At 40.0% G+C, this 125238-nt stretch overlaps 5 protein-coding genes across 23 annotated transcripts; 4 read left to right on the forward strand and 1 right to left on the reverse strand.

Moving 5' to 3' along the window:
• Positions 1 to 30697: 30697 nt before the first annotated feature.
• RMI1 (RecQ mediated genome instability 1) lies at positions 30698 to 36603 on the reverse strand. The gene is made up of 2 exons (XM_030471009.1): positions 36142 to 36603; positions 30698 to 34025 (listed from the first exon to the last, which is right to left on the reverse strand). Exon 2 carries the CDS (start codon positions 34000 to 34002, stop codon positions 32131 to 32133), a length of 1872 nt encoding a protein of 623 aa, XP_030326869.1. The 5' UTR covers positions 34003 to 34025; positions 36142 to 36603; the 3' UTR covers positions 30698 to 32130.
• HNRNPK (heterogeneous nuclear ribonucleoprotein K) lies at positions 36403 to 56224 on the forward strand. Of its 14 annotated transcripts, none has more exons than XM_030471011.1 (17): positions 36433 to 36520; positions 39085 to 39164; positions 39269 to 39348; positions 40207 to 40316; positions 41670 to 41726; positions 43227 to 43270; positions 44176 to 44248; positions 44791 to 44904; positions 45960 to 46088; positions 46563 to 46870; positions 47225 to 47279; positions 48029 to 48067; positions 51192 to 51242; positions 53961 to 53982; positions 54060 to 54142; positions 54702 to 54871; positions 55663 to 56201. In XM_030471011.1, exons 3-17 carry the CDS (start codon positions 39300 to 39302, stop codon positions 55694 to 55696), a joined length of 1338 nt encoding a protein of 445 aa, XP_030326871.1. In that variant the 5' UTR covers positions 36433 to 36520; positions 39085 to 39164; positions 39269 to 39299; the 3' UTR covers positions 55697 to 56201. The 14 variants fall into 14 exon arrangements, with proteins under 14 accessions (XP_030326883.1, XP_030326871.1, XP_030326877.1 ...); XM_030471017.1 differs by having other exon boundaries at positions 40219 to 40316; XM_030471012.1 differs by lacking the exon at positions 36433 to 36520 and adding an exon at positions 36643 to 36728.
• A 2195-nt stretch (positions 56225 to 58419) lies between these two features.
• Positions 58420 to 64503, forward strand: CZH9orf64 (chromosome Z C9orf64 homolog). Its single transcript, XM_030471025.1, has 5 exons — positions 58420 to 58486; positions 58668 to 59016; positions 60480 to 60739; positions 62467 to 62662; positions 63960 to 64503. The coding sequence occupies exons 2-5, from the start codon at positions 58680 to 58682 to the stop codon at positions 64190 to 64192; spliced, it is 1026 nt and encodes a 341-aa protein (XP_030326885.1). The 5' UTR covers positions 58420 to 58486; positions 58668 to 58679; the 3' UTR covers positions 64193 to 64503.
• Positions 64504 to 64688: 185 nt separating this feature from the next.
• KIF27 (kinesin family member 27) lies at positions 64689 to 90611 on the forward strand. 5 transcript variants are annotated; one of them, XM_030471003.1, is made up of 19 exons: positions 64689 to 64881; positions 66136 to 66526; positions 67740 to 67940; positions 69299 to 70257; positions 74266 to 74409; positions 76802 to 77008; positions 77557 to 77732; positions 78113 to 78246; positions 78794 to 78949; positions 79237 to 79374; positions 79997 to 80205; positions 81090 to 81287; positions 81632 to 81745; positions 82789 to 82965; positions 83586 to 83801; positions 84801 to 85007; positions 85709 to 85907; positions 86667 to 86831; positions 88697 to 90611. In XM_030471003.1, the coding sequence occupies exons 2-19, from the start codon at positions 66217 to 66219 to the stop codon at positions 89155 to 89157; spliced, it is 4371 nt and encodes a 1456-aa protein (XP_030326863.1). In that variant the 5' UTR covers positions 64689 to 64881; positions 66136 to 66216; the 3' UTR covers positions 89158 to 90611. The 5 variants fall into 5 exon arrangements, with proteins under 5 accessions (XP_030326863.1, XP_030326866.1, XP_030326867.1 ...); XM_030471006.1 differs by having other exon boundaries at positions 74269 to 74409; XM_030471004.1 differs by having other exon boundaries at positions 64705 to 64881; positions 66140 to 66526.
• A 1540-nt stretch (positions 90612 to 92151) lies between these two features.
• Positions 92152 to 120387, forward strand: GKAP1 (G kinase anchoring protein 1). 2 transcript variants are annotated; one of them, XM_030471032.1, is made up of 12 exons: positions 92152 to 92630; positions 97899 to 98162; positions 99843 to 99986; positions 104544 to 104621; positions 106206 to 106329; positions 107360 to 107382; positions 108094 to 108246; positions 108623 to 108724; positions 110706 to 110769; positions 117109 to 117179; positions 118085 to 118162; positions 120081 to 120387. In XM_030471032.1, exons 2-12 carry the CDS (start codon positions 97950 to 97952, stop codon positions 120126 to 120128), a joined length of 1098 nt encoding a protein of 365 aa, XP_030326892.1. In that variant the 5' UTR covers positions 92152 to 92630; positions 97899 to 97949; the 3' UTR covers positions 120129 to 120387. The 2 variants fall into 2 exon arrangements, with proteins under 2 accessions (XP_030326892.1, XP_030326893.1); XM_030471033.1 differs by lacking the exon at positions 106206 to 106329 and having other exon boundaries at positions 108144 to 108246.
• Positions 120388 to 125238: the final 4851 nt, after the last annotated feature.

Genomic DNA, 125238 nt, shown 5'->3' on the forward strand with positions numbered 1-125238 from the left:
AGGTGACAGGGCTGTTTGCCTGCCTTTAATATTAATGTTGATTTCCAACAGCCATCAGAAAGTATGTCAATTTCACCCTTTTAGAGGAGATAAAAATGTGAAGCAAAAATAATTTTGCCTAAAATTAAGAGATAAAGATTTAAATGTTGACTTTAAAGGTTATGGATTACATGCCGTTTCTTATAGTATCAGGCTTCCTTATGAAGTTGAAATGAGACTAACAAGGACTGTGAAAGGTTAGTCTATTTCAAGACTTCAGAATAGCAAGGTCAGTCAAGGCAGTCTAACAGTGCACTTGGGAGTAGCCAAACCAAAAACATTTTGTTTTGTCTAGCTGATATTATGCAGAAGAGCTGAATAGAGTTGATTTTCAAATACTGTTTAAAAATACCTTCCATTGAAAATCACAGATATGAAATTGGTAATGTTTTTTTTGACCTCTGTTGGTTGTTCATTGTTTCTGTGTCTTTGGACTTCAGATTTAACATTTTCCATTTTAATGTGTACAGACTTCAAGAAACATACAGATACATCAGGCTAGCCAAACAATGGTATCTGTAGAAAAAAATATTGAATGAAATTAATAGGAATAGAATATTTGTTTAAAACAGACTTTTGAACTTCCAGAAATTCACAGCGAAGACTGCAGGTAAAACAAATGGCATCAGTGAAAATATTAATTTTAACTTTGGCTAGTCTTCATGGAATAAAGGATGATTTATGCACAAAGTTGTGGATTATTTTTCTTTACTGTGTGCAGATGTGTGTTTTTCTCTACACTGAATTCATTTCTTGATGGTTTATACTAAAACCAACGTGACCTTCAGACACCAAGTAGTATATTTATCAAAAGCATTCATCGTTTGATCAATATATATGTAAAGTAACCCAGAATGCTTTTCCAGTGGGAATGGGCAGAGAAGGAAGGAAAAGGAAAGGTTTATTAAAGACTTACGAGGAAGAAAAAGGAAAGACATGTTAAGGAATATGTTATAAACACAGGAGAAAACTCACTCATTTATAGCGCCAGTCCACATAAAGCCTAAACTGTTGGATGTATTAGTCAACGTGGAATAGTCAACCAGAAAACACCAAGCCACAAAATGTTTTCTATAATAAAATTCTGGACCTCAAGACCCACAGATGCATCCTGTCAGGTCCCATGGACTTGTGCGCTTTCAGGTTCCTTAGATGGTCTCAAACCTAATCATTCTCCCACTCCCTGTCTTTGCTTTCTGCAACCCAGGCAGTGTGCTGGAGCTCTTGCTGGTGAAGACTGAGGCAAAAAAGTCATTGACTACTTGAACCTTCTCCCATTTCCTTTTGGAGAAAGACAGCATTTTCGCTTGTCCTCTGTTTACTAACATACCTATAGAAGCTTTTCTTGTTGACCTTGAGGTCCCTCACCAGATTCAATTCAGTTCCTTACCTGATCCCTGGCTGCTTGGACAATTTCTCCGTATTCTTCCCAGGCTACCCATCCTTGCTCCCACCCTCTGTAGGCTTCTTTTTCGTATTTGAGTTTGTCCAAGAGCTACTTGTTCATCCATGCAGTCCTCCTGGCATTTTTGCCTGACTTCCTCTTTGTTGGGGTGCATCACTCCTGAGCTTGGCAGAGGTGATGCTTGCATATTAACCATCTCACTAGAGCTGCTGTAAAAATTACACTAATGTAGTACATCATTGAAGTACATTCCCAAATTTTTCTGTTTGAGGGCAATAAGAAAAATAGTAGTCCTTTTTTTTAAAGCAGTTGCAGAATTCACTTTGACATACTAGTTACTGTTAAAAACTTGTTAACCTTATCTTTACTACTACTTCATTAATACATATATGCATTCCTTGCTTACTAAACACCATGTCGATGTTTGACAAAGAGCTTTTAATCTTCCAGTGTCATCTAATCGGATAGAAGTTCTGTGTTAAGATAACATCACATTCCATAACTTAAAAAAATTTGTACAGCTAATAAGGCTTTAGATGTTCTCTGGTTAATTATATTTGTCATTAATTCAAGGGCAGTTTTCTACTTCCCTTTTAGTGATGAATGCAGGGAACCTCAAGAGATAGGGACTAGGAAAAAAATGTAGTAGCTTCTCTTTGAGTTAGTGAAAAGCCATCAGTGTTGGAGGCTAAGCATCAGCATTCAAATCAGTGTAGGTGCATGTAGAGTCAACTGAGAGTTTACTGAGGTATACAGATTGCTTAAGAAGAGAACAGGACTAAAACAGACTAGACTAGACTAGACTATTTCAGTTAAAAAGGGCTTACAACAATCATCTAGTCCAACTGCGTAACAGGGCTGAATCTGTCAACAGGTAGGGAACAGCAAGCTGCGTACTATTGGTTTTATTTAAAAAAATGGGGAGAAGGGTCTGAGCTAGACTTGTACCAGTAGGTAACCAGAAATCATATATGGCTCGACTGCTGCGAAATACAATTCCCAAAGTTTACTGAATGTTTTTATGTGGGAGATTCAGGCCAGGCAAATAGGAGTTGAATTCTTACTGGTTCTACTGATTACAGCCTGGTCCATGGTGAGTTTAAGGGCTCCTAGGAAAAGATGGCTCTTAGCAATAAAGTTACAGGTTGCCTGACTATTCTTCTAAGGGGAGGGAGGGAGTGTAAGAGAGAGAGCCAACGAAGTAACTGGCACCACATGGTCCCAAGGTTCTCCATCAACAACCAGAGCAATTCAGTCATCACCTAGGGTGACTTCACAATGTTGTGAGAATACGGCAAAGACAGCGTTAATTAGGAAAGTAAATTTTGAAAATGCTGCTGGTGAAGCTGTACAATAACAAAATATACGCAGCAGAAAGAAAACAACAAAAAAAAAAGCATGTTTCTTCTAGTTACAAAAGTGATCTGCCATGCTGCTGATCACTGAGAGATGACTACCACTTTATTGCATACTTACTTTGCAAGTGGCTTTTCAAAGCACGTGTTCCCTGCATTTTACAGAATTCCTCCCCGTGAGAGGTCTTTACTTTTCTAACTATAATTAGCATTGCTAGCATTGTTTTGCTACACTCTTCCATTCTCATTTTCTTTTTGTCCTTACTATACTGTGAGATTTTCCTTTTCTTCTGAGTCTCAATGCTTTTCACCTTTTCATCTGGGGTTGAGAACTTTTTTACGATTTGTTGCTAACCCTGTCTTGCTTTTTTTCGATCTGAGGTGTGTTCTCTGGCTGTATCCTGTTCTAAGAGAAATCTTACACTCTCAACGTTATACACAAATATACTACATATTCCATTCTTTTATTTCAATTCTCCTTCTAATGAGGCTTGAAACATTGTCACTCTCTTTACTACCAAGTCTGCTGTGTAGTAAGCATCGCTTAGTTTTGTTGAAGCAAGATAACGATACTCCACTCATTTAAGAAGGTGCTTAGAACTCTAAATTATATGTGGTTCATATGACTATTAATCTGTCCTCTAGCAGACAGACTAGATTCATAAAACTGGTATAACTACATGGTCTGTATAACAGCACATCTCTCTGTCAGAGTCCAGGGCATTTATAACAAAGTACGAGTTTAGTTGTACAGAAGTTACAGTGCCACAAATAAGGCGTGTTTGACTTTCAGTGATTTCTTTTTCATCTGATACCAACATGAACAGAAAAATTACATTTTATAACTGTGTTAGAGAAAGGTCCAAACCTTAAAGGAGGAAACTGGAAAGTAGAGTGTCATCAAATCAGTTACAAAACTGGAAAGAGAACAGAGGCTTTTCTGTTCCCAGTCTCAACTCTTCTGCACTTACTTAGGCTACAAGACTGTGAAATGAAAATTGTTTCTTGTCTATAGGAGCATTCTTGGCTTGCCTACATTAGTTGGCCAAAAACCAGAGATAAATGGAGCTTATCTACTTCTACTTTGAACAAAAGTTGTCAAATGCTCCTTACAACTTAAAGATGAAGATGTGTTTTTACCACTAAGATAGTAACTTGGCATATTTTGATATGTGACACCTTTAGGAGTAGAAAATCCATACATACAGTTTGGAAAGGCCCTGAGATTTCCAAACCATTGCCATGAGTCCCACTGGTGCCTTTTTGTACGTAAGAAATATTTTAGTCATGGTAAAAAATTTTAGCCAGTGATACAGGAAGAGATCAGATTGCATAGACCAACTGCTCTGGAAGATAACACAGACTCATCATTCTAGTGAGATGGGAAAGTGTTGGTGTTGGGATGGGGTAGATGATGAGATTATCCCTAACACGTAGTTTGCTAAAACAGTGTACAGGAAGCAAAATTTCTTCTTCTACTTCCTTACCTTGAATATCATACACTATGAAATAAGTGTGAAATGCCTCATTAAAGTGTTTGATGTAATTTAAAGCTAGATCAATTTGGAAAAGACTCTTTGTCTTGCATATAATATTGTGATTCATCTGTTTGCAATTCCTTCTTGTTTGTTTCAGTGTTGCCATAGCAGTTTTGGTCTTTCAAGTACCAAATAAATTGTATAAAAGTACATCTTTTCTTGATTATGTAAACAGCATGCTCCTATAGAAGGAAATACTTTACTATTATGTGCACTAACATTTCATCTGTTGTAGCAACACTCCTCCTTTTCAACAGAAGTATGAAATTAAAGTCTTATTTTTAAATTCTTCTTTTTCTTGACTTCAAAAGACTGTCTCCTCACACTAACTTTCAGAACATTTGCTCCTCAGAAAGTGCATAGTAATCAAATTATAAATGTTAACGTATTTCCTTTTTCATAACTGTTTTCTAGGATCCTTGTGCAAGTCAAGCGCTTAACAACAAAAGTCTGTGACACATATGCTGGAATCCCAGTCTAGTATCTCTCTGTAAATGGAATTACTTTCAGGCATCTGAGCAATCTCTAAAACAAAAAAAAAATGCCTTAGAAGATATAAATCTTGTGAATAGTTTGGCATTTTCCTGCATATAAAAGTGATGTCTTGTTAGAACTGAAAATAAATACAAAGTGAAAAGGAGAATGGATATTGCACAAACTGATGTCATTGGTTCTTTTGGAATGTGGGTTTGTGGGTTGCCAAGGTTTGGGGTTTTCAAGATCAAAGGATAACTGAGGTTAGAAGGGACCAAGATCTAACCTCCTGCTGAAAGCAGGGTTGGCTTTGACGTCATATAAAACTGCTCAGTGCTGTGTCCAGGGTAACCTTCAAGGCTAGAGACAGCACAATCTCTTCAGGCCCTTGCTCCACTGCTTGGCTTTCCTCATATGGAAAACATTTCTTCTAATATCCAGCCCAAACCTCCATTGTTTCAACTTATGCTGGTTGAGTTTGCCCCTCAGCTTCCTGCCATAGACCACTGTAAAGAGCCTGGCTCTATTTTCTCAGTGATCTCCCCATAGATACTGGAGAACTGCTGTTAGGTGCCCCTCCACAACCATTCTTCTTTCAGGCTGAACAGTCCTACAGCCTTTTGTCAAAGGCAGCCAGGTTGATCAGGCATGATATATCATAGAATCATAGAATGGTTTGAGCTGGAAGGGACCTTAAAATTATCTAGTTCCAACCCCCTGCCGTGGGGGTTATATATCCTTGCAAAATCCATGCTGACTGTTGACAGCTTCCTCCTTCTTCTTCATCTGCTCAGGAGTGGGCTGTTAGAAGCATCTGTGACTTTTCCATGGACCAAACTGAGGTCAATCACTTTGCAGTTCCCTGGACTGACTTTTGGCCTTTTTTGAATATGGGCATATGTTTTGCAGCATTTACATTTTTTCCTTTGTTTGAAACTTTTCCCTGTCTCTGTGACTTTTCAAAGGTGATAGGGAGCAGCTTTTCAAGGAATTTGGACAACTCCCTCAGCTCCTTGGGTGCAGTTCATTGGGTCCCAGGGACTTCTGTGGGTTGATGTCTTGCAAGCAATTCCTGACTCAACCCTGACCCCCAGCTGGTAGCCCCCCTCCTCCTTGTGTCCAGTCACTAAGCACACAAGTCTGGCAAACCTTGCTAGTGAGACTAAGAAGACCACACGTACTTCAGCCTTACCTTGTGTTCACTGTCACTAAATCATACCCACACAATCTGTCAGCAGCTGTATCACATTTTCTTTGTTCATTCTTTTTTTGTCAATGTCGTGGTAGAAGCTCTTCCTAGTGCCCTTGACATCCCTTACAATTCTCAACTGTAGCTGAGATTTGGCTTTTCTGATAATATTCCAGCTGCACAGGCAACATTTCTTAAATTCTTCCCTTGTATCCTTGCACTCGTTCCCTCTCCTGTATGCTGCGTTTCTGAAATGAGCTGTGCCATGAGCTCCCCATTTATCCAAGCTGATCTGCCAATACATTTACTCAATATCCTGAGTTTAGGGATGGTCTGATCTTGTGTTTCTGAATAAGCCAAAATCTGTTTTCATGAAGTCCCGGATCTGTGCTCTACTACTCTCCTTTGTCACTCCTCTTGGGATCCTGAAAACTGCTATTTCATGGTCACTGTAGCTGAGGCTGCCACCGCTTACCATGTGCCCAACAGTGCCTCCTTGTTAGTGAACAGCAGATCCAGCTGTGCATTGCCCCTGCTTTGCCCACCCAGTACCTGTATGAGGAAGTTACCCCTGATGCTCACCAGAAACATTGTGTCCTGCCAAACTGTCCTTCCAGGAGGTCTCATGGGTCTATCACACAGAGACCTCCTCAAACAGTTTAAACAAGGTTTCACCCACGTTGTCACCCAGACTGGCTGGTCTGTAACTCGGTCCCACTTTACCAGTCAGTCTTTCCTCAACCCTGGCCCACAAGGTGTCCCCCACCTGCCATCTGTCCCATATATCTGACTGCTTTGCTCAAAGACCATCCCCTCCTCCTTTCTATGTGTGTGCCTCCTGAAGGGCTTGTGTCTGTCCAGCACAGCACTCCAGTCATGTGAGCTGTCCCACCTCCTCCTTGCGATCCCAGCAATGCCCCAGCTGTGTGACTGTGCATGGTGCGCTAGTCCTTCCGACTCATCCCTCAGGCTGTGTGTCTATGTGCTTACACACTTGAGATGCCTGCCCCTTCACTCCATTTTACCATCCTGAGGTTTCTCTTGTTCTTTGTCCAATATTTCCTCACTTTAATGTCAATCATCACCTCATTTTGCCATCACTCCTTGTTCAAAACTCTCTTCAACAGCTTGGCCAGTGTGTTGATAAAGATGCACTTTCCCTGTTTTGCTAAGTGGATCCCACCTCTTCCTAGCAGACCTCAATCCACAAAGTGGGTCCTGTGGAGATAAAAGCCAAATTCCTGTCCATGACACCTGCTGTGCAATGATGCGTTGATTGGTGTTGATCTGCAGAATTCATCAGCTCTCCTTCAAGCCCTTCCTCTGAAACCCTTCTCCAGATTTGAAGGATATTACTACATCTTTTGAGACTCATGCTAAATAGGGATGTAAATTTAGTTTAGCTGCCACAACATTTATCAGCATGAAAGTGTGGGTTTCTGCACATAAAACCATGAAGCTATATAGGTGTGTTCATTGTTATACAAATACAGATGTACACATTTTTCCATTTGTCCCAGCAAAAACAGGAGAGTTCTGGAATTGAATTATTTCATTGATACTTCAAAGCAGAGCAGCTGAGACCCAATCTAGACTATCATACCCTTGACCCCCACCTCCTGAGCCATGCCATCACTCTTGACATGCCATGGCCATATCACTGGAGCCCACAGGGCTGAGCAGCAGGAGGAAATAGTCCAAGGGCTAGGTAAGCCATAGGTTCCCACATCCAAGCTCACCAGAAGTGGCAAACCTCCCTAGACAACAAGCTGGTTTAGCAGATGCTGGCCTCTGGACTTACCCACTATTAATCATTGATTCCTCCCAGTGCTCCTACAGGAATCAGGCTCTGACGCTTCACCAGTCAGGGCTTTCTGCCCATCAGGTGCTATCAGGGCTCTGTGTCTACTGTGCAGCTGCAGAACCGCAGACGAAGCAGCAGCTGTCCTGTTGCCAGAAAGCACAAACTTCCAGTATTCCTCCTCATGGGAGTCTCAACATACCTCACAGCCAGCCACAGTCTCTGCCTGTCTCCCCTTGTGGGCAGTTGGCCATTCAGGCTCTGCTTTCTTCAGTCTCTGTGAAGATCTTGTCCACACAATTCCTTCAACTGCTCCAGCCCTAGGACTGTCTGCAGCCCCAGGCACAGGGACCTGCTTCCTCTCTCTGGAGCTCTGTTTGAATCCAGGCCTCTGACATGTTTTAACCTATATAGCTCAAGTAAACTGCAAGCATATCAAAGCAGAGGACAGTCAGTCCCAAAGCCCAAAATATTCCACAAAATTCAGCTGTGCATGAAACGTTTTGAAAGTAAAGGCCATTCTGCATCTGATCTTCCTAGTCATGGTATTACAGACTTTTCCCATGAATGCAGTATCTAATACTATTCACCACCAGGTAAATTGGGCAGAATAGCCTTTTCCTGTAAGGCATCATACTACCAACCACTAATGTGTCTTCTTACAGCAGCCGTTCAGTCTGGTGTTACATCTGGTTTGCCTGTCCTGCACCTACAACCTACATACCTAGCCCCATGCTGAGGATCACACCATTTATTCTAACAGTTTGCATGGACAAATCATATGGTCACATTCTGACCACCATAGTTTTGCATTCCTGTTAGCTAAGCCTCTAATCTTTACAAGTGATCCCAACACCCAGTCCAAAGCCCAACACATGGTACCATGTTGCTCCCCTTTGGTTTGCATCCTCCCACAAAATAAAGGCAGATGTGATTCATCAGAGAATTTCTGCTGGGCACATATTGGTAAAGAAAAGCATAGCGAGACCTTGAAGGATGAATAACTTCAATCAGAATCTGAATTCTTTGTCACAGACCTGACAGAAAGCTCTGCTGCCTGACCACCAGCTGAATTAGATATCTTCTCTTGTGTACGACAGTAACTCACAGGAAATTCCAGACCTTTTTCAGAAAAGTATGTTGACTCAATTATTCGGAGAATTCATTTTCTAAGGGTAGATTCACCAATATATTCCTCTTCTCTGTATGAGAGAGAGACTGGAAAATATGATCCTTTCTGATTCCAAATTTTCAGGGACGCCTAGGAAGATGTAGATCTGAAAAGCTCTCCTACACTTCTACCTTTGAGACCAGTGCAGAATACTAGAAGACAATGGCTGCTATTCAACTGCCAGCCCCCACAAACTTGAGTCTCCAGCCAAGCCCTAATTAGTTTTGAGGTTTGGAAAGCAGATAAAGAATCACAGACACAGATTCTTTGTCTGCAGTCACTTCTGAGTGGAAGCTATGTGGCATGTAGCTTGGTTTCAGGTACAGTACATTGAAGTGCATGGAAAAGAGCTGTTGATTTTCTTTAAGGTGATAGCAACCTAGGGTTGAGGCTGAGGTCCCTAAGAAACAAAATGTCACTGTCGTTGCTTGAGCCCAGCCGGTAACTCGGAACCACGCAGCCGCTCGCTCACTCCCCACCTTCTTCCTCCCCCCGCTCCCGGAGGGATGGGGAGGAGAATCGGAAGAATGTAACTCCCACGGGTTGAGATAAGAGCAGTCCAGTAACTAAGGTGTAATACAAAACCACTACTGCTACCACCAATGATAATAATGATTAGTGAAATAACAAGGGGAGAGGATACAATTGCTCACCACCCGCCGACCGATACCCAGCCCGACCCCAGCAGTGATCTGGGCCTTCCGGGTAACTCCCCCCAGTTTATATACTGGGCATGATGTGCTGTGGTATGGAATACTCCTTTGGCTAGTTTGGGTCAGGTGTCCTGTCTCTGTTTCCTCCCGGCTTCCCCTCCTCGCTGGCAAAGCATGAGACTGAGAAAGTCCTTGGTCGGAATAAACATTACTTAGCAACAACTAAAAACATCAGTGTTATCAGCGTTGTTCCCAGGCTGAAAGTTAAAAAACACAGCACTGCACCAGCTACTAAGAAGGAGAAAAATGACTGCTATAGCTGAACCCAGGACAGTCACCCTTCACAGAGGTTGGTAGTCACATGTCAACAAACAGGTAAATCATTCAATTCCATAACCTTCCCATTTTTTCTGGAACTAATGGAAAAATGTGCACATCTGTATTTATATAAACATGTACACACCTATATAGGTTCATGAATTTATGTACAGAAACCCACACTTTCATGCTGATAAATGTGGTGGCAGCTAAGCTAAATCTACATCCCTATTCAGCATGAGTCTCAAACGATGTAGTAATATCCTTCAAAGCTCCCATAATTCCTGGTTCTAAGTCCTATTTTCTTCTGCCTACCTTTTTGCTTCTCTTGAGCTAGCTTATAATAAACAGGTCAAATATAATGTAGACCTGCAGTCTTCCACCCTGGTGCAAATAATGCTAATATCACTCTATCCTTTACACTCCAAATTGTGTTTCAGCTCCAGCCAACCTATTATCTGCACTCATAAACACCAACCTTTTCAAAACATTTATGGAAAATCCCTTCCCACACTCATAAGCAATACAGTATCCTGCCTGGAGCTGCACGGGCTCTCATGAGAGGACAACGAACATTTCTCACCTGATGTTTGAGACTCAAATTTGGAGGCTGTGTGATACAACAAGCAAGCACCACCAGAATTTTTTCGTAACACGATTGACTCCTCAGCCCACATGCCTTCTCCCAGCGATCTGGAGAACCCCACAGACACATTCTCTGACCACAGCCAACCTTTGGGAATCCTGTAGGGCAATAATGGTGCCTTTTATCACAGATTAGAATTTGTTCCCAACCCAGCTTTCACTGGCTGCAAAGATAAATTTGGAAGCATATAGAAATCCCTGCTGTTGTTCTGGGACACCTTCACCTAAAAAGACTAACTCATCATAAAGTCCCGTTCCAATCAGAAATTTGACCTATAAAAATTCCAGCACAAATTTTCTTTTTGATTGGGTCCAAGAGACTCCAGTCTATATTTTTAAGCCTTAAAAATTCAACCTGGAAGTTATGGATTTTTTTTCCCTTTAGTTGTATGCTGTTGGCCAAGCAAACCCTGTAATTGAAATGTGAATGCTCATTGCCCATATCAAGCTACAAGACAGAATGGAACTATTAACCTACTCACTGCTCAGTTCTCCAGTACCAGGAGCAATAATCTACTGCAGGCATTAAAGTCCACACAAGCAATTTTCACATGTGCTGTACAGAATGATTGCATTTATTTACTTCTTAGACAATTAAGACATCTGCCTTTCTTAATGGACTTTCAACTTCCAAATATTATTATTGCATACCAATAGAAACACTATGACATTCTGAATATGATTTATTGGTGGTGCCATTTTTTTCAGCATAATTAAAAATGAATAAGGAAGTCACAGTTGAATAACCTTAGATGACAACTTCTTTGGGAACATATGCAGTTATATCACAAGTAGGATATAACTGATTAGTAAGTATTTAAATCAGTAAATCTGGTTGCAACATCTTTGTAACACATTTTTGTGAAAATATCCTGGTTGTCCAAGCTGAAGCGTATGAAAGACACTAACTTATCTCTCTGAAGTTTTTGTTCGGAAGGTTTTATAGCATCCTAGATCAGACAATTATTTCAGATGAGAGAGAGTTAAATTGAAAATCTAAATATTTTATAGAGAAATTGATACTTCAGTGCAATTTTACTTGTGAAAATGTTTTAAAACTTTTGGGTTTACGCCTGTGCAGAACAGAAAGCTTGATTGTTATAATGAAATCGAATTCTCATCTTTCATCTAATGTAATAATTTTATTATTTTCCGGACAATTACAAAATTTAAGTAAAAACATCCTTTCAGACAACAAGACTTTTTAAAGCCTCTTTCACTAGAGAATCTCAAGTGTAATTAATAAAGCTTCACAATACTCCAGCCATGAACATCATGCCTACGTACTACAGAAAATACATCAGAGATTAGATAATTTCCTGCAGTCAGACTAGTAGCCTGCCATGGAAACCGTATCTCCTGACTTCCAGTCCTTTCACCTGAACACAATCATTCTGTCAAGTTATGGGAAATAACAACTACCATTAAACCAATCCAAAATATTACTGTCCACAAAAACAGAAGTCACACTGAGGGTCTCAGAGGAGACAAAAGCTAAAAAAAACCCCTGTAGTTAGTATGTGACTTGTTATCTGTCAACAAGGAAAGTTCAAAAGAACATATTTTATTTTTCAAAAAAATGAGCTATTTCAGCATTATTGTCATCAGGCGATGCCTCATTTATTTATTAAATAAGAGACCACTATTACATCTGAAATGTCGACTAATTATTCTAAAAGCATTAATCAATTTGTTAAGAACTCTTCAGTAATAATATAGTCTCTTTGTTGCTGCCATGGTAAGATTTACCTAATATATCCATAATCTGCTTACTGATACAAATACCATCTCCTTTTAGTTAATTTCAGGAAAACATTTTAGACATGCTCCAGGCTGAAAGGAATGATAAATAATTTTAAGACTGAAAGTTGAAGTGGATTAATTAGGAGCAATTTTGTATGTTTTACACAATAAAAACATGAACTCCATGGTTCATGGAGCCAATTTGCAGAGCAACCTCTTCTCTCTAATTGCTGCTAGACTAATGTAGAAGCACACTCCTAGAAAGTAGAGAAATCCATTTACCCAATCATATCATTTAAGTAGTGAACACAAGTAATGGATTTTTCCATTACCTTGCTACATTCCACCTGTGACTCTCATTTTAAGAGTGCAATGCTCTTTTATACAATTTTGTAACCATAATAAAGGTCCACTTCAAAATTTTTCAAAGTAGACTAAGGACATTTAAAAAAAAACATAATTAGAGACATAACCAATCTCACTAATTCCTGGTAATGTAGTATGAAGCCGAATTATTTGCTAAAAGGTCTAAAAAATTTTCATCTTCAGGAGTAGAAAAGAACATTTCCTCATTTCCTTTGGCATAAGAATCTAGTGGCTATTCTCTTCTGACTACTTACTCTGTGGTTGTCCCAGCTACTGCAGAATTTATTTTAAGAATTGTTTGTTGGTTTTTTGGGGGTTTTTTTAACAAGAAATTGACGGAATCCTATTTTAATCAAGACAGGATATTTATTTTTAGTACTGCTCATACGAAAATAGATAATATATTGTTGCTGGAGAAAAAGACATATTATTTGCTCAACTCCATTGTAGCAAGTCGAGTACACAGAATAATTATGTTCCAGGTGTCTCCTCTAAGGACCATTTCTATTAACTGCTGGAGCTGCATTAAAAATAATCATCTTAGTAAAACCAGCCCTAGGAGCAGAAGTTGGTTTTGTGCAATGCTTCTAAGTTTCTTTATTGAATTAAGACCATATTTTAAAAGTTATTGTCATAAATCCCTAGAAAGAAAACACAAAAATATTTTAAGAAAGTATTCTTCATTATTTAAGAATAAAGCAAATTACATCATTGATGTTGTCAGGTTATAGAGAGTTTCCTAATGGACTGAAATACTCTTAAATAGTGATCTTTGGAGGAAATGTATTAATAAGTGCAAGGTGTTGTGACACTGTTACCACAAAATATTTTCTATATTACAACAAGATATTTAAAGGAATAACTCAAGAATAACTGCTGTAATTGTGCATTATACACACAGAGACCCCAAAATCTGAAAAACTGTTACAGCTTTTGCTGCATGGTGCAACAGACCTGTACAAAGAAAACAGAAGAATTGGAACAGACAGTTTATTATTTTTTTAATGACAGCAGTACTACTTGTAACACATTAATACAGATAACAACATTCTCATTGCTGAATGCTATGTTTTAAAACATAATTATAGAAATTTGCCATTTCCTGAAATCACTAACTGCAGTAACTCAAAGCAAATATTAAATATCTGCTACTTGTCTAAATACTGATTTGAATGTATTATAGATACCATAACAGCAAGGCTAGCATGGATACATTTGTGTTATAGTGTATTTCAGTACACTATACCTGGGGTTTTAAAACAGGCCTCGCAATGACCTGGTTGGGACGTCTGGGAAAAAGAAAGGAGTCAGTAAATAAATTTTTTACAAAGGCACATATTGATGAACATATTGCACATACCGATATAGACAGGGCATAATGCTTTTAAAATAATTAACATCCTGAAAAAGAGTCAGTAGTCATAGTCTGCCTGTTGCGTATACTGATAATCCCACTACAAATGTGGGATTCACTGAAGATTTGGGTAAAATGAGCTTAGTAACTCAATCATCTTCAAAAGAATATGATTCATCCAAACCATACACAGCTTGTAACCTATTCCAGGAAAACCAACGAACAAGTGAAAAATGGGCTATGATGTCCTATTTGAACAGCAGGAACTGGATTACCAAATGCTGTTATAGCCAACATCTACAAGTTACCTGGAAGCACACCTGCAAGTTCAGCTCCACCATGTAATAGCAAAGTGGCATCTGGACAAGATGGATATAATTTTCTCCCTGTGAATTTCTTCTAAAAGCCCTTTTCTTTTCCTCTTTTCTGAGACCCTCCCTAGAAGGTGTTTGATATTTAGTAGGGAAAGTTGTGACCTAAAGTATTTACTTTTTTTTTCTTTAAACTCTGTTGTAGCACCATAATTTCACTGTCTTTGTTAGATTTAAAACTGCTTTACATCAATAAAACTGGGTAGGGAAGCAGGCACACATATTACTAGTTATTGCTAACTTACTGCACAGGTAGCAATCCTAAACTTGAAACTACTAAGAACTTCAGTTTATGTCAGAGATACCAGCTGTATGTGAAGTGGTATGATTGCTCAGTGATGGAAGTTGTGCCAGCAGAATTGCCTAGCATAACTAGGACTCCACTGGCAAAACTGTGTTGATGATTCTAAGTGATAGACGCAGAAAGTATACAGCTGTGGATAAGCAAAAATGGCAAATTTGTGGATCACAGTCTGCATTCATTGTTAGGATAAAACCAAGCCTTTCAGGTAAACCCACTTTTCCTAGGTATAACGGCATCCACCCCGAGACAGATTTAGGAATATCTCAAGTTTTGCTACTTTTCAACAGAAAAGCATTCTGTATTTTAGTCCTAAAAAAATTCACAGATGCTTGTAATTTTACAGTCATAGGAAACTACATTTGAAGCAAGGTACCTCTATTATGGAATCATAGAACCATAGAATGGTTTGGGTTGAAAAGGACCTTAAGACCATCTAGTTCCAACCCCCTGCCATGGGCAGGGATGCCTCACGTTAGGCCATGTCACCTAAAGCTCTGTCCAACCTAGCCTTGAACGCTGCCAGGGATCGAGCATTTACAACTTCCTTGGGCAACCTGTTCCAGTGCCTCACCACCCTCACAGTAGCTCCAAACCACATAACCATGTTGAAGGCTTTCCCAGCTCATCTGCTCTAACCTGTTTCTGAAGGCCTGCGGCCATGGAGCCCACCACATCCAGATGTTCATAATGGATTTATTTGAAGTCTCTGCAGGTAGTACCTTTAAGAATATTTCCCCTCTTGCCTAATCTGAAGCTTTATTGCAGTAATTTAAACCTGTTACTTCTTGTCCTACTGCAGGCACAGAAAGCAGATTAATTTATTTTGGTGTGTACTAATCTTACATAAAAATCTTATGTGTATTTTAAGACTATTATGTTTCCGCATTCCTCCCTCAAATCTTATTTCAGCTAAACAACCTAATTTCTTTCAACCTGTCTTCACCACACATGTTTTCTCTACTGATGATAATTCTTGCTGTTTCTCTGGATTTTTTCTTTTTGGCTCACCTCTTTCCCAAGATGTAGTTCTGTACGGACTTACCAGTGCTGACCCAAAATTACTTCATTTGTCATACTTGCTTTGGCTGGGATGCAGTTAATTTTCTTCATAGTCTCTCACATGGTGCTATCTTTTGGATTTGTGACCGAACCAGTGCAGATTACACAGGGATGTTTTCATTATTGCTGAGCAGTTGCTGAACAGCATCAAGGTCTTCTCTGTTTCTCATGCTGCCCCACCAGCATGCAGGCTGGGATGCACAGGAGTTTTGGGAGCGGATAGAGCTGGGACAGCTAACCCCAGCTGACGAGGGGATATCCATGCCACAACGTGTAGTGCTCAGAAATAAAAGTTGTGGGAAAGAGGGAGGAAGAGGGGACATATGGCATTATGACATCTGTCTTCCCAAGCAACTATCTCACATGCTGAGCCCTGCTGCCCTGGATATGGCTGAACACCTGCCAGCCAACTGGAAGCAGTGAATGAACCCCTTATTTTGCTCTGCTTACACAGAGTTTTTGCTTTACATACAAAGATGTTATCTCAGCTGCAGGTTTTCTCTTTTACCCTTCAATTCTCTCCCTCATCCCACTGGTGGGGAGAGAGCCAGTGGCTGTGTGGGGCTCAGCTGCCCACCAGAGTTAGCCTACTACATAAGCATATTACATACATCTGTCATTTTCACAGTCACAAGAGACTGAGGCTTACCTGCTTTGTGCTCCACCACACCCGCTAACTCCCTTCCTGAAGAGCTGCTGACTAACCACTTACTGGCCATACTTAATTTGAGCAGTCTATTGCTGCTTCTTAAGTATAATACTTTGTTCTCATTCAGACTGAATTTAATTGTTGGTTTTTTTTTTTTTTTTTTTGCCAAGGTCGTTTTGAGCCATACTTAAAACATCCAACTGTCATTCTAGATTCCTATCCTAGGCAAACTCAGAAAATTTTAGCAGAAATGGTTAAGTAATTTATGAGAAGAGGGTGACAGAAAAAACATACTATTTGGCAGTGACTCAAAGGATATTTTAGAAATACCAGTACGTATGATCCAATCTCTCTTATCTTTGTGCTTAGAGGCACTATATAGCCAACCCGGCTGCCTGTCCCTTTCTGCCATACCATCAAGCTTCTTTTTTTTCCAGCTCTGGAAGTTTCCAGTGTCCCAACTTTCAGCTTCTGCCCATCTACCACCATCTTACAGTTCATGCTCATATCCTTTCCCATATCTATTCAAGTTTCTCATTTTAGCTGTCCTGCCCTTTGGCCTCTGCATGCAACCACATACCAAATTTCTTTTTTCCCTATCTGACCCTTGCCCCCCTGACATGTATCTCCAGTGTTCACTTCCTGTTCTGCCCAGCTACTCAGAAACTCAGGACTGTCCTCTGCCCCTGGACAACCCTTTACAAAAACACGATTTGCTGCATTCTTCATGGTTTTGCTTCCTCTAGCCTCTGCCTTTTTCTTACTTTCTGTCCTCTGAAAATTCAGTCCTCTCCACTGCATTTGCCCATTTGTCTCTCACAGACTTTGAGGTCTTCACGACAGGAAACACTCCTCTTCTCTTAGTTGGTGTGCTAAAGTGCCAAAGTGCTGCTGGCAGTCAGTGATTGCAATTATTGGGAAAGTCCTCGTCCATCCTTTCAGATTTGAGAGGCAGAACACAACGTGTATTACAGTTAGAACAGAAAGCCTCTAAAGAGAGGAGTGTGTGAAGCTGTTACCATCAGAAACCCTACTTTTAATAGAGTATCTACAAAGTTAGGGGATGTACAAGAATGAGATGGCAGTGCCGTCTCCATTCCAGCTGTTGTGTTGTTACCTGAAATCACACAAAAACTAGAACCCTTCATTTCAGATGAAAGCGAGTGTGGAGAAAAGTTTGAGAATATGCATTCCCAGGTTCAAATATCAGGAATTAAACAAAAAAACCTTAATTTTGAGATGTAAAATTAAAAAAAAAAAATGTTTTGCCAGTCTCATGCTTCTTGAAGTAGAAATCTACTCCCACTATTGTTTACCCATTGTCTTCTTATTCATCACTCAAAAGCCTGGAATAAGGAGGGAACGTGGTGGAAAAGTGCTTCATTCTGATAATCCCCATCCTGTGAAATTAGCAGCCTCAGTTGTCTTCAGGATTGTAAACCAAAAAGCTGGCAAACGCCTAGCTTTTTCTGACCAACTAATTTACTCTATTTGATTTCCTCTATCTGAAACGGCAGACTTTGGAGGCAATGGTAAGCTGCCTGTGATACCCAGACTTCTGAGCTGGAAGACAGCGGTGGGGAGCAGAATGAAGCCCCCACAATCCAAGAGGAAATGGTCAGCCACCTGCTACACCACTTAAGCACGCACATATCAATGGAACTGGATGAGATCCACCCAAGGGTACTGAGGGAGCTGGCAGAAGTGCTCACCAAGCCAGTTTCCATCATTTCTCAGCAGTCCTGGCTAAACAGGGACGTCCAAGTTGACTGGAACTTAGCAAATGTGGTGCCCATTTACAAGAAGGGCCAGAAGGACCATCCAGGGAACCACAATTCTGCCAGTCTGACCTCAATGCTGGGGAAGATCATGGAGTAGATCACCCTGAGTGCCACCACATGGCACGTACAGGACAACCAGGGGATCAGGCCCATTCAGCATGCGTTTATGAATGGCAGGTCCCGCTTGATCAACCTGATCTTCTACAACAAGGTGAGCCACTTACTGGGTGAGGGAAAGGCTGTGGATGTTGCCCACCTTGGCTTCAGTAAAGCCTTTGACACCATTTCCCACAGCATTCTCCTGGAGACACTGGCTGTTCGTGGCATGGATGGATGTACTGTTCGCTGGGTAAAAAACTGCCCAGAGGGCCGGGCCCAAAGAGTGATGCTGCATGGAGATAAATCCAGATGACAGCCGGCCACAAGTGCTGTTCCCCAGGGCTCAGTATTGGAACCAGTTCTGTTTAATGTCTTTCTCGACAATCTGGATGAGGGGATCGAGAGCAGTCTCAGTCAGTTTGCAGATGTCACCAACTTGGGCAGGAGTGTTGATCTGCTGGAGGATAGGAAGGCTCTGCAGAGGGATCTGGACAGGCTGGATCAACGGGCTGTGGCCAATTGCATGAGGTTCACCAACGCAAAGTGCCAGATCCTGCACTTGGGCCACAACAACCCATGTAATGCTACAGGCTGGGAAAGAGTGGCTGGAAAGCTGCTCAGATGAAAAGGACCTGGGAGTGCTGATTGACAGCTCTGAACATGAGCCAGCTTGTGCCCAGGCAGCCAAGAAGGCCAACGGCATCCTGGACTGTATCAGAAATAGCATGGCCAGCAGGGCCAGGGCAGTGATCATCCCCCTGTACTCAGCAATGGTGAGGCTGCACCTCGAATCCCATGTTAAGTTCTGGGCCCCTTGCTGCAAGAGAGACATTGAGGTGCTGGAGCAGGTCCAGAGAAAGGCAGCAAAGCTGGTGAAGGGTCTGGAGCACAAGTCTGATGAGGAACAGCTGAGGGAACTGGGGGTGTTTAGTGTGGAGAAGAGAAGGCTCAGGGAAGACCTTATTGCTCTCTACAACTGCCTGAAAGGAGGTTGTAGTGAGGTGAGGGTCGGTCTCTTCTCACAGTTAACAAGCAATAGGACAAGAGGAAATGGCTTCAAGTTGCACCAGGAGAGATGTAGGTTGGACATCAGGAAGAATATATTCACCAAAGAGCTGTAAATCATTGGAACGGGCTGCCCAGGAATGTGATTGGGCCACCATCCCTGGGGGTATTTAAAAGATGTGTAGATGTGGTGCTTAGGGACATGGTTTAGTGGTGGACTTGGCAGCATCAGGTTAACTGCTGGACTCAACCTTAAAGGTCTTTTCCAACCTAAATGATTCTGTGATTCTAAGGAAAATGTTGGTTTATGTTTTGTATTCTGGTGTACTTAGAATGTTCAAATAAGAGCAGGACCAACAATGTCAGACACTTTAGTTAATACATATGTAATAAAAAAAAAAAAAGAAAGTACAAATCCTATTGAACTTCTAGTTCAAGAAAACAAAACATAAAGAATAAAAGAAAAAAGTATGAGCAGTATACACAACAGGAAAGTGAGAAACTGAAAGACAAGATTAAATTGTTGGTAAGGCTTCTGTGTGATTGAGATACGTGTTTTTAGCAATATAACTAGTTCTGTGTATTTATTTCTCTAACCTAGTAAAGATGTTCGTTAAAATGGCTTTATCTACCCCTCACTGAAGTTAACAGTTCTCAAAAAGATCTTTCAGAAGAATACTATCATTGCTACAAATTCCAAATAATTATTAATTCATATTATGATGATTAATCTAATGCTACTTATAAATGTTCACTTAGTGTTTTAATTTAGTTGGGGTTTATGGTTAGACTGATTAACTTCTGTTGAGGCTTTTGGTGGCTCTTGTGGTTTCTGGAGGTTGTTTTTACAGTTTAGGAAATACTACTGATATGGGAATTATGGCATTAACTGTACTTCCATTAATGACTGTAAGTGTATCAGATTTTTTAAAACAGATTATCCTGAGCAAGGCCTGTGTTGTAACAGGCGACAGCAATGCCAGCAAACTAGGAATACGTCTTATATTGAGAAAATATTTGTTCTTTGAATATAAGTTTTGCAGTCCCTGAATCAGAGATGGTATACAAGAATCGTATTTTTTACCAACATTTTATATTCACCAAACCTTCTGGTATAGGTCTAGTCCAATTATTGCATTTTCTTGATTGCTACCAGGGACTATTAAGAGCAAAAGTACAACCTCTGGTTGAGGGGGTCCATAAGCCTGAGACTGCTGAAAGAATCAGGGAGGTAGCACTATACGCTTGCCATGCTAGCCTCCACACTCAGACATTTTCTCTGATGAAATACTGAATTACGTGGGTTGTTGACGTCAACCTTTACAGGTTTCCTGTATTTTTTCTTTATAGAAAAAATCCATTAAAGAATTTATGTAGTTGCCCCAGTATTCCAACATAAGTTAATAACTGAATTCTTGTGTACTAGTTTATTTTTTTTACAAATGGTTTTTTTACACACTGGAGGTGCAGAAAATCACATTTTTTATCATATCTCATTTTTTTTGAATTGTATTCTGAGAACTCATTAGAACAAATGGGTGGAAAATTCTTATTTAAAGTAGAATAGTTGTTAAGCAACTTTAAAATGTAATTAGAACTGTTTGCTGCATTTCATTATGAGGTTATTTCATAATTACTTAGCAGGTCCTAGATAGTTACTAATGCAGAAGTGACAGTACATGATACTGCTGAATTATAACTGCACAGCTGGAGAAGATACTTAGAGAAATATAAAACAGATAAATGCATCATTTTAAAAACATCAGGGGAAAATTCAGCACTGAGCATCTCCCTCTGCCCCTGCCCTTTGAAGTTGTAAATAATACTACAAAATTCAGCATGGTTGTCTGTCCTCTAATGACTTAAGGAGCTGACCAAATAGAACCAGTTGGTTCTTTACCTATGCAACTTACAGGAATTGGGATATTAGTACCTAAAAGAAAGCTAAGGACAAACTGCTGCAATTGGCCCTGTACTCACCGCATTGAATTTAGTGCAATGAGTCAACAGGATGGGGTAGAATTGGGTTCAAAATACACTGAGATACACTGACACACTACTTTTTTGGTTTATTTTTTTTCTCCCTGAGGGGAAAACCCCCAACAATTAAACCTACAATACCTTTTGCTTCAGTAATATCTGCATGGCAAATTCTGTCATGAAAATGAAGTTTCCATCATCATTCAAGACTGTTTAAATAATATAGTAAAACGTTACTACCTCTCTTACACAGATATTTGTGTGTACTCATTCACACAAGTATGTATTTTAACACCTCCTAACAAAAGAAACTAAAGTTCAATGGAATACTTATGAGAAAATAATGATTCACTGTGCTTTCCTTTCTTTTTTGACTAGGAAAATTCCAGCAGGAAATACAGTGTAGATATTAAAGCATCTCAGATTAAGTAAATTCTTCCAATTATTTTTTGTATCTTCCCTGGTATCTTTAATCAGTATAAATATGTATGCCTTTCAGTTTTAGCTTTTCCTGCAGTTGAATTAAGCTTTCTGCAATGACTTACTCTTTTTCAACCTTCTAGACAGCTTTGGACTTCCTTTTTTTCCCCCCTCCTCCTCTATTTATTATTTTCTGCTGCTCCTAACAAAGCCATTGTTTGATTCATGGAAGAAAACAGAGGATACAGTAAGCTTTTTCTCATTGTGATATTCAGAGCTCAACTTCTTAGCTTCCTTCCCTTCTGTTCTTTACTTGGCCTCTTCCTATATTTCCATCCCATTTTCTTCCTGCTGTTTCTGAAGGATGCCTGTTGCTACCCATCAGCAGAACAGTGGCTGTGGCTTCACATGCTTTAAACCACCACACGCAGCTCTCCATAACCCTCCCCCTGCTTCTTTCCACCCCTGCCCTATTTCCTCCTTTGTACCTCAGAGAACTAATCCAAGCTAAAATACAACCCAGCAACTATGGAAAATTTTTTAACCCAGCAGTATTATGGTAGTGTTTTTGATAGTTTTTAACCCAGCACAAAGATGGTGTGCAAGTATGAAACTGGGCAGAAAAGGTCTAATAGCTTCTTTTAGTGGCCAAGCTAGTTCACATAGATCTAAAGCAAATATGGAACTAACATACTAAATGCAAGTTTTTGCTTTCAACAACATGCTAGATGAGACAGCACTATAAAAAACAAAAACAAAAACCACAAACCCAAAACCAACCAACCAAAACAAAACCAACAAAAAAACCCCAACCCCACAGCAGCCTAAGTTTTGACACACAAAATTCCTAGTACTATGGTAAGTATTAGGGAGTACTTCTTGCACGAGTTCCGCTATGAAAGGGACCAATAAAAATTTTGCTACCGATTGCTCTGTCCACACCACTGCACAACATCAAATACACTATGTGTATTGTGTACACAATGTTATTTACTATGTGTAAAGAACATTGCCTAGAACAGCAACCTTAGTTTAAATATGATTTTCTACAGAAACTAAATTAAAACCAGCAAATGATGATTGGGGTTTTTTTAATGTTGTTTTATTTAATATTTTGCCTTTTTTTCTCTGCTTTGGTAAGGAAACACCTTGCTAAAATACACTTCCTTTAAGAAACCTGATTTTCTCATCAACCACCCCTTCCCCTTCTCCCTAACAATCCATTAGACTCCTAAAATAAAGACAGAAATGCAGAGACACAATTTCCCAATATCAGACTATGTTTACTTCCAAGACAGAATATCTTTTTTAAAGTTTTAAATCCTTGGTATAATACAGTATGAACAAACATAATGTGTTACATCAGAAATGTTACATCAGAAATACACCATTATTTCACTTTTTCAATATTTGCAGATGGACCCAGGGCCTAATTTACTGGTTAATAGAAAGGCTGCTACAAAGATATCATTAGGTCAAACTAATTCCCAGTTCTGTTTTTTGAGTAGCAGAAATGGAAGAATGATCACTAAATCAGGAGTTTTAAACACAATTGGGAAAAGAACAGTCTCCTAACTGGTATTACCTGACAAAAGAAAACCAGACTTTTTTTCTTTTTTTGTCCCATGATTAGTCACCTACCACAGAATCATAGAATAGTTTGGGTTGGAAAGGACCTTAAGACCATCTAGTTCCAACCCCCCTGCCATGGGCAGGGATGCCTCACACTAGACAATGTCACTCAAGGCTCTGTCCAACCTGGCCTGGAACACCGCCAGGGATCGAGCCTTTACTCTCTTCTTGGGCAATCTGTTCCAGTGCCTCACCACCTTCACTGCAAAGAACTTCTTGCTTGTATCTAACCTGAACTTCCCATTTAAGCTTAAACTCATTGCTTCTTGTCCTATCACCACAGTCCCTGACGAAGAGTTCCTCTCTGGCATCCTTGTAGGCCCCCTTCAGATGCTGGAAGGCTGCTATGAGGTCTCCATGCAGCCTTCTCTTCTCCAGGCTGAACAGCCCCCGTCACCAATACCAGAGAGTAGATAGAGTATTTTGCTGGAGATAGAGAATTATTTCACACCCTTCTCTCTCATTTTACATTACGATATAACCTATATTTACAACACCAGTATTAGAAAATAAGGTCATAAACAAAAGCTAATCTACTTATTAAAAACACCATGCAGCATCAACCTCACGTCCTTTCATGAACAGCAACACAGTCTATAGGTCAGACATCTGCTTTTCCCCTATTTTGGCTTTGTCTGCCCTATTAAATGTTATGACATTATAGTATTTAACAGCTGATGCCTGTCAGCTTTGTATCTGACCATTTGTGGGAAAAAAAAATAAATAAAATGTATAACTTGTTTCAGTGTTCTTGCATACCTTAACATATATTTTAAAGTGGCATAACATTTATTTTATATAGGCCCTTGCTGCACATATGCTTGGCAGCATAGTCTCTTGGCAGCTCAAGGCTATTTTTCATCAATATTTGCACATGAATAACCAACCTGTAAGAAAAAGGTTCCAGGCAATACACATGTGTTTTCACAAAAATGTATCTATTGAATTATTATTTGAATGTTTAATATTACATGTAGATCCTTATTTACACGTTCTATTTAATGGCATTTTCTAGTTCAGAGAAACTGTATGACAGCAATTACACCAATAGCTGGCCTTCGCGGGTAAATTACATAAGCATGTGCTTAGGTAGTCAGCAGTGCTGCGGCTGCTAAGTCTGGTTTTCTTTACAACAAATGCCAGATTGCAATAACGTTTGTCCATATTTTATATATAGTATGTATTTGTTAAATCATGATTGTATTGCAATTGTAAGTATTAAAAGAAATTGTCTTAAATGCAGAAAAGTCACTTGTGAATATTTAGTTTGTTATTATATTTATTTCCTAAATACTGTTAGTGGACTAAAGTATTTCCTCCTGGTTATTGCAAATCACACTCTTTTCCATCACAGATAATTTGAACATATGCATATTTTCACTTTAGCATTTTAAGAATATTTTTTAAATCCAAAAGAATGCTTTGTGAATGTTGTGATTCTGCCAGTACTTTAAAAGTGAGATCAGACCATCATCTGCTGCAGTTAATGCTACCATTCCTCATACTTGTCTTGTAATCATCAATATCATTAAAGAAAGCTTTTGACCCTTTACACAGAAATAATAAGCTGTCTTTTTTCTATTTTTTTTTTTTTTTTCTTAGAGCAAAGGCTCTTCTCATCCAAGCACAAAATTAAAACTACCAAGGATGCAAACACAAAGAAGTTAACATGTCAGGGTGGTCTGTACCAGCCAAGTTAAGAGTACATGCTCTCTATGCACTCTTTGCAAGCAGTTAAGTGTTTCTAAAAAAGCTAAATTGCTGGGGAGGAAAACGCTCATTTAGCTAGTAATAGGCATTAAGTACCGTATGACTCCCAGCTTCCACCTTCATCTACAGATAAAGCATCTACAGAGATAAAAATTAGATGCCACTTGGATTGAAATTCCTTCTGCTTTCTGAGTAGCCACAAAATTGAGGCAAATTTCTTTTTATTTGCTTCAACGACCTTGTGAGACCTGCCTCAGGAAACAGGGAAATACCCTTGACCTAAAAGGCCTTTAATCTGTAACTCTTACAAATGTCTCAGTTCATTCAACTCAGTTCACATCTCTCATTCATGATGTATTACCAATACAGATGGTATTCAGGATGTCTGCATTTTGCTCTTTTTCGTATTAATGGAACTTTGGTGAAATCAATTACACTTTTGTCCTTACAATAGTGTAAAAGATTTTTTTGGTATTCATCTGCCACAAAACAATAGGCTGTATATTGCCAATGCTTTTTAAGTAGTATTGTCCAGTCAAACACGTTATGTTGTTCCACCATCACAGTGCCAATACAATATAGGTATTGAATTATTTTAAAGACAGCTTTAACTGTGACTTGCTTTACAATACGAAACCTATGATACAGTCCTTCCTAAATAACTTGCAGCTCACACAGGCGACACATATATCAAGAGAGGCAGGTGATCCACAACAACAGGAAAGTCTCTGTGGGAGCTGCCCCTCATAAGTAAGAAAGACCTAAAGATGGAAATGTTGAGGGCAGTCCTGGCTGCAGCAATCTTGACATTGTGCTACTTCAAATGCTTAGAGAAGTAAGCAAGTTAACTAACACATTTCTGAGTTTTAGGAGATCTGATTGCAGTTTATTTAAGGATCTGCTTGAATCCAACAGGAAACTGCCCATGTAGGCAGAAAGACCCAGGGTAGGGGGTTGCTTTTCAGGAAAACCTCTTTGAAGCACACAAACACCAGACAGTGCAGAAGACCAAGCTGGTGCAGCAGGATGCTGGCACAGATGGGCACACAACTCCTGACTGAACTCAGATGTGAAAAAGAAAGCACATGGAGGGAATTTCAGGAAGAATACAGGGACACTGGTCAAGCACATATGCATGAGACGGCAACAAACAGGGCTTCTGTATGTGTAACAGACGCAGACGGAAGACTGAGGAAAATGGGCTCTACTGTTTAGTTGGAGAAAGGGCCTACTGACAAACGACTGAAGCATGCAAATGCCTTTTTTTCCACCTTTTCACCGGTTAATGACAGCATTCTGGCCTCCCATTCCCCTGAGCCTACCAACAGGATCTGCAGAAAGGTAGTACCACCCACTGAAGGGGAGAGGACTGGGAGTGTAGCAACCCTGACCAGAAGACCATTACACATCAATGGGTCAGTGACACACACACACCACAGCTAAGCAAAGCACATGCAAGCCTGTGCTGTGCACACCAAGCCTGGCCTTCAGGCTGTGTCAGGCTGCACTAATGCCTTGGCTGCAAGACAACCTCAGGCACTGCATGGTGCCAGAGAAGCCAGCAGACAACTTCTGTTTGGTACCAGAAATTACGCCACATGCGTGGCCTTGCCTTCATCCAGCAGTGTTAGCTCTAATAACTATAATTTTACACAGTACTTTAGAGAGTCCTAGTGTCTTTTCTTACTGAGATCATATTTACTGGAGTATTTTACCCTGCAAACATACACAACTCTCCATGATACCAGACAAGGCGTTGCTGAGGGCCCTGGCTCATGTCACTCCAAGGCAGGATACTGCAGAGGTCACAGAAGTCAGGAGGTTCCTGTTGACCGGAAAAAAGGCAAATGTCACACCCACCCTCAGGAAGGAGGATCCTGAGTGACCTAAGCCACAAAGGTTAGAGTACATCCTCCACAAATCCCTATGTAGGCATACGAAGGAGATGGTGATCGGAAAGAGTCAGCATGGGTCTACCAATGGTAAGTCATGTCTGTCTAACCTGATTCCCTCTAGGAAGAGGTTTCTGATTGAGCAGACAAGGGGCAAGTAGGGGGAGAAGCTACCAGACATGGCAGGAAGGGGCAGGAGGAAGAACAGAAAGAAACCATCACAGAACCAGTGCATGGGCTAGACACATAGACTGACAACCTCCTTATGTTCCACAAAGGTAAATGCAAAGTCCTTCATCTTAGCAGAAATAACCTCAGAAGGGGCTGGGAACCAACCGATTAGAGAGCTTTACAGAGCAAGACCTGTGTGCCCTGGTGGGTAGGCTGAATGTAAGCCAGCAGTATAACCTTGCAGTGGCAATGACCAGCCACACACCAGGCTCTATCAGAGCACCAAGTAGGTCCAAGAAACCGAGCTCCCTTCTGCTTTCAGCACTTGTGAGACTGCATGTGGAGTACCATGTCCTATTTAGACTTCCCTAGCATATGAAAGCCAGTGACAGTGAAGCAGGTTACCAGTAGGCAGCTGCCAAGGTGGTCAGGGAGCTGGAGCATGTGCCAAACCCTAGAAAGGATGAGAGAATTGGAATTGTTCAGCCTGAAGAGAAGACTAAGAATAAGAATAAGAACAAATTCTGACAGCAAGACACAGCAATTCACCCTGTTAGAAAACCCAGTGTAAATAAAGAAAAAAAATCCTTAACAAAAAAGATTAAAAAGTGACATACTGATACAAAATTATGCTACATATACATTGAGTGTCCTGGGTTCGGATGTAACAGTTATTTGTCTCCTTCCTAGTAGCTGTTGCAGTGCTGTGTTTCAGCTTGAGCCTGAGAACAGTGCTGAAAACACACCAATGTTTTAGTTGTTGCTAAGAAATGCTTACCCCAACCGAGGCCTTTTCAGCCTCATGCTCTGCCAGTGAGGAGGGGCACGAGAAGCCGGGAGGAGGCAGAGGCAGGACATCTGACCCAAACTAGCCAAACGGGTATTCCACACCACAGCACATCATGCCCAGTATATAAGCTGGGGGGAGTTGTGTGGAAGGCCCAGATCACTGCTCGGGTGGGGCTGGGTATCGGTCGGCAGGTGGTGAGCAATTGTACTGTGCATCACTTGTCTTTATTGGGGTTTTTTTTCCCCTTCTCTTTTTAGTTTTACATTCTCTCCCCTTGTTATTTCCCTTATTAGTAGTAGTAGTAGTCTTATATTGTACTTTAGTTACTGGACTGTTCTTATCTCAACCCAAGGGGTTTACATTCTTTTGATTCTTCCCATCCCGCCTGGAAGAGGGAGGGGGAAAGCAGGAGTGAATTGCTGGGCTTAAACCACAACATTGAGATAAAAAGCTGATTTGTAGCATCTCATCTCATCTACCTCTTGTGTTGAATTAAAAACAGTTGCAATGCCAGGCTGCTCTTAACTTCTCATTTGCTGAGAAGGCTATTTCATTACTGTTGACATTGTTCCTTCTAGGACCAAAATGTAGAGAACTGGATCTGAAATGAGAAATATTAATTATGTTTGAAAGACCCTTTTGCTCCTTCCTCCCAGGAACATTTACGTTTGCTTGTCGCCAGATAACTGAGAACTATTGTACTATATTCTATAAATCATTCTTCCCTCCCTGTAACAAAAAGCTTAAAGTTAATACTTTTTTATTCTAAACAGAAATGCTTGATATTATTACAGCAAGACAGTAAGAAATAGGACTTTTTATTTAGAACCAAATGTTATGTTTACTGTTCTATCTAATCATGTTCCATACTCAGCTACAGTGAAAATTTCTCTTACCGATATGACCTGAAATATGTAATTCTTTTGAGTGTGAAGTCACAGTACTGGAGCAGTACAGCATGCCCTTTAAGAAATCCCTGAACATTCCTGATACTTAAAATTACATTATCTCAACTAGCTGTTGCTTCCTTAGGACACTGCTTTCATTCAACAAGGAAGCTGCTGGGTTATAATGACACGCATTGTTGTGGCCAACCTACTATGCAGTAGGATTAGGCTAGTCCTCAAGCTGCTCTTGCCAGCATAGTTTATTTGGAAACCTGCCACATTCTTCAGTCTAGCCACTGCCTTGTACTCAAGCTTGAGAGTGAATATCTTCAAAAGAAGTAGGGTGCAGTGAAGTTTCTGAAAACTTTTCTACTACCTCACCTTAGTGACAAAACTTTCAAATGGGGTATTCTGATCAGCTACCTGGCACTGCCATAGCAAATTTGTTGCTTTCATTTTCTTTAATAACTCTAAAGAAGGCAGGAAGAGCAAACTTTCATCATTAATATAACATCCAAGTCATCGTGTGAGAACATTGTAGGTTTCATACGTTCAAATTAGTTAGTTGGACGTTTCCACTGTGACCAGGATGAGGGAAAAAAAAGAAAAAAAAAAGGCAGTTTTTCTCATTAATATGAAAATATTCCTTAAGAATACAGCTTCTGAAACTGCGCAGCGACAGATACACTGCAGGTGCACAAGTCTACTTTGCAGCTGAAACAATGTTATTAAGAAAAAGTGAGTTTGTAGAATAGAGAGATTACAGAAAGAACAGGAACTGCTTTCTGCTAGGTTACATGTAACTCATGAGAGCAGCTGCCATGAAAATCGCCTGCAGGGGCTGGTACAGGAATTCTGTTGCAGTCCCTAGCAGAGGTGTGACTGTACCTCTGCTCCAGATTACAATGGCCAGCTGGGGTTACAACCTGCTCTCTGAATTCAGCCTGTAAGAACGCTGGTTAGTTGAAAGGCTGACATACACTGCTGCTTGGCATGTTGAGGCAGCACACACACACAATGATACAGCATAAAAGCATTAAGACTGGCAACAGGGAAGTTGGCTCCAAGAGCTTTAGTGGATATGGCATGAACCAGTGATTGGTACATACAGCCACCTATACTGTTTGCTGTTTGACATACTGGTCTTAACCAAGCATGCTTTCTCAAAGTCACTTTATTTCATTCCTTTTCTTCTCTGCAAAAACCTATGCCATGCTTTTCAGTAATTCCAAAAGCTTAAACACAGATCTAGAACCATTACACACCAGAAAATTGCACTGAAATATACGCAGAGCAGTCAAGCTCTAAATAGCTAGCAGCACTCAGATTCACCTTCTTGCTTGCGCTGGAGCTCAGGTACAGGAGTAGCCAGCGTGTCAGGAAGAACATCCTGATAATGACAAGGGCAACAGGTTGGGGGGGGGAGAACAAAAAGTCAGACAAATAACGGTGCCTTTAAGATGCTAGGGGAGAAGAGAATGGAAGACACATTAACTGTTTAGCAGAGATGACTAAACCTTAACATAAATGCAGAAAAAGGCAGGTGTAACTTCATCAGCTGAAACAAACACAACACTTAAAATTTGATTTTGTGCTTTGAATGACACTCCTCTTGTTTTGCACAAATAGAATAAAATCTGTGGATTATTCATTTGCTTGGACTATCCTTTCACATGGAAAGGCCAAAACTTCAAAGGAAGTTTCTGTAACTCATCATGAAGGAAATGTTTCCATAAAACTCCAATAAGGTTTACAGTCAGCTGTATCAACTTTTACAGGGATTACATGAGATGAAGCTTCATCAGTTTCCTATCAACAAGCAATTCTTTCTGAAACTATAACTAAAGATCTAGCAATATAGGTTCCACACAGGCAAAAGTTTTTGCTCTAACAGTTCTAAATGATGCGCAGTTCCCAACAGACTCAGAAAGTTAACCCTAAGATAACTTACAGGGTTATGGTTTGCTCAGGTTCTCTGCAAAGTGGGGAAGGCAAGAGGAAGACAGGAAGGAAAGGGACACAGGAATTTATGCATTTCTAAACTGTATAAAATAAAGCCTAAAAAATCTCATGCCTTGAGCCTGAAAAAGCTCAAGATTCTCCCTCGTCCACCTTCCTCTACTGTTCCCTTACTTGGCAAATTACCTCTATTGACTCCTTAGGTCACTTGCAGTCTCAAAGGATGCTTCTCAAGTGGGGACAGGGCAGCAAGGCAATACTGACAATCTCTCACAGCAATTCCCAATGGCCTAACAGACATTGTTCAGAAAAAGAATAGGCTCTGAAAATAAGATAGTGACTGTCCAATAGAAAAATCCCTCTCCTGGCTACCAATTTGACAGTCTTTGCAAACACTGCACACTTCTGTCAATGGTCCCCTTACCCTGGCAGAATTTTAATTCTTCTAATTTCAAAGGGGAAAAAAAAACCCAAACAAATAAACAAAACAACAAACAAGAGAAGGGAAAAGGATGGAAGGAAGGAAAAGGAACAACAACAGAAAAAAACAAGCAATCAAACCATTTCTGATACTTTACACACTCAACAAGGTTCATACTTTTATTTTACAGTGACTAAGAAGCTTCCACCAAAGTTTAAATGAAAACTTTAATGTATTTATTTTTACACATTCTAAAAGTAGAAATAAAAAAGTATCAAAATTAAGACCAACATTAAATATATATATACATAACAGGTCTGTAGTACAAGTGCTTGACTATTCTGTAAAAGGCTAGAAAATTAACCATAAAAGTTAATGAATAAAGTTGCCTATGGGTTCAAAACTGTTAGCAATGATCAACATCAACACAACAAAAAAGAGAATCTCCATACGTTATAATCATACCTTTCTCTAAATAAAAGATTTTAAAATATTTGTATTTTTTGTTTAATCTTTTAAAATACACAGCTTTTAATCTCATTAATGTATAGGGTTGGGTTTTCTTTTTCCCCCAGACCTGAACTTTCAGAAAAAAACCTTCCATTTCTCTACACTTCAAGTTCTTGCATAGTGAATATGTATGAGAGTCTTCTACTCAAATTCTGCTACTCCAGGTCACCACTCAATGACACAGAGAATTCTGCATAATGAAAATTATACATGAGTACTTTAAATAAAAACAGAAATATTTGAAAGCTTCTTTCATTACCACCATAAGAAACAAACTGCTAAGTTTTGCTCAAACAAGTCACCTCCTCTTCTCACTTTCCATTATTTTTCCTGGTAAGAGAAGAGACATACCACTGAAATTTAAAATTTAACTTACAACAGTCTTTCAGGGGAAATCTGACTTAAATGTTTCCTAATATATAGTCTGCAAGTTTGCACATTATTTATTCAAACGTTTCTTCAATTGTTCTAGATGCCTTGCATCAGCATCCTGAAGAATTAACACAGTGGCTTTAGACTGAAGTGGATTAAACTCTATAGTCATCAAACAACAGAGATCTATCAGTTGTTTTTGACATTTCTCTAAGCCATCCTTAAGCTTTAGTAAAGCTGGATCCTTTTTCAAACTATTCATTTCAGACACCGAAAAGCCAATCAAACTTGTTAGAATATCATCAGCAAAATCTACTTCAAGATAAGCTGAACCATCAGAAATTTTTGCCTTTATACCCCAGGACCCATTGTTGCTTGTGAGGTTTCCAGTGAGAGTAACAATAAAACATTTAACTTTCAGTATTGTAATAGTTTCTGGTCTTTTTGCAAGGAGAAGAGAAATATACGTGAAAGGTGGAGAATGTAAATCTGAATGTGCCTCTACTGCTCTGCAAGGAAAGGTCTGTGAATCATGCTTCTGCTGATTTGCTTCTGGATCCATTTTTGAGAAAAATACAGGATCATCATTTAACATCCTGCTGTCAGACGCATGCTGGGATTTATATCTGCTGCCATCTAGGTCTGCATTATTCTGCCTTTCTCCAGGAGGATTTTCCAAATTAAAATCTGCAGAACTGCAGGTCTGACACACGCTTTTGCGTTGCAAAAAGCTACTCATACTATTTCCATCACCATCAAATACTGTTCTTCCAGAAGTCTTTTGCTTGCTGAGAACTTCTACTGGCTTATCGCTTTCACTCACATCTTTTTTGCAAATGCCATTTAAAGATGAATTGCAGGAGCTTCTAGATGTATGTGGAAGTGTCTCAGTAACCAAACCTACGTTTATGACCACGGGTGGCACTTCTTCCAGCTCTCTTTGCACCTCTTCTTCCAGAAAAAAGTCATCTTCTGAAGGAAAGTCATTTAAAAAGCCATCAGCATATTCTGTGAGAAGTGAAACTTGGTCATCTGAATCGGGCAAAGGATTTCCAGATTCCTGTGGCAATACATTTCCATTGGGAGCAGTTAGTGAACCTGGGGCTGTACTAAAATTGTTGCTCCTACTGCAGTATCCGCTTTCTAAAGATGTTTCATTGTTTAAAGCAAATTCATTATTTTCATCAAGACTAGCTAAAAGCTCTTCATCTGAAGGGCCTAGACTTTGTTCTAACTCATTCACAGGCCTTGGAAAAAGGTGGTCATGGTCAGCTTGTTGGACAGAAATAGGGTTTTCAGTTTCTCCAATTAATCTAGCAAGGACTCTTTCCTGAGAATACTCCTCCAGAAGAGCATCCACTTCACCCCCCAACAGTTTCACATTTTCTGGCTTAAGAAGAAGGACTCCAAGACGATATGCAATATTACCATGTACAGTGATTTTTGTTCCGGGAGGAAGATTACTGTGGAGGACGGGCACTGGTTGATACTCCATGCCCTGAATTTGATGTATCCCATCAGTTAGTTGTAACATTAGCATCCGAGTTGGCTTTGTTTCCCAGGGCTGCTGGAATGCTTGAGTACTGGCTGTTACTTCTTCATTTACAGTATTTTTCCCTCTTAGCTTCTGCAACTGGGAATATGCTGGCTGGCTAACATCAACCAGTGAATCAATCTGTATGGAGTAGAAGCCTGACAACTCTCCTTTGGGAGCACCTAAGATGCAGTCAGGCAAAATGGGATATTCCAAGTCTCTTAGATCAGTAAGAAGCCATTGCTCAAATACCTGACTGTTAATCTGAGTTTGACTTAAGTTACTACCATTATTTTCTTCCTGGATCCAACTAATACATGCATCCAGCCACGTCAAAGGAACTTTAACATGCCATTTGGATGAAAGCCAACTTTCCACTCTTGCTGCAATGTTAGGTGTAGACATTTTCTTTTAAGAGTGTGAATTCCCTAAAACAGAACCCAAAAAGACATATTTACAGCTGAAGTTATGATGCATCTCTTCCTCGTACCATATAGAAATTTGCTCTCAAAGTTCTGCTATTGTAAGCGTGACAACAAAGAAGCAATTTAAATTAACAACACTTCTACAGATAGTAAAAATAAGCATGCATTTCTCATATTTAAAGCGTAAGAAGTATGTGTATGCACTTCCCACATTATGAAGTATTAAGAAAGTACAGAAACTTCTACAATCAACCCTGCTTGGTGACTTCTTGTTTTCTGTTGATTTAATTCGAAATGTAACACTAAAATCCTTTTGTTATAGATAGAAAGAAAATTAACAACAATAACAACAAAAAAAAAATATTCCAAACCACAAAAAAATCCCCCAAGCAGTAGTTTTTTACATACAAGTCCTCTATTTTTTTATTTGTGGGTTGTGCTGTTAACACTCAAGTTTACTTAAGAAATAGACCTGAGGATTTATTCTGCCATATCATTGCACTTTTATAAACAGAAGAAACCCCATTTACACAGAAGCAAGCTGGCATCTGTGAGCACTGTATCACAGGGGTGACTTTTCAGCTGCAACTGCATAAAAGCTTTGTACTCGACAACAGAAAGCTAGCTTGAAACATCACTAATTACCAAAAGAACCAGTCCAGGGTTTGGATACAACAGCACCAAGCCTTGGTAGTCATCATCTCAGGAATATCATGGCTAACAAGCTTTACCTTTTTACTACTTTAGGAAGCAGCAATGCACATACAGAATAGACTATTTCCGTTGGAAAGAACCTACAATGATCATCCAGTCCAACTGCTCAACCACTCCAGAGCTGACCAAAAGTTAAATTTTATTACGGGCATTGTTCAAATGCCTCTTAAACAATGAGAGACTTGAGACATCGACCACCTCTCCAGGAAGCCTGCTCCAGTGTTTGATCACTGTCGTGGTAAAGAAATGCTTCCTTATGTCCAGTCTGAACCTCCCCTTGTGCAGCTTTGAACCATCGCCTCACGTCCTGTTGCTGGATCCCAGGGAGAAGAGATCAGCAGCTCCCTTTCCATGTCCCTTCCTTGGGAAGCTGCAGAGAGCAATGAGGTCACTGCTCAGCCTCCTTCTCTCCAACCTAGCCAAACCCAGAGGCCACAGCCGCTCCTCACAGGACACGGCTTCCAGCCCTGTCACCAGCTTTGTTGCCCTTCTCTGGACACAGTCAAGGACTTTCACATCCTTCTTAAACTGTGGGGCCCAGCACTGCGCACAGTGCTCGAGACGAGGTTGCACCAGCGCTGAGTACAGCAGATAATCACTTCTTTTGACTAGCTGGTGATGCTGTGTTTGATGCACCCCAGGATGCAGTTTGCTCTCCTGGCTACCAGGGCACAAGCTGACTCACACTGAGCCTGCTGTAAGCCAGCACCCCCAGGTCCCTTTCTGCAGGGCAGCTCTACAGACACTCCTCTCCCAGTAGATACTTGTGGCCAGCGTTATTCCATCCCAGGTGCAGAATCTAACAGTTGAAATTGTTAAATTTCGTGTCACTGACGATTGCCCGGTGCTCCAATATATCTAGGTCCCCCTGCAAGGCCTCTTGTCCCTTGAAAGGCTCAACAGCACCTCCCGGTTTGGTATCATCAGCAAACTTGCTAATGGTGCATTAAACTCGTACATACAGATCATCGATACAAATATTGAAAAGGTTATTAGGCTGCCTAACTGAGTCTGGATTACGCTTAACCCCTTGGAAGGCCAACTGAGAAGCTCGACCTCCCTACACAGTGCGACCAAAACAAGTGTTACCCTAATTAGGAAACGCTACGTTTGGAGACACTTTTTTTGCACTCTAACCTGCAGCAAATTAAAACTACTCTGGCTCTAAGTTCCCCCTAAAGCTCCACCACTCAGAGGACACCGTACAGTTACCTAGCCAAAGCAAAGCGCCGGCCGGCCACTCGCGCGGCGCTGTCTCCACGGGCTTGGGCCCTGCCGGGGCTGAGGGGAGGGAGGGAGGGAGAAAGACGAGGTGAGGAGGGGGCGGGTGTCGCACCCCGCAGCCCCTCGGGGGGGCCGGGCCCCTTCCCTCCCCCCCGCCTGCAGCTGAGCAGCCCCCACTTACCGGGGCGAGCGGGCGGCGCCGGCGGGGCGGCCTCGGCTCCCCCTGCCGCCGGGGCTGGGGGCTGGGCTGAGGAGTGGAGGTCGCAGCCGCTGTCCGCACGCAGCTTCCCAAAAACGCCGCGCGACCCAGCAGCCAATAAGAGCGGTCCGTCGCGCGCGCTTTTAACCATCGCGAGAGGCCTTTGCCCCACCGTTCCCCCCCCCCTTCCCTTTCCTTCCTTCCTTCCTTCCCCCCCCTCCCCCCCCCCTGCCGGCGCCCGGTAGCGAGCACAAGGCGGGGTTTTCGCAGGCGCCATTTTCTCTCCTCACGACCGAGGTCGCTGTCGCTCTCCTTTGCCGCCCCCCCGCACCGCGTCCATCACGGCTCCCTCTGAGGGCAGGTAAAACGACCAACCGGCGGCAGCGCACATGGTACTGCCCTCTTCCCGGCGGCCAGGCCTGCCTAGTCCTAGCCCTCACGGAGGGCGGGGCGGAGCGGGGGTAGCCGCCTCCTGCGCCCTGACGGGCAGCGGCTTTACCCAATGGGACGGCGGCGGGCCCGCGCAGGGGGGAAGCGGCGGGGCCAATCGCGTGCTGGCAGTGCCGGAGGTGCGCGTTGGCGGCGGGGGCATCTCGCCTTTCTCTCCCGTGCGCGGTGGGGCCGGCGGCGGGCGCAGGTACACGCACCCACAGAGAGGTGTAGCCGGGGCCAGCGAGGAGGGGGCGCTGCGTGCGCGCAGGGTGGCGGGGGTCGGACATAGGCCGGGCCGGGCCTTGCTGGGGCCGCAGGGCCGCTGCTGTGCCTCTGTCGGCGCTGCTGCGTGACGCGGCGCTGCGGGAGGCCCGCGCGTCCCCGGTGTTGGAGCCTCTGCCCTGTGGGCCCCCACAGGGACGGCGGCGGAGTGGGGTGAGCTCACTATCGGGAAAGAGGAGAATGCGGAGTTGCCGCCTCGGCTGGCGGTGGGGGTGGCTCCTCGGGCGGCTGAGCGCAGTCCGCGGGCCGCGGGGGGCCGCCCCGCCCCACACGAAAGACGAGAAGGGTGGCCGCTGTTGTACGAGCGGCCCGGGGCCTTGCGACCCAGTCATTGTGGCTCCCAGGAGGGGCGGTGCGGCGGAGGCCGGCAGCGGTAGCGGGTTCTCTCTAAAGGCGGGGGAGCGGCTGCCGCCGCCTTCCTGCGCCCGCCCTTGGTAACTCTGTGCCCGGGGCGAGTTGTCGGGAATTATGGCGGGTGGAGGGGAGGGCGATCAGGGCCGCGGCCTGCGCGGGGGCGGCCGCGGGAGGCCGACTGGGCTTCGCCCCGCGTCGCGCCCCGACGCCTTCGGGGACAGTGGCGGCGGGGCTGTCCGCCTCCGCCGCTTGCGCTGGGGCCGCAGCCGCCGGGCGCCTCCTTTGTGTCTTCTCTGGGCAGAGGGGGATAAATCTCTCTGCGACCGCGTGGTGGAGGCGGCTTTTCCGCTCCGGCTCCGCCTAGCAGCCGGCAGCCGCCATTACAGCGGCCGCCATTTCTGCTGGTCCGCGCTGCCAGGGCGGCGGGAGTTACGTAAGGCCGCCGTTCCCCCCGGCCGGCGCTGGCCGGGATCGCCGGGCCGAGCCGGCGGCTTTGCCCAGTTCCGTGTGTTATGTCTGTGGCAGCTGGTGCTGCCTCCCGCCGTTCGTTGCCGCTTTACCCTTTCGCTGTTTTTAAATGGCATTAGTCAAGGTGATCTCGCGCGGTAGCGGAGAGCACTGTCTGCAGGCGGCCAGGGGACGTTTGGCAAGGCGGGTAAATACACACGAGTAGGGGAGACTAAGCCCTCAACAGTGCATTACAGTTCAGTCCGTGCAGCCGTAAAGTTCTTGGGGATCGTTGGAAATAAAACAACCGCGGTACTAAAGAGCTATTTAAACCGTCTAAAGATCTGCCCGGCGCCTCCTTGCTCTCACCCCGCATAACAGCGTTTTGGCAAACGTCTGCCTGAGCATTCGCTGTCACTAAATCTGTGAGTTTCTGATGGCTCACTTAAAGTGCCTGGGAAAACTAGCGTGTCCTGGGAAGGCAGTGCCTGCTGTTAGCCTGCACAAGCGGGCAACAATTATAAATGAACAGTTGCCTGAGAGTATGTTTAAAAAGTTAGAAGCACCTTCTCACCCCCCACCCCCCCCCTTTTTCATGGATGCCATCAGAATGAATGGCTGTAATTTATTGGGGCAAAAAAATTGATACAATACCGAAGGGAAATACATGATTGCAAAAATATTTCCTTTGTCTAGACTACTCTCTAACGTGACTTCCTAGTTTTCTAAGATGAACTTAACAAAGAGCAGGTCACAAATAAGATGCCTATTTTGGAAAATCGTAGTGAAGTTCACCTGCTTTCGAGGGGTTTGACAGTGTTTGTGTGCAGAGGATTATATGTAACCAGAGGGGCAGGTATTTTTGTATTTCTTTCTCCAGTGTGCTTAGTAGTTGTAATTTGTCTTTTGTTCATCTATTTACTTGAGTGGAAGGCATGCTAAAGTGCCTGCTAGTAACTTGGTAAAGAATTTGTAGAACTAATGCAGATAATTATTATAATGGGACTTTTTTTTTTTTTTTTTTTTTTTAGTTTAAATTATTTTGACCTAAGCAGCAGGAGCCAATTGTTACGTAGTGTCGTTTAAAAGATAAACTCAATGCGTGTATCATCTAACATGTTGAAAAGAGGAGCTGGGTACATGTTCACTTTAAATATATGAAAATTTTTAGTAAATGCAGTTAGTGTATGCTCAAAAACTATAATTCAGACATTGATTGTTTACATGTAAATTTACGTACTTGTTTTCTGTCTCCTTACGGTTATGTGTTTGGCCAGGGTATGCTTTCTCTTTCATAGAGAAAAGCTTTGCAGGAAAAACTCAAGTCAAACCTCTGGCTTTTGGCTGTAGTGAGAATCGGAGCTGTAAGTGGGCAGAGTCACAGCTGATGATAATATGCTGTTTTCATAGGCTCTTGAAGCAATAGGCTGTTGGATTTTGATCCCGCCCAGAATACTTGATTTTTTTCTCAGCAAGGATATATAGCAGCGGTAAGTTCTGAAACCAGGCACTTCTTTCTGCCTTTTCCTTTTAGAACAATGTACAGTTTGCCTTTTCACAAAAGAGATGTTCTTGCTTTTCTGCTCTTCAACAGATTTTGTTTGCCAACCTAAGAAAGAAAGGCAATGGAAACTGAACAACAGGAAGAGACCTTTACCAACACAGAGACAAATGGTAAGTTTTTTAAAGGACTCTTTCTTCTTAGAAAGAACCTCTGTAAGTTTCAATGTTGCTAAATATTTAGCAATGCTTTAACTGTATCAGATGTTTGTATCATTAGTAGCTTTGCATTCTGTATTAAATCTTTTCATTTTAATTAGGCAACATCTTTACACATGCTTTTGAAGCATGAACACATGATCTTTCTTATTTATCCTGTGTTTTAAGCATGGGATAAATAGCTGAAAGTCATGACTAAGGGTTTGAAAATATTTCATAGCTAAATATGCAGTACCTGTGTGGTGAGTGTGAATGTAAGAATACCATCAGGCATATCCATTAATTGCATTTTGTTTATTGCAGTTTTTACATGCAGGAGTGTAAATACGTGAAATACCTCTAAAGAGCTTCAAGGAAAGCTTACTGGGCTTAACGAGGAAGTTAGGGCCTCACTGTTGTTCATTCATCCCATTTTTTTTTCCCAAACAGTATTTGAAATGCCACTTTACTATTATTCCACTGCATTTGAGCTTTTTGCCTGAAATGTTTTTACTAATTGTAAACTATAGATATTAAATGGGTGATGCTGCATGGCATGCTTTAAACAGCATGTCATAGATTTCTTGCTTGCTGCATGCAACATTCTCATTTAAACCATAGTTCACAGATTTTAAATGAATTTTCAGTAGTTAACCAGTATGTAAGCTGATGAAGACCTGTTTCTGTCCTGTGGCTGCTCAGTAGGCATCAGTAATTAATTAGTGTTGTGCTAATAGAAGAGAATGCGTTAAAAATACAGATCATAAATTTGGCATGTGTTCCACTTCATATGACTTAGAAAGTTAAATAAATGTTTGTGCTTCCCCCCTATGGATCTCTCTACAGGCAAACGTCCTGCAGAAGATATGGAGGAAGAGCAGGCTTTCAAGAGATCTCGGAACACAGATGAGATGGTTGAATTGCGCATCTTGCTTCAGAGCAAAGTATGTTTGGTTTTTTTTTTTTTGTTTTACTGATTTTGTTTATAGCACTGCTCAAGACAGTGACAGTGTATGTTGGAATATATGTTTATTATTGATGTATTTTATTTAATATGCTATAACTTACCATGAATATCTTTGAATGTGCATGAACTGTAGTAAAAATTGTATTGTGATGGAATTACCTTCAGAGGTTTTTCTAAAGGGTAAGATTCTAAGGATCAGTATCGTTACTTTTAACAGATGTACTAGTTGAAAAAAAGAAACAACAGAGCAATAGAAATTAGAAGGTATTCTTATATTTGAGTGGAGGAGTGTTATTTTGAGGGGAATGACTGTATATTAGTCTTTGGAAAGGAAGCAGTTTAGAGAATGATCAGCTAGTGATTGTAAATTAACTAGAAGAGGTATGATGAGAACTTTCTTATTAGTAACTCTCCCAAGCAGCTCTGCTAAACTTGTTCATATATATCAACAGGAATAAAGATGGGAGTAATGCTTCGGGGATTGCAATGGGTTTGTTGACAAAAGTAATTAGTTACAGTAAAGTTCATATGTATGACTTTCGTTAGGTGTTTCTAGTTATTATAGATGTCTTGTACTTCCTGAAGTATTTCAAGTCTTTTTGCATTGGCATGGGGAAATGTTACCTTAACCCTGTATTGCATTTCTGTCTAACAGTCAAGTTACCTGGAGTATCACAAAATGTTTCGCACGCTGTTAACATAGTGTATGATCTGTGTAATAAAAGCAGTGCTTTTGCCTGTAATCTTTGAAATCAGATGGTAAAAATACAGCTTTGCAGTTACTTTTCTTTGCTATCTGCCAGTTTATTCCTGTTGATGTTAGAAACTTGGAAGTTCGTGGCTGTTAACATTGGCTTCAACTTTTTTCAGAATATAGTGCTCTAAGAGATCAGTTAAGTTACAGAGGTATAAACCAAAATACATTCCTTCAAAAAGGAAAAAAAAAACAACTGGGGGGAAAGCTGATCAAATGAGTTACGGAAATTATTGACTATGTTACATTCATACGGTATATTTTTGAGAGCTATAGTGTATGAGATTCTAGGAAGAATTTCCTGGAAATTTCTATTTGGAATTGAATCATTAGTTGCAAAACTGAGTATTCTTCTCTTTCCTTAGTTCAGTGGTAAGAGCTGTTGGTCCATTTTTTCCATGGACAAACTGTATCAGTTTGTTTCAGTTTGATGTGAAACTTCCTAGAGCAGTGCCTGCCCCCAATGCCCGGGCCAACAGGGTAATGCTAAAATAGATTTACCATTATTAGTCTTGAGTTAAGAAATGTATTCTGTGGTGTGTTGGCATACCTTAACTTCTGAAAACTATTTTCCAGAATGCTGGAGCAGTGATTGGAAAAGGCGGCAAAAATATTAAGGCACTTCGTACAGACGTGAGTATATATGAGTTTAAACTAATTTAACACCAATTCTTTCAGAGCACTACATCAAAAGATTTTCTAGAAGTGGGAGCAACTCAACTCTAGACATCAGTAGTCTAGTTACAAGCCATTTGTATTGATTGCTAGAGTAGATAACTTAATTCCCCAAATTTCTATTGTAATTAAAACCCAGCTCGACTCACGTGGGAGAAGAGGTTTATATTAAATCTCTTCACTTTTGAATAGGATTCTGCTAAATTTCACACTTGAAGTGCACTAACATCCTAATTAGAAATATTGACAAAGCTTAAAACCCTTAATTATACCATTTCCCATATCTGTGAATCAATTGCAGTACTACTGAAACCATTGCAGGTGGCTGGCTTAACCCAGTGATACAGGAATTCTTTTAACTTCCTTTTAAAAGCAAACAGACAGAATCATCCGTCTGTTCTTTAACAGCTTGCACATGAAGCACCGAAGCATTAATGTTAAAGTTGATTAATTTAAATGTGGGTATAGGACAGTAAAGGAGCATTCTATTCTGTTACTTGGAAGCACTTTTCCATGGTCATGACTTGCCTGTTCACAATTTAGAGTGGGTTGACTCTTGTGATTAGACACATGCTCAGCATTAATGTTGTGTATTATTTATAAAACTTGGCAGCGCTTCTTAAATTCCATTTGTTTACACTCCTGTACTTAACATCAGCTACAATTTCAACAGTTTTCCCGATCAAGACTCTGTTCAACACACGATTTGGCAATACGTATCAATATGAATCAGTTCCATCTAAGTTCATAAACTACTGCAACTAGATTTAAGTTGAAAAGGCCAGGAATTGTACATATGCTCACTAACTTTGACAGCTAGTTGATTTTTTGGTTTTTAGGGTCCTTTTCTTCGTGGGTTGTTTCTTTTTTTTTTTTTTTTTTTTTTTTTTTTTTTTTTCTTTTTTTTGGATCAATACGTCACCTAAGTCCAGATAATCTAGATTGGTCTGGAAAACTACCTTTCCCGATTTGCCCAAGGTTCTAGTAATACCGATCTCGACAGGTTTTGTGTCTACCCTCATGAGCCAGCCTGCTACTGAAACATCATATATTAAAAGTAGTTTAGTCAGATCGAGTGACTCATTTTTAAGGTCCATACTGTTAAGCCACAGTCGGTGTAGCAATCCATTATTGTGTTAGTCTTCAGAACAACTTAAGCTTGTTTCATTAATTGAGAGTAATGAGTATAGTTTGTATTAAATTAAAATTTATTGCTTTTCCCCCTCTTCCCTCTCCTTGTTTTTTTGGCCATATATCTCCGTTGCCCATGTACTGGATCGACTTGCCCCTGCGTTGCCCACCATGACGTTGGCCCATCCGCCCCTGAACGCCCATGTGAAACCCTGGTTGGCTATGCCCAAAAATGTGCTCGTTGCCAAACGGGTACCATACTTGACAACTTCTGATTGAATGCCCATGCCCAATGCCAACATCCACGAACGCCAATGACCAATGCAGTACAATGCCAGTGTTTCAGTCCCAGACAGCAGTGGCCCCGAGCGGTATGTCCCAACAGTTTATGCCTCACTGCCTGATTAGAAAGAGAGAAATGTATTATATTACCTGCCTTTGATATAATTAAATAGTATCCCCTTATAGACGGTGTATTGTTTTTTTTCAAGTTTTCTGTCTTATTTTCCCCATTAAGTCTTTTTGTCACTGAACTTTTACGTGAGTTGCCCACCCAAACAATCCACTAATTTTATTTCAATGGAAGGAGCACAGCTTCAAGTGTTGCATATTTGCTGCATTGTAAATCAGATTGTTCCAAAATAGTCTCTCGCTCTGTCTTTGTGGCCCACCTTGCTCCCCTCAACATTGCCTGTTCATAATTATTTCTGATGAAATGCTAACTCTGGTTCACTTTTCTTCGCTTCCCATTTGTTTTGTCTTCTTTTTGTCTTGCATTTGTATTTGTTTTTCTTGGAGAGCCCATTAGTAATCTGATTTCTAACTGGTTTCATAACCTTACTCCAGATACGATGTTCACCACTTGCATATCCCCACTTTTTATATGAGAAGGTGTGCCAGTTTTACCAATGTAATAGCGAGGGTATCCTAAATTAGTGGTGGCGGGGAACATGAATATTCACTTCACCTTTCAGTTCTGCGTCAATTTCTTGCCCACTTAATCTGAGCCCTTCCAAAAGCCCATTCTGTCTTTCTTTCTCTTTCTCTCTCTGCAAGAGCTACCTAATCTTAAATTTATCATGCATATATACTGGGCATAAACAAAGATGCATGTGTTGTAAATTGAGCAAACAGGTTTACTTTAAATGGGGAATATTAATTGTAAGCTCTTCTGTGTAGTAAATCTTCTTAGAATTTTGTGTATGACGATGAAAAGGATTTACTTCTTCTTTTCCATCTTCTCCATTTTGTCTGGCATTATGTTCTCCAACAACAGCATCTTGAGTATCAGTGCAGATATAGAGACAATTGGAGAAATCTTGAAGAAGATTATCCCTACTTTGGAAGAGGTATGTCTCAATGTTTGTTTCTTTTTAGAGGTAAAATACTAGCGTATGAAACAAGATGGTTCTGGATTTGCCATTCCTTGAATACAGGAAGTTAGAAAATAAAACCCAAAAGCCCTATAAAGAAGGGTTATGGCTTTCAAAGTAGATATTGGCATTTTTTGGTAGAGGACAATCACTATTTAATAATTTATTGTTTCAAACAGCCTTTTCAAAATACTTGCTTGTTTTGTCCCCACTTTGAAGTAGTTATGTTGTAATTTGTGTCCTGTGTTGGCTTTGTAAATGAGCGTTGCACTGTTTGATACCTTCTTAAACCTTTCTACAAGTTGTGTAATGTAATAAGGAAAACAGGTTCAACATCAGCTTATGTTCAGGTGAGGTGCTTAAATAGTTGTGGTCCTATCAAAGGAAATACAGGATTACAATTTGGCAATAATCAAGTCATGCCATTGCGTTTGGAAAAAAGTAACAAACCCCCAAATATTTTAAATTTCTATGTGACTAATATTTTATTGTTTTCCTTGTATACATCTTTCTTACAGTATCAGCACTACAAAGGCAGTGACTTTGACTGCGAATTGAGACTTCTCATTCACCAAAGTTTGGCAGGAGGAATTATTGGTGTCAAGGGTGCTAAAATTAAAGAACTTAGAGAGGTAATTCTTCCCTGTTCTTCTGAAGTTTGGGTTTTGTTCAATAAACAACTTAGTGTTTTGTGTTAATAAGGGACAAGTGTAAGTATCTTCTGTGCAGTAAATTGTTCAGAACATACTGCTTACATGATTTTGATACTCTTGAGATGGATCTGAGAATTGCAACTTCCTTACAAACCCTCAGAAATAAAGTTGGTGCTGGTGATAGAGCTTTCGACTTCTTGTCAAGCTTCTAAGCAATATTTGTGGTAATGTTTCTAGAGAAAGTTTTGGGGGTTTTTTATTAAAATGGTATTCATTGCTTCTTCTAGAATTAACTGCTTAGACTATATATATTTATGTGGTTGGACATGCAAAATGATTTAGAGTGAATGCATCTCTACAAAGTCTTACAATGGTAATTCAGTAGGTGCCTGAATATTACTGTAGAAAGGCTTTATTTTTATAATTAAAAAAAAAAATTGTACCTCCTGGAAGATCATTGTGTTTTTCTAGTATAGGAGTGAGATTTAAAAAACCTAATGGTATCTATGAACTTAAAGCAACTAACTGTGCTTTCTGTCCTTCCTTGGCGTTGTGTTAGAGGCAGTTACAGGTCAGTTCAGGTATAAGTTGATACCTGTTTGCATGGGTTGAGAAAGGCAATATATTATGTCTGGTAGCAATATACTGCTACCAGGCATAATCCCGGCAACATCACTGTCTTGCATCCAAAGTATTGTTTTCTTGACATGTTAAAGTTAATATGACCTGTAAGCTATTACTGGATATGGGGTTGTTTCACTGTATTTAATTAAACAATGGTATAGATGAGCCATAATTGAAAGAGGAGAAAGTTTTATTTTTTTATACAGAACTGTCAGTACAGATCTTTTAAAAAAAAAAAAAAAAAAAATCTTAAATTTATTGTGAGAATTCAGAAGCAGGCGTGGACTTAATGGCTGGGAATTTAATCATCTTTCGGATTGTTTCTTTAAAAATGTTTTAATGAGTTTGTAAATTTGTTTAAATACTTAGGTTAGACAATCTTGGATTTTATTTTATTTTTTCTTCAACAGAACACTCAGACCACCATTAAGCTCTTCCAAGAGTGTTGTCCTCATTCTACTGACAGAGTGGTGCTTATTGGTGGAAAACCCGATAGAGTCGTTGAATGTATCAAGATTATCTTGGATCTTATCTCTGAGGTAATGTTTATTAAATTTATTCTTTCGTTGTCATTCATGAATATTAGCAACCTATGAAAATGGTATCTTTCAGTTTATATTTTGAATTCAATACCTCCTACTTTCCCAGTAACAAAGTGGTTGACTGTTACCACGTTTTGAAACTATTTCTGTTTTCTAGAATTGGGGTGCACCTTATGGGGGAGGGAAGCAGTTTTTGGTACTAGTGAGCCATTATTCATGCTTTGCATATTATTAAGATGCAGAAATTGAAGAAGGAGACATTTTATTTGCCACTGATAAGCAACAGCAGCTTGTCTGTCACAGTTAAGTTCACAGGAAATGCATCACCATCTCCTCCTTTCTTACCAGCATTGTGCAATATAAATAAATTCATATTTATGCATTTAGTATATTAATTTAATTAAGTGTGCCAATTATAATGGTCCTAATTGAGTTGGGGGGGCTTTTTTTTTTTCGTTTGTTTGTTTTTAGTCTCCAATCAAAGGACGGGCCCAGCCTTATGATCCCAATTTCTATGATGAGACATATGACTATGGTGGCTTCACAATGATGTTTGATGATAGAAGGGGACGTCCAGTAGGCTTTCCAATGCGTGGAAGAGGAGGTTTTGATCGAATGCCCCCTGGTCGTGGTGGACGACCTATGCCTCCATCGAGAAGAGATTATGATGACATGAGCCCTCGCAGAGGACCTCCACCACCTCCACCAGGTCGTGGTGGTAGAGGTGGCAGCAGAGCTCGTAACCTTCCTCTTCCTCCTCCACCCCCTCCTCGTGGCGGGTGAGTTGTTGCATAAATGCATTATACAAAGTTCACATTGTATACAGTCACCTGAAACATGTTCATTTTTCCAGTGTTTTTTCCATGCTTCCATGTTGGTAGTGATTATGCAAGGACTGCACGTGTACTAGACCAGAGAGTATTTTGAAAAGTACTGGAACTTTTTTGTTTGCTGCGCTGTAGTAGTCCACCAGGACTATGGTTCAGAAACTTTTGTGTCATTCAGTACTTGGCTAGAGAAGTTTGAAATAAAGTTGTTTGTGAACCATGAATGTGAAAATTTAAATTAGAACAAACTAATTAGTTTATAAGCAAAAGAATTGCATTCTAATGTTGCTTCCTTTTTAATTTTAGAGATCTTATGTCCTATGACCGAAGGGGCAGACCGGGAGACCGTTACGATGGCATGGTATGAGTATAAAGTTTGCCTTGTTCTGTTTCATAAGCACAGTTAGAATACTGACTGTCTGAAGATACTGTTGCTGAACACATGCCCTTAAGTATGGGACATGCATGATTCTGATGATAAAACTAAAATGTTCTGTCCATACAAATGGTCCCTCCTCTGGAGGAATGTCTGGGGTGTAAGTGGTATCTGAGACATGATCTGTTTTCTTCCTTTCTGTATCGTTTTTGATGGCAGGGAGAAAAGTTTGACTGTGCTCCATCATGCAGGTTTTCTTGCACTGACCATTTGTTAGTTTTTTTAATAAGGATGACAGAAATGGGAATTGTTAGGCTTTTCAGATTAAGAAAACATATCAGAACAATGCTTTCCTGAAATTTTTTGAGTCATACGAGCATCTTAACACTGATGTTGCAAACACGAGTTATAGACAGTGTAATACAGATTATAGAATAGAATCTAATGAAGAGCTCTAGTTAATTTGGAAGGTGATTGCTCTTGAATCAGTTCTTGTCTGTTTGCTGGTTTATCTGTCTGCAAAAAAACCACTGTAATTCCAGATGTTTCAGAGCTAGGGCCACTGCTAAGTTGAATCCTAAATTAAATTTGGTACATTCAACCATATTAATGCTAATACTTGCAGAGCTAAAAAATCTCTTATAGTATATGGGATCTTAAAAAAGGCTTAAATATATTCTACCATGTTGTATTCTGAAATGTGACTTCCCAGCTGTCATCTGCTGTTGTTCTAGATTCCTCTTTCCTGGGAAGAGAAATCATATGTCTGGGAGGTAAATCTCTATAGTAACAATCTTCTTTTCTCCTCTGGCTTTGTTTGGCACCTGCTTTAAGATGACGGGTGAGACAAGATTTTTTCTTTTAAATGAATGGAAGAGCTATGAAATGGGCTACCTAAATGGGCTTTACATATTTCCTCCTTGGGAGTAAGATTTACTGGAAGTACGTAAGAATGTCACATGCTTATTATAAATATTCAAAGGAAAAATTTGCACAGTATTACAAAAAAAGTGTTACCCATGCTACTTTACATGCTAAGAAACTGGAAGAATTGAGAAGTATACCTCCAAGATTCCTTATTCATATTTACATGTTTTCAAAGCTCAGTTTTTGTGTTCTTACATTTGCAGCTAATAAAGCCAGTGCTAGAGCATATAAAACTGAGCATATAAGCCTGCCCGTCTTTGGATATCTGGCTGAGCGTAGTCTTCCTTGACTTGACTCTTGGGCAGTAGTGTGTTCTATTTTTATTCCATTCCAGCTAGAGTACAAAATCTGTTTAGCCTGACTTTTGTCAGGTTGATTTTAGTTTTTTTGACATGAGTTTCTACAAGTAAGTGTAGTCATCTCTGTTCATTTTTTTTGTTCAAAAAAATCAATTTTATCTCCTCTTCACAGTGAGGCTGCTTATGGCTTTGGCTCTTTCTGACCAAGTATCATAGCCTGGTTAAAGTGAGGTCTGCTTCCCAATAAAGATTGCATTTAAATTCTAGTTTTAGTTAACCATCATCCTAGTATCCTAAATTGTATAAGCATATAGGAAGTCTTCACGTAGATTGTGAGGCTGAAGCTGGAGATGTCATGCCAGAAATGTAAGATCTTCCTGTGCCACCCTTCGTTTCGTACAGAAACCATTCTCTAGCAAAATTTAAACCAGAGTAACTAGAAGTGAACTAAGCAGTGCATGGGAAAGGTAGCTCTCAGGGAGCAGAAATGCACTTTCACACAGATTCTATTTTAGAATTAAATGAAATAGTAAAAAAAAAAAAAAAAAAAAAAAAGAATATAATAGAATAAAATAGTTAACCAGAATAAATTCTGTTTTACATAGATGTAATAAAGGGCAAGAACAGCTGCTTTTCTTAGATGAACATTTCAAAAATCACAGAAATGTTGAATTTCTTGAATGTACACATTCTCTTTGGGGTTGGTTTTGGTGGTGTGGGGCTTTGGTTGGTGGGTTTGGGATTTTGGGTTTTTTTGTTAGGTGGTTTTTTTTTTTTTTTCTTTGGTGGGGTTTTGTTGGGGTTTTTTAGGGATTTGTTTTGCCAGTTCTCGTCACTAAAGGCAGAAAGATTGAGTAGTCCAGGACCTTTAAAACTGGATGCTGAACTGTGAATTTTCTGGAATTCCAGAGATACAACAGTATTGACAGCCTTGTAAATGCTGAGATGAGAAAAACATGTTTTGATTTTAAAAGACAGGTTAATTCCTCTTGCCCATGAGGAGTCACCCACCAAAGAAGATACTTGTTTGATAGCCCGTTCAATTATGCACTGCTGTTTAAAGAGTTCATTTGGCTTATAATCCTTTTTGGAGTTTTTCCTGAAAGACAGGCTTTGTTTTGTTTCTCTGTTAACAGAGCTGTGTATTTAATTGTGTAACTACTCCAAATCAAATGCCTGTGGACTATAAGGGCTATTCTGACAGTTCAAAAAAACCTGAATGTATTTCCAGTATTTCTTTTTTAACACCCTCATCCTCAGGGATCTTTCAGAAACACAAATGCACGCAGATACCAGTGGGAAGAGTGGAAAATAACACAAACAAGCATATAAAGTAATTTTAGTCCCTCACCTCTTTTTTAATTAACTGATCAAGTACTAAAATTTAAAGTACTAAAAATCTTAAAATCTGAGTTAGTAAGAGACTTAAATGAGAATGTCTCCTCTTAAGTGGACAGTCTCTTCAGACTTCTGTGTCTTCAGACTGCTAATGTGCTTTTGTTCCTTCAAATGCTTCCCAGTTCTTGGTCCTTTTTTTTTAACTTAAATGTATGTGTACATACACATGTGTCTTGATGTATAAACACTTGAATAAAGGCACATACCCTTAAAAAAAACCACTAAAATGTTATTAATGTTTGAGATGTGACATTAACAAGCATGTAAAAGCTCAGTAAAAGAAGAGTGTATGACAGCTCTTCTATTTATCCATGCAGATGCTGGATGAAAGTAAAAAATTTCACTCTCCTAGGTCACTGTTAAAAAAAACACCAAAAAAAAAACCCAAAAAAACAAACAAACCCCACCCAGAAAATTACGACAAAAAAAATTTACATCAGTTAGGACTGAATGCATTTTCTTTCATTAGATGTAAAAGTTAAGCTTCTTGCCTTACCCAGCCAGTGTGTCATGGCGTCTATTCTAGTAGTAGTAATCACTAGCACAGATGAGTCTGTAGAGTAGAATATTGTTAGGTATGTTGAGAGCCTGTTAAGAAGCTGGTTTTAGAGTGCACAAATGAACATTAATTGCTGAAATAGTAGAAATCTGAAAGAAAGAAGTGCTGTATATCACATGTTTTAAGAACATAATTAAATTTCTAGTATAGTTAGGCAGCAGTAGATTCTTAGTGTAGTTATTAGTTATTTGCGGTATATGGAAGTGAATTGGTAGAACATAAGAAGCAGTGTCTTTCCTGCTTGACCTGCTATTGGCATAGAGATAATCACTGACAGTTACTTCTTTCAATCTTACTAAACCTTCATTGTCTAATGCATGGCAGAAATAAAAGCTTCTTCTTACAATGGCAGAAATAAAATATTTTTTTATATAATGGCAATTGAAGATGTTCTAAAAGAAAAAAAAGAGGCCTGTTCAAGCTTTGCTCTGCCATTAGCTGTCTGTCCTTCTTCGTTAGAGGGAAAAATCTGTTTACACCACAGAAAGGAAAAAAAAAGTGAGTGTGACCACTTACAGTTCCCTCACAGTCAAATTAAAAGGGAGCGAGTCTTGAAAGTGGTCTAAATCACATACTTTAAGTCTTTGTTGTAGCATAAATGTTTCTCTGTATCAGTACATACTGTATTTGCTTGCCAAGTTACGTACAATTCTACATGACACGAACTTAATTTAGATTTCTTTCCTTTTTTCTTCCTATTGTTATGTCTGGAAGATGATGCAGTGTCATGTTGATGCCTGTGATGACATGCAGCCACCAGAGTTGGTGAGTGTGCTCAACTTTTTTTGAAAACTGCTTTATTGAACAGGTTAAGTGATAATGAGGTTTTCTTGAGTGTAGTCAGTGGCAACTTGTACCTAGTGAAAATCATAAAGCTGTCCTTCTGACTCAGAATTTATTGATAGTTTGTCTTAACAGTGTGTCCTTTGCAGGCATGTAGTGTTAATAGAAATGTGGAAGTATGCAGCAGCACAGTCAAATGAGAGGAGCTTTTCTGTACCTCTTGCCTCTTTCACACCCCATTTTTGTGTTGTAAATAGCAACTTTCTCAATAACATGGTAGGTACATGTATTTAGGATAAATATTTTATGTTAACTTCAGAATGTTATGTTTTCTCATTTCAAATAGTAAATATTAGAAGTAGCTTCTTACTTACACTTGTAGATGAACTATAATGCTTTAATTATCAGTGTATTTCAAAATAAACCATTTGATTGGATAGATTTTGGGAAAGGAAGTTAGCGGGGTTCGTCAAGTGTTCATGCTGTCAGAAGGTGGCGAGGTGCTGCCAAGTATGAAACATCAATTCTTAGCTTACATAAACACAGCAACTGTAACTGTTTAGCTCATCTGCTGTCAAGTTCATTTGCTGCCCTGTGCTATGCAGAGGCAGAAGAGATCAAAGAAAAGATTGTTCGGTAAAACAGCCCAAAAAGGAATCCTGTGGCAAATATCAACAGGAATATGTCTGTGTGTATGCAGATATGCTGCTTTGATCAGCCTCTGAGTTAAGTCTGAAGTAGAGTCCTTCATTCTTTTGTATTTTCGACTCCACTATAAGCTCTACTATGTATTACAATCTGTATAGGTAAGTGTTGTGGTTTAACCACAGCAGACAACTTAAGTATCATGCAGCCACTTGCTTACCCCTCCTCCCAGTGGACAGGGGAAGGGGGGGGGGGGGGAGGGTCGAGGTAACCTGTGGGTTGAGATAAGAACAGTTTAAAAATTGAGATAAAATAAAATATAGTAATAACAACAAAAAGAGAGAGGGGGAGAGAGAGCAATAACCACCACAACAAAAAAAAAGAAGACCAAACACAAAACCCCCTCTCCTCCAAATAGAAAACCCCAAACAAGCAAAACCAGTGATGCACAATAAATACAATTGCTCACTACCCGCTGACCAATACCCAGCCTGATCTGGGCGATCTGGCCTTCTGGGTGACTCCCCCCAGTTTATATACTGGGCATGACGTGCTGGGGTATGGAATATCCCTTTGGCTAGTTTGGGTCAGGTGTCCTGTCTCTGCTTCCTCCTGGCTTCTTGTGCCCCTCCTCACTGGCAGAGCATGAGACTGAAAGTCCTTGATCAGGGAAAGTGGTACTTAGCACACTGATGTTTTAGCTGTTGCTGTCAGCACTGCTCTCAGACTGAAGCCAAAACACAGCACTGTACCGGCTGTTATACCAGACAGAGAATTAACTGTGTCTTGGCCAAAACCAGGACACTAAGTAACATGATTGTGCAGTAAGTTGCTTAGAGACAGAGGATAAGCTTGGATCTTTGGTCTGAGTAGCTTCCATTTTGATCTTCTAAAAGGCTGTGGCAGGTAAATAGTGTTTTGGGAAAAATTGATTTATAACTTCTGGGAACGAGTAGTTGTGATTGGTTGAACTTGGCTGGCTGCTAGGTGCCCACCCAGCTGCTCTTTCCCCTTCCTCAGCAGCATGAGGGGAGAAAGTAAGATGGAAAAGCTTGTGGCTCAAGATGAAGAGAGAACAATCACTTTCTAACTGCCATCATGGGCAAAACAGAGTTGACCTGGGGAAGATTAGTTTACTGCTGCATAAAAATACAAGTAGCATGGTTAGAGAGGAAAACTAAAAATGCCCTTCCCTCACCATTCTCTTCTTCCCAGGCTCAACTTTACTCCCTCATTCCCTACTCTTTTAACTCCTCTGCCATGAGTGGTACAGGGGCATGGGAAATGACAGGCTGCAGTTAGTTCATCATGCTTTGTCTCTATTCCTTCCTCCTCTCACTGTTCCCCTACTCCATTGTGGGGTCCCTGAGATGAAGTCATTCACAAACTACTCAAATGGGGGTGTTTACAATGGACTGCTTGAAGAACTGCTCCAGTGTAGGTCCTCTCCATGGGGTACAATCCTTCAGGAACAGACTGCTCCAGTGTGGGTCCCCGCCAGGAAACAGATCCTGCCAGGCATGTGCACCTGTATAGGCTCTTCATGGGCTGCAGCTTCCTTCAGAGCATGTCCACCTGCTCCCAGCGTAGGATCCTCAATGGGGTACAATATGGCTATCTGCTCCAGTGTGATTCTCTCCAGGGGCTGCAGGAGAATCTCCATTCCAGTGCCTGGAGCACCTCTTCACATTCCTTCACTGTGGTGTCTGCAGGGCTGTTTGTCTTACTGTTGCCCCCTTTGCTCATCTCCCACCGGTGCACACAGGGGTGTTTTTACCCTTTCTTAAATGTTATCACAGGAGTCCCACCAGTTTCGCTGATGGTCTCAGCTTTAGGCAGCAGTGGGTCCATTTTGGTGTTGCGTAGAACTGAGTGGCTTTGTCTGGCACAGGGGCACGCCCCTGCCCTCTTTTTTGCCTTTGATGGCACAACACTTCTGTTTAAAGTTGGGGTTGAGATTTTTGTGTGAAATAGGCTCAGAGTTAACCACATGAATCTTAAGATGAAAAGGTTAATGAAGTATGGCTATTCACTTTTTCTCTCTTTCTCTTCCAGTTTGAGGGTGGCTCTGGATATGGTAAGTGTTTGTATAGAACCTTTACATGTACTTCATTATGTAGTTATTGAAGGGCTTGATGCATACGTTTAAATCAGATTATTCTTATGCAGGGGGGCGCGGTTCATATGGAGACCTTGGTGGACCCATCATCACAACACAAGTAACAATTCCCAAAGATGTAAGTATAGTTGACCAGCTTTCAGCTTGTGTTTTATTAAAAGAAACAACAACAACCAAAAACAAACAACAACCAAACACCTTCCAAAAAACCCCAAAACAATCCAAAAACACCACACAAAAAAACTCAAAACAAAACAAAAAACACAAGAAAAAAATTGCAACCTTTTCTCAGACTATATAAGTAAATCAGAAGTGTTTAAGGTTTTTGATAAGTACTTCTAATATAAAACAAGTATTTCTAAATCAGCAAAAATCTGATGCTTTGTGTCTTCACCTTAGAGACACACTAGACAATTTTAATAATCGGTAATATTCAGTAATAGACGTGGTATCTGTAACTTGTTTTTTGCAAATCAGAACTGGTTCTCTCACTTTTATCCCACCTGTGCTTATACAATTAATATCGCAGGGGATGCTCTGAGGATGTAGAGAATTAAGCTTCCATTGCAACTCTTTAAACTAAACTTAGAGAAGCTACTCAAACACAGCTGTGATTTTTGTAACTTTTTAGAGAGAAAGTTGTACCGGGACATGAATGCTTTGCTTTTTTCCCCTAGTTGGCAGGATCTATTATTGGAAAGGGAGGCCAGAGAATCAAACAGATACGTCATGAGTCGGGAGCTTCGATCAAAATTGATGAACCATTAGAAGGCTCAGAAGATCGGATAATAACTATTACGGGAACACAGGACCAGATACAAAATGCACAGTATTTACTGCAGAACAGGCAAGTTAAAAGTTTAATGTTGTCCCTGCTGTCAACTTCTAAACTGCCTGACTTGTACATTCTAAAGCTGCTTTTCTCTGCGATACAGTTTTTAGAAGGCAGGTTTTAAGTAACTATTTGAGCCTAACATCGCCAGTGGTAGTTCTACCTTGATTCTCTTCAGTTCTCCATTCTAATTAAAAATGAAGACACCCTCAAAACTAATCTTGCTGGAAGACGCCTTAACCAAGCAGTCCTCTCATTTCTGTGGTGAAAACCGCTGCAAAAAAACTACTTGTAATAAATTACATAGAGCCTGTAGAAAATATAGAAGATTACAGTGGATGTTGGCCTAGTTCTGTGTGGAAGACTAGTGATTTTGTTGTTTTTAGATAACTAAATTGACAACAAATCACAGTCTGCCATATGGCACAGACCATGCCTCTACAGGACAAGTTGAAATCGATTTGGTGCTGTTATGCAGCATTTCATATCTTGTTGACATTACTTTGTCTTTTCTACCAAATATTAACAGCTTCAGATTTAATTTGGTTAGTTTTGCTTTATTGATATGTTGGCTGTCATAGCAGATTTTACTGTTTTAACTTAAATGTTTGGCTTCAGAGTACTAAGTTTTAAATGCGCCTAAAACATTAATATAACTATAATAGCCATTCATCTTTTGGAATTATTTACTTCTAAATGTATTAGGAATTTGTAATTTAATTTGCTCTAAGAATGTCATTGTGAATGTTGATGCAAGATGTATGGTCCATCATTCTAATACATGCTTTTTTCTTTTTCTTTTATAGTGTGAAGCAGTATGCAGATGTTGAAGGATTCTAATGCAAGATTATTTTTTCTTTTTTATAGTGTGAAGCAGTATTCTGGAAAGTTTTTCTAAGACTAGTGAAGAACTGAAGGAGTCCTGCACCCCTTTTTTTTTTGTTTGTTTTTTTAATCTGCTTCTCTTTAAAAAGCCAACATTCCTCTGCTTCATAGGTGTTCTGCATTTGAGGTGTAGTGGAATCTTTGCTGTCCACCAGATGTAATGTTTTAGTTCCTTACAAATACGTGGGGGGAGGGAAAGGGCACACAAGACTAACATTGAAATTTTGAAGCAGCAGCAGAGAGAGTGAATTTTATTTTTGTTCATTGTTGGTGGTAAATTGTAATGTTTTCATTGTAATTGTTGTGAACACCCTGCTTTACGTACACTGTATCTCTTCTTCGGAAGTGGGGAGAATACTGCTAGTCCACATGTCCCTGGCATTCTTTGAGAGCAGTGTGCACAGTGTAATGCTCTTTTGTAAGAAACATGTTACGATTTCTAAATAAATTAGTGAACCTATTCTTGGTAGTCACTTTTCTTCAGATACATGTAAGATAATGTCTAAAATAGATACACCTTTTTTTTTTTCTCCCACATGAGAGAAAGTTGCTGTTAAGCCTGCTCTTTTATATAGATGGAGTCACATTGGGTTTTTGGCACATTAAAGAAACTGTGTGAAAAGAATGACTCTGCTTTGCTGTTTGGGGAAAAAATGCAGAAATATTCATGCAGATGTTGTGTAAAATTGACATTTTTCAAGTGTTTGGCCCTTTTTGCAGTACATATATATATTGGTAACAGTATATAAATAAAATATTTTAAAATTTTGTGATGTCACTGAGTAAGCAGTGGTAAAGTACACCTGGTTGTAGACAGCTTGCTTAATGCAGATAACACTGTTAGAGATGACAGTTGCTGTACCATTACTGAATGAATTATAGTTGTTTTATGAGCTTTCATTTATATGAGGTTAGAAATCCTTATAAATTGGCAAATTGACAGCATCTAACTCTGTAACTTGGTTTTCATTGTATGCAAAACTTAAACTTGTTTGGTTTCCCTGTTGTATGTTGAATTCCGTAGGAATTATTTGTGAGAAATTAAAAAATATAAAGCCTCTGGATATCTCATGTAATAACTTGGCATTTGTATTTATAGTTTAAAAATTTTAATTTTACTTCCTGAATAAAAACAACCTTAAAAACAGCAGTGTGGCACATATGGATATGATGAGTCCAGACTAAGAATGGATTCTTGGTTTGGGGCTTTTCCCACCCCACGGCTTGTAGAACATTTCACTTCAGCAGCTGGTAGAAATTTAATGGGAAAGCAAAGAGCTGAGAGGCTGTGCATAAGGCTGACCTCAGTGGCAGAGTTAAGAGTCTGTCAAGTTCTTGATTTTTTGCTGCAGAAGGCAAAGGGAGCGGGTCAGTGCTGGCATACGCCCAACACGGGCACTCACTTGGGGAAAGCCAAAGGTAAGTTTCAGGGAGAAACCTGCAATCCAGGCAGTGGTTTTGGGGCAAAAGGTAAGCGAACTGTGTACTGCACTGCATCAAAAGAAGTGTGACCAGCCGATGGAAGGAGGTGATCCTGCCCCTCTGCTCTTGTGAGACCTCACTTGGAACACTGCATGCAGTTCTGTTGTCCCCAACAGAAGGACATGGAGCTGTTGGAGCAGGTCTAGAGGAGGGCCACGAGAATGGTAAGAGGGCTGGAGCACCTCCCGTATGAAGACAGGCTGAGAGAGCTGGGGCTGTTCAGCCTGGAGAAGAGAAGGCTGCGTGGAGACCTCATAGCAGCCTTCCAGCATCTGAAGGGGGCCTACAAGGATGCTGGGGAGGGACTCTTCATCAGGGACTGTAGGGGTAGGACAAGGGGTAATGGGTTCAAACTTAAACAGGGGAAGTTCAGGTTAGATACAAGGAAGAAGTTCTTTACAATGAGGGTGGTGAGGCACTGGAACAGGTTGCCCAAGAAGTGGTAAATGCTCCATCTCTGGCAGTGTTCAAGGCCAGGTTGGACAGAGCCTTGGGCAACACGGTTTAGTGCGAGGTGTCGCTGCCCATGGCAGGGGGGTTGGAGCTAGATGATCTTAGGGTCCTTTCCAGCCCAAACCATTCTATGGTTCTAAGTGAAATGCAGGTGCCCAGTTTTAATGCGTGCCTCCAACTTGTGCATGTGCAGAAGAATGCAGTGGTGATGTTTTGTTTGGCTTTTGGTTTAAAGCGGGAAGAAAGCTCCACAAGTATCCATGTGTAAATGTTTTCTGTTCACTTCTGCATCTCCACCCTCCACCCTTTTTTTTTTTTTTTTTCCTTTTTTTCTTTTCAGTGATGCAGGTCTTTTGGTAAATTCCCTTACCAGGTCGAGCATGTGCCCCGCCCCAGCTGGGAAGGATCTTGGGGAGTGGGGGGAGGTTTCTTCGAATAACCGTCCATGACTTGGGATGCACCACGAGGCCTCCCTCCGGCCCACGGTGGGGTCAGTGCGCGTCCTGCCCCGGGTCCTCGCTCTGCCCGCTCGCCCATCCTGCTGCCCCCAAGGGCAGCCCCACACCGCGGGGTGCGGGCAGCGCGACCGGCCTTACCGCACCAGCCGCTGAGGACCAGCTCTGCCGGACGGGGCCCGCCTAAAGGCCGCCACCCCGGGCGCGGCTCTCCTCTCCTTACACCGCACCATGGGGGGCCGGGAGCAGCTCAGCAGAGATAAGGGCCGTGTCCGCCAGAGCCCGCCCCAGCTGCCATGGGCGCCTGCGCACTGTGCGGTGGCGGCAGCGTGGGGCGGCTCCAGCCCAGTCGGCGGTGAGTGGAGTGCTGCGCCGGAGCGGGAGCTGGGCGGCGGGAGGGGAGGTGGGGTTCGGGCGGTGGGGGGTCCCGTTGCCGAGCCGCTTCGCGCCGGTGCGGTGCGCCGCGGGCTGGGTGGGCCTGGGCCGGTAGCAGAGGGGCCGGCCTCGAAAACCGTGCGTGTTTCCTGCCCGCACAGAGGCGGCCGAGCATGGAGGTGTTCCCGTCCCCGCTGGAGTCCGCCAAGTTTATAGCTGACAACAGTAAAGATGTCTCTGTGGACGAGGAGGGGGCGCGGCGGGTGGCGGAAAGTTTGTTCGACAAAGCCTCGACGGCGGAGTTCGGGCTGGAGGGATGGAAGAGCCTCCACGAGCTGAACCCTCGGGCCGCCAGCGAGGAGGCGGTGGAATGGGTGTTCCTGGTGGACACCCTCAACTTCTCCTTTTGGTCCGAGCGGGAGGAGCAGAAGTACCTCGTGAAGTACAAGGGCAAAACGTACAGCGGGTACTGGTCCCTCTGCGCCGCCGTCAACAGGGCCCTCGACGACGGTCAGTGAGCGCCGGGGAGCGGGGCTGCCCCTCACATCATCCCCCCCACGCCGGCGGCCGCGGAACCCCATCAGCGGGCGGATGGGGGGCGAGGGGAGCGCTGGGAACGGGGCTATAAGCATAAAATAGAGTGGTGAGGCACTGTCACAGGCTGTCCAGAGAAATCGTGGCTGCCCCGTCCCTGGCAGTGTTCAAGGCCAGGTTGGACGGGGCTTTGAGCAACCTGGTCTGGTGGATGGTGTTCTTGCCCACGGCAGGGGGTTTGGAGCTAGATGAGCTTTAAGGTCCCTTCCATCCCAAACCATTCTGCAAAATAGGAGCCACTTCTGCAGACTACAGCTTACTGTTTTGATGAATCTCTGTGTGCAGGCCATCCTGTGGGGCTTGGGGGAGGTAGCTGGAAGTGCTTTAATAACACCTTGTGCTGAAATTAGATAACTTGTGGCTCTAATTGCGTTACTGCAATTAGACCGCTTATCCATTAAAAAGACTAAAAGGAATGCCCATAGTCAGCTGTTTGTGACTTCTGTTATTTCACATGTGTTATTGAGATAAATTGCATGTTTCCATGACAAATAAGATGAGACTTCAGCTGAGCATCCTTTCTACTAATTTAGTACCAAAGCAGCTCTAGTGGCTCTGAAAACCTGTATGCTTCAAACCCAGTATTTTAATGCTAACTCTTGTTGCTGTCATAAGAAAAAAAAAATCTACTTGCAGATATAGATGGAAGTTTTATTTCACCAGGGACTGGAGCAACAAGACAAGGGGTAGTGGGTTCAAACTCAAACAGGTGAAGTTCAGGTTAGATATAAGGAAGAAGCTCTTTACTGTGAGGGTGATAAGGCACTGGAACAGGTTGCCCAAGAAGAGGTAAATGCTCTGTCCGTGGCAGTGTTGAACACTGGTGTTGAAGGCCAGGTTGGACAGAGCCTTCGGCGACATGGTCTAGTGCGAGGTGTCCCTGAGCATGGCAGGGAGGTTGGAACTAGGTGATCTTGAGGTCCTTTCCAACCCAAACCATTCTGTGATATTTGCTTGTAAATTATGGGGATGTTTGGTTAAAATACTTTTTGTAAATGCATAATGTGATTAGGATCTAAGGGAAAACAGGCCTATGCTGACTAACCTATCTGTATACGAACTATATTTGCCAGTGTGCTATGTAAACACCCCGCTGAAAGATGAAGACTAAGTAGTTCGGAAAAATTGCTATAAAAAGTAGTAAGGGTTCCACAGTTACATGTTGGAAACTGTAGAAGGAAGCACTGTGTGCAAACACGAGTTTAGTTTTAGGCAGCCAAATGAGTGTGATTATCACTGAACACTCAGGTGATTGTTTTTAAGAGTTGATAGACTCTATAGATCTTACCATGTAAATGCTTTCATCTGTGGCAGGCCACTGCATTAAGCCTTGGGATATGTTATGGTAGCCTAAACATCTTATTTTCCATTTTCTAAAGGAATACCTATTACCAGCGCATCATATTTTGCCACCGTGACGCTTGACCAAGTTAAACACATATTTCGCTCTGACACGGAAGTGTCCATACCTTTGATTGAAGAAAGACATCGGGTGCTAAATGAAAGTGGAACAGTTCTGCTGGAGAAGTTTGGAGGCTCTTTCTTCACCTGCGTTAAAATGAGTAAGAGAAGTGCTCAGAAACTACTACATCTAGTACTGGAAAACTTCCCTTCTTACAGAGATGAAGCTGTATTTGAGGTAAGCTGGTTCTAACACTGAGTTTCTTATGATAAGAATTTACTCCTCCTTGATTGTGTGACTTTAAAGGATAGCTCTTAGGTTGTCTATGTAAATTTTTCTGAGAAATTAGTCTGGAATTGATCTAATATTTGTGAATCGTTGCGGGGTTTTAATCCAGGAAATAAAAGGTGAATAGAAACATTTCTGTGGAATATGGGAAATTCAAGGGAAATAAGAAGGAAAATTAATATTTTTGCCTCAAATCAATAAGGATATTGGCCTCTATAATGAAAGCAAAATCAGACTTTGAAGCAGCTGATCTTAATTATGTAAATTGCTACGAGTCACACAGGGAAGAAGGTTTTTTAAATAATCCTCTTGGTCCACAGTATACTTCTTGATAAGCTTGCGTAAAATAATAGAGAGTTCATTTCTTTATCAGTCTAAACCTCTGAAAACAGAATCACACCATTTATTAACAGTAAAAGAATTTTGATTGTGTTAAGTCCTTAACTAGTTGGGAATGTATTTCTAATAACAAGAGTCACTTTTTTTTCCCCCAGAGGAGAGCCATTTTTTTTCATTTGCTGTCTCTGTCTTCATTACTTTGTTGTAATTTATTTTGATATACTCCATGTTCCAAATTGGATCATGACTCCTTTGTTCTCCTTACAAATGCATGATGTTTGAGATGATTACTGCCTGGAAAATCACAATTTTTTCATTTCCCCCCCCCTTTGTTTCAGTTGCTACCGACAACCCCTATCCCCCCATCTCTTTCTTCTGCTGTGAGGATCCCAGCAGCTAATGAAGGAAATGAAACTCTGGTAGAATTGTGAAAATGTGGAGCTACTGGGAATACACACTATGACTGTTGTTGGTTCAACAGGCGTTGCAAAATGACTGCAGGCCAAAAGTAACTGATAACTTTTGTCAGGGTTGACAGTATAGTGAAGCTTTTTGGAGCTGTTTTCCTGAAAGAAACTGATGGCAAGTAGGCAGAGACTATCTGTTGTTTTCCATGTCTCTGGTTTTGCCTGTACGGGCATCATCTTCATTTAGCATTAGTGACATATGTAGCCACTCCCGTGTGCAGTCCCATCTGTAATAGCATTCAGCTGTTACATTGTTATGTCTGAAAGACACTATGCTACTGACAGCATGGCGTATACCAGTAGTCTGTGCAGTCTTCTCGAGGTAACTCTGTGGAACACCAGTCACTGGAGCTTTGAACCTGTTGCATTTATCACTTAAATCTGCCCTTTAGTAGGTGGCATGACTAGAATTTTACAGCATTACCATTACAGATAAACAGATTTAATTAAACATTTCAGTTATCTAATCCAGTACATGCTTTTTCTCCTTGAAGTAAAAGGTTGGATGAACTCCAGGAATTCTGAAAGAATTAATGGTTGCTCGACTTCAACTGCGTTGTTTGCTAAGTGGAGTAAACCAACATTAATGTGTTCTGAGATCCAAGCAGAATCTCAACAGTTTTTATTCCCCTGCAGTGACTGCAATGATGTTTCTCTTTTATTTATGGGAATTCCATGTGATACTTGTTTGTGGTTTGATATTGTTTAGATTTTACACTGTTAAAGACTGTTGTATTTTTATTGTTTGCTTAACCACATGATAATTTGTTTTGTAGAATGTAACTCTTGCATGTCTCTCTCTGTACATGCCATTTGCTGTATTTGTTGATGTTTCAGGCACTTTAATAATTAACAAATTTCTTTCCTCAGAAAAAAAGGGTGTCTTTCTACAAACGGGCACAAATACTTGTGGCTGATACATGGAGTGTATTAGAAGGCAAAGGAGATGGCTCTTTTGAAGACATTTCTAGCCTGACTATATTTGCTGACTATAGAATACCTCAAGTTCTTGTTCACCTAAAAGCAATGAAGTATTCTGAAGAACTTATGAAGAAACTACGTGAAGGTTTGTTTCTCCCTTACTAATATCAAGTAGTAGACTTTAGACACACTGTAGACTAAAGCTGCTTTTATAGTGTGATGTTTTGTCCATGTAAAGGTTATGTGTAATTTCATTTTTCTCCACTGAACAAGGACTACTTATGTAGTGATAAGGTATCAAGAACAAACTTATTCTCTAACAATGATCTTAAATGACATCTCAAGGTTATGCTTTTGTAAAGGTCTAACTGTTCCTTGGCTTAAACATTCGTAAGGGAAGGATTAAAGAAACTCTAAGATCTAAATTTCTGAAGGGCTGCTGTTGCCAAAACCACACTTTGGCATGAGTATAGTTGTGATTTTTGAGGTTTAGATAAAAGCAGCAGCTATTTCTTCATTATTTTCTTCAAAGAGGATGTAAGTGGGGATTCTTTCTTATCTGTGCTGAACTGCTGGTAACAAGCAAGGTAATATTAAGCATCCATTTAAAAAAAAATTGCTTTAAGTTAATCGCATCAGACTAGAGTCTTGTTTCTAAGCATGGTTCCATCTTCCGGTACTACGAAAATCAGTGAATAAAAACATAAACCAACCCTTTATCCACTGTAAAATGACTGTGTCTAATGGTAGGTCTGCTGTTACGCAATTTTAAAATTACACAGCAAAATAAACAGATGAATACAATCGTCCACGGATCTTAGTAGGATGGCCACATACGTATATATGCGCCAATATATATGTGTATTAAATAGATCATGTAGACAATTTATCTTCTCCATGAAACCTAGTTAAGGACATTCCCATCCAAGTCATTCAAACGAATGAGTCCTTTTACATTTTTATACTTATGTGGCTTTCTTGGTTTTTGTTTTGGTTTGGATTTTTTTTTTGGGGGGGGGTGTTTTTTGGTTTAGCTTGTTTTGGTTTGGATTTTTTATTTTATCTTTTAATCTTGAGTAGAATTATCCTGGCAGAAAATACACCATCTTGAAATTACGTTTGACTATTCTTTTTGTCTCCACAAGCAAAGAAATAGTTGTATAATGTGCAGTATAACTGAAACACCTGTTCTTTTCTTAAACCACTTTCTTAAAATGCAGGATGCTGTTTTAATTGAATGGGGGGTGAACTTACATGTGTGTATGATAAAATTAGTCACTAGAAAATGTATAGCAACATTGTTAACAGTTGCAGTGTATTAGCCATGAAAACTGCAGTCCTCATTTAGGATAAATATGGAGGTCAGGGGAAGACAAATTCAGGCCATCCTGGATCTTCTGCCTCTTGCATATAAATTGATTGCTATCTTTTGTGTCCTGCAGGAACAGTTTTCCAGTCTGGAGATAAAGAGGAGGTGGAGATCCGTGGCTGTTCCATTTGGTGTTGTGCTTTGATTTGTAAGCATTTGCTGGAGCTCTATGAGAAGAAGGGTCAGGACATGCGTGACAAAATCAATGCAGTTTTACTCGACTACTATCTTTGGGACTATGCCCGGGATCACCGGGAAGAGATGAAAGACATTCCGTTCCACCAAGTGCGGTGTATCTATTACTAAGTCCAGCCTGATGGCTGTTGTGTTGATGCATTATCTTCTGAATTATGGTTACTTGTTTTGTGCAGTGTTTTGTCACATACTAATTTGGAACGGGCTAAATGAAATGCTTATTTCCCGATGATGCATTAACAACTTGCCTTTTACATTCTTTCCCTGAAATTTTTCTCTTGCTGTGACTGGAATTTGTTGTGTAAACTTCCCTGGGCAGCTTGTCAATAGAGGGCTTATCGCTCTTGTTTCCAGTTCTGTGTTTGTGTACGTACCGGTGCAGGCACAGTTTCGTTTCTCAAATAAACCGTGCGGTCCCACAACTCGCATGGGCACCTCTCCGTTTCCTGGGGCGGGTGCAGACCGTCGGCAAACGCTGCCCCGAGCTCCGCGAGGAGCGCGGGGGGCTCCTCCCTGCCGCTGGGGGGCGCTGTGGGCGCCGGGCGGGGCCGCTGTGGGCGGGGCCGCCGCCGGACGTTGCCGCCGTCGGACGTTGCCGCCGTTGCCTAGCGAGGCGCCGTAAACAGCGGGGAGGCAGCGGCAGCGCCGCGGCGCCCCTGCGCCCGGGCCCTTCCGCGGCGGCAGCGGAGCGCAAGCGGGGGGGCGGCTTGGCGGGACGACGGGACTCTCCGCGGCCCCGGGCGGTTCCCGAGACCCAGGCATGATCCCTTTCCCGGCTCCTCTCAGGTTTGGGGTGAAAGGTGCGCTTTGGGACACGGCAAACGTGGAAGGAGTACGTGCCCCCTCCCAAAAAAACACTGCTAGTAAAAAGAAGCAGCCTCCCGGCACATCTGCTCCTGCTCTCTGGCAAACAGGGGCGTGCGGTGGCGCTCGGGGGCTATTTCATACTCCACATGCTTTTATACAATAGTGAATAGGGTTTACCTCTCCTTCCCCTTTCTCTACCCACCCCACCCCACCCCCCTCCCGGCTTGGTTTAATTTGTTGTTTGGTTTTTTCTTTTTTTTAACATTATTTTAAAAGAGGGGAGAATGTCAGCGTATTACAGCAGAGCTTGCTAGTGGATAAAAATAATGCACCTGGATAAATAAAAACAGAAATCGATCAAATTGTGTTTTGAATCCGAAGTTAGTAGGTATATAAGGCTGTTTGGGATCATCCTGTCCTTTAGGAGGCGAGCCTCATTTCAGTCTCATGCTTTGCTTGTTTTTCTTCTGCTCCATTAATAAAATGGGTCTTTTCCCAACCTCTGATAGTTTCTCAGCTTTGGATGACCAAGTCCTTGAACTAAATGGAATAAAATAAAATGCAGAAACTCTTCTCGTTGCAGCTGCAAGACAACAACCGTTCACAGCTGTTTGTTTTCAACAAGCTTGAGTTTGGGGGGCTTAGCTGATGAGTTCTGCCAGTTTGGTAATAACAGCTTTCATAAGGGCAACCAGTGCGTGGGATTTCAGCAGGAGTTCAGTAAACTTGCCCTTGCGCTGCAAGGATTCTTAGAATTACTGGAAGAAAATGTGCAGGGATCCAGCAGTGCCTGTGAGGGGTTTTGAATGTTCATGCAAGGGAGCTGTAAAGACAGGCTGTTCCTTGATATTTACAGTTGTGCTACCCTACAGTGCTTATGTTGTGAGAATGAATGTGCAGGGAGCAGTATAAGGAACCATAGTTGCTAAAGTGTGTCATTAATAAAAAATAATTGAATATGTTTTATGATGCAGATTAAATTCAGAGAAATGCTTTAAATGTAATAATTAGATACTTTCAAAATCACACCTCCTGTGCAGGCAACACAGCTCCTTTCTCTGTGCTTGACAGTTAAAAATGCTTGGCATTTCATAAGTGGAAGAGGTTTTTAAAGCATGCTTTTATGTCAGGTGCTTTTCACGAGTGTAATGGTGCTTATGTATTCTTCAGGAAATGTCAGCTTTCTGCTTTGGCAGGAAATTCTTATTTATTATAGAACATGGAAAAGTTTTTCTTCTATGTTGCAGACAGCTGTGAATGAGATGAACATAGGAGTGGTAACAGATTTCCTGATGTGTATGTGAACATACTGAGTGGAGAGCACAGGGATGGAGCCTGGCATGGAAGAGATCCCAGTTAAAGTCGCAGTTCGAATCAGACCTCTGCTTTCCAAAGAAGTACTTCATAACCATCAAATGTGTGTGAGACTAGTCCCAAATACACAACAGATTATCATTGGGAAGGACCGTGTCTTCACTTTTGATTTTGTATTTGGCAAAAACTCAACCCAAGAAGAAGTGTACGCTGTTTGCATTAAGCCTCTTCTAGTGTCATTGACTGAGGGATACAATGCTACAGTGTTTGCATATGGACAGACAGGTTCTGGGAAGACTTACACCATCGGAGGTGGCCACATTGGTAGGTTGTAGAAAGTTTTTCTTTTCAGGGTTTTTCTGAACTGGTGTGAACAGTGTAGTTGTGCAACATAAATATTTAATACATAGCAGATGATGCAGCAAAATTTTAAGGTATAATGAAAAAAAGGTAGACTAAAAAAAAAGCTTCCAAAGTTCATGTGATAATTAAACTGTTCTAAAAACAAATTCTCCATAAATTCGGTTTATCTAAGAAAAAAACAATTTATAAAGCACTTTGTCTCATTCCCCATTTTTAACATGCAACTTAAACTAGAGTTTCTTCCTGAAATGCAGTGCTTTGGAGATTCTTGGTACGTTTATCTTACCTTGGAAAATGTCTGCTTTAGGCAAGCAATTGTTTCCTTCCTCAATCTGGTTTTGGTTTGTTTTTTTTTTCCTTTGAGAAATTTGTATGACAACATATAAATATATGATTTAAGTCTTTCAAATGGATATAAATAGATTATTCTAAATATCTTGGTAGTTATTAAAATCTTCCTTTTATTTAGAATCATAGAATTTTTTAGGTTGGGAAAGACCCTTACAGTTATCAAGTTCAACCATTAGCCTAGCACCACCAAGCTCACCATGAAACCATGTCCCGAAGCACTACATCTACACATCTTTTAAATACCTCAAGGGATGGTGACCCAATCGCTTCCCTGGGCAGCCTATTCCAATACCTGATCATCCTTTTGGTGAAGACATTTTTCCTAATATCCAGTCTAAACCTCTCCTGGTGCAGCTCGAGGCTGTTACCTCTTGTCCTGTCACTTGTTACCTGGGAGAAGAGACTGCACCCACCTCACTACAGCCTCCTTTCAGGCAGTTGTAGAGAGCGATAAGGTCCCCCCTGAGCCTTCTCTTCTCCACACTAAACACCCCCAGTTCCCTCAGGCAATCATAATGAGTAGGAATAAAGAAGAAATCTATACCCTGATAGATTTAAAGTAGATTCCATATTTCTGATAACTTCCATGACTATAACATTATGTCATTTAGAACTTAACCAGGAATCCTATTGATGGATGCAAACAAACATTCTGAACCTCATAAAAACAAATGTTTGCAAAAATCCTTGGGAACACTGAGCTCTTCAGGTTCCTTAGTATGTTGAGTAGCAAATCTCACAGACTTCTCTCAATCTTCAGTCTTCTGTGATTTATGTGGCAAAATGACTGCAAGCTCCTGTGACATCTTTGTTTATATTTTAGCATCAGTTGCAGAGGATGAAAAGGGCATAATCCCACGGGCTATTCAGGAATTATTTCAGCATATTTCTGAAAACCGTAACATTGACTTCCATGTGAAAGTGTCTTATATAGAGGTTTACAAGGAAGAACTTCGAGATTTATTGGATTTGGAGACCTCTGTAAAAGAACTGCATATCCGAGAAGATGAAAAGGGAAATACAGGTAGGATTTCAGTTCTAAAATTTGGTGTGTTGGGCTTCAGACACGTGCCCAAGCTGTTCTTGCCTTCTCTTGAAAGAGCTTATTCATTACTAATACTAGAAAAAAAGTTATATTTTTGGCGTATAAACTCAGTTTAGCTGATTTGAAGCAATTTTGGTTTTAGATGCCTGTGAACAATATATATGTTCCATCAGAAATGTCAACAAATTATAAAGTAGAAATACTGCTTCTGCATATTCTGTCTATAAGCACAATAGCATGTGATTATTTGCTTGAATAAGTATTTTACGGTTAAACCTTTGCTTCTCCCTTCAAAATTGTAATTGTTAAGCTGCTTACACTCTAAACATCTGCCCACCCTTTCACTGTGAAATGAGTGGAAGAGAACATTTCATCGAGAGTAGCATCTGATATTTTTTGGAAATTTTGAAATTAACACTTATCCTGTAGTTCTTCTGTCCACCACATGAAAATGCTAGGAGAATCCACAACAGAGAGGTTTTATTCTGAAACTGTGTAATGTTTTTTGCCTCTTTCTGCACATCATTCCCCCCACACACTTATTCTTTATATTGTAATTGTTGTGTTTGCTCTAATAGTAATATATTGTTGTATTGAGCTGGCATGGTTTTCTTATCTGTAGCTGGAAGAAGTCACTAATTTAGCATAAATCTTGAGGACAATATCATTGCTTCATAAGGATCCCAAAGTATATAATATATTTTAAATTGTTTCTCTTCTTCAGTACAGTTGGAGTCAGCTTCAGTAGGAGTTTTTCCATACTTCATTAAAACAAAGGAGAAAAAATATGGTCAGTGGAGTACTTGGTAGAAGTACACTTCCACGTTATTAGATTACTAATAGATAACTGTCCAAAAGTTATGCTGAACTACACAAGCTACATAGAAATTCTGTTTCTATAGTCTAGGAATCATTTCTACTACGTACTTGTTTATTTTTAGTCTTGATTTTGTTTTGTTTTGTTTTTAAACTGGCAAAATATCCTTTGAGCTGATTTTGCTCGTGCTTTTCCTAGATAGCACTAGATTGCAAATTGCATATGGATATGGCAGTGTGTGAGTATAGCTGTGTACTGTGTTTAAGGTACTATTTCAAATGCTATGACACAATATGTCCATACATTAAATATCTGCAGGTTTCAGATGTGTTGTACCTTATGCTTTTCACATGTTGTCTTATGTTTCCATAGCTATATGCTATAACCTCATAATAATGCAGGCTTGTAGGTTTCTCTAGTATGTGCTTATAGTTTGACCTTTCCTAATTGCTGTAAAATTTTGCTGAGGAGTTTAAAATTAATCGAATTATTCTAACTTACTGTGGTTTGGTGTTTGAAGTGATTGTTGGTGCTAAGGAATTCCAAGTAGAATGTGCAGATGAAGTGATGAGCCTGTTGGAAAGCGGCAATGCAGCTCGTCACACAGGAACAACACAAATGAATGAGCACTCTAGTCGATCTCACGCCATTTTTACCATCAGTATTTGTCAGAAATGGTCTGTAGAGTCTCAGAAAAATACTGGTGCTACACAGAATTCATCTTGGAAATTGGCCGAGATGATTGCTTCGAAGTTTCATTTTGTGGATTTGGCAGGATCAGAGAGGGTGACAAAGACTGGAAATACTGGTGAACGCTTCAAAGAATCAATTCAGATAAATAGTGGTCTGTTGGCCTTGGGAAATGTCATCAGTGCCCTAGGAGACCCAAAAAGGAAAAGTGTACATGTTCCATACAGGGATGCTAAAATAACTCGTATTCTGAAAGACTCACTTGGAGGAAATGCTAGGACTGTCATGATAACATGTATAAGTCCATCCTCATCAGACTTTGATGAATCTTTAAATTCACTCAAATATGCCAACAGAGCCAAAAACATTAGAAATAAACCAGTTGTAAATTACAACCCCGATCAAGACCGGATTGATGAAATGGAACTTGAAATCAGATTGCTTCGAGAAGCTTTGCAGAACCAGCAAGTCAATAATCAGTGTTCGCATGACTTAAATCAAGAAAAATATAATATCAGTTCACTTGAGGAGCAGCTCACCCGGCTTCAGGTTCAATATTTCAGTTATAGAACTTGTGTAGATGAAGCCTTCCCATTTCTGGTTGATTTGAATGATAACATTAGCTTAAAAAGAAGTCAGCGGGACAGGTTACAGAGCTGGATCACTATGGTACAGGAAGTGAGGAAGGAAGATCTCATGATGCAGGAAGCTGACACAGGAACTGGGACCAGCCAAATGCCACATCATACCACAATTCTTCAGCTAAAGCAGGAACTAAAGAAATGCCAGGTATTTAATTAAAAGTTGATTATTTAATGTAATGGGTTTAAACTTAAACAGGTGAAGTTCAGGTTAGATATAAGGAAGAAGTTCTTTACTGTGAGGGTGGTGAGGCCCTGGAACAGGTTGCCCAAGAAGAGGTAAATGCTCCATCCCTGGCAGTGTTCAAGGCCAGGCTGGACAGAGCCTTGGGCGTCATGGTCTAGTGGGAGGTGTCCCTGCCCATGGCAGGGGAGTTGGAACTAGATGGTCTTAAGGTCCTTTCCAACCCAAACCATTCTATGATTTAAATAACTATGTGAAAGAGCAGTCTGCTAAAACTTGAATTCAGTTTTGAAAGATGTAAACTGTTACACTTACTTGTACTTAATTTGACATTTACATTTAATTCACAATCTTGTATAATTTTGTTTGTCTAATCCCTGTGATATAGCTTTATTTTAGTGGGTGATTGAATAGAAAATCATTTAATCAATATAGAAATAAGTAAAGTAACATTATGTTTTGGCTAGTCAGTTTCAAGATGATTCTATGAGGCTGAGCTGTTTCATCTGCTAGATTTTTGTATTTATGTCTGGCCAGGATGGAGTTAATTTTCTTCATAGCAGGCTGTTGTGTGCTGTGGTTTAGGCTTGTGATCAATACAATGCTGATAACTCCCCAAGGCTTTAGGTCTTGCTGAACGGTGTTTGCACAGTGTCAAGGCTGTCTCTGCTTCTCCCTCTGCCATTCCAGTGAATAGATTGGGTGTGCATAAAAGGTTGGAGCACACACATCCAAGCAAATGACTCAAACTAACTGAAGAGATATTTCATGCCATACAACATCATGCTCAGCAACTAAAAGAGAGAAGAGGAGGTTTAGGGAGGTTTGCCCTGTTTTGTCTGGGAACTGGCTGGGCATCAGTTACCCTTGGGAGGTGGTGGGTGATTGTCTTTGCATCAGTTGGTTTGTTGTATTTTCTTACCCTCTTCTTCCACTTCACCTTTACTTACTGAACAATTTCTGCCTTAACCCACAAGTTTTTTGTGCTCTTCCTTTGCTCTTCCCCAGTCTCACTGAGGTTGGGGTGTGGGGGATTGGGTGAGCAGCTGTGTGTGCAGAGCTGCCTGCTGGAGTTTGCCCACAACCTTTTGGCACCTGATATGCGGCTCAAGGCCTTCAAAATAATAACAAATTTAATTAGAGCATGCTAGATTAAACTTCTAGTTGTTATACCTGATTAATTAAGTTAATTGAGTGACTGCTGCATATCACGATATTGATGTTTTCTAATTTTGCTGTTTACTGTGTTATCACTTTGTTTTCCTTTGCTTAGGAGAGCTATGAAAAAACCACCAGCCTTCAATCTAATCTGGTATTTGGTTCTTACATAGCTATGAAAAAACCACCAGCCTTCAATCTAATCTGGTATTTGGATCTTACATAGCTATGAAAAAACCACCAGCCTTCAATCTAATCTGGTATTTGGATCTTACATAGCTATGAAAAAACCACCAGCCTTCAATCTAATCTGGTATTTGGGTCTTACTTAGCTTGTGTCCCAGTTCTCCAAGAACCATCTCATAGACAAAAACAACTATAACTTTCTCTCTTTTTTTTTAACCTCTGAGAGACATTGTGTGGCAGGAGGAAAGAATGGCACCCATCTCTTCCTCTCCTCCAGGATAGGTTTTTATAGCCTTGATGTAACGGCTTCTCTGGTCCTTCAATATTCTCATGTAATCAGACTGTTCACACTGGTGTGTGGTTTGTGATCCTGATTTTGATTATTGTTCATAAGGTTAAACAACTAATTAGGGCACAGAGAAATGTGCTCTAAGGTGATTAATCCCTGGGGTGGCAGGGTGTATGGGAGGAGTTAGGCAGGTGCGTAGGGCTGTTACTGACTCTGATAGCTTGGGATTTCAAGCTAAACAGGCTTGTAAACCCATTGAACTAATACACCATTTGAAGGAGAGCAAGTGAAATACAGAAACTTCCAAAGCTGTACTGGGACCTGGCCTATGCCTATCAAGCCACCGTCCAGTGCCATCAGAGATGCAAGAGGGTTTCCCGATGTAAGAGCCCACAAATGGACACTGAGGTCTCTTGCTCTGAGGCCACACAAATGGGCACTAAACCAGAGACAAAACTCTCAACTGTAATAGTTGCTTCTGTAGTCAAGGAGAAACAGTGGAAGCAGAAGTCAACTCAGTAAGAGAAGACACAGCTCCTCCTGAGAGAGGGAGAATCGGAAGAGGCAGTCTATTCTTTAGCAGGACAGGGGAGAAAAGAGACAGAAGTCGTAAGAGCTGGAAACTACGCAATCCCTATCCATTACCAAGCTGTAAGATAGGTGGAAAGATTTTGTCTGTGACCAAGATGAACAAATTGCTACCTGGTTGCTCCAGTGCTGGGATGGTGGGGCTAACAGCATGGAACTAGAAGGTAGAGGAGCATAGCAGCTGGGTTCCATGGCTAGGGACTGTGGGATTGACAGAGGGATTGGAAGAGGGGCAGCCACCCACAGCCTCCAGAGTTGGCTGTTATCAAGCATTAATACAAGGTTCCCTCTTAAGGAAGATTTTGTAACCCAGTAAGGCTAGTGGACTACCACAGAGGAAGGTGTCTGGTGTCTGAGGGAATTAGCAGTGGTGGAGGTAATCTACAGTGACATGGACAATAATCAGGCCCCCTGGAATGACATACAGTGAACACAGTCTGTGTGGCAGCAGTCTGTACAGAGTGCACTGGTGTTGTGCACCTAGCAATCTAGCCAACATGGATTGGGCTCACACTGAGGCACCAACTTTGTACAGACTGGTCTGCCAGCTCCAACAGTTTGAAGAGAATCTCTGTTCCCCCTCCCTGTTCTTGATCTGCATCTCAACTGCAGAAAGACTGTTTCACAAGGTCCAGCAACTCTAAGAGAATGTGGATAGTCTCCCTCTTTGCCCCTACGGGCCAGCATTTCGGCTACCACAACTCGGCCTTTCTCTGCTCAAAGGAAAGGGAACCATAGGCACACACCACGTGCCACCATGTAGTTCTGTCTCTGTGATTGAGGGGAGGATATGAGGAAGTGGGACGGTGCACCTGCCTTGGTTCTGAAAGTCTGCGTACATGAACTGTGGGGATTCTTCACATGCAGATATCTCATGAGGATCCTGTCATACCGGAAGCTCCAATTAGATAGTGCTAGACAACCACCTAGGGGGAGAAGAGCTCTCAGCTTTCTCAAGCATGATAATGTCTCCTCACAGAACTGACACACCCAATACAACTGAGGAAATATATTCTGATTTTAGTTAGGTATGTTTAATACAATATGAATAATATGCCACTTAGTTTTCTATCTCTTCATCCTGCCCCACTCTGTCACCATGCTAACATATGTGCTAGCTTCTTTTTTCCTGTAGTTGGCTCAGCTCTGCATAATGATACAGCACCTGTAGGGGACGGGATACAGTTGTCAACTGTGCTTAGTAAAAACCTTTGCATTGGTACACAGACTTTGGAAAAAGTTCTATTCTCTAAAGATATCAGGTTCTTGAGTGCAGTCTTAAAGGCTGTTCAGAGTTCTCTTTTCTTGAAAGACAGATGCAGGTAAGCTAGTGTACAGAAGTATCCAATTTTAGAACAACAAGACATGATGTTTCCATACTTCATATGGCTTCTACAGGCTTTCTGAAAATTAATATTTGAAAGTCTCCTTTGATTAGTATTGGATTATTTATCCACAAGAATGTCTGAAGAAGCATTCTTAAGATTTCTTTAATCTTTAGGCTGTTATCCAAGTTGCAGAATGAGGACAGCTGTCCTTATTTTTGTCATCTGAGAACTGTATTAATCTTATGGTTGATGATGAGATCTTGTGGCTGCATGTCACAGCACCCTAAAAAGAATAATTGGATTTAGATGTTTACTTCAAAAAAGTAGGTTTGGTTATGGGTACATTATTCTCAAGAAAGAAACCTGTCAGAAGAAAATCAATAGTCCCTTTTTCCCCAGCTGAGCTTGTATTTTATTATGTAGCAGGCTCTCATTATGGATGAAGAAGTATTTAGCCAGAAGAATCGTGAACTGCAGATATTGCAGAATCGGGTAAAAACATTACTACAGGAAAATGAAGAACAACTGGAATCTTTAAAGGAGGCTCAAGAAACTCACAGATTACAGGTATTTTTCCTTTGGCACACATTACCTGTATCTGTATTGAACCATCCTTCCATGTATGAATGCATTCATTATTTCAAGATAGGTCCCTAAGGCTTTTTTGTGGACTTAACTACCTGTCAATCTTATGGGCATTTTGTTTGAATTAGAGCTGTATCACTTAATGAGTTGAGTTTATCTACTGGATGAAGCACAATAGTGTGATAGCTTGTATATCAGCCTAGCTGTGTCACAGTCTTCCTGTATAACATGAGGTGAATTGTTCACTCTCTCCGTGCTTTCTAAACACATGCCTGGCTGGATCCTAAACATATTTTGTTATAGCTTTATTAAGAATTAGAGTGTTTTTCCCTTTTGACTTTATAAGAGAGAATTTAATCCTAATTTTCTGAGCATTTACTATTAGACAAAACTAAGTGACATAATAAAAACACTGCTTGCCTTCTTCCTTCTCTAGCTTGCTAGTGAAGTTATGATGGGTAGGAAATGTATAACATTTCAAGATCCAGGAGACTGTAAAAAGAATAGCTAACAGTCTCCTGGTGTTGCCTGTCATGTTGATGATAGATAAATTGTCTGACTTTTTAGAAGAGAAAAGCATGGCTAGCTAGTACCCTCCTCCTTATTCTACTTTTTCTCATTTTTCCTCTTCTTTGCTGATGGCTTGAGGAGAGTCAATGAATGCAAGGTAAGTGTACTAGTCATCATCTTTTTCTTTGCTCTGTCACTTTCTTTTCTGTCACCTCTGGCTAGATTGATTTTTGTGTTTTGGGGTTTTTTGGTTGGTGGGGTTTTTTTGTTTTGGTTTTGGGCTTGGTTTTTTTTTCAACCTGTACACCATAGTCTCAACTGATTACACTGAGGTAGTACTTACATAAATTCTGGAGGATACAAGGTAGAGGTGATGAGCAGAAACAGTCACAGTGTAGGTTAAAGATCATGATTGTTTCAGTTTCAGAGACAGGAGAGAAGCCTGACAACTCTCAGGCACCATTTTGGTACTTAATCCACTAAACTGCCCCTTTTTAGTTTAAAACCAGATAAAATAGGTAGAATAATGAAAGGCAAACACTTCTGTCAAATATTTAAAGCTGTATTCACAGGTATATAAGTAATAATAAGTAATAATAATATATATAATATAATTATAATATATAATATATATTATATATTCTCTAGATATATATATAGAGAATATATATATCAGTAATATAAGTAATAATAAGTAATTTAGTGATACATGGCAGAATAAACTTTAAAAGTAGCAGGTACTGGATACTTATTAATGCTTATACACAGAGATATTTTTGTAACAGGTGTTGTATGTACACTGTTGTATATACACTGTGGGGTTGTATGTACAAGGGTACCAGGGATAAAGAGTCCTAAAAAGATTAAATAACAGCTTCAAGGTGGATCAGTTGGCTGTTACTGCTTCCAAAATCATAACAAATATGGTATTCATTTATCTATTCTGTTTCCTATGACATATGAATATTATGTATTGTATTTCAAGAAAATGTCGTTTGCAAGGCATTGTCTATGTGTGTTTGGAAGGAACTTGCAGTTTAAGAAAACAAGATGTAAAGAGTGAATGAAAATGTATTATACAAAGTAGGAGGATGGGAAATATCTTTCACTGAATACTTCTGGTTGACTATCACTAGCTATTCTTCAGCCTTCCTGTTCTTACTAGGCCAGACTTTAAAGTTACTTTGAAAAGAATTGAAAGGAATAGAGGGAGTTGAAAATGAATATAATCTTGACTTTATGGATGAATCAGTTTAGGTAAGATAAGTACTTCTGAACAATGTAAACAGACTGCTGCTGGAGAAGCAGATAAGTAAGTTCTCCAAACTAGCATTATCAACAGTGCTGGGGGTGGATAGAAGAAAAAGAAGTAACCTGAGATCATTTTTATGTTTATTAATACAAATAATCTTTGAAGTGGAACTGCTCAAAGAGGAAGAGGAAGCCTGTATACATGTTTAACTAGACTCAGATCACATGTTTCCTTTGAACGTTTTTGTTGATTTCCCATTTTTTTTTCTCCATAAACACATGTATAAAGTAAGCTGATATATAAGTAAGATGATAAGTATGCCATCTTCTTCCCACTAGATGCCTACGTAAGCTAATGTAACTTACCTTGGATAGGTCTTTCTGGACAAAAATGTGTCTAATATTTATCAAAGTTGAGGGATATGTGTTAGATTGATGATGATGTCATAGAATTTTCGGTTTGTTGCAAAATTTACCTGTGCACTGCAGAAGAATTTAGGGTCAGTGAGTGATACACAAGATTCATGACCATTGTAAGGAATTTATAAGTGGTGGATATGACATAGAGCTCATGATCAGCAACAGCTTTCCTTTGTTTTTTTTTCCGTATGAGAATGAGAAAATGGTGGAACAGCAAATGCTTATTGATCAGCTAAAAGAGAAATTGGAGAAGTTTACAGATGTGAAAACTTCAGACTTCTCAAGTGCTTGTGAAGGTGGGCCAGCTGTTGTGGCATCTGCAAGGAGGCCATACAGTGTCCCACTCACAAAGAGTCTGCTGCATTCTCTTCAGCCACCTTCAGGGACAGAGACCCGAAAGGTAAGGTCTACCCAAATGTTACTTTTTTTTTCCATTTATTTTGTAGTGGTTATAGTTCAGTAATTAGAATTGATGTGACAATTTATGGTGGCTTTCTCAGATGCTGTTTAGCTTCCCACTGAAGACTCTGAAAGATTACTTTTTCATGCCTTGCAACATATGCTATGCTACAGTTGTCCAAAATCTTCAGGCTTAAAATTATCACAAGTGCTAAAGCTGGAGTCTTTTCTGGTGTTTTCCTCGAGATTTTGAGCATTATCAAAAATGAATTATTATTCTTACTGATATATTGAATACACTAGATAATGAGTTGCTAATAGTGCCTTCCTTCACATTTGGAACAAGTGCTTTAAGCTCTTGCAAAACCTTTTGTTACAAAGCTATCCAGAGGTATTACAGAAAACCTCTGTAATTTTGCTTACAAGCTCAGATGATGACAGGCTTTTAAACTGATTTTTTTGTTTTGGCTTTTTTTTTAATATCAGTAAAGAATTGATAAATTGTTGCAAGGTTTTTACCCATAACTTTTTTGTGCGTGCTTTTGACAGGTGTATACAAGCCCCCCTGCCTTCTCCCTGGCCCGGGTAATGGCAAAATTCCGTGCTCGCAGCCAGATGACACTGAGCCACATAGAAGATCAGGATAAAGTCCTTCACTGCCACCTCTCTGACCAAAGTGATGAAGAGGATGAAAATACAGGCAGCAAAAAGAAAACCTCGTTTAAGTAATTTTTTTTGTATTCTTTTTGTTATAGACAAATGTGTAACAAAAGTAGTATTACTCCTTAATCCTCCCATAATAGGAGATCATTTGTGATATTTTTTTATGGTAAACTTATGGGACCAACTGGGCATATTACCAAATAAGTTTAATAAACACATTTTTTGTCATTTAACAAAGATAGCATAATCTTTGTTTTAGGGATAGAATCTACTATGGAGATCAGGGCAGGTGGGGAAGCGGAGAGTAGACGGGATAGAAGGTGCAGATGCTTATGTGAGTTTGGGATTCTTCTCTGCTACAATCACATACTTTGAAGCTTAAAGGAAAAAAAAAAAAATCCCTGCATGTTTGGAATACAGCGTGGTTTTTATTCTCCCTTAGGCATTCCATAAACCGAACATGGACACGAAAACAAGCTTCTCTGTGCTTTCTTCCTGATCTAAGTGACATGAAGTGTCAGGTACTCAAATCCGGTTTATCCAACAAATCTGCGCTACAGAGTGACAGAACCACAGGTAAAATGGAAGTAATGAAAGCAGATCTTATGACAGTGTCAGAATACTCAAGAATGTCTTTAGCACACATAATTATTTTTCCCAGCAAAATATGTGTATTTAATACAAGTATTTTTTTGTTAGAGATCAGTCTAGGCTTTGAGATTCTCTGCTTCTTCTTCCCCTTTCTGAAACTGATATTACTGTCCTTAACATTTGAGTAATACTTATTAGCTAGAAAACACACATCAAAAAGCTGTTTAGATATAAATCTTTAGCACTGCTTCAATAAAAGAAAATAGATGCTATTATCTGATCAGAGATGCATTGAAGTGGTTTTAGGAATATTTTTCCACCCACTTAGGGTCTGGAAACGCTAGTGCATACCATTCTTTCTTTTACTGTTTAGACACATGGCATGGAAAAGATTCCTTGTGCTATTCTCTCTTTTTGGTTCTTTTACTTCATGTGGAAGAATTCCACACATAAAATGTTGCAGAGCACTATCTTTTGGATACAGAGCATATTCCAGATTTTTTATCTCTATATTGCTTTGTTTTCTTTCAAGGTGAAGAGATTGACAACCTCCAAAAAAGTCACGTTTTTAACATGCAGAAGTTAAAGAATTCAGAGTTGAGATTCACTGAGGCCGAGCAAAAAATAAGAGAACTTGCACTTAATATCAAAATGAAAGAGGAACTTGTTAAGGAATTAGCAAGAACAGGTAAGTGGCTACTGTAGGAAAAATTAGAATGAAGAAGTTCAGAAACAATTCACAAAACTTCTGAAGTCCTGTCTTAGTTTTTATGTAATTCTCTTATGCAAGAATACTTGTAATAAATTAAAGATTTATAACTTTCATTAATTATTTGCTATGATTACAGTGAAGGCTGTAAATTTTGATTACAGCCTGCTCTGCTACGATATACAGATGTGTTTGTTACATTTTTTTTGTGCTTTGCTGATTTTTGCTTTTATCCACCAATAGTCTAATTTTTCATGTATGCTTAGTGCTACTGATCTCTTTGTGGACATGTATTTGTCTCATGATGTCTGGGATAGGAGAGAAGATACATCACTGTGCTGCGAATGTAAACATTCCCAGCGCTGCAGTAGAGAAGCAGGAGTCAGAAGTGGATGAGGGAAAAGGTCAGTGTCCCTGTTAGCCTACACCCTTATACATCCGTCCTGGTATATACATATATCTATATGCCTGCCAGAAACTAGCCTTATGATGACTGTAAGGATCTCTTTGCTCAATCCCTTCAATCACACTCTTCTGCATACTTTCTCTTGAGGTTGTCTTTTGGCACTGAGAATGATTCTGTGCCCCCCAAAATAGTACTTTGGAAAGATAACCTAAACAGGGCAAGTGAGAGGGCAGAAACACAATCCAAAGCTGTTTACTAATTATTAAGATGATAGTTGAGTAATAAACAAACAGCATATTCTTCTGGAAAAAGCAAAATCTATGAAATACATGAGAGCCATTTTCACAAAAACTACAGCAGGCAAAAGAATTTCACTTTATTTGGCACTAAGGTGGCACTTTATTTAGTGACAAATGGTAACTCAGAAAGAACTCAGTTTTAAGACTCTTTCCTTTATTTCAGAGTTAGAAAGGAACTGTATGTTCCTTTAAGGTTGGAAAATATCTCAGAAATTATTGGTTTAGCCAGAATGAAGTAAGTAATTCAACTACAGGATTAAGTATTACATTTCAACTGATTATCCTGATGTTTTTTAACTATCTCAATATGATGTCTTTAAGGTAAGGATGCTCAGTCTGTAAGCAGGCAATGTTCTTTGAAGATAACTAAACTGGAGCAAGAATCTGAGCAGGCCAAACTGGAACTGGCTGAAACGCAAAAGCAGCTTCAAGAGTTGGAGAGTAATAAGGAGCTGAGAGACATTCCTGAGAAAACAAAATTACAAAAGGAATTCCGGAAGAAGATGGATGCAGCTAAGTTGAAAGTGCAGGTATGTCTGATCTGACCATTAAAAGTTTGCAAATCTCTGTCTTGCTATCACCTTTGAACGTTAACACTCTGCTTGTAAAACTTTCACCAGTTTTACACACTGGAAGCTGACTGGATTGAAGTAGATAATGAGAAACTTAATACTATTGTACTCAGAATGTTATTTATGTTATCCATATATGTGGTTAGACGCATGGAGTATTTTCTTGATGGATAAGAAACCAAGAAAGAAGTGGGTGATATGAGATGCTCATACACCATTGTGTATGGTGTATGAACCTACATGTGGAGACAATTACGAGGTTGTTACCTGCCATAAATAAAATCAATGTTTTATGAAAGTACTATATAAATTCCATCTCTAAGCAAATCACTGTGATGGTTTGCAAGACCAGGCCTAATACAGCCATCTTTGTATGGCACTGACCTTCTACTTATAAGTTTTGCTATACCTAAGTTTAAGTTCAGTGTAGGGCCAGCTTAGGTATTCTGTGCTTCTTGGTCCTAGAATGGTGGGTTAGACAAGCCCCATAAAGAAAGTGGTAGTTGGCTTATTGACTTGAGCTCAGGACCAGCATTCCGGTACCATTATGTTTCTGCACATTTTCCGTATCTGTGATTTGTTAGATTTCACTACTTCCATAGTATTGCCAGGCATGAACTGTATATTTACCTCACCTTCTCATGTCGCTTGAGGTTAATTCTGGCTGTGCCAACTTTACCAGATAGCTCAGAAACCAGATAAATAAGGAATGATTTTTTTTCAGCAGAGGTTAGCAAGTCTTGCTGGCTCTTAAGAATTCAGTGAAATAAAGCATGAAGTTGAGTAATATTTTAGTTTGAAGATTTCCTGCTATTGAGCTGAAATTTGTCATGAACGTTCAGGCCTTACAGAAGAAGCAGCAAGACACTAAGAATCTGGCTTCATTATCTAACCAAAGTGAGAGACAAGCAACAGAACTTGAGCAGAACGTGGCTCAGATGAAGCGTCAGCAGACCCAGCTACAGAAGAGATTGTGTGAGGAGAGTGAAAAAAAGAAGCAACTAGAAGCAGAGATTGAGCGGGACCAGCAACAAATTAAAGTAGGATTCTTCCTGGTTCTTTGTGACAAAGAATGAGATGTGCTAGTTTTGACTTTGCTTCCTCAAAGTCAATAAACTATACTGCTAGGCTTTCCAGTTTTAAGTAGTTACTTTCTTGACAAATGCACTTAAGAAATTGCTATAAACACTGTAACAGAAATCTTCAGTTTGCCTTTCTTTTCAGCTTTTTATTATTTATTACATGATATCTAGCTCTAAATTGCAATTTTACATGTAAATTTAGGGTCAGTATTTCAGATTATATACTTGTGTGGACTCTGACATTGAACGCATTTTAAAAACAGACTAAGGCAGGAATAATGGGGCTTTTTGTTTCTTTATAGGAACTTCAACTAAAGATGGAGCAACAACAGAAGATCCTTCAACTCAAGGATAAAGAGATTGCTGCATTTAAAAAGAAGAAAAATGACTCAGTGGAAACTTCACAGAAGCTACAGGTAGCTAATCTATTCCAAACCTGTGTGGGCCCTGAAAAAAAACCCCAAACGTTCTTTCTTCATCCCTAGTCATCTTTGTAAAGTATTTAGAAGAAGGGTATTCAATCATAGTTTGTCCTTTTTTTGCTGTAGCAAAAATTGGGAGTATAGTCTAGCAACTCTTATACGCTTTTTTGAATGAAGGAAAGGAGAAGCTCTAATGTCTTTTCTTTCTGTGATTTGTCAAAGATGCTGATTCAAAGACCTGAGAATTCACAGGTTTGTTTGTCTGGTAGGTTTGAGGGTGATTCTGGTGAGCTCCATTAGAAATGTTCCATGGTTTGTTTAGGTTTTTTTGTTTTCTCCTCTGACATATGTGACAGAGGTCTATAGTTTTGGTAGTTCCTAACAGGGTAAGAAAAAAATGCGTCCTGTGCATAATTTCAGATGTGGACATTGGAACATGAGAGTTTCATGAGTTATCCAAAGTCATTCAAGGTGAAAAGAAGTCTAAAAAGTTAAATAAAGGCAACTTTTAGCCATACAAGGATATATCCACTGATAAACTGTGGCTTGAGAATAAATTTATAATGGGCTGTGCTAGCAGGATCAGAGCTCTCACTTACTGTCTTTTTTTCTTTCAACATCATAATTTCTTGTCATTATGTTTTTCCACAAATAGCTTGGTCTTAGGTAGCTATAATGTAATGAAGATGGGCTAACTGAATTCTTGTGATACTTTTCAAACCTAATTGCTGTGATTATATAGAAGACATCTATTTATATAACTGTTCTTAGAAAAAGAATACGTTTCATTAAAGGCATGTGATGCAAATTTGTTTATACGAGATGTAGCAATGTAACATTTTTCAGCCTCTTTTTAAGTCAGTTCAATTTCTATATTATTCTGAGTCAAGATTCTGTTGCAGAATTAATGTTAACATTAGAAATGTCAATTTCTTCTGCGGTTTTATCAGTTATTCTGAAAAAAGAAAAACATAATCACCAAATTCTGACTCCAGAAGTCCTGGTTAATGCTCTCTGTATCTCCAATTAAACTTTAGAAATTAGAAGAGCAAAAGAAATGTCTGGATGAAGAAATGGAAAGAATTCTCCAACAGCACCAACAGTTAGCAGAACTAGAAGAAGATTTAAAGAAAAGAGAAGCCATTGTAGCCAAAAAAGAAGCATTATTGCAAGAGAAAAGCCACCTGGAAATCAAGAAACTGAGATCTAGCCAGGTGGTATAATAAAACACATAAAACTCACCACAGTTATAGTGCTAACTGAAAGAATGGTGGGGGGAAGCCAGATAGATAGCAGAAAAGGCTCAAGCTATGTGACCTGTGTCTCTGCTATGAAGTTATTCTGTGGCTTGAGCAAATCGACATTTAAAATGTGAATAACACAGACTAATCACTTTCATTCTCTTTTTCTCCCCAAAATTCCAACAACAAAACAAAAATATGAACTGTGTTCTGTTATTGCAGAGCATTAAATAATACGACACCTAAAAATAACTCAGTTGTTTTTCAAACTGGAGAACATGACAGGGATACATTTTGCATTATTTATTTTTCAGTAGCAAAAGTGAATAGAAATTGAGGTATCATTGTCACATATAAAGATTAGTCCCTTTAATTTTTAGTATGTAGAAAACTGCACACTGAGTGTTTCAGTTTCCTATCATCTTTTGAGTAAATAGTAAATTTTATGGTACCTGTCTACACAAAATAAATGGGGTCCCATTACAAGAAGCAGGCAAGTCTTTCATTGCAGGATGTGACAGTCTCACCTACGATTTTCCTACTGGAAGGAGTATCTCAGTTTTATATCTATGGTTGCTTTGGGTTTTTTTTAGGCTTTAAACAAAGATAGTATGAAATTGTCTACTCGCTTAAGTATGCTGGATCAGGAACTGTGTGATAAAGGTATGCAGCTTCAGGACAGCACCACTGAAGATAAGACAGACATTTTGGAAAAAATTCAAGTTCTCCAAACAGAAAAGGATCAGCTGCTCAGAAGAAGAAACAGTGTGGATGAGAAACTGAAAGATGGTAAAGTGTTGACAGCTGAAGTAAGTAAGCACCTCTGAGATAAATACTTGTTTTAGGTAGTGGTGTATAACAAAGCATTCCAATCAGAACCTAAAATGTCTCCAATTATTAGATAAGCTTGAACCAAGGAACTGAGGTTGGGTACTTTTGTAAATTGCAACATTAAAATACTGCTGTGATAGCACTACTTATGTACCAGTGAACAAAGTTTATGTTCAGAGGGACCTAATTCAGCTAGTTCCTTGACAAACTCCACTGGCCTAAGAATCATATAATGAGAAATAAGGGTTTATCATAGGCAGATATTTTAATGTTAGGACAAGAAAAAGGCAATGTGCTAGCATAGCAATGTCCCTTGATTTTTTTCATAGGATTTTGCAAAAAAGCAAACTTCACCTGAAAGACTCCATGTTTTTAAAGCAAAAAAAAGTCTTATTACCTGAGTGGTCCACAATTGAATTGATCAGTATAGTTACACTGCAGATATAATAAATTCATATCAAGTATGCAAATTATTTTTAGGTCTTGAGCAGCAGTATGGGCATATGGCTAAAATGATAATGTGCCAGAAAGAACCCTATTTGCCTCACTCCTCAAAATCTTCTGCAGCGCTTCAGGCCATGCAATTCTGCCGCTTCCCTACAAAAGCTATAGTCACCAAATTCCTTACTGACTTGATTCATTCATTAATCCAACAGAAAACAAGCACAACCAGAAAAGAAATAATAACAGAAGTTAAACTGTGGGGAGGATGAGGAAAGGATAAAAAGGGAAACATGACCTCTGTTTTTGTGATCAACCATTCAATTGACTCTGTATCATCATAGGGGTACTATGGCAGATGTTCCAGATTTCTACTCTACCTCTTATTTTCCACATTCCATTCTCTGTACTACTACTAGCTTATCTTGCCGTTTAGTTTCACTCTTGAGAATGAAATTAAAGATGTCTTATGTATAGAAAGATTAGTTCTACACTTTTTTTTTAAAAAAAAAAAGCTCTCATGTGTTTCTCTGTAGGAAGAACATGTCCTTTTCCAGCTGGAAGAAGGAATTGAAGCCCTGGAGGCTGCTATTGATTATAAGAATGAAAGTATTCAGAATCGCCAGCACTTGCTTAAGTCATCTTCTCAGATTCTTTCACAGAGTGAGAATAATGTAATAGGAAAACTAGTTTCCCTGTCTGCTACTGAGCTCAGAGCTATCATCTTCAAATATTTCAATAAGGTTTGTTTTGGCTAATGACTAATATTTTATCCTATTTCCGTTACTATTCTAGATAATGAAATGAAATGGTGTCGAGAAATAAAAATAAATTTAACAAGCTTTTAGTGAAAATCTCTTCAGCTTCCATAGATCTGCTATGAATTAAGATATTTTTAATTTTTACATTAACCTAAATAGGTTACTTGTGTGTTAACTTTGTATATTTTGGTTTGGGTCATTACCTTAAAAGGTGCTGCAAATCCAGAATTTTTTTTTTTTTCCCTAAATCCAGTATAAACTGCTTTTGCATACACTGTCTGCAGTGTGTACAGCCACATACTGAAGATTCATACTAACATCTGGAAACAAAAATGAAATGTATTAAGACATGGTGTGTCTTTGTGACCTTGGGTAAACCTTGTGTGATTTTGTGAACAAGTTGCCTATGGGATGCAAGTTAATATTTCCAGAATCAGGAAAACACTGTTGTTTCAATCTAAATTCTGCATAGAATATTAAAAAAAAATCCACTAGTCCACGTGATCAAAATGTACAAAGCTCATTCCTGAAGTGTGAACTCATAGCAGTGGGCAAGTTTGTTTCCCACAAGCTTATGGCTTGTGGAGACCATTGCTTTCGTATGCTTTAATTTATTAAGCAGAAGGGTAAAAGCCTTTATTAAAATGTTTTGATAAATCAAAATAAGTGTATTTCTTTCTTAGATTGTTGGCCTACGTGAGTCTGAACGAAAATTACAACTGCACATTGAAGAACAGGAAATGAAAGTCATAGACCAGGAAAACATAATACGTGAGTTAGAATCTGCACTTGACCATGTGAAGTTGCAGTGTGACAGGCAGCTGACCCTACAACACAAAGAACATGAGAAAAAACTACAGCTGATACTGCATCATTTCAAAGGTATTTGCTTCTTGGGGGGTATTGCTTAGTAAGTATTATCTTCAGTCACTACTGACAAATACTATATTCCAGCTGAAAAAAAAAGTTCAGAGGTACATTTTGGCTGTCACTAATTCTGATGTTGTGCAGGATGCTGAGGAACAGGCACAGGCACATAGTGTCTGTATGTACAGAAAACCGAGCATTTTCTTAAAGCAGTATCAGAATTGTTGTAATTTTATACTGAATTTGCTAATATTGGAAAGTTTAAAGATACTGGTCCTGCTGATCTTGATCTTCTAAATACTCCTGTTAAAACTGACAAGTGGGGTTGGAATGGCCTTTTTGATCCTGTGTCGTACTAGTTAAAATGTACACATTGCAAGCAAAGTGTCAGCAAGATCATAGAATCATAGAATGGTTTGGGTTGGAAAGGACCTTAAGATCATCTAGTTCCAACTCCCCTGCCATGGGCAGGGAGACCTCGCACTAAACCATGTCACCCAAGGCTGTGTCCAACCTGGCCTGGAACACTGCCAGGGATGGAGCATTCACAACTTCCTTGGGCAACCCATTCCAGTGCCTCACCACCCTCATTGTAAAGAACTTCTTCCTTATACCCAACCTAAACTTCCCCTGTTTAAGTTTGAACCCATTACCCCTTGCCCTATCACTGCAGTCCCTGATGAAGAGAAGTTGCAAGATATATTCTGTCTAGTTGGGCATCTTGATTTGTGGCACAGAGATATTTGGTTCTTAAACTAGTTTTACTTGTCCTAGAACAAGATAGTGAAGGTATTGCAGAAACCTTGAAAGCATATGAAGTAAAAGTCCAGCAACTGGAAAAAGACTTATTCTTCTATAAGAAAACAAGCAGAGAGCTGAAAAAGAAGTTGAAGGGCCTAACTGGAGAGTCATCCCATCAATTATGGGCATCCACTAAGTGTAAGTATATTATCTTGAAATATTTATGCAGTTGTCAGTAGACCATATGATGGGTGATGAGCACACCCATCAGAAGTACATCAGATAGACATAGAAGTTGTATTTGTACTGAACTAACTCCAGGAATATATTACACCTCTCCCCCAGTTTCAAAGGAGACACAACATTGGTTTATAGCTGTAACAGTGGTTTAACTTCTTCTGTTTTCTCTGGATTCTAACATAATTTCAGGATCTCCAACCTCAAACTGTTGTGGTTAAGAAAAATGAATTTTACTATCTGAAACAGTCTGAATGATGTTGTAACTAACAGCTTTGTCATATGCCATGCTTTTAGATAGGTTGCTACCAGCACATGATTTCATAAAAGTTATTTACTGGGAAATTGAAGAATTCCGCACTTTCAGTTACTAACTTACTTTTGTTACTTACTAAGGCTAAAATAAAGGATTTACACATTCGTAGGAAAAAAAACCAAAAGAAAGAAAAAAAAAAGAGCTTTCTAATGTGATTCTGTGCTTTGACATAAAAACCCCAAACCAACAGAAAAAAAAAATGCACGCATAAAAAAAGGCTCAAACAAAACACCAACAACTAACTGCTACTATAAGTTTTTAATTGTTTCATGCCCTACTTGCCAGAATCCAAACCTTCAATAGAGCTAATCAGTTGGAGGTAAAAAGAAGGTTCTATTTCTGTAACTATTTTAGTTGTCTCACAGCTCTCAATGCCACCATCAATATCTAATATGCACAATACAGCCTTCTTGGCCCTGTGTTTCTCCTTAAGGCTCAGCATGACTGGTTCTTTCTCCTAGCAGATGCTTCCGTTTATTTCCACCTGGGCAGTGTCATGCTTTCCTAACACACAGATACTGATCATATACCTGCTGCTCCTAGAGCAAATTAATGCTCAGCCCTTGCCCTCTGAGGAGGATAATGAGCCAACACCTTCATTATTGTCATGGTTTAAGCCCAGCCGGTAACTCACAACTGCACAGCTCTTTGCTCACCTCCACCCCTTTTTCCTCCGTCTCCAGGAGGGAAGGGGAGCAGAATCAAAAGAATGTAAGGCCCACAGGTTGAGATAAGAACAGTCTAGTATCTAAGGTATAATACAAAACCACTACTGCTACCACTAATAATAATAATAAGGGAAATAACACTGTCAAACTGTGAACATGAATATTCTAGAGGCTGATTATAAATTGGTGTGGGAAAGACTACTCTGAGTCTCACATACAAAGCAGCATGTGGTTCAGGACATGTATCTGTGTGCGGAAACACCCATCCTAGCAAAATTGTAGCAAGAAGATCCTTCTGAATTTCCAGCTTGTTCAAGTACAGATGTTTGTAAGTTTTACAAGAAAACCTCTGTGTTTATTTTTTTTTCTTTTGAATACATTCGGAGGCATGCTGCAATACAATGCAATAAAAACACTTTAGAATTTGTTGCTGTGCTTTAAAAATAATAAAAGCCTTGTGCGTACATTATAGTCAAATTTGCAGAATGTGCTGTGCATGTTGTGCTAATGTAATTGCTGACTGTTTTTCAATAAATGAATAATTTCATATTTGACTGTCGTGGTTCAGTTGTTTTAAGACTGCCTGCTAGGATACATGACAAGTTAGAATAGTGAGGTGTTTATTACCAGTACCTTGTCAGAGGAAAGTTACTAGCTAATACTGCTGATGCCTTTATAGATGACAAACATTTTAACAGAAAGGACAAAATGTCCTTTTATTACTATGTTCACCCCACAAGTTTTTGATGCTGTAAAACTGTATTGACTAATATTTCTTGCTGGTAGGCACCCAGAAGAGTTGTAAGTTCTACCTATTTACCTCCTGATAACTTTCATTTTAGATAACAGTGCTGATGACAAAGCATCTGGCCAAGATGAAGCAGAAGTTGCTTCTGAAGAATTCAAGTCGACACTTAACCCTGAAACCAATAGTCGACCAGGGAAAATAAAAGAAACAGACAGAGCAAGTATTTTAAGAGTGCAGCAGAATTTACACAAGCTTGGAGAAGATGTTTCAGAATTTGGGTGCAACAAAGAATGCTTGTCAAGCACTAGCAATGACAAAACAGAAACAGGTGAAGCTCAGCCTTCAAAATATCCTCACCTACCTTCTGTCACCCAGAGAAGAGAGACCATAACACAGTTTCAAGGAGTGACTCCAGTAAAGCTATCTCGCCGAGAGCTACGTCATATTCTTCCCTCTGAATTACCTCTGAGACGCTCAAGCCTTGGAATTGGTGTCAGTTTTATTGCTGCAGATTCCATTGAAATGGACAAAAAGTCCAGTGTCACCAAGACATAGTTACTCTTCATTGCATTTTCAATAGATGTTGCTACTAAAGCAACTGTATGAGATTTATTTGTTCATGGTCTTGTTAAGTATCAACCATGGATGCGTAAGTTCATGTAGTGCTCTGTAGTTCTTATTGCTCACTATCAAGTTACTACATGTTATGCTCACACAGTTTCACTAAATCTGAGGTGGATCTTAATTAGCACAGTATCCAAGAACTTTTATTCAAAGGCCTTTTAACATTTAAGAAATGATTTATATTGGTTTGGGTTGGTTTTTTTTCCCAGTAACTTCAAAAACATATAAATGTTTTTCAGACATTGATATATAGATAGAAAATTTAGTTGCCAGACTGTCAGCTAGTACTGATAATGACTGGCTCCAGTATGCTTTTTATCTAAAAACATGTTATACAAGCCATGTTTGAGATAAAAATCTGTACCTAGAGATAAATTTGATTCTGAAAAGGAACATGAAAGTACTTACTTTTCTTTTTTTCTTTTTTACAGCTTATTTATGAAATAAAAAGAATTGCTTATTTCACTTTCTGGTTTTGTTTGTTGAGCATTTAAAGAATTGCACTTGGCAACTCAAAGTGTGATATTTATTTTCTGTACTACTAAAATGGAAAAAAAACAGAGGACCAAATTCAGCATCTACTAGGTAAGCCAGATAGACCGATATATTATTGTATTTGTACTAATTTGACATGTCCTTTCACAGACAAATTATTCTTCTGGATTCCATATCTGCTTCAGAGCAAGAACTACACATATCCTTTGGTTTACTGCTATACTGTTGTTGGTAATGCTTTCAGGATGAAAAACATATTTTTTTTAATAAGAGGACAGTGGTCGCCAAGAAGCATATGCTGAACAGCTGCACAAAATTGAAGGCAGAGACCAGAATGTCCACATATAATGACATTAACACTTCTAACCATAACTCTCTCTACAGTGGCAGTACTGAAAGTAAGGTTAGTTTTATTTTACTGGTGGACTTAGGCCAGTTATGTTTGAAAATGTTGTCTTAGATTATTACATATACTTAGGAAAAGGAATTTTTGCTCTTTGCTGTTGTCTAGGCAAGGTCTTGTGTATAGCATGTATGGCTGTAGATATAAAAGAACTGCATTTTTCCACGCTGCAAGCACAGTTCAAATCTGTCCACGTTATGAAGATGCTATTACATACAGCATGACAAGTGGACCTATTGTCTTGTGGCACATTTTAAAATTTTCTGAGTAGATTGCAAAATATTTCATTCTAAACTACTTAACATGTGAAATGATTGTTTCTTTCATAATTATACCTAGTTATTACTTATTGTTCAGCTGAACTGTGAAATAAAGATGGGGATCTTGTTTGATTGTTTTTGGATTGGACTTGATTGTTTTTACATACTAAGTGTATGTCTTAATTGCTTTGTTTCTAGTGAAAAGTCAATAAACCGAAACAAGTAAACAGTTTCAGATGTGTACTTATTACTACACCTCCATATTAAGTGAAGGAATTGCTGAAGACATTTCTTCTCAAATTAATACCACGCATTATCATATGCCTTATGCTACTCTGTAAATAAACATAAATTCCTTTTCTTTTGAAGTTTCCACAAGTGAAAAACCTGTTCTTTATGGATGCAAAATAAGCAAGGAAAATGCAGGGAAGTACAACTCAGTCACTGGTAGATGTCAGCTGGTGCTCTGGAGGTGCCTATAGCTGTGACACTGCAGGTGAAGCAGTCATTCAAACACTAGATTCAAACACCATACCCATTTCAAGACATAACTACAATGTCACCTAACCTAGATAATAGATAGATAATCTAGATAATAGGTAGATAAATGGATCAGATACATTTGTGGAAGAAGTAGAAGAACCGCTGACCATTAGAGAGACCTATTGTAGGCAAAGCGATGGGAGAGGCTGGCAAGGCCATCACACAGGGAAAAGTAAATGTTTTTTTAAACTTTTATACATTTTAAAAATGAGATTTTTGTTCTCATGTACGTAACTCTAATAGACCTAACAAATTGAATAGTTTTACCTCTTTCAGATAGTATCTAGCTCCTCTTATTTCTGCTAATTAAAAACAAGACTTCATCTGATCGGCTGTTATTATCGCTCTGTTTGTTTTACTTCATTGGTGTTATTCACTGGCCTTCACTGACATTTAGCTGTGAAGGGGGTAAAACCAATATGGAACTAATCTGCAGTAAGCTACCATGCCATTATTTCATTTACTAACAGCTGTTTCTCCTGCCATGTCCTGCTAAAACTACAAAAAAAGCCACACGTATAATCTGTTCTGTCATCTAGCTGGTGACTGTGAATATAAAGCAACTTTACTGATAATCTGAATTTTCTATTATGATTATCTGAACACTGTGATGGCAGCATAGCTAGAACAGACTATTGCCCTTTCCATTACTGGATCTTTTCTTAGTAGTCTACATGAAACGGCAGTTACCCAAGTGTGTACTTTGCAGAACCTCCCTGATTTGTGTAAACACTAATCATACCACCTTTGCCAAGAAAATTGGCTTGTGGTAACTTAATGGCAGATTTAGTTATACTGAAACAAAACAAAGTTCCATTCTTAGTAACCTAATGGTGAGGTGTAACAGGTATTGAAACCCCAACTCTGTGTGGGGTGAGGGACCTTCCACCCTGGCACAGCCATTTTCAACCTGACTGCTCTGAAGGTTCCAGTTTGAACGCACTTTTACTGCACAGCCAACAGATAGCATGTCAGCTCCGATTCTCAGAACCAACACGCTCATTAAGCAGGTTCTTCTGTGTAAGGCTTGCAGAGAACCTGGAAATACTTCTGTAAGAAAAGCTTTTTTCAGGACATCACTGCAACAAATGCGCGTTTTATGCATTTCTAGGTTAGGCAGTTTTTGCTTCACAGCAAACACTAAACACGATACAGCACGCTCTGCAAGCGGTAACCTCGCTAACGGGTTGTTCAGCCCGTGCTCTACAATCACAGCGCACACCGACAGCGCGCTGCCTGGAAGACACAACGCGAACGATCGCAGGGGACGGATACCCGCGGGCCGCCCCGTACCCGCCGCAGCAGCCCGGGGCACGCCAGGGCCTGCCCGAGCCCGCCGGCGTTTGCCGGGCCGGGCCGAGCCGCCCCGTGCCGGGCAGTGCCGGCGCCCGCCCCGAGGTGCTGCGTGAGACGACCTGCGCGAGCCGCCTCGCGCCCCGCGGTTATTTTGACCCCGGCGGCAGCCCGTACCGGCCGCGCCCGGAGCGCCGCGGTGACGCAGCGCGTGCCCCGGCGCCCAGCGCCCAGCCAACCAGCGGGCGAGGGGCAGCGACCAACCCGCCGGACAGCCGCGCGCGACACGGCTGCGGCGGCAGCGCTCGCCCCGCCCCGCCCCGCCCGTTGCAACGGTCCGCCCGGCGCCGCGGTGCGGCCGGTCGCCTCCGCTCTGCGCCTCGCCGCCGCTCCCTGCCGCCGCGACAGGAGTGAGTGTCCCGCGGGGGCGCCCGCCCCACTCCCGGTCCCACCTGCCGGCCCTTCCGCGGCGGCCGGCCTCCGCTCCGCTCCGCGTTGCCCTGCCCCGCCCCGCCCGCGGTAGGTAGCGGGCGGCCGTGGGCCTGCAGCGGTGGGAAAGGAGGGCGTCCGCGCGGGGCGGGGCGCCGTGCCTCCCGGTGGCTCCTTCCGCGGGGAGCAGCGGCGCCGCCGGCCCAGGAGCGGTGGTGGCTGCAGGTGTCGGCCGCGGGGCGGTTGGCCGGGAGCGGCCGGGGCGGGTTTAAGCCGCTCGGTGCTGCGCTCGCTGAGCTGCCCCGGTTTAACTTGTCTCGTTCTTTGCCTTTGGGCGTCTGCACGGAGCCGCCGCGCGCTCTCCTCAGCCTCCCGTACGCCGCGAACGTGCTGGGCCGCGGGCGGGGGGCGGGAGCCCGGGAGCTGCCCGTCTCGAGGTGCGGGCGCTGCTCCCAGGAGCGAGTCCGCGAGGCTTTCATGTCGAGCGGCAAAAGCAGGGCCCGCTCATCCTGCGGTGTGTTCTGAAGAGGGCGCGTTAATTAAAAATGCGTCAGCTACGAGCAAAACATGCTGATCGTAATTAGAAGCCAAAATGCCATTGGGAAGCGTAGTATTTACTGATCACCGACTATTTGGTTATTTAAGGCTGCTACTATGTATTGGTACTATTTGTTGCATTAGTTGCATACAGTGAACCATAGAATGGTTAGGGTTGGAAGGGATTTTAAAGATCATCCAGTTCCAACCCCCCTGCCATGGGCAGAGACACCTTCCACTAGAGCAGGTTGCTCAAAGCCCCGTCCAACCTGGCCTTGGACACTGCCAGGGATGGGGCAGCCACAACTTCTCTGGGCAACCTGTGCCAGTGCGTCAACACCCTCACAGGGCAGAACTTCTTCCAAAGATCTAACCGAAATCTCCCATCTGCCAGTTTAAAACCGTTCCCCCTTGTCCTGTCACTACAGGTCCTTGTAAAAAGTCCCTCTCGAGATTGCTTGTAAGCCCCCTTTTTTCTGAAAGCTGCTCTAAGGTCTTCAAAGTGAATGTGAAATTTCAAAGTTTGTTAGATAAAGGTTGTTAGATAAAGGTTAAATAAAGCTTAACTAATTTCCTTTAACTTTTTTTTTTTTTTTTTTTTTTTTTGGTGGGGAGAAGGAATCAGAAGAGGAAAAGCAAGGGAGGTTACATTAGTTTGAGCACAGGATGCTGACTGACAAAGCCAGATTTACCTGGTCAGTTTTACATTTTAATCTTGAGTTTAAAAAAATGTTTTAAAACCGATTCTTTCTCAAAAACATTAATTTTTGCAAAGCGCAGCAGTAAATTCACCATATTCCCCTTACAAGCTGTGCAAGACCCTTTACCTTCCATGGGTTTATTGCTACTGTTTATGCCAGTGCTGCAATTCTCAAGTAGATTTCTAAAGCAGTATTTAGGGGTTGGTTTTTTTTTTGGTTTCGCTTGGTTTTGGCTGTCAAGTTACTTATGAAACTCATTGATGAGCTGATGACTTGAACTGGTGAGTTCACTTCAAGTAAATGTAAAGATTTAGAGCAGTTTAATGCAGCTTTATAGCTTTTGGTCAGAAGCATAAACCAAAGCAATTTAAGTGGACAGAGCTTCACCAACTGGGAGGACCTCCTGTGCAAAACTTCTGTAAACGCACCTTTTCGTTATTGGAAAAGTAGGTAGCTTGCTGTGGCAAGTGTATAAACAGGCAAAGATCAATATGTACTGTGCAGAAAGTGCAGAGGTTGATCGGGGCCAGTGGGGAATGGACATGTTCCTTCACTTACAAATGTATATTGTGTATTTCAGTGTTATTTCAACTTTACAAGCAAGTACTGAAGAGTGTATATCGATTGTAGATTATAATAAATATGTATTTTAGTAACAGAAACAAGTAGATTGTATGTGGGAAGAAGCTTTAGCATGATAATACCCTTTTTTCAAAGTGTTCTACAATCCATATCTTTATTAGCGGTTTACTTGACGATGAAAGTGATTAAATAGGAAGTGGGTTATATTTCTGGGCTCTTGAGCATGTTTTCCTTGAAAGAGTAAAGCTCCACATTTAAAGCTATGTGGTTATTTCACAGATGCTTGAAGATGTACTACTAGCATCAGGCCAGAGGTTCCTAAATTGTGCTGTACTGCTCACTTCTTAGAGGTGCTTCAACACTGCCAGTCAAATGGTAACTCACACACATGTGCAAAGCTGCACACAGGCCAGGAAGCTGCTGATGCTCAAACAAAATAAGCTTGTGGATGTGAGCTAAACTCTTCTTAGTATACATATTGGACAGTTACATTAGAGCTTTAAGAACTTCAGTATTTTGAAAGCTATTTCACCTGCAACAAGTGGGTAACTAAGTAACTGATACAAAAGGGATTTCAGGTTACAGTAACACCAGATGAGTGTGTTATTTTTATTACTGCAGTCTTCATTACATCATGTCTAAAATGAGACTGAAGCTCTTCAGGGCATTGATGGATCTTATATTTCTGAATATACTTAGTACATTTCAGGGAACTGAAGTTAAAAAGATCCCTTTTCAGTCATGTCACAATTTAGCTTTCTAAATATGTCTCCTGGTTTACCAGGAACTTAAGGTAGGGTCAGTACTTTGTGCTTACAAATTGCTGCATTGGACATGCTAAAGCTAAAGCAATACGTTACTTGTTTCATAAATGAGGCCAACTTGGGATAAGCTGTTGATTTAGTATCACGTTCCAAAACAATCTGTTGGTGTAGGCTGCCATGATTTATAGAAGAGTATAACCTAGGAAAGAGTCGAGCACCAAAAAAATTACTACTTGCTGGTCATAAGAAATGCCTTTATGCTGCCTTGAAATTATATGGTACATCAAGCTTATCTTACATTGTTGGTATATCAGTCTGAATAATATGTCATTTTGGTTTAGGAACTCTTCTCACAAAGAAGACATGACTTCTATAAATTAATATCATGTCGTTATTGAAGTATTTCAGTGAACTGTAACAGCAGAGATCCATGGGTAGTACTTGCTTAATATGCTTGTCATCTGGGCACTTCATTGCGTACCAACTACAGTCAGACAGCAAAAATATACCTGTTGCATTTTTGTTCTATTTGTTGAAAAGAGAGGGAGGAATTTGCAGCCATCTATTTCATAGTAAGGAACAGCTTCAGCTGCTATAGCTGAATACAGCCTCTTTTCATCATTCTTTATCACATGTTCTATCACTGCAGCTTGAAAATATGAAATGCTTTCAAATTGTGGGCAAAAGCAGTATTTGGCACCATTAGCAGCTGACAGCTTAATATGTTGTGCTGAAACTCCAAATATATTATATAAGTAGCTTGAGACTAGAAATGCCAATTTTTGACTGACTAGAGTAATCCTGTAGTGCAATTTCTTTTTTTTTTTTTTTTTTGAGAAAAAGTAGACTTTACAAGCTTCCAGTGTTATGACTGTTGTAGTCTCGTGTAGTGCCAAGAGCATCATGCAGTATTGTAAAATAATGTTATAGTGTGACTGGGCACTTATCTTTGGTGCCATTTTTCTGTGAAGATGTATCTTTAGCCTTTTCTCTGAGTTTCAGGTTTCAGCTCAGCATATATTCAAGTAGTAAGAACACAGTATGTCTCTGCTGTAAGTAATCTTAGCTCCTATGCAGAATAATTGTAGTTATTGAGTATTAAAATGCATTTAAAAACATACACACAAACCCAGGAAAATCTAAACTTACCCTGTTATTTAATCATCTAAAGAGTAACAAGTACTAATTACTTGTGGTGTTTTAGATGTGACTGATGTGGGGGGTTTTAGATCTTTGGTTGTTGTTTTAATATCAGCATCAGGTAGATTCGAAATCTGATGTCAACTTTGTTTTATTCTTAAAATGCAGCCAGCTTCATACGATCATTTTAGTTTTCATATTTTTGAGAGAAATGAAGTAGGGTAACTTTGTGTGAGAAGAAAGCTGTTCACTTTAACCTTTGTCTTCAGTAAACTTGAATAAGGACAGTATTAGCTTACTTGCTCATTCACCTTCACCTTGGAGAAAGAGAATGTAATACTCTTGCACCTATACAGGTGTGTCCTTGGGAAAGTCATAAAAACAATTTCTTGAAGTTTCTGTAGATTGTGGTGTTCCGTCATAGCAGTTAACAAGCAACACATTTGTAGACCATCTAAGCAGACATTCAACTTATGTTCACAGTTGCCGAACTGTAAGGATTCCTTTCAAATGGTACTTTCAAAAAGTATGTATTATTGCACTAGATCTGTCTATCATAGCATGCGTAGTTTCACAGATGCTTTCTGTGAAATTTAGAATCGTTGATGAAATAACATCACTTTCAATCTTCTAATTTATTAAACTTCACCTGGAAAAATTGCAATTAGCCAAATATTCTTAAGCCACCCTTTCCCCCTCCCCCCCTCCCCCTGCCCCACTCCCAAACTTTTACACTAGATAAATGATTTGTACTTTGGGATGGTGTCATGGGAATCTACAGATTGGCTAGAACTACAGGGGGCAACATAAGGTGTGTTTCCCACTTCCCACAACAGATTGTCTGTGTTGTGCAGTAAGAACAGCTGTTTGAGAACAGCATCAACCACAATGCTGGGCTCACCTTCCTGTGGAGAAAACTGCTTGTTGAATCCCCCGTGGCTTGGGAACAAAGTGGTACTACCTGTAGAATAAGAGATAAGGCTGCTTACCAAATCTGGAGCCTGCATATGCATATCTCCTTGCCTTCCTTCTCAAACCTTGTTTGTCAGGCTCCAGGGATGGCATCTGAAATAGTTTTGGAGCATGACACTGTTTCCGGTTGGTTTGGTGATTTGTTTTGGAGGGTTTTTGTGGTGTGTGTTTGTTCGGGGTTGGTTTGTTTTTTTTGTCTTGTGTGGTTTTGTTTTATTGTTGGGTTTTTTTTTCCCCCCTTTTTCCTCTCCAGATCATGAAGGCCAACTTCTTTCAGGGCCTTATACTACTTTTTTCTATCAAACATAATCTCTCAGGCACAAATTTTTTAGCTATAAATAACTATTTTTTTATAGATTATTCTTTTGTAGTTCTTTTTTGAATTCTTAAGATAATACAGTTTAGCAAAAATATAAAGAAATAATACAGAGTTTGGGTGTGGTTTTTTTTATTTTTATTTTTTAAAAAAACTAATCCTGCAGCTAACAGATATGAATTGCTGATTGTTTGGTCAAACACTGTTTTCATTCTTATTTCTGTGCTACTTTCCTAGGAAACCTAGTAACTAAGAAGAAGCCAGCTTAATAGGATTTCAGATGTGGCAATGGCATCTGCTGTAATCAGTTCGGTTCCTACCACTGCATCTCGTTTTGCTTTACTACAAGTCCTAAGTGATACTGATTCAGAGCCTGGAAAAGGAAAAAGTGGCCGAGGTGTCAGTAAGTCTCAGGCTTCAGGGGGAAGACAATCTGCAAATGAGAAAAAAAGAAATAAAAGAAGAAAAAAGAAAGAACAGCAGCAGAGTGAGGCTAATGAGGTAAAGGGATTATATTTTCAGTACTGGGTGAGGTTGTTATCTGAGCAATAACTTTTGCTGTCTCCCAACAAGTCATTGGTTTGTGTAGGTTTTTGTTCTTTTTGGGGGGTTTTTTTTGTTTGTTTTTTGGTTTTGTTTTTTTTTTTAATGGAACAAATGCTACTTAGTCAAAGGGACGGCATTTTTTTTCTTTGGTTTATTAAGAATTTGTAAGTAGTATACTCCCTGCTATACAAGTTGAAAAATTCTAATGAGCTAAATTGCTCAGGTTTTTTGAGCAATTATCAAATTCAGTATGTAAAACAACCAAAACCCCCAAATCCATCTTTTTTCTTTTTAATATCTGTTAAGGTTAAAATCTTTAAAATTTTCGTAGTTGCAGTAGTGCTAAGTGATTTTTTTTCCAGCTTTGATGTTATTTTTACATTGAAGATTAAGTTTTTGATAAGCAGACCCTAATGTTTCTTTATGCCTGCCTTAATATGATCAAAACTTTTTAACTCTGTCAGAATAACTGTGTGTATGCATATGCATTGCATATATCTACAGAGATTCATTTGCAGGGAAATAATACTTATTCTTGTGATGGCCGAGAGACAAGGGCTGAGTTTTTTTCTTCACCTTAGCGTGTACTGTCTATAGCTATACTCCACTGAAATTGTAAATCAGAATGGTCTGCACCAGTGTTTTTGCCAGCACTTCCATCTGAAAAAGAAAGCAGGGTTTATAGTGCTGGTGCAGGCAGCAAGAGAGACACTAGTGAAGCACAAAAGGCGGTATGGCAAGGGACTGTTTAGAGGGGAAGGAAAACAATTCTGAGATATCCGCATTATTGCCTGATTTTGGGTAACACTCAGCTAAGGTGATCTGCCATTTTAAGAAGGAGTCATGACACTCGATGAACACACATTAAGGAGAATGCTTGTGTTGTACTTTGTTTCTCTTTGTTTCATCAGTCATCTGATAATAGCTTCTTTCTCCCTTCCAGGAGCCTTTATGTTAAGGAAATCCTGTCTCTAAATTGATAGTATGTTGTATTGCTGCTTTTATTTTCACTCCAAGTAAGGACCAGAGTGTCGGTTAATGTTTAGGCTGGAGCAGTCAATGTCCTTGAGCTGCCAAATTTGCAGTTATTTGTTCACTGTGAAATTTTGTAATTTTGTAAGGTATCTTTAAGATGGCACTGTTGCATCCATATGGTGCAGCAGTTAAAAATAATGCTTACTGCAGGTTCTTAAAATCTGATGAACTAAGGACTGTCTGTATTGTTCTCTTTCTACCTGAACCTCTGGTTCCTCTGTTTGCTGATGCCAGATTTATGTATACTGCCTTTTTTTTGGCATTATATTTAACTTCAGTCAAGTGTGAGCACACCGTGATTCCTGATCCAGTATGAAATCTGTCAGACAGTTATCTCTTCAGATTTGTTGAAAGTATTTTCAGATAGCAAAATGGATTTACTTTTTCGTTGGTTTATGTTATGTCTGTGGTGCTTCTGATCCACATTTTTCCATGATTTGACATTACGGTGTGTACCTTAAATGATTAAACAAAAGTGTATCCCAAACTACAGGTTTGGGATACATTTACTAAGGTAAAGCACACACATTAATGTCTGAATGCCTTTGTTGGTCCATTAAGACTTTCTGTGTACTAATGTTAAAAATAACTGGTTTTCAGCTCAGAAACCTTGCTTTTAAAAAGATTCCTCAGAAATCCTCACATGGAGGCTGTTTATCTCAGCATGAACAAAAACTGAACACTGCAGTGCAGAAGAGCACTGGGGAAGAAAACTGGCAGGAGTGGAGACAAAGAGATGAGCAGGTACACCTTGCTGTGTTTAGCTGTCTTTGGCTTTCCTGAAATGCGTTACTCCATGAAGATAAGTCTCATGGGGAAAGAGAGATGGCTGGACAGGAAACAACAAGATACTGCCACATAGAAGGAAAGATTTCAGTGGAAATTCAGGCCACATCTTCTATCAGATACAGTTTAGAGCCAGCACGTGCTGCTGTTTGCATACCTCATAGCTGGACTGTGAATACTGGTGTATGGTAAAAGGAATTTACATCATTTGGACAACAAGTAGAAGTACTACCATGGAAGGATGGTGAAATGCTGTGGTAGCAGCAAAACTGGGGAAGTTTTGGTGGAGCAATATATGGATATACAATACAGATCCACAGTAAAGTAGGCTTGGTAAGTTTTGTTAGGCATGAAATAACTAGCTCCTTTCTAGGTAACAAAGAACTGAGTGCTGACTGTCCTTCAGCATGCTAGGGTACTCCTATCAGTGCAAGTACCTCTGGTTTTTTATGTTAGAACATCTTAATTGCAATTAATATTGTGAGTAGGGTTCATTAGTACTTGAAGAGTACAATAGAGAAAAAGCAAAGGCTGACTATGTCTGTATGAAGGCAAATAAAATGCTTTTACTGTGTTTCATTTTCCCAAACTACCACAAACAAATTACACTGTGAAATGCACTTAATCTGAAACAGTAATCAAGTCCTTACCTTGAACAACTACAATAATTTGCGCTTGTGACGTCAGTTAGGAAGAGTACTTACACTTAAAACTAGGCTTTTTGGTTCTTGACTTGAATTCACCATTATAATACTGCTTTTTGATACTGAAGAACACACAGTGATTTTCTTGGTCTTTTAAATTATGAGAGTGTTATGAATTGTTTGCAGTACTCAACTATTTTAGGCCAAAATGGCATACACGGACAAAGAAAGAATTTGTTCCAGTGCATTTTTTTAAGATAGTGCTTAAGGAAACGTTGTGGTACGCTTTTTTCTAAATTCCTTTTAAATTACTGTCTGCTCTGCAGTTATTTACTGCAGATAATAGTTTGGGCTCTTTTGTTATGCTTGAAGATTCCCTTCAGAGTACGCAACTTTGCACAAACTTTTTGACAAATTGCTAGTAAGTGTCACCAACTGGAGTTAAAAAGTGTTTCATGAAGCAGTTGAACTTCTAAGCTGGCATGTACTAGGATGTTATTTTCTTTTACAGAGAAACTTTAAACTTGTCTCACAAAAAAGATGGTATTGAACTACTTCTTGTTCTAATTAACACATGATACAGAAAGCAAAGTTGATGAAAGACTAACATTTGGATATTGTCCTTGGTTTGGTTTGTTGTTGTTTTTTTGGGGTTTTTTGTTTGTTTTTTGGTTTTTTGTTTGTTGTTTTTTCTTTTTTAATGGTGTTGCTAATGCTTTGGTATAGATGTCTCCTTAGACAGGGAGCAATGACTTAATAATCTCCTTGAAAATTTCCAGAGCTGATTAACTTCAGAACTACTTTTTAAGGTATGGATTTGCTTAGCGCAGTAGTTGCAGGGGTTTTTTTTATTCTATGTGGTATGAAGCAATTATTTCAGGTAAAGAATTCTATATTCTTAATTACTGGCTGGTGAAATGGTCAGGCAAAGTTATAAATGTCTATTATAACTAATTGCAATCTGAGTTACAACTCAGTTATAAACATCTATTCTTACTAATTGCAATCTTACTGACTTATAGGCTGTCAAGTTACCATAAGGTTCTTTTATTTTAAAAATAACTTTAGAGCAATTACCATAATTCTAACATATGATAGTTATCATTCTAAAGACATCTAAAAGTTAATAAAAGCGTCTCTTCTCTGCATTGGAGAAACCGAGTGGCAGGAAGGTTCAAGCTGCAACTGGCATATGCTTATCTGAGAAGAGAGATGTGAGTTTGAATTCTTCAAATTCAGAAGGCATGAAATCCTAGCCTCTCAGTTCCTTAGCGTCCCTTGTCCAGTAATACAATGTTGATAATTATGAGGTAAATTTTAAATGGTATACTGCAGGGGATAGTGATGTTCAGCAAGGGGTTAGGAGCAGTGTCTCCTTGTTTCCGCAGAGGTCAGCTCCACAAAGAGCATCTCCCAGTTAATGAAAAGGTCCTCTTTTCATATTTATGATCAAAATTACCATACTGCCTGGCACTTTCCTTTTAAAGGATTGTCAGTATTTGTCTTTATCTGTAGAGCTATTATGTATATAGCATGGTCTTTCTTCGGCAAAGCTTTTAAGAGAGTCGCTGTAAGGGATTTGTGCATGGATCTCAATTTCTTACAACTCTATTAGATGTACTCCCAGTACCTAAGCAAAGGGAACTTATGGTTTCTAGATTTTTTGATGGGTTTAAGTGGTTGTGAGCCTATAGCTGTCTACTCCTAGTCAGGCCATGCACAGAAGCAGGACTAAATGTTCCTGGGAAACTAGGAGGCTTTGCGAATATTCAGGCCTAAAGCTCTAAACTCCACTGTTGTGTAGTACTGACCTTTGTTTGGCCAGCTTCAGTCAGCCTTGCCCAGAAGGGAATGACTGCTAGATAAGCAAATTATGATAGGGTTACTGTTGCATGTAATTAAAGACCACATAATGCAATTTTTGTGCAATTGCTTAATAGTTACAACAACATTGTGATAGTACTAATTCTTTAATTATGTAGGAGCTTACATGCAAAATTAGCGCTTTCAGAGGTAGAAATCCTGATCTCATCTTTCTTGTGAGTTTAGCTTATTAATTGTTCTCTTTTTGATAGTCTCTGTTTTTAATCCCCAGTCTCTCTTTTTTCATCATGTTCCTGTTGAGTTTTCCAGTGTAGTAGACTACAAGGCCTAATTTTTGGTAGATAACTATCATTGTCAGGTTGGATTCAACAGTTGTGGGCAAAAATAGTTCCTTGGTTTTTGGGGAATTTCAGTCAATTTAACTTACTGTCAGTTATCAAACCTCTAATTACTGATTCTGATACTGAAAGAAAACAAACATTTAAGGAAAAGATCCACCCTGGCCGCCGCAAAAACCCTCCTCTTTGTTGTCGGGTCTCCTTGCTGCAGGCAGCACAGGTTGTCCGGGTAGTGCTCTGGTGAAGATCATCACTGCCAGCTGCCACTCCTGCTTGCCGCCTGTGCATGCAGCCCTTTGGGGTTCTGAGGTGCCTGCAGCCTGGCTGCTGTGGTGCGTCCTTGGCTCTCCCACACCTCCCCTGCTAGAAAAACCTTGCCAGTGAGGCCCTGTGCAATCAGTCAATGGTAAGCTTAAACCACAAGCCAGATGCAAAGCTAGGAATGATAGCACCCCAAAGTCTATGTAAAACATAGCAATTTATGCTGAGAGCACTATTCTACTGTGTTTCAAATAACCACTCGAACAGGGCTGGTTCACTGTGGTGGAAACTAGAAGCTACTCAGGTTTTGTCTGTAGTGAGACTGATCGTATGAATTGTTGAACACTTAGGAAGAATGTGTGTGCTTTTACCCTATACAGAAAATCACTTTCAAGCATATATAAAGCATATGAGAACTTTTAGGTTTTTTTCAACATGGTTGCTATAGACAAAAAGGTAAGTATGTCATGCAGCCCAGTTTGAGCAAAGCACATTAAGACCACTGAAGTGTTTATTCACAATAATAGCTATTGTAGTTTAAGTTGGAATGAATGAAAGGACCTCAATTTGAAATTCAAAGAGCAAGAAAATGATGGTTAAAGTAATTATTTTTACTAATCACTCTAAGAGCAAGAAAAAGGCATAGCTAGCTGTGCTGCCAAATGGAAGCCTTATTCTTCTTCGTATCAAACAGTGGATTGTAGTGATTCCTTAAGAGAGTAGACCTCAAAGGAACCAGAGTTTTGCATTCAACAAGTTAATTTTGGTTAACTTTGCCTTAAACAATAACGTATGTTATTAGCTGTTTATACCTTTACACTATTCATTTTTGCTCCATTGAACTGTTGCTGGAATTGGTCTTCTCAGGAGCAGGACTTTCCTGTGATTTCCTATTTCTTATAACACAAGAAAAAAGATATCCTTCATTCCTGTTGTGTTGTTCCTAGTTCTTAATACCTCACACCAGGAAAGCTTCAAATTTTCTTTTCATCTCCCGCCCTGTTCCCCAGAAAAAGGCATGTTTAACCTAATTTTTTCACTCTAATGGATGAGTGCTTAGACTTCATAGTAGGGTACAATGACATTTTCATCCTTTGACATCTTCTGGTTTTCATGTTTCAAACTAAAAAACTATATTAAAGAAATCCCATGTAAATAAATCATCAGGATGGGAACCATTACATAAAGATGTGCAGAACTTACTGTATGCTTCCATCCATCACAAAGTTTCCTGAAGCAAGATATTTTATTAGTTATGGTACAGAAAGATATATTACCAGTTAATAATACCGTATGTCACATCAGTGAGACTTGGCTTTTTGGCAATTGTAGTCATATGTGTATTGAAACTGAAATTTTAGTGTGGTCTTAGTGGGTTTGTCTGCCTTTTTTTTTTTTTTTTTTTTTTAACAACCTGATTACATGAAATGTTAATTTTGTTTCTTCAGCTGACATCTGACATGTTTGAAGCTGATCTTGAAAAAGCATTGCTGCTAAGCAAACTTGAATACGAAGAACACAAAAAGGTATTTGTGGGATTCATCCTAATGTAAAAGCTATACAATTTTGAGGTTTGAATTAAAAAAAAAAGGGGAGGGAGGGGGACAAAAAACCTAAAAGTACCATTTTCTTCATCTAAATTGTTTGCTAACACTGTTCAGATGCTTAAGAGTTCAGAGAAATACTGGATTTGAAAGAAATCATATATAATAGTATTTGGTGGTTTGGTTTGTTCTTGATTAGCCTGTAAAGGTGGAAAATTAGTTCTACTTTTCAATGTTCTGGCACATGAATGTGCTGGAATTTTTTAGGAGTACACAAGGGATCTTGACCTTCCTCAGAAAACAGCCAGCACACTTGAAGAGTAGGAGAATTAAAGCACAGAATTCTCAGGCCTTAAAGTGTTATTTATGGTTGAATCATTTGCATTTTTGCTAACATCTTGTCTCTGTTTTGAGTGTAAATACTTTAGTCCTAATAAGCGTTATACATTTTCTTTGCTGGTCAGGATGCTCTTTTCTCAGCGGTTCTTATGGAACACTGAAAAATTGCACTGAAGTATGCTTAGATGAAATACTTCTTTCTATCAGGCAGTTGCTCATTTGAAATAAATCAGAAGCCAATGAAATGTTATTAAAATATCTAAAATATAATTATGCATCGTAAAGAAAAAATTGCACATCTCTGCAAATATCTCTGTACAATATTTCTTTTTCGAGGGGGGAGTACCACAGTTTTTGAAAACCAAGGATAAATTTTTAGCTTACATACTAAAAGTTAATTTTTAAAGTGAGGACAATCTTCAGGCATAGTAGCATGGCGTTGTTTGTAGATTTTTGAGAATTACCTCTCAATAATTTAAAATGCATATATTAAAAATATACAGTACATGAGTACTCTGAACAAATCTTGTTTCTATGGAAAGAAAAGCACTTAATTTCCATATTTGCTTCTACCTATCTTTTTTCTTAAGATTATTTAACATTTAAGATTATTTTTAATGAAAATATTTCATTAGTATCTAAGATTATTTTTAATAACTGTGAGATTGATAATTTGCTAAGAATGTTAATGTGGATGTGTGGGGATGGGGAACTCTGGTTCAAATGGCTGTCATGTACCAGGCTGTCTGATTTCAATAGCAGTAAGGTCAGTTGGTAGAGCATTGCTGCACACTAATGGCTTTCTGACTTCTACTGAATGAGAAAACATATTCTGAGAATAAAAGAAGGTACAATAAACCACTGTTGTTGGAGTTTTGTGGGGGTGTGTTTAAGAAAGTACTACCGTGCCTTGTGTAGCACACAGCCTTCCTACCAGGTATTTTCAGTTTATAAGTTTCTGGATAAAATTTGGTGTAGGTGGTTCAAGTATTAGGCTGATAGTTCATCTGCTGTTTAGTGAAGAGCAATGCTCTACTTCAGAGAACAGAATCTATGCTTTATTGCTGATACGTTTTGCATTCTTTAAATGCATCTGAAGCCTGCAAATTACCGTTCAGGCTAAAGTCTCCTTTAGTACATTATCAGTAATTTTTTTCCTTTATAAAGAATCAGAAAAAATATTTGGGTATTGAAGAAAATTATACCAGTGGGACTTTATTCTTCTAGGCGTATGAAAACGTTGAAAGTACTTCACCTCAGTCAAAGTCTGTGAATAAGAAAAAGAACCAGCAAGGAAAAGACAAACCTCTCACTGTGTCTCTGAAAGACTTTCAGTCAGACAGTAATATAGGTATGCCTTATCATACCATATGAGCTGTTCTACTTGGAATTTGCAGTGTGTGTGCTAACAGGAAAATGCCTTTCTGTCTCTCTTCATTAACACTGTGGTTAAACAAACACTAAATGAGTTGCAGTCAGTGTGTCCTACAGAGTCTAAAAGCTAAGTGTTCATTATATAATAATGAAAATAAGAGCTTAAGGAAAACATAATTTCATGCAGTACCCCTGGGATGGACTCAAACACTTTTAATTTGACTTTTAAAGTTCTACATGTTTGTTTTTTTTTTTTTTTTTTACTAAGTTTGCATTCCTCAGGCAACTGAGTTTGTCCATTTCCTGGGTAACAGCAAGTCATTGTTTACCTTTCTTTGTGATACTGGCTATTATTAAGATGAGTAAATACTGAAATAACTTATAATATGCATGATTTATATGTTTGAAATTCCTTCATCTGTGTCTGTAGAGCAGAGATTCTGAGCTTTAGTGACGAAATCAAGGTAGATGCTAGAAAAAGAAGAAAGTAATTTGTTTTCTGAGGTTTTTATTTTAAGGATGTTTTTATCTAAACCTACAATAGTTATTAAGCACATAATTTCCAACTAATCTGAACAGAGGAAAAATACCGAAAGCACAGCAATCTGAAAGGCATGGAAGGCATTCAGGTATACAGTGAGATAATGTACTGTAGAAGTCTAAATAGACGTAAAAAGAAACAAATCAACAAATTCCTTGAGTGTCTGTATCAAAGACATTGCCTTCCACTCTAACTGAAGCAAACAAATATGGGATGCTGCTTTTGATTAAATAGTCTGAAAGATCTGGGAGAAGATGCAAATACAGGATTGGTGTAATACATAGTTATAATCTTGGCCTCAAGTGCTTTAGTAATGACTTATAATTGTGACTTTTGAGAGGAGAGTTAATTTTGAAGTACTCAAATAGGTGGTGTTTTTCCCCACTTTTCAAAATGTCTTGTTTCAGTAGCCATCTGTAAAAGATTTGAGTAACTTACTGATGTCATTTTTTTCTATTCTTTTCAGATAACCCTGCTAAAAAACACGAGGTAAGTCTTATTCAAACTAGTTTAATTTAAAAAAACCCAACAAACAAACAAAAAAAGCCCCAACCCAAAACAAACAAACCACAACTACAATTCTTAGGTTTAAAAGGTAATTGTTTTGGTGCTTTCTATAGTGACAATCAACTACACATTCGAAAACTGACTGATTTCAGTTTGGAAAATCTTTAGATATAGATTCAATAGAAATGTATATCCCCAGTTCTTGCATCTTGAGAACTTAGTATTGGTTTTCTTAGAACTACTTCATGCTTCTTCAGTTTTCACATAGTCTTTGATGCAACTTGCAGATTTAAAAGCATGTTAAAAAATACAAATTATAGTCAAAAAGAGAAGCAAAAGGTAAGAAAGAACTGTGATGCTACTATGTTGTGGTGCAGTCCACAAATATTAAAATTCTTAGAGGAAAGATTTTTTTAACAGTGAAATAAAAGATAAATTACTAAATTCCAACTTCACACTATTGTGTAATCTCATCATCAGCTAAATGTTAACTGTTAATTAATTTCTAGGCTTTTCAATTGGTATCATATTCTTTCAGCGGAAGTCACAGTATTCTTGGAAATACACAACTTATATAATTATCTAAATATAATGCTTTTCCATGACTTATGCTATTTTTTAAACATGTTGATTTCTAGCTCAGTATTAACTTTTATGTAAAGGAAGGTATGTTATTGTACTTGTTTTTGACAGGAAGTGAACGCTTCCCAGTCTTCGTTGCATGATGGAAAATTTTTCAACAGGCTGGAAGATGATGTTCACAGAATACTTCAAAAAGAGAAAAGGAGAGTCCATCTCAATGATTACAGTGAAACAGATAACTGCAGATCTCATGAAGACAACCAGGCATGTAAAACATTCTGAAGAAGTTTGCCTAATGAAGCCTATTCAATGATCAGAAAAGAACACTTGAGTAGAAAGCGCACATCAAAAGCATGATAATCTTAAAGAATTAATAAACACACAACACTAATATTTTTATCTATATGAGGAGGTATTTAAATTACTTGATTTTTTTAACATGAAACACTTGTGATTGAAATAATTTTTGCTCCACAGAACATGCCAATATTTATTTTTGTGTTTCTTATCCTTTTGCTACCTATTCAAATACCTCTTAAGTTTTGATCAGAAATTCTGTTCCCTAACAAATAAGTTGCCTTTCCCAAGAATCAAATTCACATGACTAGATTATTAAGAAATACTGTTTTCTTGTTTATAGGAGAGTGCTTTGAAAGATGGAAAAACCGAGCGACTAAAGCTCGAGCTTGAAAAGAAAGATGCAGAAATTGAGCAACTGAAAAATAGAATAACTCAGTGGGAGGTATGTAGCTGATAATACCTTCAAATAGTAGGCAATTCAAAATTATTGTTCATTTGAAACAAAATCTTTATTAAAATATGACTAATCTGTAGAGATGCTTTAGACTGGCTGCAGATTACATATTTACAGTGCAGATATTTCCTTCAGTACCAAATGAAGTGGTCTTTCTTGATAAGTAAGTTAAGCTTCTAAAAATAATCAAAAGAATCAAGACAAAGTATCTAGAAATAAACTTCATATCCAGCATATCAGTCACTGCTTGTTTTATAGGATCGCTACGTTCATGGTCAAAAAATAAAGTTGTAATGTAAGACTAGGCAAGATCTTGAGCAATCTGATCTGCCTTGGAAGTTAGCTTTGCTTTGAGCAGGAAGTTGGACTTGTTGGGTCTATCCCAAACTATTAATTCTACTCAGCTTTTCTTGCATTTAAGAACTACATATCATTGGGACTTTTTCTAGATTCAGTCTAATATTTGGTTAAAAAAATGAATGAAAATTTTGCCACCTTTAAGAGAAGTTCCTTTAAAGCTGCAGTTCAACAAGAATGGAGTCCTGTATTTTGTTACATTTTTTCCTATTACATACAAGTGAAATTGGAAATCTGATTTACCATATGCTAAAACATAGCAGGAAAAAAAAATAAATTTGTTCGTTAATAAATACACGTATAATTACACTAGATTGGAGTAGCTAGGGAGAATGCCTGCCTCCCTGTTTTCAGTCCATGTTAGCATTGTTTGGATGGTATCTAGAACAAAAAGGGCAAAATTTCCACAGGGAGCTGGCATTGTAACAAAATACAGTGAAGCATCATAGAATTATTTTCAAAATATTCTGTAACCAATTTTATTTATTGTTGAAAATAGACTGATCAGGCTGACAGATTGGGAGTTTTCTGATGCTTCCAATAAGTACTTGTAGTAATAAAAACATGAACTTCGTTAAGAGCTGTTTACAGACCATGTACTAAGGTTGGGATCCCCAGGTGAAATTTGAAAGCATAAAACCATTCATATTTACTACTATCAGCACTTGTTCACATTTGACAGAATAAACATGGTGCATGAGGATACTGGTGATGGACAATGTTTAATTTTATGAATTTGTCCAGAGACATGAATACAGTTTTAGGTAGCCATGAAAGGTCTGGCTTAAATCTAATTATCCTCAAGAACTGGTGTGATACTCTAAGTGAAAGATAGTAGCTTCTTTATTAGAAAAAAAGAATGTCTGAAATTAAACTTCTTTGTTTAAAAGTAAACTGTATGAGAAGACTTGTGACAGGAAAAATAACTTTACAGCTAAGGTACATGGCTAGAACCGACACTGGTGGCCAGTTAAGGTTATGACTCACTTGTGAAGAAAATACGGTGATGTCAGATTGGAAAAGCCACCAAAAATATGTTCTTGAGCAGAAAAGTGTAAAGAATTGAAAAGGAAAGGAACTGTGATGTAAGAACAATAACTACAGAAAAACCCCCCAACCCAATCTGTAGAGCAGTGTGGTCTTGTCCTACTTGTCAAGCAACATGGCAAACTATTTATATTACCTTGGTATCTAGAAAAGTGCATTTTAATTGTTATAATTTTTCAGGGGAGAAACCAGAAAGCCCTTGATGCAACAGGCTTATAACTTGAGACAGACCTGAGTGGTTGTTCTTGCACTATCAATGCGTTGACATAACTTTATTATTTTAACTTGCTCTAAGCCTTGTGCTTGCCTTTTTTTCTCAGCTCTCAGTTACAAATCCACTTCTCCTGTTGTGTATTCCTTACGTTGGCTGTGATTTAATTAAGACATAGATGATCTTAAAGGTCTTCTCCAACCTAAATGGTTCTATGATTCTGCGTTTCTCTGATTAGATCCTCTGCAGAAGTTGTCATTTTAAACTCTAAATCTGACTCTAAGTCATGCTTAGCTTATAGAATACTTTTTTTTGGTAGTGTATACCTGTAATAATTCAATCTCTTTAATACAGGCAAAGTATAAAGAAGTAAAAGGAAGAAATGCCCGGCTTCTGAAGATGATGCAAGAAGGTGAAAGTAAGTAAGAGTTTTGTCACGGAATGTTAAATGTCTTTTTAAAACATGGAAGGAATTTACAAAGCCAATTTTTAAAAAGAACTTGACTCAGTGACAGCTATAAAGAACTAAGAAGCTATTAATTTCCAGGTACTCCAGTGAACTACAGAATTCAGTGGTCCACGCACTACTGCATTTCTGTTATATAATGAAATAATCAGTTGTATGTTGAGATGATTCTTAGAGATATAAACTGTCCAGTTACAGCTTAGGTACAATGATTCAAGTCAGCTGTCACTAGGAAAAAAAAAAAAATCTTATCTGTTCTGTACTGATCTCATCACGGTATCTGTTTAGACAGACTTAAGGAAACTGTTCAGTTCTTAATATCTATGCTAGCTGTGCTTTCAGCTGTTGGCAACACCCTTCTACACCCAAGCCACACAATTAATAGGGATAGCTAAACCACAGTTATTTATGTCACTGTGATAATTTGCTTCTGTTCTAACACTATTCAGAGTTTGTTGCCAAAGTTTCAGGAAAGATATGTTTGTGTATATATAGACACTCATGTATGTATATAAATATCATATACTTGTTATGCATAGTTATACTTCAGTATTCCTAATCTTGCTTGATGAAGTTTTTTGAGTCTGCTATGCTGGCCAGATTAATTTTGTTACAAAATTAGATTTTTCAATTAGCTTAAATTAGCTAAAAAAGAGCTCAAGTTTTTTCTTCAAAGTATGTTTACAAAAACTATGTCTTGGCTAGTTCAAATATTCATAACGTGATGATTCGCTCTACAGATTTTAACCAGGAACCATATTATTTCAGGTCAGTGTCTCAGCCAAGATGAAATATTTTCATCTTGCAAGGAAAGAGGTGAAGTTCTCAAGGTTTTTTCTTTGTTTGTGGAATAGCAGCTGTCGTGGTTTGAGCCCAGCCAGTAACTCAGAACCACACAGCCGCTCGCTCACTCTCCCCCTTCTTCCTCCCCCTCACTCCCGGAGGGATGAGGAGGAGAATCAAAAGAATGTAAACCCCATGGGTCGAGATAAGAGCAGTCCCGCAACTAAGGTATAATACAAAACCACTACTGCTACCACCAATGATAATAATGATTAGTGAAATAACAAGGGGAGAGGATACAATTGCTCACCACCCGCCGACCGATACCCAGCCCGACCCCAGCAGTGATCTGGGCCTTCCGGGTAACTCCCCCCGGTTTATATACTGGGCATGACGTGCTGTGGTATGGAATACCCCTTTGGCCAGTTTGGGTCAGGTGTCCTGTTTCTGCTTCCTCCCGGCTTCCCCTCCTCCCTGGCAAAGCATGAGACTGAGAAAGTCCTTGGTTGGAATAAACATTACTTAGCAACAACTAAAAACATCAGTGTTATCAGCGTTGTTCCCAGGCTGAAAGTTAAAAAACACAGCACTGCACCAGCTACTGAGAAGGAGAAAAATGACTGCTATAGCTGAACCCAGGACAGTATCCACCCCTTATTCCATACCATTCACGTCATGCTCAGATCCCACATCTCTCAACACACCATCGTCCCTGTCCCATATATACACATATATATACACCCACACCCACACACAGCGAAAGATATCATTCCCTAGTCCATGGACCAGTCCCTGTAAAATTGCTGAATTCATCCAGTCCATGATGTCAGGCTCCATCTCTTGTAATAGTCTTTCAGGGCAGGAGGGACGGTATGTAGTGTTGGATTGTTGCCTGCTGATGACACCGCCAAACTCGTCTGGTCATTGCTGAGCTCGTCTGGTTTCCTCAAAATCCATTCTTTGTTGAGGTGATGATCGGAGGGAAGTCAGGGTCAGTTGATGGTGACCTGAAGATATCTAGCTGGTGGGCTATAAAAGTGTTATAGAGCAGGCAACAGTGTACAATTGAGTTCATTGGCTGTTTTCCCCCAAAATCAAATCCCCTTGAGGTACACATCAGACTTCCCCATCTTCCCGCATTACCCACCAAGTATATCCAGGTCCCTGAGCAAAAGCAACCCCACGAGTGGGTTTGCCTTTACCTGAAGCAGGAATAACCCAGACTGTCTTCCCCAACAAATTCTTTATGTGCACCACAGGAACTTTATCCCCCTCTACAGTACGTAAAAGTTCTGATTGGGCTGGGCCAGCCCTGTTGGCAGATCCCCTACTGTTGACCAACCAGGTGGCTTTTGGTAAATGTGTATCCCAGTGTTTGAAAGTCCCACCACCCATTGCTCTCAGTGTAGTTTTTAACAGCCCATTGTACCGCTCGATTTTCCCAGAGGCTGGTGCATGGTAGGGGATGTGATATACCCACTCAATGCCATGCTCTTTGGCCCAAGTGTCTATGAGGTTGTTCCGGAAATGAGTCCCATTGTCTGACTCAATTCTCTCTGGGGTGCCGTGTCGCCACAAGACTTGTTTCTCAAGGCCCAGGATAGTTTCCGGGCAGTGGCGTGCGGCACAGCATATGTTTCCAGCCAGCCGGTGGTTGCTTCCACCATGGTAAGCACATAGCGCTTGCCTTGGTGGGTCGATGGGAGTGTGATAGAGTCAATCTGCCAGGCCTCCCCATACTTGTACTTCAGCCATCGTCCTCCATACCAGAGAACCGTTTGGCTTGCTTAATTGCAGCACGTTTCACATTCTGAATAACCTGGGCAATAGTGTCCATTGTTAAGTGAACCCCTCAATCACAAGCCCATCTATATGTTGCATCTCTGCCTTGATGGCCTGAGGTGTCATGGGCCCACCAGGCTAAAAATAATTCACCCTTATGTTGCCAATCCAAGTCCATCTGAGCCACTTTAATCTTAGCAGCTTTATCCACTTGCTGGTTATTCTGGTGTTCCTCAGTGGCCTGACTCTTGGGTACATGAGCATCTACGTGGCATACCTCCACCACCAGGTTCTGCACCCGAGCAGCGATATCTTGCCACAATGCAGCAGCCCAGATGGGTTTACTTCTGCGTTGCCAGTTGCTCTGCTTCCATTGCTGCAACCACCCCCACAGGGCACTTGCCACCATCCATGAGTCAGTATAGAGATAAAGTACTGGCCATTTTTCTCGTTCAGCAATGTCCAAGGCCAGCTGGATGGCTTTCGCCTCTGCAAACTGGCTCGATTCACCCTCTCCCTCAGCAGTTTCTGCAACTTGTGGCAGGGGACCCCACGCAGCTGCCTTCCATCTCCGATGCTTTCCCACAATATGGCAGGACCCATCAGTAAACAAGGCATATTGCTTTTCACTCTCTGACAGTTCATTATATGGTGGGGCCTCTTCAGCACGCGTCACCTCCTCTTCTGGTGACATCCCAAAATCTTTGCCCTCTGGCCAGTCCATGATGACTTCTAGAATTCCTGGACGACTGGGATTTCCTATTCAAGCTCGTTGTGTAATTAGTGCGGCCCCCTTACTCCATGTAGCATCAGTTGCATGATGCGTAGAGGAGACCCTGCCTTTGAACATCCAGCCCAGCACAGGCAACCGGGGTGCCAGGAGGAGCTGCGCTTCAGTTCCAATCACTTCTGAGGCAGCTCGAACCCCTTCATAGGCTGCCAGTATCTCTTTTTCAGTGGGAGTATAGCTGGCCTCGGATCCTTTATATTCCCGACTCCAAAAGCCGAGGGGTCAACCTCGAGCCTCCCCTGGAGCTTTCTGCCAGAGGCTTCAGGTAGGACCATTCTCCCCAGCTGCAGTATAGAGCACATTTTTCACATCTGGCCTGGCCCGGGCTGGTCCAAGGGCTACTGCAGGAACTATTTCTCGTTTAATTTGTTCAAAGGCTTGTTGTTCAGGGCCCCATTTGAAATCATTCTTCTTCCGGGTCACATGATAGAGAGGGCTTACAATCAGACTGTAATTTGGGATGTGCATTCTCCAGAACCCCACAACACCTAAGAAAGCTTGTGTTTCTTTCTTGTTAGTTGGTGGAGACATTGCTGTTATCTTGTTGATCACATCTGTGGGGATCTGGCGATGTCCATCTTGCCATTTTATTCCCAAAAATTGAATCTCCTGTGCAGGTCCCTTGACCTTATTCCGTTTTATGGCAAAACCGGCCTTCATCAGGATTTGGATTATCTTCCTCCCTTTCTCAAAAACTTCTTCCGCTGTATCACCCCACACGATGATGTCATCAACGTATTGCAGGTGTTCTGGAGCTTGCCCCTGTTCCAGTGCAGTCTGGATCAATCCATGGCAGATGGTAGGGCTGTGCTTGTAGTTGGCATAGCTGCGTTGTCTGTTGCTTTGCCATCAGATCCAGAGACATTTTTTTCCCTCTGAAGGTGCTGGATAGTGTTGAGCAGGGCTCTGTAGGCGTAGGCCAAGCCCCAGCACGTTGCAGCGAGTTGTCCCTCTCTGGTATAACCAGGACGACAGCACACCTCGTTTAAGTGTTTTCCTAGTTTTTCCAGATGTTGCACTTGTTCAGTGGTGAAGTTCCAAAGCACTGGAGGGCCCCACTGGCCTAGATACTTGCCCATACTATCCCACACACTCTACCACTCATGACTGTCCAGCCTCAGGGAAAATCTCTTGGTGGTCCTCCCATATCGTCGTCTAACCCTAGACCAGATTTGAACCCAATACTGCTTAACTTTCGAGATCAGACGAAATAGGATGTTCCCAGGGTGGGATGGCCGTGGGTAAAACACACTCCGTATATTTGCCAACATGCTGATCCCCAGCACAATCAGCAGGCAGGTTTCAAGGGTACTCAAAGGCCATCTAAAACCTTCAGAACTCTCAACTGCTGTTGCAAATAGGCTGGTGGGGGAACGGGGGGTGTAAGGGAATGCCTTCTTCGTAAGTTGACCCCCTGAGGAGAAAAAAAAAGATATGCAATTGCTAAAATATTTCATTATATACCTCCCAATGTATAGAGGTGACGGGCACGCTGGAAGCACAAACCAGACCAGTTTCACGATCAATGAGTCTATTGTATTACAAGTCATTACCATGAAGTACAGTGAAACAAGAACCTTAGCCCACGCCCCCCAGCCGATGAACACTAAAACAGCAAATAGTGGCTGTAAGTAAGGTACAACATGCTGAAACTCTGAGATCAAGCGCAACAAGTCTGAGAGCCAAATAATCACCATTGTGGTGAGTAGTAACAATGAATGCTTACCACAAATATGGTTAGACACACTCTGCTCAGATCTGTCGTTATCTCAACCCTTCGAGCCCCACGTTGGGTGCCACAAAGAACTGTTGTGGTTTGAGCCCAGCCGGTAACTCGGAACCACGCAGCCGCTCGCTCACTCCCCCGCTTCTTCCTCCCTCCGCTCCCGGAGGGATGGGGACGAGAATCGAAAGAATGTAACTCCCACGGGTTGAGATAAGAGCAGTCCCGCAACTAAGGTATAATACAAAACCACTACTGCTACCACCAATGATAATAATGATTAGTGAAATAACAAGGGGAGGGGATACAATTGCTCACCACCCGCCGACCGATACCCAGCCCGACCCGAGCAGTGATCTGGGCCTTCCGGGTAACTCCCCCCGGTTTATATACTGGGCATGACGTGCTGTGGTATGGAATACCCCTTTGGCCAGTTTGGGTCAGGTGTCCTGTCTCTGCTTCCTCCCGGCTTCCCCTCCTCCCTGGCAAAGCATGAGACTGAGAAAGTCCTTGGTTGGAATAAACATTACTTAGCAACAACTAAAAACGTCAGTGTTATCAGCGTTGTTCCCAGGCTGAAAGTTAAAAAACACAGCACTGCACCAGCTACTAAGAAGGAGAAAAATTATTGCTATAGCTGAACGCAGGACAGCAGCATACTATAAAATGAGAAATTTTGTGGGTTTCTAAAGACTTGAGTAGTTTGTATTTTGGGGAGAAGATAATTCGTGGCAGAATAGAGCCTTGAAAAAGCTTAATTTCTTCATATTGAGAATTTTAAGTTGTCCACAGATATTTCACAGACACTACCTAAATAGATTAAACATCTCTGTATTTGAGTAAATAGAAGTTTCCATAGCCATGATTGAGCTCATATGTGAAACTCGAGATGCCAAAATCTCAATCCAGTGCCAATACTTAGTTTTCTGATGATCTTCATTCACAACGGGTATCTCTAAAATTCAGGCTGCTTATAGGGTTAATTGTGGAATAGGTAGTGCAAGGTTGGGGGTTAATCTCCAGAACTTTTGAAGCTGCTACTAATGGGACTGGTAGCAAATGGTTTGGTTTGTGTTACAACATCTACCATTAGTGAAGGCAGCATTATTTAGAGGTAACCAAATAGTGAAATAAAGTGAGGCCACAGTGCTATTGCACATGAAGATCTATAATTCTGGAAAGATCCTCATGCTGTATCTTTCTCTCTCTGCAGTGAAAGACAAAGCAGAAATACTCCTGCAGGTTGATGAATCTCAAATTATAAAAAATGAATTGACTGTACAGGTAAGCAAAGGTTTCTAAAGTAAAAATTTCATGGGTATTTCAAAGATGCTATTTATTTAAGCCAGTGATAGAGGTGAGGAGGAAGGAAGCTGATACAAAAACTTGTTTGAAGCAAAAAATGTTACATTTCATCCCTAGCCCTGCACTATGTGTGTCAGAGGACACACGTAGTTATGTAAATCTCCAGTATGACTCACTTAGAACTGCTTCTGGAAAGACAGCAGACTTTAACATGCCTAAAATGATTTTGCCTTGAACAGCACTTTAGGAATATCATTCTCTGGTAACCCAAGCTAGGAAGCTAAGAAATGTGCTTCAGAAGATGCTTGTTTCCTAATTGTGGGTTGGTTTGGTTTTGTTGTGGTGTTTTTTTTTTATTTGTAGTCTTAAGTTTACAAACACAAAGGAGCAACAAATTACTTAAGATTTGTCAGTTGGCAAGATCACTGTAGTAGAGAGCATGCAAGACACTTATGCTTCATTTTTGGTCCACAGCAACTATTAGTTCTAAGCCAAATTCTTACATATAACACAGTACTGTTTTTGAGGGTGATGTAATAAGCTTATTTGTGTTGCATAATACTATATCCGTTAAGTGTTTTATGGAATGAACTAATGCAGAGTCCAAAAGTCAGAAGAGTTTCAAACTTTATAGCTTTTCTATATCACTGTGCAATAAGGCGTACTGGTATATTATTGTCTTATTGCACCAGTAAATTTTGCTTGCGAAGTGGAAGTCATTAAAGAATATTTTACTTGTACTTTCAGTTCATGCACAATGACAGTGGCAGTCACTCTGTATTACCTGTTTGTACAACATAATACTAATGGAAAAGAGCATTGACTTGATAAACTAATAGACATTAAAGATATTTTAGAAATTCATGGTTTTTTTATGTTCTTAGGTAACTATACTTCATGCAGCATTAGAGCAAGAAAGATCCAAAGTGAAACTACTGCAGGCAGAATTAACAAAATACCAGGTAGGTAGTTTCTGTGTTTGTAAGTTTACCTGTTCTTGATATAGCTGAGGCTATCATGAGGTGGTAAGCTCTGAAGTGACTCGTTACCTCTAGCTTTCCCAGTTAAAAAAACCAAAAAAGGCAGTTCATATTGTAGGGAAAAAAAAAACCCAAAAAGCAAGTCTAAAGCACAGTTTTGGCAAGTCGAAGTCTACCACCTGTTTTGTACTTTAAAACATCTTGAAGTATGCTAGTAAATAAACATACTTCAAGCAACAAGTTGATATCCCTGTCGAAGTCTTAACTGCGTGTAACTAGGCTAACGGTAGGCTTCATGGCTTTTTTGCCACATTCTTTGGTTCTGTATCTTAGTTCTGTCTCTAGATAAGTCTTTATAGGAGATTCACACCAAATTGTGTGGAAACATAAGTGATGAGATCAGTGCCTTGCTGACTGCTAATGCAACTCGTGTTAGAGAATTTCAGTTAACTTTTGCATAAACACTATGCTGCTTAACATTCTGACAGGTTTTTTTGAAGGGTGACAGTATTTGCAAATAGGGATTTGTACTTGTGCATGATTTGACACGTTTTGGGGTTTCTGGTTTGGGTTTGGTGGGTTTTTTGTTTGTTTTGACTGTGACCTTTTGCACAGGTTCCAAGGAGAGCCTGTTGTATACAATGGAAATTTCTAAGGTAGCTGTGTAGTCTTTGGCAAGCTATGCTATTTCAAGTTGCAACATATTGTGTTGGAATACTACCATTTTGTGAAAACTGGCTCATTAAGCAGCAATTACTCTTTCTGAAGCAACAGATCTTTTCTGATTAGATCAAATTCTTCGGCTAGCATTACATGGGGTTCTGTATGTAATCTCCTGTCTTTTTCTGTTTTCTTTTTCCCCTTGTCACTTTACCACAAGTAAGCAAGTTCCTTTTCAAAATCTTAGTGCAGCAGTTGACAATATATGTGCTTGTTCAGTCCCTTACAGACAAGCTAAGTGCTCATACCCGTAATTGAAACGAAAGTAAATCTCTTGTCAGATTCAGTCATTAACATCACTGTTCTGACTTACAACTTCAGTCTGTTTGTTTTCCCCTCCTATCCATGCCTCTGCTAATATTATTTGTCTCTGTAAGTAGAAATTTTTGAATAAGATAAATTTATCTGGTGTTTAATTGCAATAAAGAGGATTAAAAGAATAACAGTAAAAAATTTACAAAAAATGGTCTTTGTTATATGCTTAGGAATACTGCAAAAATCACCCATTACATTGTTCTTTTTCCCCTGCCCTTCACTCTCCCACACAGTCCAGTATGCTTTTATTTTTTTCACGTCTTGCTGTGTTTCTTGCTTAATTCATCACCCTGGAGTTTTCTGTTTGGCTGGTTGGGTTTATACTTTTTTAACTGGGGGGTGGGGTGTGTGTGTTTTGTTCTAGGAAAACACTCATCTGCCTTGCAGGAATTTCTGCTTCTATTATTCTTTCCTATAATCTTGCAGGCTGACCAGGAGAACCTTTCTTATTTTGTTACTTTTTGTGGCATTGTCTTGGATAACATGAGGCACACTTTTTATGGAATAATGCTTTGAAACATAAGGATGCCTTTCAAAGAACAGTAACCAAAATTTGTGGATTAAAAACAAAGAAACAAAGAACAAAAAACAAGCCAACCCCCCCCAATACCCAAATCAATGTATTTTTATCCTTAGATGTTAACATCTGTATTTTGTAAATACCTTCACTGTTGTAATTTATGTAACAATATTGCACATTCAGATGAGTCTGCATCCCATGATAACTTGCATACTTTGTTAAATTATACAACTCCAGAAGCTTTTTTCTTGTTAATTTATACTACTTTAATATAAAATATAACTGCAGGTGAAAGTGTCATGTCTAGTATATTAACTAACCATTTGTTTTAATTTTTTCTTACAGACTGGGAAAAAAGGGAAAAAGCACTCAGAATCTGACCAGTGCAGATGATCTCCTCTGCCACCAGATTCAAAGCACAAAACATCAAATCTTTCTTCAGGGTTTTGCAGAAATTTATATATTCGTTGCACAACTGCTAAACTATGCAGTTTTTGAAGAGAAATAAACGATTGCTAGTTTGTTTAACAATATAAATAATCGATTTGTTGCACTTTCTGCTACAGAAAATTGGAAAACCAGTATTCCAGCAGAGATGAAGCTAGCTGTAATGCTATTAGTTTTTCATCATTCAATAAAATTTACTCTTGCATCTCTGTTTGAATTCTTGCTTTCACAAAATTTCTCAAGACTTCATTTAATGACTGTCAAGATCCAAATGCATTAGTAGGCAAATGGTGAAAATTTCACCAAGTCTAAACTGAAATTGAGACAGCTCATACAAAAGTATCTTGCGGTTGCTGAATCCAGTTCTGGGGTGTTTTTGTTTGGGTTTTTTTAAAGTCAACAGTCACTATCCTCTCCCCTGTATTGGAAATCATGAGGTTCAACAAGGCCAAGTGCAAGGTCCTGCGCCTAGGTCAGGGCAACCCCCAATATCAATACAGGCTGGGGGATGAAGGGGTTGAGAGCAGCCCTGAGGAGAAGGACTTGGGAGTGTTGGTGGATGAAAAGCTGCGCATGACCTGGCAGTGTGCGCTCACAGCCCAGGAAGCCAACAGTGTCCTGGGCTGCATCAAAGGGAGCATGTCAGCAAGTCGAGGGAGGTGATTCTCCCCCTCTGCTTCACTCTCATGAGACCCTACCTGCAGTACTGCGTTCAGCTCTGTGGCCCCCAACACAAGAGGGACGTGGATCTGCTCGAGCAAGTCCAGAGGAGGCCCATGAAGATGATCGGAAGGTTGGAGCCCTCTCTCCTATGAAGACAGGCTGAGAGAGATGAGCTTGTTCAGCCTGGAGAAGGCTCTGGGGAGACCTTATTATGGCATGTCAGTATTTAAAGGTGTTTATAAGATAAAGACTTTTTACAAGGGCCTATAGTGGCAGGCCAAGGGGCAACAGTCTTTTAAACTGAAAGAGGGTAGATTTAGATTAGATAGCAGGAAGTAATTCTTCACTCTAAGGGTGGTGAGGAACTGGCACAGGTTGCCCAGAGAAGCTGTGGCTGCCCCATCCCTGGCAGTATTCAAGGCCAGGCTGGACGAGGCTTTGAGCAACCTGGTCTAGTGGAAGGTTTCCCTGGCCATGGCAGGGGGTTGGAACCAGATGAGCTTTGAAACCAGAAGCATTCTGTGACTCTTCTGTATCCTTTTCATACCTATGTAGGTTTCAGCTGCAAAATATAGAAGCTGACATGCAACTACCATGTAAAAAGAGCTTTCCTACCTGTTAGCTTTGAAAAGTGCCCTGTGTCGTTCTTCAGAGCTTGCCTAGTAATGAACAATTCCTCTTGTGCTCAGAGACAAAGCTCAAACTTGTTTTTTGGTCCCATGTCAACTGTCAGTGAATGCAATATGGCTCTAAAAATGCAGAAATGTTTGTCTGGCACTGAATGTAGTACTAAATCCTGGGATCATACTTTCTTTGGGCATAGCTGTTGAAGTGGAACATTACAGAAGGACGAGTGGGAGATGGCTATCCTATCCCTATCCTATCCATATCAGTTACCTTGGAAATCAGCAGAAAACACTGAAGTTGGAGGGAAAGAACCAGAGAGGAGACTAAGGAAACAGACAAAGCAAAATACCTGTAGATCTAAATAGACAACTTTTAACTGAGTCTGGTGTTGAACACACTGTAGCACTAAGCAATTTCCAAAGCAAAGTATGTGCAAAACCGCCCCCTTGGCTTAGAGGCAGGAGAGGAAAGCAGGACACACTCTATATCAATAAAGGTACTATGAATCTGTAAAGCTGTTGCAGTTAGCAGTGACTTCTGAAAACTAACACCATGAGGATCCTAACAGTGGAAGAAAACTTTTCTAAGAAATTAGACATTGTAGCTAATAGCCCATAATTATTAAAATTTCACAATACTGGAAGTCATTGTAGCGTCACTGATTTGTGTTTGTCCTACCTTTGCTTTGTTTGTTTTTTCTCTGGCCCACTCTGAAAATAATTTCTATATACCACATCTTCAGGATGGGACTGATACTACTTTTTCAGAACTGTGAAGCTTGTGACCACACCTAACTGTAGAATCTTACCTAACAGATAAAACACTACTGGCTGCAACAAAGTAATCTGTCTTGTTACTACTCTGATTCATACTAAAGCCCCCTTGCTTGGGGAGGCAGTATGTTTTTTCATTATCTGCTGCCCCACTTCTAATCAAATCAGTGGTGCCTATAACTTTAAGATGTGACTTGTTTCCCAACGTGTTTGTATTTGTGAGTGAGTTTGAATTAGGAAATCCAGAATATATCTATTTCCCAAAATCTAATCAGTCTGTTTCAAGCTGTCATTAAGTTGCTAGATTATATTTAGAGAGAATAATTCATAGTTTTGTTGCTTCAGCTATCTAGAAGCCAAAATCCAGGAGATTGACTACTTGCTATCCTATAAATTTGTCTTTCTCTAAGTTTTAACTTGTCTGTTTGACATAGAGATTTTTTGTTTTGTTTTCTTTTCTTTCAGGACTGTAAGTAAAAGCTTCTCTACCTGTGTTGTTTCTTGTGCTACTGAGTTTGACATAAATTTAGTTTATATAATGCTTGCTGATTAACAACAGAAGGAATTCTATTAAAATAAAACCAGACATTGTATTCTAAAAGTGTGTGTTCATGTCCCCATTAAAAGCCTATTTTATTAAGTACTAAAGAAATAGACACACATTTCTAATTTCAGCAGTGTGGAATACAGTTCTCATTATTCAACACGTCATCTTTCCCTGTTCACCATTTGGTATATTAACCCATCCAGCATAAGATACGCAGAAATTCTTCTGTCAGTTGATTCTTCTTCACTATGTTGCTCTTACTCCTAAATTTTTATGAGACTCTTGGAAAAAAATTAAATTGTATTTTTTCATATCTAGTCCCTTTTACATTTGCAATAACTGAATGTTCATGAAGACAAAGCTTTTTTCACAGTTGTTGCAGCCTGTTTAAGGAGGGATACTCCCAGTATGCTTTCTTCTGTAAAGTCAGCAATTGTCTTGCTATTACTTTCCCCCAGTGAGTCAGTTTAGACTGTGAGTGTATGTATGTAATTTAGCAGTAGCCAGCTTGATCATTCCTCTCATTTCCTGTACAAATCTTCAACAGTATTTTGTATCTGTCCTAGCTGCTTTGAAATAAGCTGTGAACTGTACATGTAGCAACACAATAAACCCTTAACTAAATAAAAAAAAAAAATCATCAGAATCTTTTAACCAAAGGTGAGGAGGACGCTGGAATAAAGAGAAAGAAGAGGAAAAGGCTCCTATTTACTGAATATGAGAAAGAATTTAGAATGCATAGATTTTGCACTATCTTTAAAATAGGTGGTTAAAGCAATACTACAGATAGAAGTTTCCCATGCTGAAATGAGAAATACTAAGAACTTCTGGGGATAAAAATCTGAAATGAGGGAAACTGAGGTGTCTTTGCCCAAGGAAATGAAAAGCTCTACACAACAGAGGTTAGGGAGAGCAAGGTGCTGTTGGAAGGACCAAAGCACAGGATATATGAAGAGTGGAGCTGGGAAAAAAAAACCTGAGACAGGTAGGACTGTCCAGATCCCTCTGCAGACCCTCCCTATCATTCAGCACATCAACACTCCCAGCCAACTTGGTGGTGTCTGCAAATTTACTGAGTGTGCACTCAATCCCCTCATCCAGATAATCAATGACAATATTAAACAACACTGGCCCTAACATCGAGCCCTGAGGGACACCACTAGTGACCCATTGCCACCTCAATGTAACACCATTTACCCCAACTTTTTGGGCTCAGCCTTCCAGCCAGCTTCCAACCCAGTGAAGAATCCTCCTATCCAGGCCATGAGCAGCCATTTTCTCCAGGAGAATGCTGTGGGAGACAGTCTCAAATGTCTTACTTAAATCCAAATAGACAATGTCCATAGCCTTTCCTTCATCAACCAAGCGGGTCACCTTGTTGCAGAAGGAGATCAGGCTGGTCAAGCAGGACCTGCCTTTCATGAACCATGCTGACTGGGCCTGATCCCTTCGTTTTCCCACATGAACTTTCTGATCTCACTTAGGATCATCTGCTCCATGACCTTCCCCGGCACTGAAGTCAGGCTGACAGGCCTGTAGATTCTGGGGTCCTCCTTCCTGCCCTTTTTGTAGAGAGGCATCATGTTGGTGAACTGTACTGGCAAATGAGCTCCCATATCCCGGTTATCTGTTCCAAAATTAATCAACAATTAAATGAAGAAATCACCATTCTTTGCTATAATTTTCTCTTAATTAATAAATTTTGAGTGCTTCCAATGTATTTTCTATGAATTTTTAGTATCCCTACCCCTTATAACAAGTTGTTATGGTTTAAGCCCAGCCAGCAACTAAGTACCATGCAACCTTCCTTCCTGTCCTTGGTTTTGTCTGGGATATAGTTATTTTTCTTCCTAGCAGCCAATACAGTGCTGTATTTTGGTTTTAGTCTAAGAACAATGTTGATAACACACCAATGTCTTAGTTGTTGCTCAGTAGCTCTTAACCCGATCAAGGACTTTTCATCTCTCATGCTCTCCCAGCGAGGAGGGGCACGAGAAGTGGGGAGGCAGCAGAGACAGGACATCTGACCCAAACTAGCCATACTCCATAACAAAGTATGCCATGCCCAGTATAGAAACCGGGGGGAGCTGGCCAGGATTCACTGATTGCTGCTTGGGGGTGGGCTGGGTACCAGTCAGCAGGTGGTAGGCACTTTTCCTCTTCCCTTTTAGTTTTATACCTCTCTCCTTGTTATTTCCATTATTATTGTTACTAATAGTATTAGTATTATGTTGTACTTTAGTTATTGGACTGTTCTTATCTCAGCCTGTGGGGTTTATATTCTTCTGATTCTCATCCCGCCCAGAGAGGGGAAGGGTGGCAGTCAGCAAGAACCTGCATGGTGCTGAGTTACAACACTTCCCCAGTGGAATGGGGGAAAAAGGCAGAAAAATGTAGGTTGAGACAAGAACAGTTTAATAATTGAAATAAAAATAAACTACAATAA

The sequence above is a fragment of the Strigops habroptila genome, chromosome Z, assembly GCF_004027225.2.
Source record: "Strigops habroptila isolate Jane chromosome Z, bStrHab1.2.pri, whole genome shotgun sequence".
Lineage (NCBI taxonomy): Eukaryota > Metazoa > Chordata > Aves > Psittaciformes > Psittacidae > Strigops > Strigops habroptila.

Excerpts from the sequence above, each read along its gene's own strand:
- RMI1 (XM_030471009.1), bottom strand. The coding sequence starts at position 34,002 with ATGTCTACACCTAACATTGCAGCAAGAGTGGAAAGTTGGCTTTCATCC.
- HNRNPK (XM_030471011.1), top strand. The coding sequence starts at position 39,300 with ATGGAAACTGAACAACAGGAAGAGACCTTTACCAACACAGAGACAAAT. Across the intron at positions 40,317-41,669 it reads GCATCTTGCTTCAGAGCAAA|AATGCTGGAGCAGTGATTGG; the intron begins GTATGTTTGGTT and ends ACTATTTTCCAG. Across the intron at positions 51,243-53,960 it reads ACATGCAGCCACCAGAGTTG|TTTGAGGGTGGCTCTGGATA; the intron begins GTGAGTGTGCTC and ends TTTCTCTTCCAG.
- CZH9orf64 (XM_030471025.1), top strand. The coding sequence starts at position 58,680 with ATGGAGGTGTTCCCGTCCCCGCTGGAGTCCGCCAAGTTTATAGCTGAC. Across the intron at positions 59,017-60,479 it reads CAACAGGGCCCTCGACGACG|GAATACCTATTACCAGCGCA; the intron begins GTCAGTGAGCGC and ends CATTTTCTAAAG. Across the intron at positions 62,663-63,959 it reads TATGAAGAAACTACGTGAAG|GAACAGTTTTCCAGTCTGGA; the intron begins GTTTGTTTCTCC and ends TGTGTCCTGCAG.
- KIF27 (XM_030471003.1), top strand. The coding sequence starts at position 66,217 with ATGGAGCCTGGCATGGAAGAGATCCCAGTTAAAGTCGCAGTTCGAATC. Across the intron at positions 70,258-74,265 it reads AGGAACTAAAGAAATGCCAG|CAGGCTCTCATTATGGATGA; the intron begins GTATTTAATTAA and ends TTTATTATGTAG. Across the intron at positions 82,966-83,585 it reads AGAAACTGAGATCTAGCCAG|GCTTTAAACAAAGATAGTAT; the intron begins GTGGTATAATAA and ends GGTTTTTTTTAG.
- GKAP1 (XM_030471032.1), top strand. The coding sequence starts at position 97,950 with ATGGCATCTGCTGTAATCAGTTCGGTTCCTACCACTGCATCTCGTTTT. Across the intron at positions 117,180-118,084 it reads AAAATGAATTGACTGTACAG|GTAACTATACTTCATGCAGC; the intron begins GTAAGCAAAGGT and ends TTATGTTCTTAG. Across the intron at positions 118,163-120,080 it reads CAGAATTAACAAAATACCAG|ACTGGGAAAAAAGGGAAAAA; the intron begins GTAGGTAGTTTC and ends TTTTTCTTACAG.